This window comes from Peromyscus californicus, unplaced genomic scaffold (genome assembly GCF_007827085.1).
Source record: "Peromyscus californicus insignis strain IS unplaced genomic scaffold, ASM782708v3 Scaffold_4__1_contigs__length_199733344, whole genome shotgun sequence".
Lineage (NCBI taxonomy): Eukaryota > Metazoa > Chordata > Mammalia > Rodentia > Cricetidae > Peromyscus > Peromyscus californicus.
In genome coordinates, this window is record NW_026294562.1 from 173,182,999 (window position 1) to 173,327,177 (window position 144,179).

General features: G+C 44.2%; 2 protein-coding genes, 2 long non-coding RNA genes, 1 other non-coding gene and 1 pseudogene across 6 annotated transcripts; 5 read left to right on the forward strand and 1 right to left on the reverse strand.

The window, feature by feature from the left end:
• Positions 1-11,343: 11,343 nt before the first annotated feature.
• Positions 11,344-16,614, forward strand: LOC128125307 (uncharacterized). Of its 2 annotated transcripts, none has more exons than XR_008223131.1 (3): positions 11,344-14,676; positions 15,379-15,435; positions 15,547-16,614. It is a non-coding gene; the product is annotated as an uncharacterized LOC128125307 (long non-coding RNA). The 2 variants fall into 2 exon arrangements; XR_008223130.1 differs by having other exon boundaries at positions 15,552-16,614.
• Positions 16,615-33,896: 17,282 nt separating this feature from the next.
• LOC128094854 (cytochrome P450 2B1) lies at positions 33,897-54,862 on the forward strand. Its single transcript, XM_052713444.1, has 9 exons — positions 33,897-35,747; positions 45,042-45,204; positions 45,653-45,802; positions 47,740-47,900; positions 48,605-48,781; positions 49,229-49,370; positions 51,149-51,336; positions 51,503-51,644; positions 54,669-54,862. The coding sequence occupies exons 1-9, from the start codon at positions 35,577-35,579 to the stop codon at positions 54,848-54,850; spliced, it is 1,476 nt and encodes a 491-aa protein (XP_052569404.1). The 5' UTR covers positions 33,897-35,576; the 3' UTR covers positions 54,851-54,862.
• LOC128094855 (uncharacterized) lies at positions 35,853-62,722 on the reverse strand. Its single transcript, XR_008213098.1, has 6 exons — positions 62,624-62,722; positions 54,827-54,995; positions 51,025-51,140; positions 43,914-44,110; positions 42,160-42,319; positions 35,853-36,061 (listed from the first exon to the last, which is right to left on the reverse strand). It is a non-coding gene; the product is annotated as an uncharacterized LOC128094855 (long non-coding RNA).
• LOC128095735 (U6 spliceosomal RNA) lies at positions 40,740-40,845 on the forward strand. The gene has a single exon (XR_008213347.1). It is a non-coding gene; the product is annotated as a U6 spliceosomal RNA (small nuclear RNA).
• A 4,424-nt stretch (positions 62,723-67,146) lies between the features above and the next one.
• On the forward strand, positions 67,147-86,676 carry LOC128125485 (cytochrome P450 2B1-like). Its single transcript, XM_052762934.1, has 9 exons — positions 67,147-67,352; positions 69,313-69,475; positions 69,597-69,746; positions 76,911-77,071; positions 78,346-78,522; positions 78,971-79,112; positions 81,081-81,268; positions 81,437-81,578; positions 86,235-86,676. The coding sequence occupies exons 1-9, from the start codon at positions 67,176-67,178 to the stop codon at positions 86,414-86,416; spliced, it is 1,482 nt and encodes a 493-aa protein (XP_052618894.1). The 5' UTR covers positions 67,147-67,175; the 3' UTR covers positions 86,417-86,676.
• Positions 86,677-106,442: 19,766 nt separating this feature from the next.
• Positions 106,443-114,232, forward strand: LOC128124093 (cytochrome P450 2B1-like; annotated as a pseudogene).
• Positions 114,233-144,179: the final 29,947 nt, after the last annotated feature.

The following is a 144,179-nucleotide window of genomic DNA, read 5'->3' on the forward strand; positions in this document are numbered from 1 at the left end:
TGTAGTTTCTGGTCCCCCAAGAGGGTCCTTTCCCAGAGTTGGCATTTGGGCAGAGGCCCCCATGGCTTGTCCAGGGCAATGCTGGCCTCTGTGCACCCTCAATCCCTGCTTGCAAACAAGCAAATTTTGTCTATTCAGATACACCTAATAAATAGATGGTCCTCAAATGCTTTAGAGATCTGAGAATATGGCATTTAATTAAAAAGCTTTTCGTGATGGAGAGACACGCCAGCTCATGGCAGCATCCTTATTTCCTCCAGAGAAGATGGATGGACACAGAAGAACCTCCACTCAGAATTTGCTCCCGAGTGGCAATGTCAACCACTGAGCAAAACTGCCTTTTGCCTCAACTGCTGCCAGGGCCTTCTTCAGACTGTGGGTAGCAGGACTCTGGGCAATCCATTGCCTCACTTTTGCGCAGACAAGATCTCTGATGCCATTTGACGATGAGGCTTTGTCAGTTTAACAGCAGCAACCAAGGCTTCAGCTGCTTTCTCAGTTCTCTGTGTAAAATCCACGGGCCTCACTCTCTTAGAGCTAATACTAAGTCTAGACACATTTCACCTTGCTGCCAGACTCCAAATAGAGACAAGCCTGTGGTGGTATTTTACTTGTACTAAAATGTGATTTTAATTGTATGTTAATAAATAAAGTTGCCTGGGGGTCAGAGCTATTAGAGCCATAGCAAGTGCGTGGCAGTGGTGGCGCACGCCTTTAAGGACCTGGAGGGCGGTACATACAGGCAGCGACGAGGCTGTCACATGTTTGGGTTTACAACCAATGAGAAGGCAGAACAGCTAGAGTATATAAAGACATACACACAGGAAGTAGGCCCCTTTTGGAGAGCTCTCTTGGCTGAAGAGGATCGCTGAATCAGGAAGAGTGAGGCTCTTAGCTCTGACCTCTTGGCTTTCTTCTCTGAATCCGCTCTGTGTTTCTTATTTAATCAGACGGTTGGTTACATCTACATTTGGCGCCCAACGTGGGGCAAGAGTTTCCACCTAAAAACTGAAAAAAAAAAAAGATTCTAAAACGGAGCTAAAAACAGCTTCCTAATTGTCTCTCTCAAATGAGCGGCAGCTGCCGGTTTGAGCTACTGGCGGGTTCCTAGTGTGCGTGCATGCTCGACCTGCAGTATGGCGGGAATGAGGCCTCTGCAAGTGGCACATTAAGCTGTGTGGTGGATTTAGCCTTTGCTAGTACAAAACAAAAAAAAAAAAGAGGTTTCTGGGCTACACGCTGCTTTGATAAAAACATAGACCCACTATTTCTGAAAGTTGATGGCTCCCAGAGCTGGCGGAAAACGTATCACCGCCATGTTGAGAAGCTGAAGTGGGCGGAGCCAGCAGCGCCAGCGCCCTTTCAGGCTTAGAAGGCTGCAGTTTAAAGCAATAGGCTCAAGCTAATATAAAAAAATAAGCCACATAAATATGGCTACCACACAGAGAATCTGGATCATGTTCTCTTTGATATTCGTAACTAAAGAAAAACATTTGGTTACAAAAGCTGTTGAGTTATGCCAAAATGTATATTTTAAAGGTACCTTGACTTCGAAATTTGGATATAAGGATATGTTGCTTTGGAAAAGAGTCTCTTTTGTTCTCACAGAAAGCCAGAGGCTATGGATTTGTTCCAGATTAAGATACATCAGGTTTGACCAGCCAAGACCCCCTGAAAGGTCTCTGATGACACCATGCCCAGATGATCCAACATCTAGAATGGTTTGAAGGCAACTGGCTCAGATGATACACCCTCATGGACTATTCCATAATCCTAAAATATTCTTTGTGTCCCTATAAGATACAGCGCCCCCCTCCAGCAGGAAGTAGTAAGAGAAACTACGCCCAAATTCCCAAATATACCAAGCTGACTTTGGAGATATGTAAAGGTTAAAACCTTCCTTTTTAAGAAAAGAAAAGGGGAAGTGCTGTGGGATGGTCTGTATGTCAAATGTGTTGCTGATTGGTCAATAAATAAATCACTGATTGGTCAGTGGCCAGGCAGGAAGTATAGGCGGGACAAGGAGGAGAATAGAGCTGGGAAGTGGAAGACTGAGTCAGAGAGACGCTGCCAGTCGCCATGATGAGAAACAGCATGTGAAGATGCCGGTAAGCCACGAGCCACGTGGCAAGGTATAGATTTATAAAAATGGATTAATTTAAGCTGTAAGAACAGTTAGCAAGAAGCCTGCCATGGCCATACAGTTTGTAAGCAATATAAGTCTCTGTGTTTACTTGGTTAGGTCTGAGCGGCTGTGGGACTGTTAGGTGACAGAGATTTGTCCTGACTGTGGGCCAGGCAGGAAAACTCTAGCTACACAAGCCCACTTTGCAGTTACAGTTACAGCCCTCAACGGTCAGCCACCTGTGTCTCCTGGTAAATGGGATAGAAAGAGGGTGTCAAGGTGATGCTGCGGTGATGGGAAAGGACCAGGTGCTTTAGGGCTTGTTTATGTGCAGAGAGCAAAGCTTGAGTGATGATAAGGAGAAAGTGATTTGAGATGTATAAAAGAATGAAACATGTTCCAGATTGCTCTCTTTTGCTATGTTGCTGTTCACAACCTTGACATTAATTGATGGAAATCTTTTTTTTTTGTTGTTGTTGTTTTTGTTTTTTTTGAGACAGGGTTTCTCTGTGTAGCTTTTTTTTTTTTTTTTTTTTGAGCCTGTCCTGGAACTCACTTTGTAGACCAGGCTGGCCTTGAACTCACAGAGATCCGACTGCCTCTGCCTCCCGTGTGCTGGGATTAAAGGCGTGCGCCACCACTGCCCGGCCTTAGCTGATGGAGTTCTGATAAGCTGTTGGTCCAGCTCTGGCAGAGCACTAAACACTACCACTACTGTATCGTAGCCACAAGTTCAGGATTGTAAATTACTTTTGGTTGCTTTCTAATGTGTCTAAAACGTACGTCTTTTTGTAAACTCAAAGTTTTTGTGAGCTCTAGGGAGTCAACTTGGATCCACCTCGAACAGCGTCTTGCCAGGCCCAAGTGGCGCCTGACAGTTCCACAGAGCCTGGGCAGTGGAGTGAAACAGCCAGCTACCCCAGGACATGGCCAGTGTCCTAATTTTCTCAGGTTCCCCAAAGAGGATCAGTATCCTCCAGGTGAGCAGGAAGCAGTCTGGAGAACACGGTGCCCTCATCCCTGCCTCACCTGGTACCCTTTTCTAACTCCTTACCTTCTTATAATAAACTAAAGGTGGGAATGTCAGCATTTAGGCGTCTGTACTGGCCTGCCCTTAGAGTCCTGATAGGATATATCCTCAGCTGCAGCCACTAAGAGCACCCCCTGTGAGCATTTCCTTATAAAAGGAGCGCCTTGCCCGACTCTCCCTCTCTCTCCTCCTTCACTCTCCTCCCCAGGGACCTGTCTCTGGCCCCTTCACTGCCCCTCCCCTCAATAAACCCCCATGTTGTATGGAGTGACTCCTTCTCGCTATTTTTAAAATACAACAAAGAGCACTTGCTGATCTTCCAGGGGATCCTGGTTTGGTTCCCAGTACCTACATGGTGGCTCCGTCCTTCACTCAAGTTCCAGGGGATCTGGTGCCCTCTCTGGCCTCTGAGGTCACCAGGCATTCATGTGGTGCACATGCAGGCAAAAACTCATACATATAAAATGAAAAGAATAAATGCAGTTTTAAAATTACTTTTTATTTATTTATTTATTAATGGGGGGCATGTGTTGAGATCAGAGGATAATTTGTGGGAATCAGTTCTCTCCTACTCTGTGGGAATTGGGGGTCAGATTCAGGTCACTAGGCTGGGCAGCAAGCACCCACTGAGCCATTCTGTCAAGTACCGAGTCCAACTATTTGACAATGCAAAATGATGCCGCAATCTACAGAGTTTCTACTCCAAGACAGCACTATCAAGTCACAAAAAATTATTTATTTTGTTATTTAAAAATTTTCATATGTGTGTGTATGTGTACACATGCACAATATAATATTCTTTATTCTCTCTTAGCTTTACTCTTGTCCCGCTGAGTCCCTTCTTCTTCTCACATCTCCTACCTTTCTTATCTTTTTGATTCGTGTGTGTGTGTGTGTGTGTGTGTGTGTGTCCCACTGCATTTAATAAGGGCTACTGTGTAAGGATGGGTGGGGTCATCGGCATGCAGGCCCTGGGTTGGACACGGGCAAAGTACTGAAAGGCACAGAATGAGAAGGTAGGGGGTGGTAATCACAGTTTCAGAATTCCTCAGGCACTTTCAGGCTTACACCCACTTTGTCCACAGTGTTTGTGTCTCCGAAGGGGGGCATGAAGGAATGCATGAAGGAATGCCAACAGGTTCAGGCTGTAAGTCAAGACATTTCCATCTTCTGCATGCTGCTGCTTTCTGTCAGCCACAGCTTGTACAGGGCCTTACATAAGATCCTTCTCTTCCTACAGTCCCTACGAGTGTCAGAGTAAAGGAGGTGTTCTCCCAAGACAGCTTCTCTTCTGCTGCCTATGGGCTGGTGGCCTTGTACAAATGCAGTTTCTTTGTCTTTGGAATGGGAGCTGGTTTATGCCATGCCTTGGCAAACATCTAGGCAGCAATGACTCGTAGTGCCACAGTAAGGCCACTTTTGGTATGACTGTTATTAAAGATTCGGTTGAGTCAGATGTGGTGGTTCACCCTTGAAATCCCAGCACAAATCTGCGGAGGATCACCACAGATTTGAGGTCAGCCTGGTTTACGTAACGAGTTCCAGGCAAGCCAGAGTTACATAGTGAGACACAAGAAGGGGCTTTGGGCATCCATGCTGGGCTGTGTGAATGGTGGAATGTGCCTGTATCCCCAGCTCTTGGGAGACTGAGGCATAAGGATTGCTTGAGTCCAGGAGTATAGAGCCATCCTGAGCAATTTGGTAAGGCCCTATCAAAGAAAAAATTGGGATTGGAGATATAGACAAGTTGGTAAAGTGCTTGCTTAGCATGCATGAATGAGGTCCTGGGTTCGAGCCCGAATAACACATAGAAATGGTGTTGTGGTTCATGCCTGCAATCCCAGCTCTGGGGAGACAGAAGCAGGGGAATTAGGTATTCAAGGTCATCCTTGGATATAGACTGTCTTCAAGGCCAGCCTGGGCTATATGAGAACCTGTTCCCCAAAAAAAATCAAAACAAAAAAATTGGCACTTTGAAATTGTCAGGTGTTTTAGTTACTTGTCTCACTGCTATGACAAAAATACCTGACAGAGCCGGGTGGTGGTGGTGCACGCCTTTAATCCCAGCACTCGGGAGGCAGAGGCAGGAGGATCTCTGTGAGTTCGAGGCCAGCCTGGTCTACAAAGTGAGTTCCAGGAAAGGCGCAAAACTACAGAGAAACCCTGTCTCGAAAAACCAACAAAAAAAAAATACCTGACAGAAGCAACTGAATGAAGGGAGGTTCTATATTGGGCCACAGATCAAGGCTGCAGTCCACCATGGGGTCAGGGTAGCGATAGCAGCTGTCATTCAAAGTCAGGAAGCAGAGGGTAAGGGATGCTAGTGCTCAGCTGGTCTCCCTCTCTCCCTTAAAAAAGCAAACAAAACAGAACTTTTTCCTGTTTCCATTTTCCAGTGTGTGTGTTGTGCATGTATGTATCTGTATGGTGATATTTTATTTGTATTAAAATGTTATTTATATGTTAATAAATAAAGTTGCCCGGGGGTCAGAGCTATTAGCAAGCCATAGGAAAGCAGAGCAGTGGTGGCGTACGCTTGTAATTCCAGCACTTGGTAGGCAGAGCTGGGTAAGTCTCTGTGTGTTCAGGGATACAGCCATTATTGGATACACATGCCTTTAATCTTAATACCAATCATGGAAAACCTGGAGGCCTATACAGACAGGCCGTGAGGAGGCGGTCATGTGGTTGGGTTTACAACCAATGAGAAGGCAGGACAGGAACTCTATATCAAGACTTTAACACAGAGGTAGCTCTGGTTCAGAGAGGTAGGACCACCGCAGGAGGAAGGGTAAGGTTTTAGCTCTTAGCTCTGACCTCTTGGCTTTCTTCTTTGCATTGGTTCTGTGTTTCTTATTTAATAAGAAGGTTGGATACATCTACATATCTGCATGTTTGCGTGTGTGTGTGTGTGCATGCCTGTGATGGGCATGTATGCATGTGTGTGGGCATTAATAGGTTTTCTGTTCCCCCTGTAAGAGGTTTCTCTGCCAATGCAGTAACCCAGATCAAGCAGAATGGAAAAAGTATAACAACAGGTTTATTTGAGCAAAGCAACTCCTGGGTGGATTCTCCAGTCCCAGAGATTCAGGCTGGAGAAGCTATGCCCACAAATGAAAACAAGGAGACTTTATAGATTGTCGGCAAGGGTTAATGATGTGTCCATCACAAGCTGGGTTTGTGCCCAAGTATGGTCTAAAGTTGAGCACTTTAGGCAGGGACTTGGGCAGCTGGCAACCTCAGGAGAGGAAGCTGCAGTAGCCACTAGGAATGTGGAACTGGGCTTTTTGGTGCCTTTCCTTTTTGGAGACTCTCTGAGTGAGTGGGGTTTGGAGAAAGAGACATGAATGGGGTTTTCCCAATCATGCAGGGAGAGTTGGAGGTTCCAACCTTACAGGCATGTGTGTATGCAACCATGAGGTGGTATCAGGAACCATCCTCCATCATCCTCTCAACTTATTCATCGAGGCAGTGTCTCTCAATCAAACCCAGAGTTTACTGATATGACTAGTCTATCTTTACTTTCTGAGGCTGGATTACAAGTGGGCTTCCCCCACCCCCCAACCCCTCCACCTGGCATTTTAGTAGGTGCTGGGGATCTGAACTGTGGTCTCAACACTTGCTCAGAGAACTAGCTGCCTTTCTGTGGCTGTGATAAAACACCATGACCAGTAGTGACATAGAAAAGAAAGAGTTTGTGTTGGCATGTGTTTCCAGAGGGAGAGGTCACCGTGGCAGTAGAGGCTTGATAGCAGGCGGCGGTTAAGCTGAGACCACATCTTCAACAACAAGCAGAAAGCAGAGAGAGAGAGAGAGAGAGAGAGCTGGAAGTGTGGGAGAGCATATAAACCCTCAAAGCCCACCCCTAGTGACGTCCTTCCGGTAAGGCTCCACCTGCTAAAGGTTCCTTAACCTCTCCAAAGAGGACCACCAACAGGAACCAAGTCTGTGGGGGACAAGTCTCATTGTATAGACCAGGCTGGCCTTGAACTCACAGAGATCTGCCTGTCTCTGCCTCCCGAGTGCTGAGATTAAAGGCATGCACCACCACCCAGCTGAAGATAATCTTAAGCAACATTTCAATTTAAACCCATTTTTTAAAAAATCTAACCAATAATATGCAGTTACATGTGGAATTACTCACTTGAGGCCTTCTGTCAGAACTCAAGAAGCTTCAGTTTTTGGGGGTACTTTGAATTTTGGGGTTAGAGATAGTCAGCTTGTACTAAGTGGTTTGGTAAGAAATTAGACCTCAAGTTGGGATGGTGGTGCACATCTGAATCCCAGTGCTATGGAGGTAGAGGCAGAAAGGTCAGGAATTCGGGGTTATCCTTGGCTACATAGCAAGTTTGACAGATCCTGTCCCAAAATATAGAAACTCAACCAAACCAAAAGAGAAAAAGAAATTGGACCTTGCTCGTGGTCAGTGTGAGACATTGGTACTTCTACTGGAATGAGATATGTGTCACGGTATAGTGTCTTCTTGTGCCACCATAACCAAATACCACCCACAGTGGCTCAGAAACTAGAAACATTTCTTCTCATAGTTCCAGAGGCAAGGTCCAAGGTTAAGGTCAAGGTGGGGGCAGGTTTGGCTTCCTCTGGGGTCTCTGTCCTTTCAGGCTGTTGCCTTCTCTGTTTCCTCTCATGACCTTTTCTTCTCTTTTTGAGACAGGGCCTCACTTTGTAGCCATGGTGTGGGACTTGGTGTGCACACTGGGTTGTCTTGAGTTCACTGGGATCCACCTGCCCCTGCCTTTCAGGTGCTGAAATCCAAAGTGTGCACTACCACTCAATGATTTCGTGGTTTTTCCTATGTGTGCACCTGTATTTGTTTACACATTTTACTAGAATATAAGCCCTGTCCCCCAAAGACAAGTGATAACATAAGTGCTTGTGGAATAGTGAAGGAATGTGTGTGAGCACTGAGGGGCCCCTGGGATAGCCCTCTAGCTCTGTCTCAAAACTACTGCAGCAAACTGCTCTGGCTGGGTGGAGTCAATAACAGAAATATTGGCTCATCTTCTGGAGACCAGAGTTCAAGATCCAGGTGTCCTCAGAGTCAGTGGGAGGGAGGTCTTCTTTTATCATTCAGTATTGCAAAATGAACCTAGAGCCTTGAACATACTAGATGAATGCTCTGTCACTGAACACAGTCCCTCACTGGGTGATTCTACATAGGGACTCTACCATTGAGCCACACCTCCAGCCCCTCACTTGGGGTATTCTAGGCAGGGACTCTACCATTGAGCCACACCCCCAGCCCCTCACTGTGGGATTCAAGGCAGGGACTCTATCACTGAGTCACACCCGCAGCCCCTCACTGGGGGATTCTTGGCAGACACTTTGCTGCTGAGTTCAATCCTCAGTCCATCATGGTGGAGAAGTCATGCCAGCCAGTTAGCTCCAGAGTAGTGTGTGGCTTAAGAGCACTGACAGCTGGTTACATCTACCAGACAATCAGGAAGCAAAGAGAAGCATGGGACTTTCTAAAGGTCCCACAAGTTCCCAAAGTAGCACCACCAGCTTGAGGCCAAGTGTTCAAACATTGGAGCTTGTGGAGGATCCTACCAGCAAGCCTGACCTGAGCCTGAAGGCAGAGAGTCAAGACCTTCCATGCACAACAGCCTCCTGAGACCCGGAGAGGGTAGAAGCCCAAGCGTACAGCAAGCTGGACACTTGGTGTCCCATGATCTTTGCCATATTTCTCACTTACACACACACCTTTGTAGCTGGAGTTTTCTCCAGTCCTGCCTGGCCCACAGTCAGGACAAATCTCTTTCACCCGCCAGTCCCATGGCAGCTCAGACCCAACCAAGTAAACACACAGAGACTTATATTGCTTACAAACTGTATGGCCATGGTAGGCTTCTTGCTAACTGTTCTTATATCTTAAATTAACCCATTTCTATTAATCTATAAGTTGCCACATGGCTCGTGGCTTACTGGTATCTTAACAACTTCTCATGGTGGCAGCTGGCAGCGTCTCCTCTCCCTAGCCTTCCTGTTCCCAGACTTCTCCTCTCTGCTAGTCCCGCCTATACTTCCTGCCTGGCTACTGGTCAATCAGTGTTTTATTTATCAATCAATCATCCACAGCACACCTTTGTTATTTGGGAAGGAAAGTTGCCTCCGGTTGGCTTTCTGCCCTTAACCTGTGCCACCACCACAGTACTTCTAGAAGTTGAAGTGAACACTCTGACCCACTTAAACAGTGAGTCCCAGACAGGTGTGGGAGTGCACATCTGCAACCCCAGCACTTGGGAGGTTGAGGCAGGAAGCTTGTTGTGGGTTTGAGGTCAACCTGGACTCCATGACGAGTTCCAGGCCAGGTAGAAATATATAACAAAGCCTTGTCTCAAAACAAAATAAAACAGGGCCTGGCGAGATGGCTCAGTGGTAGAGGTATTACAAGCCTGACAATCTGAGTTGGATTCCCCAGGACCCACATGGTGGAAGGAGAGAAACAACTCCTATAGCTGTCCTTTGACCTCCACTTGCATGCTGTGGCATGTATCATCCCCACTTCCCCCACAAATAAATGAAACAACAGGAAATAATAAAATCACCCTTCCCCCAAGCCAAAACCCCAGTGAGTCTCCTAAGTAGAAAGGTGTGCATTATTCAGGGACTCAAGGATTGGGTGGGCACTCAGTCTTTCTTCCCAACATGGCATGGCTCCGTCTTCTATTTCCCCAGAGTCTGGAGGCTCCACATAGCCCTCTCGAAGCTACAGAAGTGGTTCAATAATAATGCATGAGGGCGATGGTTAGCTCACTCTTTGCTCATGGAAGATCATGGATTGCCTATCCACAATCCCTTTCCACAACCCAGCCTCCACCTCATTGTATCACCTGCCCTTGGTTCCCAACTGTTCAATGTGGAAAAGGAGACAAGTCCCTCTGATCCCGTTCTCCCTGCTTCCCCTTCTGCTGGAGCGTGTGCTCTATGGAGGGGCCACCATCCCATACTTGTAGTTTCTGTACCAGCAGATTCAAACAAGGACAGCTAAAAAAATATTCATAAAGAATTGCATCTGTACACACACACACACACACACACACACACACACACACACATACACACACGTAAATCTAAAAATTTATTTAAAAAATGCTTCTGGCTTTTTGCTGCCAGACATTCAGTCTCTTGGTGTCTTATTTAGGGTTACAATTGTTGTGATGAAATACCACATGACATGCCAAGGTCTCAGTCACATGATGGCATGTCATAACATATTTCCTCACACTGTGGGAGAATATGAAAAAGTAGCAAGGGGGTGTGTGTGGGAAGAGGCCAAAACATAACAACCTGTTTCTGTGATAACTAATCCAGCCCTGAGAGACTTAATTTAGTCTTTTGAGAAAAACATTTATCTCCTTCTCCTTCTTCTCCTTTGTCTTCCCTTCCTTCCTGCTATCTGCTAAAAATACTTATTTTTTATTAGGTGTCTGTGTGTGGATATATGCACACATGTGCAGGTGCCTATGGAGACCAGAAAAGGGTATCAGATCTCCTGGAGCTGGAGTTACAGGCAGCTGTGAGCTGCTGGGCCTGGGTGCTGAGAACTGAGCTCAGGCCTTCTGGAAGGGCAGTGCAAACTCTTAACCACTGAGCCATCTCTCCAGCCCTCTTCTTGTCTTTTGATACAAGGTCTTATAATGTATCCTAGATTGGTCTTGTACTCACAATGTAGTTTAACATTTAACTTGGCTTTTAACTCAAGTCAATTCTCCTGCATCATGTAGGAGCTGAGAACTGAACTTGGGTCTTCTACAAGAGCAGCAGTGTTCTTAACCACTGAGCCACCTCTCCAGCTCCTTGTTTTAAATTATTTGTGTGTGTGTGTGTGTGTGTGTGTGTGTGTGTGTGTGCAAGAGAGTGCAGGTGCTCTCAGAGGCCAGAAGAGGGCATTAGATCTCCTGGAGCTGGAGCTTCAGCAGATAGTGAGATACCTTGTGTAGGGGCTGGGAACCAAACTCAGGTACCTGCTCACAACTGAACTGTCTCCCTTGCTTTTTTCCCTGTTATCAACAGGCTGTTACTATGTAGCCCTGCTAGCTTCAACCTCCTGGGTGATCCTCTTGCTTCTGGCACTCTTGTGCTGGGGTTATAGGGTTGTGCCACCACGCCAGGCTCTCCTAACTGTCTCCTAAAGGTCTACCATCTTTCAACACCATTACACTGGGGACTAAGCTTCCAGCATACAACCGTCTTGGGAACAAGACCTCTTAAAGCATGGTGTCCTCCTAGGAAGACATGGGGTGATGGCTGAACTCTTTTGGAAGATAACATGGCGGAGTCCAGTCAGCCTCAGGTAGTGCTGACGAGCCTAGAGTACATACTGTGACCTCAAGACTTTGTTCCAAGATAAATTCCCCAGCAGATTAAAGGCTTATTGCCTTGGGTGTTTATTTGTTCTCCAAGGAGTGTTCCAATGAGACCCGCCCATAGGAATGTCAACACAGGGGCCCCCGCTTTCTTTCTTTTCTCTTACCTTTGTTGGGTGAACTTGAAGCAAGCACACCATGAGTCACTGTTCCCACCTCCTCCTAGAATTGTCCCATCAGAATTCTAAGCAGGGATGACATTACAAACCTCTAACACTTTCAGGATAGACTAAGCCACATACACTTGGCATGTGTGAGTATGGTGTTTACACAGGGTAAAGAGGAAGCTTTGCTGGGTTGTTTGGAATATGAAAAAAAAATTACAGGATTGAATGGCCACAAAACATTTTCAGCATCACTTGGCATAGAATGAACAGTTAGTAAAGGCAATCTGTCTGTGTCCTGGAAGAATCCATGCTTCTAAGGTGCAACCTGTTTGTGCTATGAACTCTTTGAAATTCATAACTCCATTTTTCCTGAAAGGAACACATGGTATAAAATCAGATTAGAGTGCAACTAGGGACCACATAATTGACTACAATGGGATTATTTTAAAAGACGGATTGTCAGTAATTAAGCCAGGGTAGGAAGACAATCTAAAAGAATCATTCTTGCAATAAAATCACTTCGACAGGGGCCAGCAGAGGGCAGCTGTCAGGAAACCGGTTTCTAAGTCATTTTCTGTGCCAGGGCCCTTTGCTCGGGGAGGGGACTGAGTTACATAAGAGGCAGCATCAAGTTGTGCCTGCTGAACATTCCTTGGCTCACAGCAAGAGTGTGTTGGAACCATGGCCTGGCACCCCGCTTCAGTGGAATCTGGGGGTGTGGGAGGAATGTCTCAGGGAGACATTGGGAGTGACTCTGGGGTTCCTTCCCTGCAGGTACCTTCAGCTCCCTGGGCACAGAGAGATCAAAAGGTCTTTCTAAAACATAAATCAAAGAGGGTTGGTGCTGGCAGCTGGGCGGTGGTGGCGCACGCCTTCAATCCCAGCACCCAGAGGCAGAGGCAGGTGAATCTCTGAGTTCGAGGCTAGCCTGGTCTACAGAGGGAGTTCCAGGACAGCCAGGACTGTTACACAGATGAAACCCTGTCTCAAAGAAAAAGAGGGTTGGTGCTGTGGCCAGGGCCAGCCTGGGCTACAGAGTGGGACCCAGTCTCAAAGCAAAGCAATTGCGCTAGAGTTGTAACTCCGTTTTCAGCCATGCTTGTCAGCACACCTGAAGCCCGGGTCCCATCTCGAGCACAGCATGAACTGGAGGTGGTGGCTCACGTCTTTGGCTCTAGAGCTTGGGAGGTGGAGGAAGTGTGCTCAGGAGTTCAAGGTCATCTTCATAGTGAGGTTGAGGGTAAGACTGGCTTACCTGAGACGCTGCATCAGCACCCCCCTCCCCACCCCCCGCCACACTCACCAGAAAAAGGAAAACTCCAACTCGACCAGAACAAACACAGATCAGGGACCGGCATGTAGCTCAGTGGGAGAGTATGTACTGGACTTCGTGAGGCCCTGGGTTCGATGCCTAGCACTCGAACCCAAAACCATATTCAGTCAAATCTCTTCTCATAAGTTTCCATGCTTCAGTCTCTACGACCAATCCGTTCTCCTTTGCCCCGTGCCCAGGCACATTCACTTTGTGCCGGCAGTGCCGACCCTCTGGATATTTCTCCGAACTCAGTCCACACGGCAGGGCCTTTGCACCTGCTGGTCCCTCTGAGTGGAGCTGACCTCATTCAGACAACTGTGCCCAACACTCGCTCCTCTTGGTTCTTTTTCCAATGAGCTGTTCCCAGCAAGAGATCTCTTGTCTATGTATAAAGATAAACGGCTGATGCCTTGTGTGGCCCGGCTGTGATTTATTTTATTCTTTCATATACAGTGGATGTGTGAGAAGGACCCAGCCTCAAATGTCACCTATGAAAACAGGACACAGATCCACTGCAGCCTGTGTGCTGAAGCCGGCAACACAAAGACAGCCAGGTCATAGCCAGATGGTGGTTGGCCTTAGCATGGGAGGTGGGCTTGGGTCTCCCTCAGCTGCAGAGTGAGCTTCAAAAATAGGTGTCTTGTAGGGTTTCTGTTGCTCTGAAGAGACACCATGGCCATGGCACCTCTTATAAAGGAAAAACATTTAATTGGGGTGGCCTACATTTTCAGAAGTTTAGTCCATTATCATGGTGTGACATGGTGGCATGAAGGCAGACATGGTGCTGGGAAAGAAGCTGAGAGTCCTGAATCTTGACCCGCAGGCAACAGGAAGTGATCTGAACTGTAACACGGAGGGTAGCTTGAGCAAAGGAGACCTCAAAGCCCACCCCCACAGTGAGACACTTCCTCCACAAAGGCCACACCTCCTAATAGTGCCACTCCCATTGGGAGCTGTTTTCTTTCAAACCACCACAGTAGGGCTATAGATTCAGGGTCCCAGGAGGCAGCAAAGATGTGGGTGAGAAGCACAATATGTCAGATAGGGAAAGGGCTTGGCATGGGCCAGAGACTCTTTCGGACATGCTCAGTTCCCTGCTGACCAGGGAAGTGGTGATCCAAGGAGGCTGAGAGGCAGTTGGGAAGAGGGGATCACAGAAAATGGTGGAGCTTGCTGAACAGTGTTTTCCTCTGAATTCAAAGCTCCTGGAGGAAGGCTTATAGGATGAAGATCCCCATCGCTAATGAAACTTACTAGCCCAAGATGCTCAAAACGTTGTCAGAGTCACAAAGCCCCTAGCCAAAGTTATAAAAGCAGCAAACAGTTGCTCCTGGGAGGAGACTCTTTGGTGGAGCTGCCTGCAGCCCGTGTGGAGAGTTCCAGGGGTGCGGCTTTCCTGAGTCATCGCCAAAATGGGGTGCACTTTTTAGTGCTGCAGTCGTCATCCATTCCACTGTCAATAAATAACTCATTTATCTTCCTGTAAGTCACCCCAATAAACTCATTGGTTCAATATTTATGTGTATATTTATTTAGACAGGATTTAGAAGGATACAAATGAAAACCTAAATCATATTTGCCTCTAGCCTGTAGATCTTCTCCTTAAAAGGACAGAATCAAGGAGAGAGATTCTGCTTTCATTTTGCATTCTTGTTCCACCTTAAAAAAATCAGTACTGAGGATTGAACCCACAGTTTCATACATCCTAGGTAAGTCCTCTACCACTGAGCCACGCCCCAGTTCTTCACTGGGGGATTCTAGGGCTCTACCACTGAGCCGCACTCCAGCCCCTCACTGGGGGACTCTAGGCAGGGGCTCTACCACTGAGCTGCACTCCAGCCCCTCACTGGGGGACTCTAGGCAGGGGCTCTACCACTGAGCCACACCCCCAGCCCCTCACTGGAGGATTCTAGGCAGGGGCTCTACCACTGAGCCACACCCCCAGCCCCTCACTGGAGGATTCTTTTTTTTTTTTTTTTTTTTGGTTTTTTTCGAGACAGGGTTTCTCTGTGTAGCTTTGCGCCTTTCCTGGAACTCGCTTTGGAGACCAGGCTGGCCTCGAACTCACAGAGATCCGCCTGGCTCTGCCTCCCGAGTGCTGGGATTAAAGGCGTGCGCCACCACTGCCCGGCGCACTGGAGGATTCTAGGCAGGGACTCTACCACTGAGCCACACCTTTAGCCCCTCACTGGGGGATTATAGGTAGGAACTCTACCACTGAGTCACATTTCTAGCCCTTCACTGGGGATTCTAGGCATATGCCCCTGGCCCCTCACTGGGGGATTCTAGACAGTTGCTCTACCACTGAGCCACATCATCCCCTTTTCTATGCTCTGTGTGTGTGTGTGTGTGTGTGTGTGTGTGTGTGTGTGTGTGTTGGTTGGTTTTTGAGACAGGTTTTTGTTTCATAGCCCAGGCTGGTCTTGAACCTGCAGAATTCTTCAGTCTGCCAAGTGCTGGGATTACAGGTGTGTGCCACTACTCCTGGCTCTTGACTTTGAAAAAATATTTCGTGTATTTGAGTATTTGCCCGCCTTACGTTTGTGCACTCTACCGTGTTTGTGTTCCTGTCCTTGGAGGTCAGAAGAGAGTGTTGGATCCCTTGAAACTGGAGTTACAGTGTCGGGGAGCCATGTGAGAGGAACAGCAAACAGCTTTGGAACTCATGGAGGTCAGCATAAAGAGGTCACGAGAGTCTTGGAGAGGCAGAGCCCGAGGACTGTGTGTGTCCCGAGGACCTCCTGCTGTTACTGAGCACAACTCTGCTTATTACCCTCACGGTCATCACGTCCCTCATCATCTATGGGTTGTGTGAACACTCTCAGGGGGTTTCCAGCCCCTCACTGGGCAGTGTTACTGGTACTTACAATAACAGCGATTGACTTTTTCCAAGTGTTGCTGCTGGAGCAGATTCAACCACCACCCTTAGGAAGAATTTAGACAGGTAGAATTGTTAGTAAGGTTAGGTTAAGGTGTTTTTTGTTCATGGCTTTGAGGTAGAAAATCTTGGGGAACGATTTAAAGTTTAGAAAGTCACACTTCTGTTAGTTAAGCAAGGCACCCGCTGAGGCCAGGGAATAAAAACCACAGCAGCCCGGCTGCTGCCTTTCTGGCTAGGATAGATTGGTGATCAAAGGTGATGATTAGTTCCTTGTACCCATTTCTGCCCCCAGCTTTCTGGTATGATTTAATAAAAAACTGTTCATGAATGGGTATGCACCCTGAGAATTTAAAGTAGAAATGACTGTTTTTCATATATAAAAGTCTAGATTTGTGATTCTTTTAAGGTTTTTATTTTATTTATTTACTTATTTATTTATATAAAATTACCCATTGAGATAAATAATAAAATGATTGATCCTTTCTTTGTAAAAGAACTGGCTGAGAAAAAGGCATTGCTTACTTATACTCTGTTAATCTATAACAAGTTGCTCTGCTATGAATGTATATGGATCTTTGGAAATCATTTGTTTTTTACATGTAATACTTAGAAGGTTTACTCATGTAAGGGAAATGAGAAACATGCTGTTTTTTACTTGTATTCATTGTAATCCTTCACTTGAAAAATAGAATGCAAACACAATGTAATTTTTATACTGCTTGAAAGATATTGCTGGGGTACATAAGCTGTATTGAAAAAATAAAAAGAGAGAGAGATGTGAGAGACCCTGACGTTCTGGAGACGCGTGCTTGTGCTTGTGTGCGTGCGTGTGTGCGTGCAGAGCTGGTTTTCATCAGCAGCCTTACAGGTAATTTTTAGCTATTATGTGGGGGATGGTAACGAAACCCAGGTCCTCTGCAAGAGCAGCCAGAGCTCTTAGTCACTGAGCCATCTCTCCAGCCCCTGATTTCTTCTCTCTTTTTCTTTCTTTTTTAACAAGTGTTTGCATTTCACATAGCAGTTAAGAGTAAACCATTTCCCAATGTGCATTGCTGTGTAATTTTTACATAACTCTAACAAAAGTGGTTATGAAAAAACTATTATTTTGGATTAGGTGGGCTTTACTTTAGAACTTTCAGTGTATGCTTGCATTTAGATTTTTAAAAAAACAGATGCAGATGGACACTGTTCTAACAACACCTTTGGGTGTTTTCATTGCCTGGTACAATCTGCAGCTCCTGAATGAACTGGGCATGCTCAGGAACAAGTGTGGTTGGCACAGATCTGGGCTTCCTTGCACCTATTCACCTGAGCCCAGCTGTCCCATCTGTCAGGAGACAGGAACTGGCTTATGTTAAAGAAGGAAGAACAGAGAGGGCTGGCATTCTCCCCAGAGTCACACAGCATGGATACTGCCCAGAGAAGGACAGGAAGGTAGGGCTCCTCTCAAAAGTGCCATTGGTTTCTAGAAACTTCTCAGGCTGGAATGAAGCAGGTCCTGGAACTGGTCAGGGCCATGAAGGATGGAGTAGAGTAGTGGGATAACTGTGGTACCCTGTAGGAGGCATTGGCACAGAGGATCATGACTGCCCACCCAGGGCAGCACCCAGAGATGGCCTCCTGCATATGTCTCCCAAACTCTAGGGCCTACTCAGCCCTAGGGATAGAGGATGTGAGACTGTGGGCTATCAGGTCTGCTCTCCCTGGCAGGGTTCCTGCAACCTTCTCACTATGCAACATGAGTTTAGCTATGGCTACCCAGCACAGCCAATGAATTACAGATGCGCCTTGTCTTATAATGGGGCAACCAATGGCCCATAACCTTGTTGGAGGTGAAAGGTGTAAGGACGGCCGGGCACACTGATGGTTTTTGTATCACGGGGCCCTGCAGTGTCATGATCGTGTAGCTGATGGAAGCCGTGGCCGGCTCACCCAGGGTTGAGAGAGAGCATTGAATATCACTGGTAAGTACATGATTACAGTTAAAAACTCCAGAGCCAGGGAGTGGAGAGATGGCTCAGCAGTTAAAAGCCCTGTCTACTCTTGCAGAGGATCCTGGTTCGATTCCCAGCATCCACATAGTGGCTCACAACCATTTGTGACTCCAGTTCTAGGGGCTAAGTTTCCCTCTTCTGGCCTCTGTGGGCACCACACATGCACATGGTGCAGGCATACATGCAGACAAAACAGCCTTGAACTGCCCAGCTCCCCGCCCTGTCCCCAGCTCCCCACCCTGTCCCCAGCTCCCCACCCTGTCTCCAGCTCCCCACCCTGCCCCCAGTTCCCCCACCCTGTCCCCAGCTCCCTCACCCTGTCTCCAGCTCCCCCACCCTGCCCCCAGCTCCTCCACTCTGTCCCCAGCTCTCCCACCCTGTCCCCAGCTCCCCCACCCTGTCCCCAGCTCCCCACCCTGTCCCCAGCTCCCCCACCCTGCCCCCAGCTCCCCACCCTATCCCCAGCTCTCCCACCCTGTCCCCAGCTCCCTCACCCTGTCCCCAGCTCCCCACCCTGCCCCCAGCTCCCCCACTCTGTCCCCAGCTCCCCCACCCTGCCCCCAGCTCTCCCACCTTGTCCCCAGCTCCCCCACCCTGTCCCCAGCTCCCCCACCCTGTCCCCAGCACCCCTACCCTGCCCCCAGGTCCCCCACCCTGTCCCCAGCTCCCCACCCTGCCCTCAGCTCCCTCACTCTGTCCCCAGCTCCCCCACCCTGCCCCCAGGTCTCCCACCTTGTCCCCAGCTCCCTCACCCTGTCCCCAGCTCCCCACCCTGCCCCTAGCTCCCCCACTCTGTCCCCAGCTCCCCCACCCTGCCCCTAGCTCCCCCACCCTGTCCCCAGCACCCCTACCCTGTCCCCAGCACCCCTACCCTGCCCCCAGGTCCCCCACCCTGCCCCCAGGTCCCTCTCCCTGCCCTCAGATCCCCCACCCTGTCCCCAGCTCCCCACCCTGCCCCCAGGTCCCCCACCTTGTCCCCAGGTCCCTCTCCCTGCCCCCAGATCCCCCAACCTGTCCCCAGCACCCCTACCCTGTCCCCAGCTCCCTCACCCTGTCCCCAGCTCCCCACCCTGTCCCCAGCTCCCCCACCCTGTCCCCAGCTCCCCCACCCTGTCCCCAGCTCCCCTACCCTGTCCCCAGCTCCCCACCCTGTCACCAGCTCTCCCACCCTGTCCCCAGTTCCCCCACCCTGTCCCCAGCTCTCTCAGCTTGCTGTCTTTAGCTTCCCACATCTCGGTGGCACCAGGTGCTTACTGAGCACCTACAAAAACACCAGGTCTCATGCTTCCCAGCACTCCATCTCAGGATACACCTGTACTGTTATCGTCCCTAAGTTTTCCAGTGAGAAAATTTAAGGCTCAAAGCTGAGTAGGCACTTGCCCGGGGCTTTTCAGCAACACAAAACAACCAAACTGTGATGTGGACTGGGGTTTGTCAGACTTAAAAGCCAGTGCTTTACTATGACTTACAGCACTTCTTAGAGGGGGGGCCTCTTGGAACCCGCACAGGGGAGGCAGGGATGAATTCACCAGTGGAAGAAAAGCTGAGAGGCCGAATCTGGGGAGCTGCTGTTGGCCTCTCCTCTGTCTCAGTGAGTCATTTCTAATTCCCATTAGCAGTATTCATTCTGCAGGTAAGAAGTCTGTTACTTTTCTTTCTTGAGATAGGGTCTCATTAGCCCAGGCTGCCCGTCAGGACTATGTAGCCACCATAACTGGGTTATGTCTTGCTGGAGATCAAACCCAGGACTTCGTGTATGCTAGGCAGTCACATGCTGTCAACTGAGTCACATCCCCAGCTCAGGGTATCTGTGTATTGTCACTAGCCCTGTCTGTTCCTTATCCAGCCGTGGAAGCCCTAGAACTCTCTCTCCTCACCTCTCACCATCCTCTGTCTGTCTGTCTGTCTGTCTGCCTCACATTCTCCATTATCAGGCTCTGAACCAGCCTGAGTTTGACACCGGACTTTATTTCTAGACCCAGTGAGCCCAGAGGCAAGCTGTCAGCCACGCTGTGCCTCACTGTGTCACCAACAGAATGGCAGCGGACGGCAGCACTTTAGGTATTTTTCCTCACTGAAAAGATCAGTTCTTTGAGAATTTCATACCGCGCATTTTAATCGCATTCACACCCTCCAGCCAGCTTCTCCTAGAGTCACACCCCCCTCTCGAACCACTCAAGTTTGTGCCCTCTTTTTGCTTTTTAAAGAACCTTTCAAGTTCAGTTTGGGCAGCAACACTAGGCCGTCAGAGGACTAAGTGGATTATTCCATGCAAAGGATACGATGCCTTCCCATCATGCTCCCTGACTAAGGACCTGAGCTGCCCAGTAAGAGCAAGGTCGTGGGTTCATAAAAGTCCATGGTGGCATCCTGCCAAGCTCATGAGTGTGTGAAGGTCCAGGTGTACTCTGTTGGTCCTCCCCCATGGGGTCAGAGGAGTCTGTGTGTGCCTGTTTCTAGAAGCTTTGACTTTTAGACTCAGACGCAGCAGTGTCTCTAGCTGACCTCCCCACCTCTGTTTTAATCGCCTCCACCCAAACCAGGACTATCAGTAAAGGAGGTTTGCTTACCTCTGCAAGCTGTTGACTGCTCACTTAAAACACACACACACACACACAGAGGCAACAGTGGGGACACATTTACCACACAAGGGGGAGTCAGGGCCTGAGTCCTGCTGAGATGGCCAGGATGCAGGCTTATCATGAGAAAGGAGACAGACCCCTTCCTGCCAGTCACCAGTTACTCTAGAAATATCTCAGTTCCTTGAGGTTGGAGGATTGAGGAAGGACAGAGATACGTAGGAGAGAAGAAAGGTGGGGAGTGCTTGGGGGAGAGGATGGAGAGAAAAAGGGAAACAGAGCATCATGCCCCAAGGGGCAGAAAAAGGCACTCAGGTAGTGAAGGACACAGGCCGAACAAGACAGGGAGAGAGTGACCAACTCAGTCAGAGACCCAGAAGTCCATGGAGACATGCCTCCTACCAGCTGTGTCCCTGTGTTACCAGGTCCCTGCTTGACCGCCTTCTCTACCTGTTCTGCATCCACCTCTGGGTCTCATGAGTCCCAGCTCACACCTTCTCTCTGTTTCTCTCATCTGTGTCGATGGTTGTTCCAGAAGAGAGGTAAAGGAGAAAGAGACCAAACACCTTCAGGACACATGGAGATACACACACACACACACACACACACACACACACACACACACACACACACGTGTGCAGAGTAGGCATTCAATCCAGATTTTAAGAAGTGCTTGGTTACTCCCATAACAATCACGCCACTGTTGCACTGGTGGGCATATCTTGCAGGCAGGCCATTATTATAACTCACAGGGCTCACAGCTGGGTGAGACTGATGATTGCTTTTCTCCTCCAGTAGCGTGCACAGCACCTTCTAGCACCATGGACACTAGTAAGTAGGGGAGAAGCTTCCAGATGAGTACCGGCTAGATTTCTCCATGTTCTGTACCATAAGAATGTGGTGTCTTCAGCAATATGCTTTTACTGTCAAGTTGTGAAAGGCATTCAATAGTATTGGAAACAGGCTGTAATGTTTAGGGGGGCGGTCTATCAGACCCATTTGGCTAATTCAAGAAGATGTAGCCTGTTCTTGGTACTGGGGGTTTTATTTGGTGGCATATGATGCCTAGTTGGGGTATTGTCTTCCTCATTATACGGCAATGCCATTTAAATTTCTTTAGTAGGTGTATATATTTTAGGACACTTCTACAGGAGTAGGATTCTATATGGCTTTTCAAAACGCTTTCAGTGTTAATTATCCCTCCTTTCATCCCCTCCTCCACTCTGTTCTGCCATTCCTGCCCCATTTAATCCTCTTGTTCTAATTCCCGTTTACTTCTTTATAACACTATATGCTATATCCCTTCCCTGAAAGATTCTCCTCTCCTGGGTCTCTTACCAGCTACTTATCCTCTGTGGGTATTCTAAATGAAACACTCATATTTAAAGTGTAAAAGCCACATAGAAGAGAAAACATACAATGTTAGTCTTTCTGGGTCTGCCTTACCCTGGATAATCCTTTCTAGCTCCATATAGTTACCTGAACATTTCATAATTTCATTTTTCTTAACAGCCAAATAATATTCCATTGCGTAAATGAACCATATTTTCATTATCTACTCATCAATCAATGGGCATCTTGGCTAGTTCCCACTTCTGGCTGTTCTGAATAGAGTAACAGTGGACATGGATGAGCAAGTATCTTTGTAGTAAGATGGTGAGTCCTTTGGGTACATGCCCAAGAGTGGTGTAGCTGGAGTCTTGTGGTAGATCTCCTTTCGGCTTGTTGAGGAACCTCCGAAGGGGTTCCCATAGTGGCTAGACCAGTTTGCACTCTCATCTGCCGTGAATAAGTTCTCCCCCTTTCCTGAGTCCTTGTCCTGAGTCCTTGTCAGCATCTACTGCCATCTGCTTTATGAATCTTGGCTATTCTGGCTGGGGTAAGGTGAAATCTCAAAGCAGTTTCTTCTCCCTTCTTCTCTTCTTCCTCCACTTCTTCTAGAAGAGATTATCTTGAAGCAACTGTCTTGGTCCTTTGCCTCTTACAATGTTTTTGTGGCGTTCCCGGAGCCTCACAGAATTTCCTAAGTGGTTATTTTGTAAGTTTCTTTTTTAATTTTTTATTTATTTATTTATTTTTTAAAGATTTATTTATTTATTATGTATACAGAAGAGGGCGCCAGATCTCACTACAGATGGTTGTGAGCCACCATGTGGGTGCTGGGAATTGAACTCAGGACCTCTGGAAGAGCAGTCGGTGCTCTTAACCTCTGAGCCATCTCTCCAGCCCTATTTTGTAAGTTTCTTTACTGGGGACAGGCAGCCCACAGTCAGTTGATCTCTGCATTTGACTAGTAGTGTCTTTCTGTAATGATCTCAGATTATTGCAAAAAGGAGCTTCTTTAATGAGGGGTGGGAGATGTGCTTATCCACAGAGAAGTTTGATTTTTAAAAGTTCTCTATTTTATGAGTATATTTGCCTGCGTGTATGTTTCTGTACCATATGCATGCCATCAAATCCCCTAGGACTAGAGTTACAGGCCGTTGTGAGACACCATGTAGCTGCTGGGAATCAAACTAAGGTGCTTTGAAAGATCAGTAAGTGCTTTTAACCTCTGAGCCATCTTTTCAGCCCTCTCTCTGCATGAAAGTATATATATATCTCCATACATGCATGAAAGTAAAATGTATGAACTGAATAGCCTGAGGGCCCAGGGTGTTCTCTTCTATAGTAGGGTTCTCATGTGTCAAGGGGGATGATACAACTTCACTAGAAGGCCGGCTGTGATAAGTTAAATGTGTATTCTATGAACCTAAAGCAATATTGAAAACAGCAAGCGGCTAGTGAGCCAGAAGGAGCCAGAAAGACACTTGATAAGTTGAAGGCTTATACTTTGTACCTTGAAGCAGGGACAATGACAACAGACCAAGGACTATGGTTAGCAGGCTAAGTTACATAATAGAGTTACAGAAAATACTTAAGCCAAAAGAAGACAGGGCAAGAGGAGAAAGGGGTAGAAAAAGGAACATGCGAGACAAACAAATTGCTTTTAGACTTCTACCTAACAATCATTAGATGCAAATTAAGGTTGTAGATAAAAGTGACTCCCATGCATATATTTGTGGGGTATTCTGTATCACATGGGATGTTCAAAGAAGGTGGGTCACTCCAGAATGCAATTTCGGCTCTTTAGCAACAGAGAGGTCTAGCCTCTGATGGACCAAACTTTGAACCACTATTCAAAACTTTATTTATTGAATGTTACACGAAGGTTGTTTTTTGGGTAAAACAAGTTCCTCATACCAAAGTGCTCTTGATTTATTCTATATATTCTTTGAAGGAAATCATCATATTATTGTGTATTGTTTGTCCTTATTGTGTACTGTTTGCAGTACTCAATAATTCAAGATGTTCCAAGTGTGACAGGATAGTCTTGTGACAGTCATGCAATGGATGGAAAACGCCCTCAGAAAAACAACTCTGTAAATCATAGAAAATAGTCACTGTGCTCTACAATAATTTTCTCAGGGTCTTAGTACCTCCAACAAACAACGATTACATTCTACTGTTACCCTAGTACAGTGAGAAACAACTATTACATTCTAATGTTTACCCTAGAGACAAAGACTCCACTAGATTCCCATGACACATATTGTTCATTATAAACACACTAGAGACCCAGCAAGTTATGCAGCAAACAAGGAATGAAGGAAACGCATCCATCTGCTAGGAGATGCCTATAGACTCCGCAGCAGACTCTGCTTCCTGCTTGCTATAGCATGTTCTGGAATTGTTCCCTTTGTTGTGAGCCTTCTCCCTGTTGTGAACAGATGTCTACTGGCACCACATGAACATTTTTTAACCTTGTAGCTTGGTGAACCAATGATCGGAGCACAGATAATCCAAAGGCAGCGGTATCAGCCCAAAGCCACCCCGGCACAGGCAATGGTTCATCAAAGCTGCATCTGCGGCACTCCATGTACAATTTGCAGGCCCGCTACACTGGAGAGTACCCCCCTCCCTATCAGCATTCTTTATTACTACGTCACTTCAGAGAGGGCTCTGTGAGTTTGAGAACTTTTTGAGTTTTTTGAGCCTTGTGTCTTCCCATAGCTCCCCGTGTTCTTTCCTCCTCCTAGGAGAGAATGTTTCAAGTCACAGGAAATAGCTACACAGCATGTCTAAAGACTTGGTCCCCAGTGTGGTACTATTGGGAGGTGATAGGACCTTTAAGAGGCAGGGCTCAGCGGGAGGGTTTCATGTTTGTTGCTGCTCACTCTGAGGGAGTAGTGAGACCCTAGTCTCTTCATCTTCCTTTCTGGATGAGGCCATGAGATGGCTGGTTTTAATCTGTAACACGCTTTTGTTAAGATGTCCTGAACACCCTGGCTCAATCCTTGGCATCCTCACTTCAGTGAAAGACATTGACCTGCTCATATGTTAAATAATTTTTAACAGTTACAAAAGCAATTTGGAGGAGAAATACATTTCCAACCAATATTGCCTACAGGTTGGATATGAATATACCAAAGAAAGAACATTGATCCATGCATGTTACCATATGCAAACATTGACTTAAAATGCATCACAAACCAAAATGGAATGCCAAACTATAAAACTTCTAGAAGAAGTGTTCGACGTTTGCAGCTGGGTGTAGGGAAGACATTCAGATTTGACACTGACGGCATAAACCATGAAAAGAATGGTAAATGGAACCTTAGAGGTGAAAAAAAAAAAAAAAAAGCGTAGCCCCTTAAATGACCTTGTTGCTGGGTGCTATGGTATATACCTTCAATTTCAGCATTTGGGAAGTGGAGTTTGTTGTAATTTAAAATGTGTCCTGTAGTTTGAAATGTTTGCTCACATGTACATTCGTCAACTTACTGATTATTCAAAAAAGAGGCTTAAGGAAGGGGCTGTAGCTCCTTTGGTAGAATGCTTGCTTAGCGTGCATGAAGCCCAGGTTCAATACCAAGCGCTTCATAGACTTGGTGTTGGTGCCCACCTGGCATCCCAGCGTGTGGAGGCAGGAGGATCAGTTCAAGACATTGCTGGCTACAAAGCAAATTCGAGGTCTATTGAGAGCCGCTGGTAGCAAAAAACCGTGGGAATATACAACAGGTGACAACTAGAGTTCAGAAGGTCAACCTATCAGAACTAAGGGTTCGGTTAGAGGAAACCATCATGCAAGGCGTGATGGAATTACTACCTTTTGAATGAATTGGCTGTTTCTTGTTGTAAACTTCTTGTGCAATAACAGCTGTGATTCTCCCCATTTACCGTGCATTTCCATGTTATGTGTATGTGTAACCTCATGATTGCATCTAGATCTTATGGGCACAACTCTCCTTACACATTTGGGGTAATTGGATAACTTTCCCCAGCTGTGTTTATTCTTCATTAGCTTACATCTGGCTAGGGCCATTCTCCAGACAAAAGTATTTCAACAAAGATACCTTTTTCTCCAAGGACAAGCTTCACATAGATAAGAATTAGCTTACCTCACTTATGGATAAGAGAAAATAACCAGTAACAATTAAATCCTCAAAACTTTACCTTCATCCCGGTTTATTTACACAAGACTCTAATTTAAGAGATTTATTGCTCACATTGCTAGGATGATGTTTTAGCCACCTGCTAGTTACTGAGTTAAGGTAATTATTTCCCACTGACCCAAGGAGATTTCTGACAAGGCCAGGCAAGCAACAGGTGCCAAGCTTCGCTTCTAGTGCAAATTAAGTTTTAATCCTCCTTAGCAACCAAATGCTACATGCTAAGAAGTAGGTTGCCTAGCAACCGAGCATAAGTCCCCCGCCCTTCCAGAAAGCAGCAGCAACTGGCATGAGCAGGGACAACAGTGGCACCAAAGACAGTTTTACTTTTCTAGTGACTTATTGACGTTTATAGACCCTAACAGTCTACCTAGACACTTCTAGATTATAGTTTGAGCACAGAAATTACCTTTTAGAATTCCCTAATTGATCTTAGCCTTTAGTTGAACCTACCAGAGAACTCCCCTTTAGTCACTCCCCCTTTTGGGTTGTAATTGGAAGCTGACAATTATTGCTTTATGTGTGGATCCCTATCACCTCTCTCTGCAACCTTGAAAGCTTCAAATCTCACGTTGCTTTGCCAAAGAATTACTGCTTCCATATATATACCAGTTCCCCTGCAGCACGGGGGGTGGGGGTGAGGGTGGGGGTTGATTTAGAAGAACAAAGATGAGGACAGAGATGGAAAGAACCAGATTCAATAACCAGAGACTAGAGAGGAGCTAAGTATGAGAACAGAAAAGAAACTGTGTAGATCGAATTTTACTTAGAAGAATAAAGTGAATGGACTAAAGAACGCAGTGTGCTTGCTTGATTTTTATATCCTTTAGATTAGAATCCTAGCCACTTGTTGCTTCTGTTCTGGACCCTGGTAGAAATCTCAGAGCAGGCACCTGGGGAGAATTCAGTAGAGGCCAGCATAGTATACACGAGACCTCTCATCTCAAAAACGAAGTCCAACATTGCTCATGCTTCTACCAACTTTCCTGAATTCTCCAATGGCACCAAGTTTGATGATAATAGAGTTGCTTAGAGTGGGCTACTGACTTATGTGCTTTGATAAAGCTATGCCTTCAAAACTCTTTGTTGAAAATGTGAGGTTGTTTTTTGTAGGCTGTGAGGTGGTCGATTCTCTCCCTAAGAATGGAGTGAGCAGACAATGACTGGACTACAAGGGGGATTTTATTTACCTCACAGGAATAACCACTTAAATGAGAAAGTCAACATTTTAAGACCCCATGGTGGCAGAAGGACTCCATCCACAAGAGGAGACTCTGTGAGCATCTTAGCTCTGCATTCCTGATCTTGTCTCCTGGCAGGTCTCGAGGGCTGGAGCCAGCCTCAGGAATGAATTCTCATCTTCAGCGAAAGGATGGAGTCTTAGAGGTAGAGGCAGAAATGTGTGTTGCTGCCTGTGGCCGCAGGTCGAGTCCCACAGGTTGGCGTGGTGGGATCCTGAGCAGGCTCCCTGCTTGAGACAGAAGCTTCTTCGGTACAGCAATCCTCGGACTTGTCTGTCTCTGGTGAGTTTTGATCGCAGAGTTCCTTTTCTGTAGAGCATCTGGAAGCTCAGCCCTCAGCCAGGAACCAGGAGCCTCCTCAAGAGTCAGGCTCTGGCCGGGATGTGGGGTGGGGAATCCTCTTTCTCTGACTATTGAATGACTTTACCCCTCTAGGGGGGGTCTCTGAACCCAAATTTGTAGGATCATCTGGGCCCTGATTGGCTGAATATATACATATATGCAAATAAGGTGAAAATGGGACCAATCAGAGAAGAGTTGTCAAATCTAGTGGGAGAGGGAGGGAAACTAGTCTACAATCAGGTCAGTGCATATCCACCTTTGCAGTGGTAGAGAAGATGAGACTTAACTGTCCAAAGGGCTTCTATCAGTTCTAGGTCACCTTCCCCAGAAGCTGCTATGGGGAGGGAATTCTCCACCTTGCCTTCTGGTTGCTGCTGTCACTTTGATCAAACACCCAGCTGTCCATCATTTCCTGCTGCCATCCACTTCCCCACTTGGTTCACCATGGCAGCTCTGTGTTTCAGTTTTATCCCACTGGGGTTCGTGTTTCTTTCCCAGCTGCCTCATTTGACAGGTTGGGTTGACTCGATGCGGGTTGTCAAATAGTAATCCAGAGCAGCTGGAAGTCCTATCAGTCTCCTCTTCCACAACGATCTCTGAGCCTTAGGTGCAGGATCGTGTTGTTGTTTACAGTCACTTTATTCTGTTTTCTCCAGGATATAGCTGTGTTGATACCTCTGGCTTCGGGGCATTCAGAGAAAATGGCAATTTGGAAGCTAGCAGCCACACCCTGAAGGCAACCTACTGGCTTTCTTGATTTGTTGTCGTATAATGCTAACCCACAGTCAGAGAATTAGACAAGTTTATATTTTCACTTTTTTCTTTTGAGACAGGGTCTCAGTATGTAGCCCTGACTGTTCTGGAATTCACTCTGTAGACTAGCCTGGCCTGGGATTCACTGAGATCCACCTGGCTCTGCCTCCTACATACTGGAATTAAAGACATGTGCCCCACCACTGGCTCATACACTTCCATGTGTTTAATTAGTGCTATGATTTGTTTCCATAAAGCTGCCACCATGAACATCAAATATGTTTCATTGTTCTGAAGTTCTGGTGTGGGTCTTCAGTCCCTAGACTTGCAAATGGGAAACGCTAAAGCAAAGGTAAGATGCATGCACATGACTTACACAACCATTTCCTTTGTGGCCAATCTGTGCACACTATTAAACATTTACAAAATGCTTTAAAATTTTTTCTCTTTGAAAAAATCGTGTGTGTGTGTGTGTGTGTGTGTGTGTGTGTGTGTGTGTGTGTGTGTGTTGGATGTGCTCATGCTTGTGTGTAGAGGCCAGATGTTGATGTTAGTATCTTCCTCAGTTGTTCTTCACTTAATTAATTACTTTAATTAATTAGTTAGTTAAATTAGTTTGAGACTGGTCAATGAGACTTATCTGCTCCACCCTCCAAATGCTGGGGTTATGCATAGATGCTCCATTCATGTCTAGTTTTTACGTGGGTGCTGCAGATCCAAACTTAGGTCCTGGTGCTTGTGAGGCAGGTACATCTCTGACTGAGCTATTTCTCCAGCTCCTCTTCAGCTGTTCACTAACTTTTTTAGTATAGAAAAGAATGGATTTCATTTTGAAATTTTCATACATGTCATACTTATTCCTCTATTACCCTGTCTCTCTCTGTAATGAGGATTAAACTTGTGGTCTCATTTATGCTAGACTAGTGTCATATCACTGAGCTCTAAGCCCCTCACTGTTGATTGCCAGAGTCCAGGTATGGTAGTTTGAATGAGAATGACCCCATAGACTCATGTTTGAATGCTTGGTCCTCCGTTTGTGGAACTGTTTGGGAAGGATTAGGAGGTGTGGCCTTTGGAGGAGGTATGTCATGGGGGTAGGCTTTGAGATTTCAAAAGCCCAACCATTCCCAGTTAGCTCTCTTTCTCTCTGCCTTGTGCTTATGGATAAGGAGGTGAACTCTCAACTATTCCTACTTGCCTGCTGCCATGCTCTCTGCCATGGTGGTCATGGACTCCAACCCTCTGGAACTGTAAGTAAGCCCCAAGACATTCTTTCGTCTGTACATTGCCTTTGTCATAGTGTCTCTTCACAGCAACAGAGAAGTAACTAAGACACCAGGCAAGTGCTCTACCACTGTGTACATTACCCACTCTTTTAAGGTTTTAATTTGGAGATAGGGTCTTGCTAAATTATTTAGGCAAGGGTTGATGCTTAATCTCAGCCTTCCTAATGCAGAGACGAGAAGCATGGGGTGGCCATGCTCATCCTAGATCTCCCTTTCTTAATAAGACTTCATTTCTGTTTACTGGAGAGAGATGGAGTGAAGGAGGGGAGGTGGCGACCTTTCTGTGATGTTCAGCCAATGCCTGTCTGATGCTGGCAGCAGAACTATACGCCAGAGGTTGAGGAGAAAGGTCAGAAAACCATCGTGATTTCAAGCATAGCATCTGTACTTTCCAACCTTGGCAAGATGCCACAATAGACTTGACTAACACTAGGACCTTGTCCTGCCAAGCGGGGTGATCTGGCCCTGAACTTGGGTCATTATTCCAACCCAGGATCCCAGTGGGAGCCATGAAGTACATTTTATGTAGTAACTGGCACATTTTGGGAGAGTGTATTGCCTTCACCTACTAATGGACAGAAGTACATAGGTGTTAAGAATCTTTATCTTAGGCCACACAGTGGATTAGAACTACACTATACATATTATAGCTGCTTCCCAAGCATGATCATAAAACACTTGAAATGTGCCAGATGTGGTAGCACACACTTGTAGTCCCAGGAGTGGGGAGGCTGAGAGGAGAACATTATTGCTGTATTCCAGTGGTTGAGGAGAAAGGTCAAGAAATCATGGTGGTTTCAGGCAAGCATCTGTACTTTTCTGACCTTGGCAAGGTGCCACAGTAGATTTGACTAACACTAGGACCTTGTCCTGCCAAGCGGGGTGATCTGGCCCTGAACTTGGGTCATTATTCCAACCCAGAATCCCAGTGGGAGCCATGAAGTACATTTCATGCAGTAACTGTCATAGTCCTCACACTTTGGAGGAGGTATATTGCCTTCACCTACTAACAGACAGAAGTTCATTGGGGGCCACACAGTGGGTTAGAACTCCATCAGACTGGGATACAGAGGGAGACCTTGTGTAAGGACAAACAAACAAAGAGACCAACCACTGAATGCATTTCAAATGAAATATAGTCCATCAAATGTAAATTTAAATCAACTCAATTTTGAAATTGATACTCAACTGTTGGAAAACTTGAGATATTCTTGGAACATCAGAGTCATGGAAATCCTCTTTTTTAGTGGGAGGATTCATGAACTCTAAATATAAATCCAAGATTTTTTTTTAAAGAAAAGTAAAAGAAAGACAAAGAACAAAAGAACATCTTTGAAGACCATTTAGGTTCCCAATTAAGACAGGCCACCATTGCCAAAACACGCACCAGATTTCAAGCATAGCATGAAAAACCAACAACAAAAACATAGCCAGACCTGGTGCCGTTAGCTTTCAAACCCAGCTACTTCAGAAGTTGAGGCAAGTTGACTGCAAGTTAAAGGCCAGTCTGAGCTACAAAGTGGAACCTAAAACCAATCGCTGAGTATGGGGGCACAAATCTGTAATCCTGACACTTGGGAGGTATAGGCAGGAGGACCAGGAGTTCAATGCTGGGCTGGGCTCTTCCATAACAAAACAAAACAAAACAACAAAAAATAAATTATGGGGGCCATGGGTGTAGCTAAGTTGGCAGAGTTCTGGCTTACATAGCATACATGAAACCCTGGGTTTAATCCTCAGCCTTCTTTAATATGACCATGATGGCTCACACTTGTATTTCCAGCACCTGGGAGATGGAGGCAGGGGGATCAAAAGTTCAAAGTCATCCTTGGCTACAAAATGAGTTCAAGGTCAAGTAGGGCTACATTAGATAGACCTTGTCTCTAAAAGAGGGAAGGCATTATGGTGCAATATTAGCCCGATGACCTGCTGACCAATCAGGAGGACCATATGCACGGAGTCATTCTTGGCCAGTGAGCCATGATGATGTTGATGGTTTTGGGTCTTTGATAATTGAAATTTCTTTACTTGGGGAAAATCATTATAACTGAAAGTGTGATAATTACGTATTTTAAAATGATCTTAAGTTCCTGCTTCATTTCCAGAGTGATGGGATTGTATGCATGTGCCATCACACCCACTTTATGCCATGCTGAGGATGATACCCAGAACTTGGTGAATTTTGGGTAAAGACTCTATCCACTTGAACATCTCCAGCTAATTTTGTCCTATAATGCTCCTGTAATTTCATGCTACCACAATCATGTTGTGCAATGCTGAGGAAAAACCCAGAACTCTGTTCATGCTAGGCAAGGATTCTACTAACTGAGAGACATCTCCAGGCAATTTTGTCCTATGGTGCCTCTATAATTTGAAAGATTGCTGTAGATTCCAGTGTTGTTTACATGGTTCTCTCTGTTTCTCCCACATCTTCCTCTACAGATGAGTCAACATGACCTTCCAATTCTTCATTTATCATCAATTATTTTGTAGATATCAGGATAAGGTACAAGTTACCACAGGGAGAAGATAAAATTCTCATTTGAGGTATAATCATATTTGCAACCTTCCTTGATCCTATACATGAACTATACAAGTTTATACCAGTTTATATTTTCCCATGTGAATGATGAATAATAAAGTCCACAAAGTGAATGGTTGTGTGAAAAATAAAACTTATTGGTATGGAATGAATGTTATTTTGTGTGTGAAAAGGCATGAGGGTTGTGTGTGAGAGTGTGTGTGTGTGTGTGTGTGTGTGTGTGTGTGTGTGTGTGTGTGTGTGTTTGGGAGAGCAGGGTAGAAGCTATAGTTTGACTGTCATCTCTAAAACCCATGTTGAAATTTAAATGTTATTATAACAACAGTAAGAAGTGAGATGTTCAAGATGTGATAGGGTCATAAAGCTTTTGCCTTGAGGTTATAGGCTTACTCTGAATGTTTCCCAAAACATGTGCTTGAACATTTGATCCACAGCAGGTGGTTCTGTTTTGGGGAATTATGGGATCTTTAAGAGGTGAGGCCTGCCTGGTGGAAGAAGGTCACTTACAATGGACTGTAGATAGATTATATGATGGCTTGTAACCTGGGCCTGATTCCAGCTTCTCTCTTTCTCTCTTGTTTCTCATCTGTCACTGTTATGTGACCAGCCACGAGCTCCCATTTCAAGCCTGGAGCCCCAGCTGACAACGACTCCAGCACTGGAGTAATATGGTAATGTTTATCCTATAACTGAGTTCTGGATCCATTTTTCTGCCTTTCTTGTCACGTGGTCAAATTCCTGCTACAAAGCAACTAAGAGGAGAGGATTTATTTTCTCTCATTTTCATGGCAGGCTAGGTGTGGCACTTGGGGCTTTGGTCTAAATGAGGGAGTGTACCTGAAAGTTTTTCTGTGTCCCACCTGGAACACAGTTGGGACAAATCTCTCACCCACAGTCCTGCAGCCTTTTATAAAATAATCACACAGAGGCTTAATATTAATTTTAAACTATGGTCACGGCAGGCTTATTGCTAGCTAGCTCTTGTATCTTACATTAACCCATTTCTATAAATCTGTATTTAGCCATGTGTCTTGTGGCTTACCAGTACTTTTACATCCTGCTTCTCATGGTGGCTGCTGGCAGCATCTGCTCTCCTTTCTCTCCTTGTCTATCTGTTTGGATTACCTGCCTGCCTTTAAGCTGCCTTGCCATAGGCCAAAAAGCTTTATTTATCAACCAATCAGAGGAAATCATATTTACAGCATCCAGAAAGACATCCACAGCAAGGGAGCTTGTGGTTGTTCTTATATATGGCAGATGGAGGAAGAAGGAGGAGGATGAAGAAGAGGAAGACACACACACACAGAGACACAGACACACAGAGACACAGACACACACACACACACACACACACACACACAGAGAGAGAGAGAGAGAGAGAGAGAGAGAGAGAGAGAGAGAGAGAGAGAGAGAGAGAGAGATAGATATATGCATGTAGTGGAGTTGTGACCCAACATCTTGCCTCCAAAAACCTACTTCTTTCTTGCAAGCTTTACCTCTTAGGGTGTCCTGCCACCTCCCAAATAGTGTTATCAGTTAGGTACAAAGTGTTGATGTGTGAACCTCTGACAAGGATTTCACATTTAAAACGTTATGTGTTATACTTGGTGAATGGATCAAAGTGTCACTGTAGTGGTGGGCTAGCTGAAAATGTTCAGTTTCCTTTTTTCATATATATATTTTTTATTAAGAGATTATTCTATTCATTTTACATACCAACCACAGATTCCCCTTTCCTAGCTCCTCCTGCCCCCTAGCCTTCCCACCCCAACACACCCCCCAGTTTTCTTTTTAGGTTTCTCCTTCAGTCTTAGTCACATTTGCTGACCCCTGTGTCACGTTATAGAGCAACAGCAAGAGCCTCACCAGATACCAGTGCTGTGTTCTTGGAAATAACTGTTTCCAGAACCACAAAATTAAAAAAAATTCTGTTCGTATAATTGCTGGGTTTCTAATATTCTGCTACTGCAGAATACAGACTAAGATGGTCTCTGCATCTTTCTGCAGAGTCTGTGGGATGGGGGCAGGGGGTAGAGACACTGTCAGAGAAAGATAGCAAGAGAGAGGGTCGGAGAGCTTCATGGCCTATGAAGACAGCCAGGAGGACAAAAGGAACCATTCGTCATTAGTCACAGCAATCAGAGACTATTTAGTTAGGGTTTCTCTTTCTGTGACAAAACACTGTGACCAAAAGCAACTTGGGGAGGGAAGGGTTTATTTTGCTTGAATTCCCATTTTACAGTTCATCATCCAGGGAAGTCAGGGTGGGAACACAAGGCAGGAACCTGGAGGCAGGAGCTCAAGCAGAGGCCAGGGAGGGGTGCTACTTACTGGCTTGTTCCCCATGGCCCTGCTTTCTTATAGAACCCAGGACCACCCGCCTAGGGATGGCACCACCTACAGTGGGCTTAGCCCTCCTCATCAATCCCTAATAAAGAAAATGCCTTTCAAGCTTGCCTGCACTGTGATTTTAGGGATGCATTTTCTCAACTGAAGTTCCTTCCTCTCAAATGACCCTAACTTGTATCAAGTTGATATAAAATCTAGCCAGCCCAGACACCCAGAGGCCCCAACTTCTCCTCTGCCAGGTTTCAGCCTCTCTCTCCTCCTAGCTCCCGAGCCTTCCCACTCCTGAATCTCTTGCCTCTCCTTTCTTCTCCTTCTTTCTCTTCCATCTGAGGCTGTCATGGGCCAGAGAGTGCAATAGGAACTCTGGAGAAATTACATCTGCAGCCCCTCAAGGACTCGGGCTGGGGAATGCATAGACACACAGAGATGTGCACAGTCCATGTGACACTGTTCTTGTCACTTAAATGTAACCACATTCATATATGAAGCTAAGAACATAGAGAAAGGCCTCCACAATTTAAGATTATATATGCAAACACACCCCAGACGTGCAAGAGTAGACTAGCAAGCACATCTAGACACAAACACACAAACACACATTCATATTAGAATGACCAGCTGGGTGGTGGTACACGCCTTTAATCCCTGCACTTGGGAGGCAGAGGAAGGCAGATCTCTGTGCATTCGAGGCCAGTCTGGGCTACAGAGTGAGTTTCAGGACAGTCAGGGCAGTTACACAGAGAAACCCTGTCACAAAACAAAAACAAACAAACACAAAGAAATGGCCTTTCACTATAAAAAGCATATAGTGCACACACACAGGTACATGCCTGAATAAATAAACAGACAAAACTGAGCTGACACGTGTATACTCACCCCCAGAAATCGAGACGCATTACTCCCAATGCCCTTTTGTCCTGTGTATCTGTTTCTTGGTGATCTTGCCAACATCTTAGGGTGGGGGCAAGAAGATAGGGAGTGAGCAAGTCACTGGCAGCCCTAGCAGGAAGTATGGGTGCTCACACTCCTGGACAGTGACGAGACAGGAGGCAGGAACAGCTCAAGTTGCATAACTAGGTGGAGAGGCAGGCTCAGCATAAAAGGTCCTGCTGGAGTGTGCAGTGAGGTCGCCAGTGGCCAGACCAGGACCATGGAGCCCAGTGTCCTGCTCCTCCTCGCTCTCCTCGTGGGCTTTGTACTGCTCCTGGTCAGGGGTCACCCAAAAGCCCGTGGCCACCTCCCACCAGGACCACGTCCACTGCCCCTCCTGGGAAACGTCCTGCAGATGGACAGAGGAGGCCTCCTCAACTCCTTCATGAAGGTGAGACTTATATGGGGTCATTGTGTGGGCTTGTCCCTGCTTTTGTCCGTGGAGATCACTCAGAGGGATGAGCAAGCGACTCCTTCCAGGCCATAGGTTCAGGTGGGAAGGTTGCTGAGTGGAAGGTGAGATGCTGATTAGTGATGATGGGCAGGCATGTCCTCACTATGGTGGAATCCAGTGGGGGCAATGTGCTTGGAGTGTGGAAGGTGTAGAGCCATTGAGGCGTAAGCGTGTAGAATTTCACTCCGTGGGGCTTGTCTTTTCCAGAAGAGAAAGAAAAACGTCAGAGGCATCAGCAACAGGTTTTGCTCCTGCCAACAAAAGAGAGAGCAGAGATTAGCTTGAGGTGTTCAGGGACAAAGGGGAAGAGAGGCAGGGCAGGAGGAGGCGTGGTAGGGAGTGTTTATCAGTTTATTGCAGCAGCTAGCATTGTATTTACCAGTCTGTGCACAGATTCTTCACACTGGGGATTTCATGTTTAATTACCACTTGCTTGCTAGTAATTCATCAGCATCCACGCTCCTACCTTCCATGAGAGAGCTGAAGCAGTGATTGCAAGTCCCACTCCTCTGTCCCTCCCCATGGCTGTGGAGATCTCCCTCTTGTACCATATGTTTGGTACCCCCCTCCACTCAATGGCAAATTTAGCTATTTTACTTTATATTTTGAGACAGGGTCTCCCCGTGCTTTTAAGGTTGTCTTCCAACTCATGATTCTCTTGCCTTAGCCTCCTGAATGAAATGAGAAGCGTGTATCACCACACCCTGACATGAGTGTTTTAAACAAGTACTTCTCACATGTTAGAAAACTCAAGTCAACATCCTGTTTATTTTAGTTTTAAAAAATCCTTAGACACTTTATCATCTGCAGATACCAGATCTCGGTCATTTGTGACCTCCCCTTTCCCTCTCTCTCCTCCCTCTTTTCCCCACAGAACCCCTTCTTTTTGCCAACAAGACTCTCCCTGCTTTAATATTCTTATTTCTGCCCCCCCAAGTTTTATTAGGGTCCTTCAGAGTGGGCTTATGTGGGGCTTGTTGCTTGGAGATCACTTTGCACAAAGAGAAAGGATGCCTTCTAGGCTCTAGGTTCAGGTGGGAAGGTTGATGAGGAAAAGTGGAGATGCCGACTCCTGCTCAGGCGTGGTGGGGCTCATTTCCTGGACCGTGAGCATCTCATGAGTGACTACACCACGACAGAAATCGGCATCTCCCCCCAGCAGCACTAACTGCCCACAGACCCACAGGGAGGGGTGGTAGCATTCTGTCACAGTGTGAAATGCTGCATCTTTCCCAGCAGGGACAGTGATGTTGATGATATGAACACACAGGGTCTAGGAAATGTGCAGACAGCAGGAAATTCCAGTATATACCAGCTCTGATATGATGGTTGGTTGTCTTTGCAACTATGTATTTTGAACATTAAAGAGTCCCATGTTCCCCTGCAAGAATAATAGTGGCAGCGTCGAGCAGCAGAGCTGCATTCCTGACACCCAGGAGCTGACAGACTAGTTTCAGATGTAGAATAAACATACAAAAGTTAATTAGGTAAGTTGCCTGTTCACCTGTCTGATACAGAACATAGGCAAAGCAAAATGGCTTTCCTCTCAAAGGTTTATTTTTACTTTATGTGTATGAATGTCGCCTGCATTTATGCATGCATACCATGTGCATGCTTGGTGCTCCAAAGGGTGTAGGATTCCCTGGAAATGAGTTACAGATGGTGTAAGTACCAAGTGAGTGCTGGGAACTGAACCTGGGTCCTCTGCAAGAACAGCATGTGCTTTTAAACCCTAAGTCATTTTTCTAGTCTAGTAAGCACTAGAAAAGCTGCTGATGGAAGTTCTGCTAGTGGCTGCACCAAGGTCAGGGAAGGAGAAGCACACTAGCCCAATAAGGGGGTGATTATTCCTCCTGAGCCCAATAAGGGGATGACCATTCCTCCCATCTGCTTATCATGGTTTAAGTGAACCAGCCTTCTCCAGGGCTTGTCTCTTGGCTGAAGATTGATGGGCCCAGCTGAATTAACTCTTAAGGGAGGAGTCAATCTTTGGAGTAGGTAAGAATTTCATGTCTCCACTCAGGACCAAAGGGAGGAGGGAGGAAGAAGGATCGAGGAGAGAGGAGGGAAACAGGAATAGGGAAGCAGGAGGAGGGAGGAGTCTATTCTAAACTACTTTTAAGGCTCCTTAACATTCTTCTCTTATGGATGGAGACACCAAAATAATTGGGAGATGGGCTGAAATTTGATGATGGAACATTTCCAAAGCTGTTCAGTGAGGGTCAGTGTCTGGTCGAGTTTCAGTCACATGTAGCCCCAGGAAGAAATGCTCATTTAGGAGAAGACATAAGAAGGACCTGGGTGGTGGTGGAGGAGAACTGGCCCAGCAGTTAAGAGCACTGGCTGCTCCTTCAAGGATCCAGTTTTGGTTCCCAGCACCAAAAATAAATCCCTCCCATTTGTAACTGCAGTTCCAGGGGATCTGGCTCCCTCTTCTGGCCTATGAGGCCACTGCATGCATGTGTTGCACTTTCGTATATGCTGGTGTAACACTCACACAAAGTTCATGATACTCCCTTGGTAGGCTCACAAGAACAAGCATCTGTGTATGCTCACTGGGCTCTTCGTCAGGCTTTTAAGTGTGGCCTCTGAGGCTTGATTCAAGAGTGGTGGACCTGGGATCTATTTTCAAATGCTTTGATAGTTGTTGGGGTGTCTAGTGTCACAGCCTGGGTGTGACTTCTAAGATCCTGGAGGCAACCACCTGTTTTATCCTCACAGGAACTTCTTTAGAGTCCCATCTTATTCACATCAGAACCTCAGGGGAACCCACCATTACCATGGAAACTGGTGTTAGGAAAAGACTCAGGAGGAACTCAAGGGCAATCTTCTCAGAGTTTGAGATTAAAAACATCAGGCAGATGTTTTTAATTAAAAACAAGTGGCACATCTTGGCAGCTGCTGGAAGAGGAAGGTGGGTGAGAGAAATAGAGGAATCTATGTGGTTTGTAAGCACCCATGTGGTAAAAAATGAGTGGGCGAGCTTCCGAGAAAGAGAGGGACAGCTCAGAGTGTAGGGAAAGCACATCCAGCCTTTGGTCGGTATCTGAGAGAACAAGAAATAGAAAGGAGGTTTTGGAAGAGTCATGATTTCTGAGTCAGGACTCAGAAGAGGAGGTGGGTCTCAAGGTATAGGTACTACAGTGCTTCCTTATGGAAGTTCTGCAAGTGACTGTCTAGAATTTGGAAAGAAATGTAATTATTATTATTATTATTTTTATTGTGTGTCTGTTTGGGTGTATATTTACTTTGTGTGTGGATACACACACCTTTACATAGAGGCCAGATGGGGACATTGGTTGTGTTCTATCACTCTCTGTCTATTCCTTTGAGGCAGGGTCTCTCCCTTAACCTGGGCCTGGTATTGTCTTAGCTAGGCTGGAAACCAGCAAGCCCCACTTCCTCCTGTCTCCACCTCCACTTTGGAGGTGGGGCTATGGCTGTGCTTTGGACACCAGGCTTATATCTGGGACTGGGGTGCAAATCCCAGTCATCATGTAGCCGCAAGTGTTCCAGACCACTGAGCTACCTCTCCAGTTTCAGTTATAATTTAAAATGATTCATTTTAGATTTATTTTTTATTTTGTGTGTAAGAATGTTTTGCCTGCACATATGTCTGTGTACCATGTGTGTGCCTGGTACCTGCAGAGGTCAAAAGAGGGCATTACATCCCCTGGAACTGGAGTTAAAGATATTTGTGAGCTGCCATGTGGGTGCTGGGAACCAAACCCAGATCCTCTGCATGAGATTTTTAACGTCTGAGCCATCTCTCTAGCTACTCCAGTTTTAACTTTTGAACTATGATATTGTTAAAGTTGATTATCAGCCTTCCTAATGCTATGACCCTTTAAAACAGTTCCTCAGGTTGTGGTGACCACCAACCATGGAGTTATTTTTGTTGCTACTTCATAACTGTAATTATGTGTGTGTGTGTGTGTGTGTGTGTGTGTGTGTGTGTGTGTGTGTGTGAGTGTTAACATCCATATCATATTCATGTCTGTAGCTGGAGTTTTCTCCAGTCCTGCCCAGCCCTGCGGTTAGGATGAATCTCTCCTCCCTGCATCCTGCAGCCACTTGGTCCCAAGTAAACACACAGAGGCTTACATTACATACAAAAGGTAAGGCCTATGTGTCAGGCTTCTTGTTAGCTAACTCTTATAACTTAACTCACCCATTTCTATTAATCTATATTGTAGATGAATGGTCTTGTTAAATAAGAAACACAGAGCCAATGCAGAGATGAAAGTCCAAGAGGTCAGAGCTAAAAACCTTACCCTTCACTGCTGCTGTTGTCCTCTTCAGCAAGAGACCTACTTCCTGTCTGTCTTTTTTATAGACTTTCTCTTCTGCCTTCTTATTGGTTGTAAACCCAACCACATGACCTTCTCGTCACTGCCTGTCTGTACAGACCTCCAGGTCTTCTATGGTTGGTATTGAGATTAAAGGCGTGTGTCTCCATGCTGGCTGTACCTTTGAACACACAGAGATCCGCCTAGCTCTGCTCCCAAGAGCTGGGATTAAAGGAGTGCACCACCACCACCCAGTTTCTGCTATGGCTTGCTATTAGCTCTGACCCCCAGGCAACTTTATTTATTAACATACAAATAAAATCACATTTCAGTACAATTAAAATATCACCATACTATATGTTGCCACGTGGCTGTGGCATTGCTCATCTGAGGGCATCTTGTTGCTCCTTGGGTGGTGGGCTGGCTTCTCTTTCATCTCATCTTTCTCTTTCCTGTATCTCTGTTTGGATTTCCCACCTGCCTCTAGGCTGCCTTGACATAGGTCAAAGTAGCTTATTTATTAGCCAACTAGAACAACACATATTCACAGCATACAGAAAGACATCTCATAGAACTTCCCCATTTCTGTCTAATCAAAAAGGAAGGTTTTAACTTTAACATAGTAAAATTACATATAATAGTGCTCACTTTGGCAGCACATATACTAAAATTGGAATGATACAGAGAAGATTAGCATGGCCCCAGTGCAAGAATGGCACTCAAATTTGTGAGCGTTCCATATTTTAAAAAATACATGTAAATGAAACAGTTATCAAGTAAGAATTAGTTATAATATCTAGTCTATTTGTATTTGGCAAAATTAAGAAACTAGTCTATCATCTGTCCTATATTTGTGAGTCTAAAGTTTTGTATCTAATTTTATCTTTTATCACAGCCAAGGAAAATTATAATTATAACTATGTAGTCTTCAACTCCATCAAAGACCCCAGAAGGATATAATATTACCTGAGTAAACAGGAAGTGAATTGCAAGCAACTTCCATAATTCTAGAAATTACTGAGATATCTAGCTGCCTGGACAGTCATCCAAAGTTTCTCAGCACCATTGGGGCATTGATCTTCAGCCTACAGGCCTAGAGTCTCTGGCAGACTTTTTAGTGAAGCAAGAAATTCGAAGGATTGTCTTGCCTATTGGCAAAGTTCACCAATTGCTTCTCCCTGTGTCCTGCAGAATGTCTGACAGTCTCCTCTGTGAGGCAGGAACCTGAAGAAGGATCTCACCTTGTTTAGGCAAAGTTTAGTGGTCACTTTCCCATGGGTCCTACATGTCCAGTCTATACCACACATTGTCAAACAGTCCAGGCAAGAGCAGTTTCTTGCCCAAATGGCCAGTTTTGCCAAGAAGAAGAAGAAGAAGAAGAAGAAGGAGGAGGAGGAGGAGGAGGAGGAGGAGGAGGAGGAGGAGGAGGAGAAGAAGAAGAAGAAGAAGAAGAAGAAGAAGAAGAAGAAGAAGAAGAAGAAGAAGAAGAAGAAGAAGGAAAACTCCATATGGAATGTCTTTGATGCCCATCTTCCTCTTTGAAGTAAATTGGTGCTGCCAGGAGCAGACATGTCTCACTGTCCAGAAAAGTCTAAGTTATAAAACATTTTAAATGCCATATTCTGTAATTCTTTTACGTGTTTGAAGATTACCTACCTAATTGAAAAATACCTATGTATATCTAGAAAACTTAACTAACATGACTACTTATTAATCTGTATTTCTCAGCTATACACTACAATTTCAAATGAGCTGCACAAACATAGTACCCCAAACAGGAGTAGAAATACATACAGTATAACAAAATTTTCTTCACATTTGCATCAATAAACAAAACAACTTCAAATTTGCATCAAAATCCATAGCAATGTAAAACATTTAAAATAAGTTGTTGCTCTTTAAGTACATTGAATAACCTACCCTTTTATCCTATCATATCTACACTATCCCCTTTTCTTTTTTATAAAGAGTTTGCATTCATAATCAACCCCTTTTAAGTAAAAATAAACATTTATAAACAATATTTTAGGAATTTGGGCATAGCTTTTCATACTACTTACTACTGGTTGGGGGTGCTGGCAATCTTATGGGAATCCTGAGAAAATTAAGAATCATAGTTAAATCTTGACTGTAGCAGTCTGTGAGGCTGTATCAACCTCTCAGAGGGTCTTGGTTGATCAAACCATATTAGCCTGGAAGCAGTCCATCGGTTCTCATCTTCTGTGGAAATAAAAGCAGAACATCTTTTCCAAAGCAATGTATCCTTAGACATAAATTTGAAGTCAAGATACCTTTAAAATATACATATTGGTTTAACTCAGCAGTCTTTACAATCAAATGTCTCTCTCCAATTAAAAATCCCAAAGACAACACAATCCAGATTCTCTGTGTAAATTTTATTTTTACGTGGATTGACTTTTATATTACTTTTACTGTCTCTTTAAAGATTTTATTTTTTAAAACTATCTATTTCATTATATAAATGCATATGTTCTTTTTTCTCTCTCTTCCAAGCCTATGTACATTTTTACATACATTTTAAACCATTTAGAGTTTTATATCATCTGAATCTGTCTTGTTGTGAATCTATAATCCTTCTTTGACCAGGAGCGATTTTAAGCTGTTAAGATGATGACTTTGGCTGTTGCCTCCAGGGCCCCCCCTCAGCTTCCCAACATGGTGGAGGTATGTTTACCACCAGCTCTGGGATCCATGCTCACCAATGAGTCTGGGAAGCAGTGGGTCTATGCCTCCATCCAGCAGTATATAACCCAGAATTCCACCCCCAGTATTTTGTCTGTACTAGCAAAAGTTAAACCCACCATGCATCACACTGCATGCCTTGGAGACACCTCTGTGTACCATGACCGGAATCTGCCATGCTGTAGGTCAAGCCCACACAGCTGTGAACCTGCCATGCTGTATGTAGCTCCAGCATACATTTGCAGCATCTTTGTGTCATGACTTGCCTGAGAGACTCAATGAGGAAGCTGCTCTTGACTCCATTTTAGAATCCATTTTTATAGACTTCTCAGGTTTTGGGTAGAAATTCCTGCCTCACATTGGGTGCCAAAATGTAGCCAGAGGTTTCTCCAGTCCTGCCTGGCCCTGCGGTTGGGATGAATCTCTCTCACTCACACCCTTCACCTGCTTGGTCCAAGTAGACACACAGAGGTTTACATTACTTACAAACTGTATGGCCTATGGGTCAGGCTTTACGTTAGCTAGTTCTTATAACTTAACCCATTTGTATTAATCTATATGTTGCCAAGTGGCTGTGGCATTAGTGGTCTGCAGGCATCTTGTTGCTCTTTGGGTGGTGGGCTGGCATTTCTCCAATTCTGCCTTTCTCTTTCCTGTATCTCTGTTTGGATTTCCCACCTGTCTCTAAGTTGCCTTGCCATAGGCCAAAGTAGCTTATTTATTAGCCATCTAGAGCAACACATATTCACAGGATACAAAAAGATATCCCACAGCACATATCAGAGTCTATATCCATATCTGTGTTTGAAGCAGCAGGTTAAGCCCCCTCCCCACACCAATGAGAACTTACTCCAAACACTTGAGAAATAAGAATAAAACTCTTCAATAATGCACATCTGGTTCTGGCCAACATCCAAGAGAAACTAGCCTCAAAGAGACATTTTTAACAGCTTGTGTAGATCTTGGGCACTACCAATCCATATGTGCTGTCATCTGTAAATATCTTGTAGGTTCCATCAGACTTTGAGCAGTTAAACATATTTCACAGAGATAGGAACTACAAGCCTGACTATTTCAGATAAGTGGAGATTTATGGCAAAGATATCCTCACCATTACTTTTGAAGTAGACCAGGGTTGTTCCTTTTGAATCACATTGCTTGTGTCTCAGTCATTGAACTGTTGCTGTGAAGAGACCCGATGACCAAGGCAGCTCGAATAAGAAAGCATTTAGTCTATAATCACCATGGCAGCAACATGACAGCAGGCATGGCAGGTGCTGGAGCAGTAGCTGAGAGCCACATCCTGATCTGCAGGCAGAGAGAAAAACTCTGGGCTTAGCATGGGCTTTTGAAACTTCAAAGCCTACCCCTAGTGACACACTTCCTCCAACAAGGCCACACCTCCCAATCCTAATCTTTTCAACCTGGTGAGCAAGCATTCAAATACATGAACTTATAGAGGCCATTCTTATTCAAATCGTCTCACCAGTGCTCTCCTACCCTCCTGGCAGAATTACACTCTTCCTGAATAAGAGAAACAGGACTTAATGATCATTGTTAGCCAGTGCTATCCCCTTTGAACTGCCCAGTAGAGCCATGTTCTTTAATATGGGAATGGAGCCTGATTTGCATCTATCTTAATAAACAAATATCAACAGAACTATATTCTCAGAAGCCTAAAGTACAATTACGTTCAGGGTACAACTATCTTCTTATGGTTTCTAACAAGTCTGGTTAGCTTACTACTTATCACCAAGTCATATGAGAGGCAGCACTGCCTTAGCTAGACCCTACCTTGTGCAGCTTAGTTTTCCTAAGCAAGTTTACCGCTGAATCCTCTGTAATGTCAAATCATCACTCTCAGTTTTCCTACAGCATATCTATATATTGTTTATTTTTTTGATACCAGGTCTCATGTAGCCCCAGGCTGGCCTCCACCTCAACAGCAGCAAGAGATGATCTTGAACTCCTGATCCACCTCATTTACTTCCCCAGTGCTGAGCTGATAGCAAGAGCCACCCACCCACAGCCATACTGTAATGCAGTACTGCTCAGATCATCCAGCATCCATGCAGACTTCCATGGTGGTGGATTGACCCTGAAATTGCTAGGTCCTCAGAAGGGGAAAGGTGGCCAGGGGAGGTCTTCCTATGTATCACTCTGTGTCTAAGTGTTTTCACAGGGTAGCAACAACGTCTGCACTGACTAACCACAACCCTGGTACCCTTATGCTTGGCAGATTCGAGAAAAATATGGAGATGTGTTCACAGTGCACCTGGGACCGAGGCCCGTGGTCATGCTGTATGGGACAGAGGCCATAAGGGAGGCTCTGGTGGACCAAGCTGAGGCTTTCTCTGGCCGGGGGACAATTGCTGTGGTTAGACCAGTCTTCAAGGACTATGGTAGGAATTTCAAAGTTTGATATTGGTGAAATTATCAATGCCACTCCATGTAGTTAAAAGGGAGGTTTATTTCATGGGGTAACTTACATGGGATAGGCTACAGTGTCTGGGAAAGGTGCTGTCTGGCGGTGTTCTCTGGAGAACTCTGCTTGGTCTACCTCAGTGTCCAGGGTCTAGGAACCAAGAGAGCCTGCTCATCTGGATCTCGGGTCTTCAGGGTCCTCTCTCAGCCTCACCTTATAGGCGTGACCATTACTGAAGCCTCAATGGGTGTTAAAACTTCCAGGTCAAAGCTGGAATGGCTACCCATTACAGTTTAGGATGAGGTGGGCTGGAGAATGGGCCCAGAGAGAGGAGAAGCTGATGGAAGGGAGGGCAAGGGGTAGTAAGGACCCAGGTTTCTTTGACCTTCCTCTATAACTCCCCCATGCTTCTCTTAATTTCTTAGGTGTGATCTTTGCCAATGGGGAACGCTGGAAGACCCTTCGGCGATTCTCTCTGGCCACCATGAGAGACTTTGGGATGGGAAAGCGGAGTGTGGAGGAGCGGATTCAGGAGGAGGCCCGATGTCTGGTTGAGGAGCTCCGGAAATCCCAGGGTGAGTCTCTGAGAATGGGCATAAAGGAGCATGGTGATACAGAGACCTGAGTGCACAGCCCGGGAAAGAGAAGAGACATCCATGGGCAGAAAAAGAAATACACACACACACACACACACACACACACACAGACACACAGAGAGATGTAGTCACATACACAGACACACACAGATACACACACACACACACACACACACACGGAGACATACACACATAGACACAGACACACACACAAAGACATACACACAGACACACACAGAGACGTAGTCACATACACAGACACACACAGACATACAGACACACACACACACACATACACACAGACAGACACACACTGGCAAGATGATAAGCTAGAGGGAGAGAGAAATACAGAAAGACAGGGAAAGAGATGTATAGTTCACAGTGTTCAAGAATGACTCAGAGACATAGATTGAGAGAATTGCATGCATTCTACTTATGTTCAGGGAAATCGATGCCTGGGTTAAGAATATGTGTCATCTGGTGTGATGGCACAAGCCTGCCCTCCCAATACTCAGGGGGCTGAGACATGAGGGTCACAAGTTTAAAGCCAGTTTGGCTACATCATGAAATCTTGTCTCAAAGAAAAACCATGGTTGACATGGTGGGTGCAGCTCCAGCATGCTGGGCTTGCCTGGCACACACACAGTTCCAAGTCTGATCACAACACCACAACATTGGCATGGTGCCAAATGCTGGTCACTATGGTATACCTGAGGTGAAGGCAGGAGCATAGAGGTTGGAGGTTATCCTTGACTTTATACCGTGTTCAAGGACGTCTTGATCATGTTAACCAGTCTCAAAACACGGTCTATGTCCAAGGCAGGTGTTAGAAGCAGGGAACTTTGTTCTTTCCTTGTGGATGTCCTGATGAGTGGGGCAGTGAGCAAAGATGGGGTGTTTTACTTTGTGGCAGTCCTAGGCACTTCTGGGTACTTATAGAAACTTCACATCAGGGGCATCCTGGTGACCTAGTCCATTTTTTACCACCTCATTCCTTTATGCTGGTGTTTGTCATCTCTTTAAGATTTCTCAGGAGACTCTGAGAGGTCCATGCAGAGACTGGAAGGGAACAGAAGGAAATCAAGAGACTAGGAAGGAGAAAGCAGAGTGACAGAGACTGGGAAGCTGAGATAGAACTTGATGACCAAACAGAAGAGAAAATACAGGGGAGCAGGAGTGAGGGGAATAAAGGGGCCAGGAAAATAGGTAGAGGGATGGAAAAGAGAAAGACAGAAATGCTGAGAGACATTTAGACAGGAAATCACAGAGACAGATAAAGGTTGACAGACATCAGGGAAAGATCTGCAGAGAAATCAGAGACAACAGACAGGCCAGCCCAATATTGCTGGACTGACAACATCCTTCCCACCATGTGGGCCCATGAAGGAACCCAGAACTAAAGGCAGCAGGCACTGGTTATTGATGGTTCTTGGAACACCACAGAGCCTAGAATCAGAGAAGGAATGGAGGAAGACTCAAAGATGAGACTTCTAAATCCACACAAGCAACCCCCACATCGTTCTCTGTACCATTCCTGCCAATGGGAGTCAGCTATGGGCTCAGTCAGAATGTTTTCCTGGTGGACACTATGTTACAGACGCTCTCCTTCTCAACTCTCTGGGTCTGATCCTGGCCCCAGTCATGAGGAGCTGTGTCACCTTGGTGAAGTTAGTGCCCATCTCTGTGTATACTAATAGCATTGCATCTTATGTATAATTTTGAGAGGAAATTAAATAAATGGTGTGTGCAATCCTGAGTGCAGGTCCTGGTGCATCATGTTTACAGATGTGGTAGCAGCTACTGGTATTGAGTAGGGAGTAGTGGGTATAGGTTTACAGATATGAGGCCAAAGCCCAATGTCCCCCTGATGCCATGTCTTGATTCCGAGTCTCCTGAAATGCATCCCCCTTCTCCAGGAGCCCCCCTGGACCCCACCTTCCTTTTCCAGTGCATCACAGCTAACATCATCTGCTCCATTGTCTTTGGAGAGCGCTTTGACTACAAAGACCGCCAGTTCCTGCGCCTGCTGGACCTGTTCTATAGGTCCTTCTCTCTCATCAGCTCCTTCTCCACCCAGGTCAGTGGATGGGAAGAGAGGAGCATCCAGGGCAGAGGAAAGAAGAGGCTGCTCTGTGGGTGAAGAAGGGAGTGTCTTAGGGCTGGAAGAAAGGCAGAGACAACATGGAGAGACAAGGAGCCTGAGGCCTGGAGGGCAAGGGGTGGCAGGAGGATGTTAAGTAGGGTGGAGAAACCCTAATGCAGAAATACCAAGTCATCCAGACATGAGAAAATGATGACATGGGGGCGCTGTGGCTGTCGCTAAGAGGGCAGAGGACTTGTCTATCATGTGTGAATCCTGGGGTTCATCCCTAGCACAAATTAAGCCAGGTTTGGCGCTACATATGTGCAATCCCACTACATGGGAGATCAGAGTTTAAGGCCATCTTTGGGTAAATATTGAGTTTGAGGAGAGTCTGAAAGACATGAGACCCTGATTGACAAAAACAAAAACAAAATGATGGCTTAGGAAAGAGTGAGAGAGAATCCAATACAAGTGCTGGAGAAAGGACTCAGAGAAACAGACTGAGAGCATGCTGTGTGTGTTTGTGCATGAGAGGGGAAATGAAGGAAAGAGAAGATGAGCAAAGGAGTGGGGGAGGGGAGGGGAGAGAATGGAAGGAGAGAGGGCAGATCCTCGTGAAATATGGGGACCTAGGAACACAGCCTGCTCCTTGAGTCCTGATAGCTCCAGGTGACCTCCTGGGTCCTTCTTTCCTGCAGGTGTTTGAGCTCTTCTCTGGCTTCCTGAAGTACTTTCCCGGTGCCCACAGACAAATCTCCAAAAACCTGCAGGAAGTCCTTGACTACATTGGCCAGAGTGTGGAGAAGCACAGGGCAACCTTGGATCCCAGCAATCCAAGAGACTTCATCGATACCTACCTTCTACGCATGGAGAAGGTAAGTCCTGCAAGAATGAGAGAAGTGATGGGTGAGAGTGAAGGCTGGGGATGTGAGCCGAGGAAAAGGGGGGCAGAGGATGGGGAGGAGAGATAGGAAGTGGAGTAGAGGAGATGCAGAAGAATCCAGAAATTGAAGACTAGAGAAAGGAGGAGAAAATGAAACAGGGAGGAAGAAGGCTGTGGAAGAAACACAGGGCAAGGGGCAAAAAGCAGAAAAGACCTCAGAGGAAGAGAGAGCCTGGGAGGAAAATCATGATAAATACCAGAGAGCAAAGTCAAGAGAGAAGGAGACAGAACAGAGAGCCAATGACATTGTTGAGGACTGGGACTGGCAATGCAGTCCATACAGTGTGAGACAGAAGGTCAGTTCCCAGGATGTGTATGTATCTCCCTGTAAAGACCCAGTCACCCCTGACCTTCCCTTCTCTCTCCCATCTGGAACCAGGAGAAGTCCAATCAACACACGGAGTTCGATCACCAGAACCTCATGCTCTCCGTGCTGTCTCTCTTCTTTGCTGGCACCGAGACCAGCAGCACCACGCTCCGCTATGGCTTCCTGCTCATGCTCAAATACCCCCATGTTACAGGTGCGCCACAGACTGCCCGTTGAGGGATCTCTAGCCTCCTTTTAGCTGTGGAGGTTTGTGTGGATGAGAGAGACAAGGGCCTCTTACATCTGGAGTTCTGAAGGCTTTGGTCTACTTCTAAACTAGGGTAGTACTGTGGGTAGTGTGTGAATGAACACTCAGCTGGCCCATTTTCCTTTGATTTTTCCTTTCACTTTAATGTAGATCAGTCTATCCACCAACCCACCTACCCATCCATCTATCCATCCATCCACCCACTCATCCAACCATCCATTCATCCATCCATCCGTCCATCCATCCATCCACCCACCCTTCCACCCATCATCCATCCATCCATCCATCCATCCATCCATCCATCCATCCATCCATCCATCCTTCTTTCCTTCCTTCCATCTTTCTCTCTTTACATCCATTTATTCATTTATCTTTCTATCCATGCACCTCTTCATCCATCTACTCATTCTGTTTGTTTACACACCTATGTGTCCACTCACCAACTCATGTCGTTCACCTTTCTCTTCATTCATTTTCCCATTCATCTAAGCATCTGCCTAACTAAACACCTATTTACTCAACCATCCTTTTATCTACCTACCTATAAATATTCACACACACACACACACACACACACACACACACACACACACACACATACCCAGAACCCACCCACTCATCATATATCAATCCACTGTCTAATTTTTATTGATCACCCACCCTGTTCATTCATTCATTTATTTTAATTCATCAACTTAGTTTCCCTTTGATCAGTAGAATTGAATAAATTATTTTCATTGATTATGCATAAACTTATCTATACTTCTATCAAAAGTTTCATTCCTTAATCTTTTCACTAATTGGCCTTTGAGTTTATCTTTCATATGTCTATCCATTCTTTAATTTATCCTCTAATTGAGTCATCTTTTGACTTATGAGTTGAATAAATAATCCAGTGTTTAGTCTGTTCATTTCATTAACTCACAAATCTGTTCATTTATTAATTGATTTATTTATTATATTTATTATATATTCATTTTTATAGTTATCCATGGATAGATCCATTTGCTAATCTACCTACTTCTCTGTTATATTCCTGAGGAAACAGCCTCGAGTTCTTAATATAAAATTCCATGTAGAGTTATAGATTTTGGGCAAGTACAAGCATGTGTATGTGATTGTGCACATGTGTCTGTGGGTATTATGTGTAAGTGTGTGTGTGTGTGTGTGTGTGTAGACAGACAATTCATTCCCTTGTGAAGGTGAGAATTTTTGCTGCTTTTCTCCCTCACACTCTTACACCAACATGATTGCTCTGAAGTATTCCTATGCAATCGCCCTTTTTGTATGTTTTTCTCTTTTTTTAAATCCCTGATGAAATAAGGTTGAAGCTCGTCGAGGAGAGCTGTGATATAGTTTTAAACATGGGCACAGAGAGGCAGTCACTTAAGAATACGACAGTTGGCCAGGCGGTGGTGGCGCACGCCTTTGATCCCAGCACTCGGGAGGCAGAGGCAGGCGGATCTCTGTGAGTTCGAGGCCAGCCTGGTCTACAGCGCGAGATCAGGAAAGGCGCAAAGCTACACAGAGAAACCCTGTCTCGAAAAACCAAAAAAAAAAAAAAAAAAAAAAAAAGAACAGGACAGTTGTTTGTACCCACAAGTGCACTGCGTTTCTCAGAGAGGCTCCATGATGCCCTCTTTCTTGGGGTGTTGGCTCATAGAATGAAATATCATTGCTACAAATCAGCAAAGTAGATCCACTGTTCCTTTCTTTCTGTGCAGAGAGAGTCCAAAAGGAGATCGATCAGGTGATTGGCTCACACCGACTCCCAACCCTGGAGGACCGCACCAAAATGCCTTACACTGAGGCTGTCATCCACGAGATTCAGAGATTTTCAGATCTCATCCCCATTGGTGTCCCACACAAAGTCACCAAAGACACTTTGTTCCGAGGGTACCTGCTCCCCAAGGTGAGACCAGCTGCCATTCCACATGTCTACTCCATGATCACTCTACACTCTCCTCATCACCAACCTCAGCCTGTTTGTGGTTTCCTACACTATGTGTTTCTCAAGAACTGACTGAAGATGGGAGTCAGGGTATGCTGATATCTTTGTGTCTCATAATGTCTCCTAGAACACTGAAGTGTACCCCATCCTGAGTTCAGCTCTCCATGACCGACGGTACTTTGCACAACCAGACACCTTCAACCCTGACCACTTCCTGGATGCCAATGGATCTCTGAAGAAAAATGAAGCTTTCATGCCCTTCTCTATAGGTGAGACCCACTTGTGCTTCCTTTCCCAGACACTAGAGGGCAGGCTCATCCTCCTGGACAGACAGGTCCAGGTCCATGTTTACTGATTTATTCCAGCTGCTTTGCCTGAACCATTTCATTCACCCTGGCTACAGTGCCATAAGAGGACTCTTGAACTAAAGGAGCATTCTGACCATCAGTACTTTGGGGAATTATTTAAAAGTCTCTAAATTTGAGCAAATGCATTTTCTTAAGAAACAACAGCAAGAACAAGTGCCATCATCTATGAACACTGCTGTGAACTGGGTAGGGTCTTGATGGCTGGGGAGGCATTGACTTTAGCTGTGAGCACTGGGGAGATGGGGCCTTGTCTTGACATGCTTGTCTCTGTGCAGTAAAATTACTCTGGCTTGGTAAATTGTAACAGAAATCAAAATTACTACCATTTATTTGAGCAAAGAAACCATCCATGATGAGTAACATCCTGAACCCGAAGAAGTTCAGAGTTACAGCACCCATTAGTGTCAGCATGTGGTGTCTATAGACAATACTGAGCTTGGCATGGACACACAGCTCAATTGTTGCCAGTTCTGCTTTTGCCTTACTTGGCCATGCTGGAGTAGTTTGCAGCCTAGGGTAGGTCAACTTCTATGAGAGACTGAGACTTCTTCTTCATTGGAAGAATATAATCTCAAGTAGTTGTGTTGACTGTTGTGTTTGGTTAATTTGTTAGTGTCTCTGGCCAAATTTAATTCAGTTTTATGGACTCTATGGGATGTAAACATGGAAGCTTTATGTTCATGCTTTTATCTTTTGGAGAAAGGGGTATTCTAGAAACAATTCCTTAGCCTTTAGTTGTACCCCACCCATCATATTCTCATGACAGGGATGGAACCCAGGGGTAAGTGTTTGTTAAACAAGTTCTCTCAGAAGAACCCATACCTCCAGCCTCTCCTTGGTGCATTCTAGAAGATGCTCTCCTGTTTTCCTCCTCCTGTTCTCATTCACTCACTGAGGGATTTCAGGCAAGTGTTCTCTTACTGAGCCATGTCTCAGCTAAGAATTGTCTAGTGTTGAGTGTCCGAGTGACTTCAGTGACCCTGGGCTCAGCCTTGCTCCTGGCTCTGTCCAGTATAAGGGCCTCCTTTCCTATTTGATCCTCACAGTTGCAGACATGTAGGATGTGAGATAAAAGTGAATTGTCTGTATAACTGTTCCAAGTTTAGAAAGGCAGGTTGTTGGGAAAGGGGATGTAAGAAGAAGACATGGAAGGAATGCATGACCAGATGTGGTTGGCCAGAGAAGTTGGAGGGGTTAGGATGATGGCTAGGAAGTTTAGAGAAAGCAAGCAGAAAAGAACAGATAATAAGACACATAGTGATGGTCGGTACAGACACAGGTTCAGGGAGACTGCTGTGGGATGCAAGCAAGCAAGCAAGCAAGCAAGAGAGTGAGCAAACAAACAAGTCAAAAGGATATTAATGCCAAAGGGACATGAACGGTGTCTGAATCACCAGCTCCAAGCATGGGGACATGGTGTTGAGAGTGAGATCAGCCATAAAAAGCTGCTCTGGAAAAATCTGGGTCATAAAATGAGTTCCAGGAGAACTGTCTCAGAGAGATACTCCATGAATTTCTAAGCTCATGTCACCTAAGTTCTGGAAATGGAATGCCCAAAGGGATAGGGTACTTTCCCTAGACACCCCTACACAGGCACAATTTCCCAACAACTGGAGGGCACAGGCGTTGCTGGGAAATCCCTCATCCACCTGGAGGCCTGAGGTGGTCAGTTGCAGATTAAGAATCTCTGAGGTACAGGGCAGGGGGTGGAGCCCTTGTCTGGTCTTTCAGGCTCCCATTGTTCTGTGGTGCTCCATGCCCAAGGTGACAAACCTTATGTCTCTGAGAATCCAGTGGATGCCATAGGCTCCTTATCATGTGCCCCTGCCCATTCTCAACTGTGTGAACAATTGTGTTTGGGATCTTGTTGAAGTTCATTGATCACAAGCTGAAGAAGCAAAGGAGGCAGAGAAAAAGAAAGAAAGGTGGAGGAGAGGATGAGTGACAGAGGGGACAGAGAAAGAGAGAAAGGTGGAGGAGAGGATGAGTGACAGAGGGGACAGAGACAGAGAGAAAGGTGGAGGAGAGGATGAGTGACAGAGGGGACAGAGACAGAGAGAAAGGTGGAGGAGAGGATGAGTGACAGAGGGGACAGAGAAAGAAGAAAGGTGGAGGAGAGGATGAGTGACAGAGGGGACAGAGAACGGGGAGAGACAGAGACCATGCTCTGTAGTCTATCAACTTCCTGCCTCAGTCTCCCAAGTGCTGTACTTGCACACATGTGCCTCCATGTCTGGATCATATAGGGCCCTTAACACCATTCAGTTGTTAATCTAAGAGTCTTTGTAAACAGTACCTTCACCCTCAGGGCAGCCAATGAGATGGGTACCAATCCCTCACATGAGCTAAAATAGAACACTAAAGATGTTGCATTAAACATGTGTACACAGACACACTTGGTTCCTATTCTAGTACCTTCTTACAGTTCTGGAACAAAGGACTCTGGTAATCCCACAAATTCTAGAACTCTGTCAGAAGTGACCATGAGACACCTACTAACAGTTTGTTCTGAATTTTATGATTAATTTATTGTGTATATGTTTGAATGCATATACATGTGTGCTATGGTGAGTGTGTGTGTGTGTGTGTGTGTGTGTGTGTGTGTGTGTGTGTGTGTGTGTGTGTGTTTATATCAAAGGACAGAGTGTGAGCGTTGGTTCTCTCTTTGCAACATGTGGGTCCAGGGGATTGAACTCATGTTCTCAGGGTTGATAACAGGCTCCTTTTTGTGCTAAGAAGTCTCACTGGCCCTTGCACCAATTCTTTAAGGTTTTGGGAATCTCTTAATGTTTTCAAATTGCAGGTTGAAGGTCAAACTCATTCTTATTCTTTGCAATGGGCCGAGTTGTCTGGGTTTAGGAATGGGACAGTCCAGAGGTTGTATACTGCCCTGGGGCTCACATGGCTTATCCTCTGTGCCCACAGGAAAGCGCATTTGTCTTGGTGAAGGCATTGCCCGCAACGAATTGTTCCTTTTCTTCACCACCATCCTCCAGAACTTCTCCGTGTCCAGTCTTATGGCTCCTGAGGACATTGACCTCAATCCCAAGGAGAGTGGCTTTGGCAAAGTGCCCCCAACATACCAGATCTGCTTCTTGGCCCGCTGACTGGGCTGTGGTGGAGAATGGCCTGTTGAGAATGGCCCCATGTTTCTGCCTATGAGAGACCTGCTGGAAACCAGGCACTAGGTCACTGCTCACTTCATAAGACCTCACTGCAGCTTCTGCAAAGCTGGAGGTGTGTTCTTCTGCCCTGTGAATGGCAATGGAAAAAATCAATCAAGTGCCTTTCTTGAAGTGTGAACAGAGAGATTTCTGGAGGCCACATCTCATGCTGAATCACTCCCAACAGCCACAATGCCAATGTATCAGCTCCTGGAGATACATGATCTATGCCAATGGACTCAGTATATGATCTGAATACCGAATTCTATAGATTTGCCTAATATGTATGGCTCATGTCAACAGAATCATATAGTGTGTGATATTTGGTATCTGGTGTCTTTTACTTCACACAATATTATCTAGGTCCCTGTACTTTGCAGGCCAGAGTCACAAACCTTCATGGGCTTTTCTCATGATCATTCTCAGCCAAAAGCGTAATTACCTTCTTTCCTGTGTTCTACCAGCAGAAGGTGTGGTCCTGATTTAGGCTGGGTCTTCCTGCTCCTAAGAATCTGATAAGAAATCCCTCAGAGCATGCCCAGCAGCTTGGGGTCTAGTTGATGCCAGATGCAGTCAAGTCAACACTCAAGAGCAGTCATCAAAAAGCCAAGTCCCCTGACCTCCTGGTTACTTTTACATGTGACATCTTGATTGTCTAGTAACTAAGGTTCTTTTCAGAAGGGCTTCTGGCTGCAAACTCGATCACATCCAGGCCAGATTTGTATAGGGACAACCTGTTACCTTGTTCCCTGCTGAGTTGTGAGAACCTGGAACAGCAGGTGACTGATGCCAGGTATTAAATATGGTGGAAGAATAATCAATAGGTAAATAAACAACTCAATACTGTGACAAAATGAGTCACTCCATAAACTTGCCCAATATGCAGCCAGACCTCGTCTCTCTGTTATCTGTCCCTCCCTTCAGATGACCAGAGTAAATCCTCGTCCCCAAACTCTCCAGACTGACCCAGTTCTGAGTCGTCTGCTCTTGCTGTCTTGTCACCTTCTGACAGAAGTGTCTGGGAGCCACCCTTTGAGCAGTGTCCCCTGAAACTCAGCCTCTGCACACTGCACTGCTGGGACAAGCAGGTGTTTGTGGGAAGTGTCATTTATTTAACATCATCACCTAGGAAGGTGTCTCTAGGCAGCCTTTGGCCAATCAGCAGGCAGCTCTCAACTCACCTCTGAGATACTAAATTTCCACCCTCATTACCAACCTCCTGCTGCCTAGGGAGAGTTACCAGGAGCTTTGCCAAGGAAGATTTCTGGCTCACTCTCTTCCACCAACCACAGGAATAAGACAACAATCAGAACAGTCTGTCTTCAAGAAAAACAGGAATGTGCAGCATGCTAAGGTAGAACCATGGCACTCTGGCTTCTCCTGAATCTTGCTAGTCTGGATCTGGGGTGGCTCCAGCTCAAGGACTGTCTCTCTCGTGGACAATGGCTTCTGCCTTTGCTGGAGAACATTTTGCAAACAGACTTCATGAGCTACTCAAATCTTTCCAAGGGGTGAGATGTGGAGAAGATCAGGGTGAGGAGGCAGGAGATGGGAGGAAGGAAGTGATGCTCACAGGCAGCAAAGAGTTGCAAGTCCATGGTTCAACAGGCATCTCCAGATCAGGTTGTGAATTCTCCAATTCTTCTTCCAGCCCTGCTGTGGCACTAGAGAAGCTTCTAGAATTCTTATGAGGAGGAACAGTTTGAAGGTAGGTAGGGAGATAGGTGCAGGTAGATGTAATGTGGTCTCCATCCTTGAGAGCTGCATATGCTTACATGGAGTCCCTGAATCTCATAAAGTCCTAAGTTGGGAAAGTTCTCAGAAAAGCTGGGACCATGGAAGGGTATGAGAGAGATGGTCATGTGAAACCACAGAACTGAAATTTAGGTTCTTCCCTGATGAGATCCAGACAACCTTGGGAGTGTGATCCAGAGAGGAAGAACCCATCACTATGGTCAGCTTGTGAGTTCTGGGCCTTGCCTCTGCAGCTGAGGGGGAAATATGGAGATACTGTCGTGCTGCAAGCCATAAAAATGTATGAGGTAGGGATTTCAGCTGATTATGACAAGCTAATACCTGGAAGAAGCCAAGGGCCTTCAAGAGGTCAAGCTGAGGCTCATCGAGTCTTGGTGATATTGGCTTTTGATTATTAGCCATTTCCTGCTATGAATTTCTCGTGCACTATTGTAGCTTTTCCATCATTCATTGGGCACAACTTCTCCTGTACTAATGGAATGTTTCGAGAACCTTCTGCACTGACAGCTATGAACAGCCAGAACCCCAGTTCAACCCTTCATGTAATTATCATCATTGGCAGTATCTGGCCAGGACCATCCCTGGATGGACAAAAGTATCTGATCAAAGATACCTCTGTGCTCTCTAAGAACTTAAGCATCCAGACCATCTGTTTGAACAGGCCTGGCCGATCTGCTAATTAAGCTTAATTTTCTCCTTTTTAAAGTCTTATCTCCAGTTTTAGATCAACCTTTAACAATTAACTCAGAACTAATCTGTTCTTACTTACAGGTACATCTAGCTGTTATGGAAGTTGCTTAGCCAAGATGCCAAGTGATCAAGCACACTTCTCCCCACCCTGCCTGAAAATGTGGGAGCAGAGATAGTTTGGAGAGATAAGGGCCAAAGGGGTAAAATTCAGCTTTATTTTCAGAGCAAGGAGTAGATGGAGAAGAGAAAAGAGAATGGAAGAACTAGATGGGTAAGAACTGGAGAGGAATGAACTGAGATGGGGAAGAACATTGAAAAGCTAGAATAGAATACTAAAGGAATGAGATGGAAGATGAGGAAGAGCCAGATGGGGAAGAACAAGATGAGGAAGAACAAGATGAGAAAGAATGAAATGGGAGAGGAGCTAAGATGGGAAAGAACTAGATGGATGAGAACCTAGATGGTGTGGGGCGGGGGAAGAACTAAGATGAGAGAATTAAGATAGAACTTAGAGGGGACAGCAGATAAATGTAGAGAGAAATCAGGCAAGAAAGTAGTTAGGCATGAGAGCAGAATTGAGGCTATGTAGACAGAATTTTATCCCAGAGGAATAAAGTAGACAGACAAAAGAGCTCAGGATTCTTAGTTTCTTTTCCTGAAAATAATTCTTGCGATTTGTAGCCTCTCTTCTGAGCCCCTCAGAAGAAGATTATTAAGGCTGGTCCTTAATAATTCTTGAGACTGTCACACTCTATACGGGCTTTAGCCTATTCTTGTCCTGGGTGGACATGAGGCAATATGGGAGGCCATAGAGGATCAGGCTGAGGCTTTCTCTGGCCAAAGGCTCATGGCCATCATTGATCCATCTTCCAGGAAGTGGTGAGTGGGGGATGGTCCTGAGGTTAGTGGGAGGGAAGATCTCACCCACCCCACACTTAGGTATGTTGTATTTTTATTTTATTTTTTGGCCAAAGAATAACTTGGAGCTTCCTCTAGTGGTTCTGTATGACCACCATGAAGGACTTTGTAGCAGAAAATGGAGCATGGAAGCTGAAATCAAGGTGGAAGCTTGGGGTCTGCTGGTGGAGCTTTGGAAAACCTGGGTTGAGTCCCAGGGGTGTGTGCAGGAGGTCAACACAAGACAAAGAGATGGAGAGACAAATAGATTGCTAAAGATCCAGAAGAGCGATGAAGAGACAGGTTCTTGGGGTGGGGATGGAGGATGACAAGTTAAAGATCCAAGGATACATTTTGAAATAGAAGTTTCACAGAAAAAATTAGAACTAAGATATGTGATCCTAGAAATAGTTAACAGAGACACAAAATGTCTGGGTGGGAAGGACAGATGGATGTGAGACAAACCAGGATGTGGTAGTTTGAGTGAGAATAACCCCCACTGGCTCATATTTTTGAGTATTTGGTCCCCAGTTGGTGGAAATGTATTATGAGGATTACAAGGTGTGGCCTTGATGGAGGAGGTGTGTCACTGGGGATGGGCTTTGAGGTTTCCAAAGCTCAAGCCTTTCCCAGTTAGCTCTCTGTCTGCCTCCTGACATGGATGAGATGTAAGCTCTCGGGTACTGCTTCAGCACCATGACTGTCCACCTGCTTTCATGTTCCTGACGTGATGGTTATGGTCTCAACTCTGAAACTGTAAGCCCCAGTAAATTCTGTTTTTCCTCTCAGCTGAGCTGGTCACGGTGTCTTAGCAGAATAATAGAAGAGTAATCAAGACAAAGGGCATGAAATGAGGCCAGACTCTCAGAGAGTCAGAGATGAGACCAGAGAGACACAGATGCACAAGGAGTCACACCATGACTAGAGAATAATAGACACAGCAAGGTTTCAGAAGTACAGGCAAACCAGGAGATGGCACCAGCCTTGTGAGAGTCAGCCAGAGGGACAATGTAGGGGAATGAGACCAAGACAGAGGGTACAGTACACGAAGGTGGATACAGTGGAACAGAGGATTAAACCAGAACTCTGTGCATGCTAGGCAAGGATTCTACCAACTGAGAGACATCTCCAGCCAATTTTGTCCTATGGTGCCTCTGTAATTTGAGAGATTGCTGTAGATGCCAGTGTTGTTTACATGGTTCTCTCTGTTCCTCCCCCATCCTCCTCTGCAGATGAGTCAACATGACTTTCCAGCTCTTCATTTGTCCTCAATTCTTTTGTAGATATCAGGATAAGGTACAAGTTACCACAGGGAGAAGATAAAATTCTCATTTGAGGTGTAGACATATGTGCAACCTTCCGTGATCCTATACATGAACTATGCAAGTTTATACCAGTTTATATTTTCCCATGTGAATGATGAATAATAACGTCCACAAAGTGAATGGTTGTGTGAAAGATTGTCAGCAAAACAAAACTTATTGGTATGGAATGAATGTTATTTTGTGTGTGAAAAGGCATGAGGGTTGTGTGTGTGAGTGTGTATGTGTGGTTGTGAGTGAGTGTGTGTGTGTGTGTATGTGTGTGTTGGGGGGAGCAGGGTAGAAGGCTATAGTTTGAATGTCATCTCTAAAACCCATGTTAAATTTAAACGTCATTATAAAAATGTTAAGAAGTGAGATCTTCAAGATGTGATAAGGTCATAAATCTTTTGCCTTGATGTTATAGGTTGATTGTGAATATTGCCCAAAACATACGCTTGAATTATTTTGTTCCACAGGAGGTGATTCTGTTTCAGGGAATTATGGGATCTTTAAGAGGTGAGACCTGTCTGGTGGAAGAAGGTCACTTACAATGGACTGTAGATAGATTATATGATGGCTTGTAACCTGGGCCTGATTCCAGCTTCTCTCTCTCTCTCTTGTTTCTCATCCGCCACTGTTATGTGACCAGCCACGAGCTCCCCTTTCAAGCCCAGAGCCCCAGCTCTGACAATGACTCCAGCCTTTGAGTAACATGGTCATGTTTATTCTAACAACCGAGTTCTGGAACCATTTTTCTGCATTCGTTGCTTTTCTTGTCACTGTGGCCAAATTCCTGCTACAAAGCAACTGAGAGGAAGGATTCATTTTCCCTCAGTACCATGGCAGGTTAGGTGTGGCACATGGGGCTTTGGTCTAAATGAGGGAGCTTGTGGTTGTTCTTGTATATGGCAGATGGAAGAAGAAAGAGGAGGATGAAGAAGAGGAAGAGGACACACACACACACACACACACACACACACACAGAGAGAGAGAGAGAGAGAGAGAGAGAGAGAGAGAGAGAGAGAGAGAGAGAAGCATGCAGTGTAGTCGTGACCCATCAGCTTACCTCCAACAACCTACTTCTTTCTTGCAAGCTTTACCTCTTAGGGTGTCCTGCCACCTCCCCAAATAGTGTTATCAGTTAGGTACAAAGTGTTGATGTGTGAACTTGTGACAAAGATTTCACATTTAAAACATAACACTTTGTGAATGGATCCAAGTAATCAGTGTGGTGGGCTAGCTAAGAATGTCCAGTTTCCTTTTTAGGTTTCTCCTTCAGTCTTAGTCACATTTACTGACCCCTGTGTCATGTTTTAGAGCAACAGTAAGAGCCTCACCAGATACCAGTGCTGTGTTCTTGGAAATAAGTGCTTCCAGAACCACAAAATTAAATGAATTCTGTTCATATAATTGTTGGGTTTCCAATATTCTACTACTGCAGAATACAGACTAAGATGGTCTCCTCATCTTGCAGCAGAGTCTGTGGGATGGGGGCAAGGGGTAGAGACACTGCGAGAGAAAGATAGGAAGAGAGAGGGTTGGAGAGCTTCATGACCTATGAAGACAGCCAGGAGGACAAAAGGAACCATTTGTCATTAGTCACAGCAATCAGAGACTATTTAGTTAGGGTTTCTATTTCTGTGACAAAACACTGTGACCAAAAGCAGCTTGGGGAGGAAAGGGTTTATTTTGCTTGAATTCCCATTTTACAGTTCATCATCCAGGGAAGTCAGGGTGGGAACACAAGGCAGGAACCTGGAGGCAGGAGCTGATGCAGAGGCCAGGGAGGGGTGCTTATTGGCTTGTTCCCCATGGCTTGCTCAGCCTGCTTTCTTATAGAACCCAGGACCACCAGCCTAGGGATGGCATCACCTATAGTGGGCTGGGCCCTCCTCATCAATCACTAATAAAGAAAATGCCTTTCAAGTTTGCCTGCACTGTGATTTTAGGGATGCATTTTCTCAACTGAAGTTCCTTCCTCTCAAATGACCCTAACTTGTATCAAGTTGATATAAAATCTAGCCAGCCCAGACACCCAGAGGCCCCAACTGCTCCTCTGCCAGGTTTCAGCCTCTCTCTCTTCCTAGCTCCTGAGCCTTCCCACTCCTGAATCTCTTGCCTCTCCTTTCTTCTCCTTTTTCTCCCATCTGAGGCTGTCATGGGCCAGAGAGTGCAATAGGGACTCTGGAGAAATTACATCTGCAGCCCCTCAAAGACTCAGGTTGGGGAATGCATAGACACACAGAGATGTGCACAGTCCATGTGACACTGTTCTTGTCACTTAAATGTAACCACATTCATATATGAAGCTAAGAACATAGAGAAAGGCCTCCACAATTTAAGATTATATATGCAAACACACCCCAGATGTGCACGAGTAGACTAGCAAGCATGTCTAGACGCAAACACAGAAACACACATCTGCACATTCATATTAGAATGACCTTTCACATATAAAAAGCATACAGTGCACACACACAGGTCCATGCCTAAATAAACTGACAAAACTGAGCTGACATGTGTATACTCACCCCCAGAAATCGAGACGCATTTCTCTCTATGCCTTTTTCCCCTATGTATCTGTTTCATGGTTATTGAGAGCTGCTGGTAGCAAAATTCATGGGAGTATATACAGCAGGTGACAACTAGAGTTCAGAAGGTCAACCTATCAGAACTAAGGGTTCTGTTAGAGGAAACCATCATGAGAGGTGTGATGGAATTACTGCCTTTTGAATGAATTGGCTTTTTCTTGTTGTAAACTTCTTGTGCAATAACAGCTATGATTCTCCCCATTTACCGTGCATCTGCATGTTATGTGTACATGTAATCTCATGATTGCATTTCAGTCTTATGGGCACAACTTCCCTTATACATTTGGGCTAATGGATAACTGTCCCCAGCTGCATTTATTTTTCATTAACATAAATCTGGCCAGCGCCATTCTCCAGACAAAAGTACTTCAGCTAAGATACCTTTTTATTCTAGGACAAATGCAGATAGATAAACGTTAGCTCATCTCACCCACAGATAGAGAAAATAACCACTAGCAATTAGATACTCAACTCCTTACCTTCATCTCGGGTTATTTACACAAGTTTCCAACTTAAGAGATTTATTGCTCACTTTCCTGGGATGATGTTTTAGCCACTGGTTAGTTACTGAGTTCAGGCAGTTACTTCCCACTGACCTAAGGAGATTTCTGACTAGACCAGGCAGGCAACAGGTGCCAAGCTTTGCTTCTTGTGCAAATTAAGTTTTAATCCACCTTAGCAACCAAATGCTACATGCTAAGAAGTAGGTTGCCTAGCAACCGAGCATAAGTCCCCCGCCCTTCCAGAAAGCAGCAGCAACTGGCATGAGCAGGGACAACAGTGGCACCAAAGACAGTTTTGCTTTTCTAGTGACTTATTGATGTTTATAGACCCCTAACAGTCTACCTAGACACTTCTAGATTATAGTTTGAGCACAGAAATTACCTTTTAGAATTCCCTAATTGATCTTAGCCTTTAGTTGAACCTACCAGAGAACTCCCCTTTAGTCACTCCCCCTTTTGGGTTGTAATTGGAAGCTGAGAATTATTGCTTTGTGTGTGGATCCCTATCACCTCTCCCTGCTTCGGTCCACTTCTAAACTAGGGCAATGCTGTGAGTAGTATGTGAATGAACACTCAGCTGGCCCATTTTCCCTAGATTTCTCCTATCATTTTAAGGTTGATCCATCTTTCCATCCACCCATCTATGCATCCATCCATCCATCCATCCATCCATCCATCCATCCACCCATCCATCCATCTACCCATTTATCTTCCCTTCCATCCATCCAACCTTCTTTCCTTCCTTCCATTTTTCTATCTTTATATCCATCTATTCATTCATCTTTCTATCCATACACCTCTTTATCCATCTACTCATTCTGTTCATTTACCCACCCATCTGTCCACCCACCAACTCATCTGTCATCCACCTATCCCTTCATTCATTTTCTCATTCATTTAAGAATGAGATATCTAGATATCTAAACACCTATTTACTCAACCATCCTTCTATCTACCCACCTATGAACACTTATTCACACACACACACACACACACACACACACACACACACACACACACACACACCCCTAGTACCCACCTAATCAACCATATATCAATCCACTGTCTAATTTTTAGTGATAACCCAACTGGCCATTTCATTCATTTATTTTAATTCATCAACTTAGTTTCTCTTTTTCAGTAGAATTGAATAAATTATTTGTCATTGATTATGCATAAACTCATCTATCCTTCTATCAAAAGTTTCATTTATTAATCCAGCTGCTTTGCATGAACCATCCCATTCACCCTGGCTTCAGTGCCATAAGCAGACTCTTGAACTAAAGGAATATTCTGGCCATCAGAAATTTGGGAAATTATTTAACAGCCTCTAAACCTGAGCAAATTTATTTTCTTAGGAAACAGCAGCAAGAACAACTCTCATCATTTATGAACACTGCTGTGAACTGGGTAGGGTCTTGATGGCTGGGGAGGTATTGACGTTAGCTGTGAGCACTGGGCGGAAGGGGCCTTGTCTTGACCTGCTTGTCTCTGTGTGTAATAAATACTCTGGCTTGGTAAATGTAAGAGAAATCAAAATTACTAGCATTTATTTGAGCAAAGAAACCATCCATGATGGATGATATCCTGAACCAGAGAAAGTTCAGGGTTACAGCAGCCATCAGTGCCAGCACTCGGTGACTATAGACAATGGGGAGCTGGGCATGGACACACAGCTTGATTAGTGCCAGCTCTACTTTTGCCTTACTTGGCCATGCTAGAGTAGTTGGCAGCCTGGGGTGGGTCAACTGCTATGAGAGACTGAGACTTGTTCTTCATTGGAAGATATAATCTCAAGCTGTCTATTAGTTCAGTTGCCTATTGTGTTTGGTTAGTTTGTTACATACAGAAGGTGCCTCCAGCCAAATTTAATTCAGTTTTATGGACTTTATGGAATGTAAACATGGAAAATTTGTGTTCAGATTTTTAATCTTTTGGAGTAAGGGGCATTCTAGAAACAATTCCTTAGCCTTTAATTGCTCCCCCCACCCCCGCAACACTATGTCCTCATAATGGGGATGGAAACCGGGGCTGAGTGTGTGTTAAGCATGTTCTCTTCAAAAGAGCCCACACCTCCAGCCTCTCCTGGGTGCATTCTAGAAGATGCTTTCCTGCTGAGCCTCTCTGTTCTCATCTCATCACCGAGGGATTTTAGGCTCTTACTGAGCCATGTCTCAGCTAAAAATTGTCTAGTGTTGAGTGTCCCAGTGACTTCATTGACCCTGAACTGAGCCTGGTTCCTGGCGTTGTCCAGTATAAGGGCCTCCTTTCCTATTTGAGCTTCAGAGTTGTAGACAAGTAGGGTGTGAGATAAAAGTGAATTGTCTGTATAAGAGTCCCAAGTTTAGAAAGGCAGGTTGTGGGGAAAGGAGACATAAGAAGACATGGAAGGAATGCATGACTAGATGTGGTTGGACAGAGAAGGTGGAGGGGTTAGGATGCTGGTTAGGAAGTTTAGAAAAAGCAAACTGAAGAAAATAGATCATAAGACACGTGGTGATGGGCGGTACAGACACAGGTTCAGGGAGACTGCTGTGGAATGCCAGCAAGCAAGCCAAAAGGATATTAGTGCCAAAGGGACATGAATGGTTGTGGAATGTTCCTTACCAGCTTACTCATTTAATCAGTTGTTCTTTAGTTGGTGGAGATTTTTTGGGAGTTGTAAAATATTTAAAGGTGGTAACAAGTTATTTAGATTGGGTTAATATTCAGAGCCAGTCTCTCTCTCTCTCTCCCTCTCTCTTTCTCTCATGAATTTCCTTTTTGCTAGTGATATGTTATCCTTCCTATGTCAAAGCTGGGGCCCAAATTACTAAAGAATTTCAAACTGGGAACTCATTGGGGAGTTTTATCACATAACAACTCTACTCCTGATACTGATTTTCTGCATTAGCTGCTTCATCATGTGATTAAATAAATATCTGCTCAGAAGCAAGTATGAGGAAGGATTTACTTGAGGTCAGTTTCAAGAGAGGAACTCAGGGCAGCTGGGCCTCTAGGTTTGCTGTGGGAGCATATGGCAGGTGGGAAGGCGAGAGAGGAGTGTGTGGGGAAGAGGTTCCCTCAAATAACCTACTTCTTTCTGTCAAGTCTGAGAACATCCTGAAAATACTGTTAGTTAGAGATCAAGCATTCAAAAAAACCATGGATTCTCAGGAGATATTTTACACTCTAACCATGATTCTTTGTGAATGGATTGGTGTCATTATCACAGGAGTGGGTCCTCTATAGGAGTGTTTAGTCTCCTTTTTAGCTCTGTCAGTCTTAGTCACACTTGATTGCCCCATGTCATGTTATAATGCAGCAGCAAATGCCTCACCAGACATCAGTGTGATGTTCTTGGAAATAACTGCTTCCAGAAGCACAAATTTAAAATGTCTACTGATTATAACTTCCCAGTCTCTGGTATTCTGCCTCAGGAGAAAACAGAGTAAGAGAGTCTCAGGATACTGAGGTCAGAGTCTACAGGGGACAGAAAAACTTAGAGAGAGAGAGAGAGAGAGAGAGAGAGAGAGAGAGAGAGAGAGAGAGAGAGAGAGAGAGAGAGAGAGATGGGTTAGGGGAAAGGCCAGACAGGAGGAGGAGGAGGAGGAGGAGGAGGAGGAGGAGGAGGAGGAGGAGGCAGTCATCAGTCTCAGTGACCAGAGACCCAGAGGCTCCAACTGCTCTTCTGCCAGGCTGACACCTCCCTCTCCACCTGACTGCTGAGCCTGCTCACTTCTGTGTCTCTGGTCTCTGGACTTCTGCATTTTCTGCCATCTGTGGCTGTCACAGGCCAGAGAGTGAAAGGCAACTCTCGAGAAATCACACTGGCACTGGGGTTGGTGTATGTACACACAGACAGAGATTCACACATTACCATGCACCTCTACTCCTGTCACTCAAGTCACACCTGAAACTAAGAACATACAGAGGAGCCCCACAATGCAGCGATGTACTTGTGAACCACATGTGTTGTCTCACACTTTAATCTCAATATTCAGGAGGCAGGAGGAGGAGGTTTTCTGAGTTGGAGGCTGCTATAGTCTACAGAATCAGTTCCAGGACAGCCAGAGCTACACAGAGAAATCCTGTCTTGAAAAACCAACCAATACACATCCACTCACACACACACACACACATGCATACACCATCACAGACACAAAACATATCTGGAGGCACACACAAAAGCTCACATATGCACATTCACATAAGAAAAATCCCTTCACATATGCAGCACACACAGGTCCATGGCTGAGTAAATTAACAGACAAACCTGAGCTAACAAGTGCACACTCACCCCCAGAAATCAAGATGCATTACTCCCAATGTTTTGTCCTGTGTTCTGTTTCATTGTCCTTGCCAACATCTATGGACTAGAGAGTGAGCAGGTCACCAGCAGCCCAAACAGGAACTATGGCTGCTCACACTCCTGGACAATGATGAAAACGGAGGCGGGAACAGCTGAAGTTGCTCAACTGGTTGGAGAGGCAGGTTCAGCATAAAAAACCTTGCTGGAGTGTACAGTGAAGTCCACAGTGGTCAGACCATGACCATGGATCCCAGTGTTCTGCTCCTCCTCACTATTCTCACCAGCTTTTTGCTACTCCTGGTCAGGGGACACAAAAAGGCTCATGGTCAACTCCCTCCAGGACCACGTCCCCTACCCCTCTTGGGGAACCTACTACAGATGGACAGAAGAGGCCTCCTCAACTCCTTCATGCAGGTGAGACATGTCCATCACTGTACCCTATGGTCTTAGCCCCATATTTGCTCCTGGAGATCATTCAGCAAGATATTCAAGGGACTCTTTCCAGGCAAAAAAGTTCAGGTGGGAAGGTCGCTAAGTGAAAAGTGAGGTGTTGATTGGTGATGGATGGTACCCAGATCAACAGTTGAGTCCTTACTATGTTAAAATCATGTGGGTTACAGTGCTTGGAGTGTGAAAGGTGTTGGGGTGTTGAGGTGTGTGCAAAGGTTTTTAATTTTCCTCTTTGGTGCTTCTTTGTTCCAGAAGAGAAAGAAAAATGTTAGAGGCATCCACAGATAAGGTTTGCTTCTGCCAGCACAAGGGATTAGCCTGCCTTGTTCAGGAGCAAACTGGAGAAGAGGCAGGTCAGGTGGTGGGGTAGGTAGGGAGTGCTTATCAGTTATAAATACTATGGACCCTCCAAGCAGCTGAGCCTGGCACCATCTTTACCAGCCTTCACAAGTACCTACTGGTACTTGTCTCCCTGATGTGCCTGTGGTGCATTGTTCATTTAAGGGTTTCTCAGCAGCGCAATGCAGCCATGATTATCCAAGCCTTTACAGCCATAGAGGCTGGACAGTCTCCCCAGGCCTGGCTGGCCGCATTAAAAGCTTGACCACGCAGGATGCGAGGCTAGTGCACTGCACTTGGGTCTAGCTGTATTAGAAAAACCCAAGAAGAGCAAGTCTAATTGCATGTGGGTTGATACCCTAATTCCCACCTCTGCAAAAAAGGGTATCGGACGGGTCAAGTGTTCTCTGGGTGGATGAAACCTGAACTAACACCAGTACAATGTCCAAGTTGTTTTTGGCAGAGATTAGACCTCTGCTCTTTCCTGCTGCTTAAAACAAAAAAGGGGGAACTATAGAGAGCCGTGCAAGGCCGCGCCTCAAAGATGGCGCCGGCGTCCGGCTTCCGCCTTCCCGATGGCGGGTGTTCTCTGGGATAAACAACTCCTTATTTGGCTTGGGTGTAGAATCTGGCTTGGGTGTAGAGTCTGACCATATCGGCATTGTCCAAGTGGCACTACGGGGTTGGTTGCCCAGTGGCTATAAAGGGCGTGGGCTGGCTTTCCCCGGGGTCAGAAGATTGTTCAAGGTTCCTGAATAAACAGCAGAAAGAAGAGCTCGGTGTTGTGTCTTCCTTGCTGGTTGAGGTGGTCGCAACGATTTGCTTCTGCCAGCACAAGGGATTAGCCTGCCTTGTTCAGGAGCAAACTGGAGAAGAGGCAGGTCAGGTGGTGGGGTAGGTAGGGAGTGCCTATCAGTTAAAAATACTATGGACCCTCCAAGCACCTGAGCCTGGCACCATCTTTACCATCCTTGAAAGTGAGATATCATGTTTAATTACCACTTGTTTATTAATAATCAATTAGCATCCTTGGCTGCACTTCCCATTTAGAGAGCTGATTTAGTGGCAACAACCCCAACTTCCGGTACCCCTTGGTTGTTATCAGATCATCCATCTGCATCATTTGTGTACTCATTTATTTTTGTTTAGCTTTGGCGACTCATGATCCTCCAAGTTTCATATAATACCTTTGATCTTATCTGTGTATTGATAGTTCATTGTTGCTTAATATTCGATGTTGTGACACAGTCTAAAAACATAAGTAGGTCAGGCTGGCTTCCAATTAGATATGTAGCCAAGGATGACCAGTGATTCTCTGGCCTCTACCTCCACAATGCCAGGGTTATAAACATGAGTTGCCCTTCATCCCTACTCTACAGTACTGCTGTACTGATCAGGAAGTCTAACCAATCAGTGCAGACCCTGGCCATGTGGGGAATTAACCCTTCAATCTTAGGTCCCCAGAAGAGGAAGGGTTGCCAGAAGTTGAGGTGCCTATTGACCAGTTTGTGCCTAAGTGTTTTCACAGTGTAACAACAATACCTGTGTGGACTAACCACAGCCGTCATGCCCTTATGCTTGGCAGCTTCGAGAAAAATATGGAGATGTGTTCACAGTGTACCTGGGACCGAGGCCTGTGGTCGTGCTGTGTGGGACAGAGGCCATAAGGGAGGCTCTGGTGGACCAAGCTGAGGCTTTCTCTGGTCGCGGGACAGTTGCTGTGGTTGAGCCAATTGTACAGGGATGTGGTGAGATATGGGACAGAGTGGAGTGAAGGATGTGGTCCAGGATGGTGGAATCTGAGCTGTGGGGAAGGACTCAGGTTCTCTGAACTTCCAGTGTATCCTACCCATGCTTCTCCTGTCTTAGGATTGATCTTTGCCAATGGGGAACGCTGGAAGACCCTTCGGAGATTCTCTGTGGCCACCATGAAGGACTTTGGGATGGGGAAGCGGAGTGTGGAGGAACGGATAAAGGAGGAGGCCCAATGCCTGGTGGAGGAGCTGCAGAAATCCCAGGGTGAGTCTCTGAGAATGGGCATAAAGGAAGATGGTGATACAGAGACCTGAGTGCACAGCCAAAGAAGAGAAAAAAACACTAAAGGGTAAAGAAACAGACAGACAGAGAACATACACATACACAGAAATACACACAGAGTATGGGGAGGATGAAATATGGACAGAGGTTTAAAGAGAGAGAAATACAAGAATGGGAAAGAAACATGAGGTATATTGTGTCCACAATGACTCAGAAACATGTACTGACCATGATGATCATGTTTCTTCAGAAAATCAGTCTATGAATTAATTTTCTTTGTCAATTGTTTATGACTGGTACACACTTGTCCTCTCAGAACTTAGAAGGTGAGGCAAGATGGACATGAGTCCAAGGCCACTCCCATCTACATTGTGAGGCCCTGCCTTTGATGTGGCTATCACTGAGTGTAGGTTGCTTCTAGCACCATATACCATGGACGTGGTCATGCGTGTTTGTAATCCCAGCAATTCAGAGGTGGATGCAAGAGGCTGAATTTTCCAAGGTCATCTTCTACTGCATAAAGGGTTGAAGGACAATTTGGCTAACCTTTGTTGTTGCCCCCCCCTCCATGGTCTTATGAAAGATAAATGCAGACCTTAGATATGAAAGAGAAGGGAGCAGGAGGAACTGCAGATGTGTTCTAAGCAGGGAACTGTGTTTTCTCCCTTGTGATTGTGCTGGTGGGCAGCAGTGAGCACAAAGGCTGATGGGAGTTTGAGTTTAGTTGAACACAGAGTCATTTCTGGAGACATTAAGGTTCTTTTTTTTTATTAAGAGATTTTCTATTCATTTTATATACCAACCACAGATTCCCCTGCCCTCCCCACCCCCATTCTTCCCTCCCAATGCACACACCATTTCCACCTCCTCCTAGGCAAGGTCTCTTATGGGGAGTCAGCAGAGCTGGGTACATTCAGTTGAGCCAGGTCCAATCCCTTCTTCCCCGCACCAAAGCTGGGCAAAGTGTCTCCCCATAGGCACAAGGCTCAAAAATGCCTGTTCATGCACTAGGGATGGGTCACAATTCCACTTTCTGGGGGCCCCCTACACAGTTGAAGCTAAAAAACTGTCTCACCTATCCAGAGGGCCTAGTCCAGTACCATGGGGGCTCCTCAGCAATTAGTCTACATTTCATGCATTTCCACTAGTTTGGCTAGTCGTCTCTGTACTTTTCCCATCATGGTCTCAATGTCCCCTGCTCAGAGAATCCCTCCTCTGTCTCATCTATTAGACCTCTGTTTCATCCTAGAACTCGACCTGGCACCTGGCCATGGATCTCTGCATCTGCTTCCATCAGTCACTGGATGAGGGCTCTATGATGACAGGGTATTCAGCCCTTTGATCACCAGAGTAGGCCAGTTCAAGCACTCTCTTGACTCTTGCCAGTAGTCTAATGTTTGGTCATCCTTGTGGATTCCTGGGAACCTTCCTAGAACTCTATTTCTCCCAATTCCCATGATGTCTTCATTTATCATGGTATTTCTTTCCTTGCTCTCCCACTCTGTCCCTGTTCCAGCTCAAACCTCCCATTCCCCTATGTTTTCATTCCCCATCCCTTTCCCTCTGTTTCTCCCCTCACCCCCAATTGACTCATGTAGATTACATCTATTTCTCCTTTGCTGGGCAATCCATCCATCCTTCCTAGGATCCTCCCTGCTAGCTAGTCTCCCTGGAGGTGTGGGTTGCAGTCTAATTATCCCTTGTTTTACATCTAGTATCCACTTATGAGTGAGTACATGCCATGTTTGTCCTTTTCAGTCTGGGTTACCTCACTCAGGGTGATATTTTATTGTTCCATCCATTTGCCTGCAAATTTCATGATGTCATTGTTTTCACTGCTGAATAGTACTCCATTGTGTATATGTACCACATTTTATTTATCCACTCTTCAGTTGAAGGATATCTAGGTGGTTTCCAGGTTCTGGCAATTATGAATAGTGCTGCTATGAACATAGTTGAGCATGTGTCCTTGTGGTATGATTGAGCATTCCTTGGGCATACGCCCAAGTGTGGTATAGCTGGATCTTGAGGAAGATGGATTCCCAGTTTTCTGAGAAACCACCATACTGATTTCCAAAGTGACTGTATAAGTTTGCACTCCCTCCAGCAGTGGAGGAGTGTTCCCCTTGCTCCACATCCTCTCCACATAAGCTGTGTTCAGTGTTTTTTATCTTAGCCATTCTGACAGGTGTAAGATGGTATTTCAGAGTTGTTTTGATCTGCATTTCCTTGATGACTAATGATGTTAAGCAATTCCTTAAATGTCTTTCGGCCATTTAAAATTCTTCTGTTGAGAATTGTCTGTTTAACTCTGTAACATTAAGGTTCTTTATATCAAGGGTGTATTAAGTCTCATGACTGTTATATGCACCTCCATTACTTTTTTATTTATTTTTACTTTTTTATTAAGAAAATTTTTTATTCATTACACATTCCAATCATAGATCCCCTTTTCCCTCCTCCTGCCTGTAGCTAGAGTTTTCCTGCCGGGCCCACAGTCAGGACAAATCTCTCTCACCCGCCAGTCCCACAGCCACTCAGACCCAACCAAGTAAACACAGAGATTTATATTGCTTACAAACTGTATGGCCGTACCAGGCTTCTTGCTAACTGTTCTTACAGCTTAAATTAATCCATTTCCATAAATCTATACCTTGCCACGTGGCTTGTGGCTTACCAGCATCTTCACATGCTGTTTGTCATCATGGCAGCTGGCAGTGTCTCTGACTCAGCCTTCCCTTTCCAGCTTTATTCTCCTCCTTGCCCCGCCTATACTTCCTCCTGCCTGACTAGTGGCCAATTAGTGTTTTATTTACCAACCAATCAGAGCAACACATTTGCCATACAGAACATCCCACAGCACCTGCCTCTCCAGCCTCTCTCTCCCAACCCACTCCCTATTCCCTCCTACAAGAATGTAAGGCCTCCCATGGGGAGGAACATTTTGTAGAGGCAGGTCCAAGTTCCTCCCTCTGCCTCAAGGGACAGCTGTGTGAGGTGTGCCATCAGAAGTAGTGGGCTCCAAAAAGCCTGCTCATGCACCAGGGATGGATTCTGATCCTACTGTCAGGGGGGCCCTTAAGCAGGTCAAGCCACACAATTGTCTCACTATGCAGAGGGACTAGTCTAGTCCCATGCAGGCTACACAACTGTTGAACTAAATTTCATAAGTTCCCACTAGTTTGGTTTGGTTGTCTCTGCAGGTTTTCCAATCATGATCTTGATGCCTTTGCTCATAGAATCCCTCTTCTCTTTTTTTGACTGGACTCCTGCAGCTCAGCCTGGTGTTTGGCTATGGATCTCTGCATCTGCTTCCATTAGTTACTGGAGAAAGTCTCTATGATGACAGTTAGGGTATTTACTGATCTGATTACTGGAGTATTCCAGTTTAGGCCACCTCTCCACTATTGCTAGTGGTCTAAGGTGAGGTCATCCTTGGGGATTCCTGGGAACTTCCCTAACACCTGGTTTTTCCCTATTCCTATGATGTCTCCCTTTATAATGGTATCTCTTTCATTGCTCTCCCACTCCATTCCATTCTCTTATGTTCTCATCCCCCATCCCCTACCCTCCATTGCACATCCATCATCCCCAATTTACTCATGGAGATCTCATCTATTGCCCCTTCCCAGGCCAATCCATGCATCCCTCTTTGGGTCTTCTTTGTTAGTTAGCTTCTCTGGAGCTGTGAGTTGTAGTCTGATTATCCTTTGCTTTACATCTACTATCCAATTACCGGTGAGTACATACCATGTTTGTCCCTTTGAGTCTGGGTTACCTTACTTAGGATGACATTTTCTAGTTCCATCCATTTGCCTGCAAATTTCATGATGTCATTGTTTTCACTGCTGAATAGTACTCCATTGTGTATATGTACCACATTTTCTTAATCCACTCTTCATTTGAGGGGCATCTAGGTTGTTTCCAGGTTCTGGCTACCATGAACAATGCTGCTATGAATATAGTTGAGCATGTGTCCTTGTGGTATGATTGAGCATTCCTTGGGTATATGCCCAAGAGTGGTATAGCATAGTCTTGAGGAAGATTGATTTCAAATTTTCTGAGAAACTGCCATACTGATTTCCAAAGTGACTATATAAGTTTGCACCCCCACCAGCAGTGGAGGAGTGTTCCCATTGTTCCACATCCCCTTCACATAAGCTGTCCTCAGTGTTTTTTATCTTAGCCATTCTGACAGGTGTAAGATGGTATCTCAGAGTTGTTTTGATCTGTATTTCCCTGGTGACTAAGGATGTTGAGCAATTCCTTATATGTCTTTCCGCCATTTGATATTCTTCTGTTGAGAATTCTGTTTAGCTCAGTAGCCCATTTTTCAATTGGATTGTTCATTATTTTGATGTCTAGTTTCTTGAATTCTTTGTATATTTTGGAGATCAGCCCTCTGTCAGATGTGGGGTTGGTGAAGATATTTTCCCATTCTTTAGTGTGTCTTTTTGTCTTATTTACTGTGTCCTTTGCCTTACAGAAACTTCTCAGTTTCAAGAAGTCCCATTTATTAATTGTTGTTCTCAGTGCCTGTGCTACTGGTGTTATATTTAGGAATTCTTCTCCTGTGCCAATGCATTCAAGACTACTTCCTTATTTCTCTTCTATCAGGTTCAGTGTAACTGGTTTTATATTGAATCCTTGATCCACTTGGACTTGATTTTTGTGGGTGGTGATAGATATGGATCTATTTGAAATCTTCTGCACATTGACATCCTGTTATGACAGCACCATTTGTTGAAGATGCTTTCTATTTTCCATGGTACAGTTTTGGAAACTTCGTAAAAAAAAATCAGGTGTTCATAGGTGTGTGGGTTAAAGCCAGTGTCTTCAATTCAATTACATTGGTCAACACATCAGTTTTCATGCCAATACCAAGCTGTTTTTATTTCTATAGCTCTATAGTAGAGCTTGAGGTCAGGGATGGTGATGCCTCCAGAGGTGGCTTTATTGTACAGGATAGTTTAGGTATCCTGTTTTTTTTTTTTCCATATGAAGTTGAGGATTGTTCTTTCCAGGTCTGTGAAGAATTGTGTTGGGATTTTGATGGGGATTGCATTGAATCTGTAGATTGATTTGATAAGATTACCATTTTTATCATGTTAATCCTACCTATCTATGAGCATCAGAAATCTTTCCATTTTCTGATATCTTCTTCAACTTCTTTCTTCAGAGACTTAAAGTTCTTATCATACAGGTCTTTCACTTGCTTAGTTAGAGTTACCTCAAGGTATTTTATATTATTTGTGGCTATTGTAAAGGGTGGTGTTTCTCTGATTTTGTTCTCAGCCCATTTATCACTTGTATATAGGAGGTCTACAGATATTTTTTAGTTCATCTTGTATCCTGATTACAATTAATCTTGTACCTGATGGTGTTTATCAGCTGTAGGAGTTCTCTGGTAGAACTTTTTTTGGTCACCTGCAAATAGTGAAGGTTTGACTTCTTCCTTTCAACTTTTATCCCCTTGTCCTATTTTTGTTGTCTTATTGCTCTAGCTAGAACTTCAGGTACTATATTTAACAAATATGGGGAGAGTGGGTTCCTGATTTTAGTGACATTGCTTTGAGTTTCTCGCCATTTAATTTCATGTTGGCTGTTGACTTGCTGTAAATTGCCTTTATTATGTTTAGGTATGTTCCTTGTATTACTGATCTCTCTAGAACCTTTATCATGATGGGATGTTGGATTTTGTCAAAGGTTTTCCAGCATCTAATGAGATGATCATGTGTTTTTTCTTTCTGTTTGTTTATAGGGTGTATAACATTGACAGATTTTCATATGTTGAACCATCCTTGCATCCCTGTGATGAAGCCTACTTGGTCATGGTGGATAATTTTTTTGATGTATTCTTGGATTTTGTTTGCCAGTATTTTGTTGAGTATTTTTGCATCAATGTTCATGAGGGAGATTAGTCTGTAATTCTCTTTCTTTGTTGCCTATTTGTGTGGCTTGTGTATCAGAGTAACTGTAGCCTCATAAAAGGAGTTCAGTAAAGCTTCTGCTATTTCTATTATGAGGAACAACATGCAGAACGTTGGGTGCATCTGACTTCCTTAGGTTTGATTTTTCCTTTTAGTGCTTTCTGTAGGGCTGTATTTGTGGATGGGTATTGTTTAAATCTGGTTTTGTCTTGCATTGTCTTTTCACTCTATCAATGGTGATTGAAAGTGTTACTGGGTATATTAGTCTAGGCTGGCCTCTGTTGTCTCTTAGTGTCTGCATTACATATGTCCAGGACCTTCTGCAGTCTTGGAGGATGGGTGGGTTTGTGGGATGGGGTGGGGTTTATAGGTTCCAGGGTTTGGTGGGGGATGGTGGTGGTCCAGCCTGCCTGTAGAAGTCCTGCCGGCTGGTCAGCAGCTTTGACTTCAATGTGTGGGGTATGGGGGCCCAGGTTGTGCCATTGGGCCTAAAGCCTAGAGGCTGGGGTGATAGGCTAAGAGAACAAAGACTCCAACACCTTGAGCTTCAGTTGCCACCCTGCTGTTCCTCTGACACATCCACTGGCAGATATACATGGGATCAGAGACCACAGACAAGCCAGCCCCAGGGGGAGGGGCAATGGTGGCCCTATATTGTTGGACGGACAACACCCTCCAACCACAAGTGTCCATGACTGAACCTGACATACCAAGGCAGCAGGCAGCAGGTGCTGATGGCTTCTGGAACACCACAGAGCCCAGAAGTCAGAGGGGCGAGGAGTGTGCAGGACTTGTAAATTCACACGGGCATTCCCTGAATCCTTCTCTGAACCAATGCTGCCAGTAGGAGTTAGCTATCAGCTCAGAGTCAGAATGTTGTCCCGGGAGGAGGTACAGGGTGGAGACTGACTACACATAATCTTTTCTCCATCCTTGCATCCTCATCCCAGCCATGATTAGCTGAGTTGCCTTGGTGAAGGTAGCTTCCCTTTCTGTGTACACAAATAACATCCCATATTCTGTACAATATTGAGCGAAGTTAAATAAAAAGAGGCATACACCTCTGAATAAAGAGCCTAGATTCACGTGCAAATGTGGTAGCTGCTGTTGCCATTCTTTGAGTAGTAAGTGGTGGGGGCAGCCTCACAGAGATGGGGCTGAAGCCAAATGTCCCTTTGTTCTATATTTCCTGTCCCTCATCCTCTTCCTCCTCCAGGAGCCCCCATGGACCCCACCTTCCTCTTCCAGTGCATCACAGCCAACATCATCTGCTTCATTGTTTTTGGAGAGCGCTTTGACTACAAAGACTGCCAGTTCCTTCATCTGCTGGACCTATTTTTTCAGACCTTCTCTCTCATCAGTACATTCTCCAGCCAGGTCAGTGGATGGAACCAGAGGAGCATCCAGGGCAGAGGATAGAAGAGGCTTGTCTGTGGGCAAAGAAGGAGTGTCTTAAGGCTGTAAGAAAGGCAGAGACAAATGGATAGCCAAGAAGGTTGAGAGCAGGAGGGAGAGAGAGATGGTAAGCAGGGTAGAGACCTAAATGCAGGAGTACAGAGCCATTGATACATGTAGAAAATGGTGATGTGGGTGATGCAGTTGTAGCTCAGAGGGTAGAAAGAAGACTTGGTTTTCATGCCTGAGGCCCAGACTGTGTATCCTGGGTATGGTTGTACACCACCCATGCCATTCCTGCACATGAAGGCATGGAGATGATAAATTTAGGGTGATTCTTAGCTACTTATTGAGTTTAAGGCTAGTCTGGCATGCATGAGACCTTGTGTCCATAAAGCAAAACTCCCAAATTTATAGAAACAATGATAATTCAGCACAAGATATTGGGACAGAGAGCAGAGGAGAGGAAAAAGGAGACACAGAGAATGCAAGGAGAGGCATAGAGACAGATTTAGAGATAAAGTTCAAAAGCATGCCTGTGTATAGTGTACACATACGAGGTGTGTGTGTGTTTGTGTGTGTGTGTGTGTATGTGTGTGTGTGTGTGTCTGTGTATGTGTTTTGTTTTTCTTCATAAAATATATGGTCATCCTGGGAGCATGTGGTGGTTGGAATGAGATTGGCCCACATAGACTGGTGGATTTGCATGCTTGAGTCCTAGATGAAGAGCTGTTTGGAAGGATTAGGATCTGGGCCTTGTTGCAGGAGATGTGTTGATAGGGGTGAACTTTGAAGTTCCCAAATGGCCTTGCAAGGCCCAGTGTTCCCTCTAGTTCTGCCTTTCTTCCTCTATATCATGATTTCATGTCTCAGGCACATGCCTGTCTGCCTGTATATCATGATGTCAGCTCTTAGGCACATGCCTGTCTGCCTGTATATCATGATGTCAGCTCTCAGGCACATGCCTGTCTGCCTGTATATCATGATGTCAGCTCTCAGGCACATGCCTGTCTGCCTGTATATCATGATGTCAGCTCTCAGGCACATGCCTGTCTTCATGCTGCCATGGTTCCTGCCATGATGCCAATGGACTAACCTTCTGAAATAGTAGGAAAGCCCTCAAAAATACTTTTTTTGTATAATTGCCTTGGTCATGGTGTCTCTTCATAGCAATAGAACAGTGACTAAGTTAGAGCACTGTCCACTTCTTGTGACCAGATAGCTTAAGGTGACCTCTGGGTCCTCCTTTCTTGCAGGTGTTTGAACTCTTTTCTGGCTTCCTGAAGTACTTTCCTGGTGTCCACAAGCAAATCTTCAAAAACCTGCAGGAAGTCCTCGCCTACATTGGCCAGAGTGTGGAGAAGCACAGGGCAACCTTGGACCCCAGCAATCCAAGAGACTTCATCGATACCTACCTTCTACGCATGGAGAAGGTAAGTCCTGCAAGAATGAGAGAAGTGATGGGTGAGAGTGAAGGCTGGGGATGTGAGCCGAGGAAAAGGGGGGCAGAGGATGGGGAGGAGAGATAGGAAGTGGAGTAGAGGAGATGCAGAAGAATCTAGAAATTGAAGACTAGAGAAAGGGAGGAGAAAAAGAAATAGGGAGGAAGAAGGCTGTGGAAGAAACACAGGGCAAGGGGCAAAAAGCAGAAAAGAGCTCAGAGGAAGAGAGAGCCTGGGGGGAAAATCATGATAAATACCAGAGAGCAAAGTCGAGAGGGAAGAAGACAGAACAGAGAGCCAATGACAATGTTGAGGATTGAGACTGGTAATGCGGTCTATACAGTGTGAGACAGAAGGTCAGTTCCCAGGATGTGTGAGCATTTCCCTGTGAGGACCCAATCACCCCTGACCCTCCCTTCTCTCTTCCATCTGGAACCAGGAGAAGTCCAACCAACACACGGAGTTCCATCACCAGAACCTCATGATCTCCGTGCTGTCTCTCTTCTTTGCTGGCACTGAGAGCAGCAGCACCACGCTCCGCTATGGTTTCCTGCTCATGCTCAAATACCCCCATGTTGCAGGTGTGCCACAGGAGGCTGGTTGAGGGATCTTCTAGCTCCTTTTGGCTGTGGAGGCTTGTGTGGATGAGAGAGACATAGACCTCTAACATCTGGAGTTCTGAAGGCTTTGGTCTACCTCTAAACTAGTACAGTGCTGTGGGTAGTGTGTGAATGAACACTCAGCTGGCCCATTTTCTGTTATCACTTAAAGGTTGAATTATCAATCTGTCCATTTATCCTTCCATCCTTCCTCCCTTCTTTCCTTATGACTTTACATCCATCCATTCACTCATCTTACTGTCCATTCACATGCGCACCCATTTACCCATTCTATTTATTTACCCATTCATCTAGTACCCACCCATCCATTTGTCTATTTTTCTGTCCATCCAGATACACACCTATTCACATACTCACATAGTCATCTGCCCATCTTTTCTATATCCATAGATTATTAATCCTAGATTCTGCTTCACCCAATGACAAATATTTCATTCGTTTATTTTGATTAATCAACTCATGAATTTTATGAGTGAGCTGTCTGTCATTGATTCATTGGTCCATTCATATACAAATATTTTCATTCCTTAATCATACCAACTGACCTTTGAATTCACCCTACATGTGTCCATCCATTCCTCCATGTATTTGTTTAATAACTTACTCATTTATCTATGAATTTTTATTCTTCAACACACCTTCCTGTTTATTCTTATATTTACTCATTCATTCATTCATTCATTCACATGTTCCTTTGTTATATCTAACATTTGCTTGATTATTGGGTAGTTGTGTTTGTTGATTTATTTATGTAGGAATCATTTATTGATTCATTAATTGTTTAGTATTATGAGTGAAAAGTAGTATTTATACATTCACTTGATTATTGGCTAGTTGTGTTCATTGGTTTATTTGTGTATGATCATTTATTGAATCACTAATATATTAATATAAAGAGTCAAAAGTGGAATACATATATCCAGTGTTTAGCATGCTCATTTAATTCACTCAGCAATATTTCATTTCTATAACTGACTCATCCATTGCTTGGTTGACTTAAACACTCAAATTCTAAAAATTCACAAATGATTTGCTGTTACTGTGAGTTTGCCTGCCACAGCTCATGTGTGACGGTGGAAGGACAACTCTGTGTAGTTGGGCCTCTCCTACACCTTCACATGGGTTCTGCGAGTCAAAATCAGGCTGTCAGGATGCAAGTCAAGAACATTTACTGGTTGAACCATTTTACTGGCCAACGTGTTCACTCATGTATTCATATTTTCTATTGAGTTATACACAGATTAATTTGCTTCCTTCTATTTCTAAAGATACAGCCTTAGATTCTTAGCCTGAATTTTAAAGTTTATTTCACTAATGGAAATTGTTGTTTTTCCTGTATATATGTCTGTGTGAAGGTGTTGAATATTTTGAACCTGGAGTCACAGACAGTGTGAGTCACCATGTGGGTGCTGGAAATTGAACCTGGGTCCTCAGATATAATGACCAGTGCTCTTAAACAATGAGCCCCCTGGATTTTTAAACATAAATTCTATGCTAGGATGTCTGTCTGTCTATCTGTCTCTCCTTGTGTGTGTGTGTGTGTGTGTGTGTGTGTGTGTGTTATGCAGGAACACAATTTATAACATTATATATATTTCAAAAGGAGGGAATTCTTACCATCTCCCCATCCAGCCCTCACTCCACATTGATAGATGAAACAGCACTTTGCTGTAGGTTTTCCCTTTTTCTATTTACAAGCAAGGTTGGAGCTTTTGAGAGGGACTCTTATATAACTCTAAGTGTGGCTGGAGAGACAGGTGCCTGAGAGAAGCCTAGGTGTGCATGTCCAAGAGTGCACTGTGTCTTTCTCATAGAGACTCTTGGCTCTGCACTGTTCCTAGGCTGCTAGCTGGCAGAAAACAGGGTCACTGTGCATTGCCTGCATTATAGGGAGGTGGGCATCATCTGTTGTCTCCCTCTTCTGTGCAGAGAAAGTCCAAAAGGAGATCTTTCAGGTGATTGGATCACATCGACTCCCAACCCTGGAGGACCGCGCGAAAATGCCTTACACTGAGGCTGTCATCAATGAGATTCAGAGATTTTCAGATCTAATCCCAATTGGTGTGCCACACAGGGTCACCAAAGACACTTTGTTCCAAGGGTACCTACTCCCCAAGGTGAGACCAGCTGCCATTCCACATCTCTACTCCATGATCACCCTTCATCTTCCTAATCGCTAACTTCAGTCTGTTTGTGGTTTCCTAAATTCTGTTTCTCAGGGACAGAGTGTCTGCAAATGGGCGTCAGGGTATACTAATATCGTTGTGTCTCATAATGTCTCCTAGAACACTGAAGTGTACCCCATCCTGAGTTCAGCTCTCCATGATCCACGATACTTTGAACAACCAGACACCTTCAATCCTGACCACTTCCTGGATGCCAATGGGGCTCTGAAGAAAAATGAAGCTTTTATGCCCTTCTCTATAGGTGAGATCCATTTGTGCTTCCTTTCCTGGACACTAGAGGGCAGGCTCATTCTTCTGGACACAGACAGGTCTAGGTCCATGTTTACTGTGTCTGTTACAGCTGCTTTGCCTGAAACATTCCATTCACCCTGGCTACAGTCCCACCAGGGGAATCTTGAACTAAGAGAGCATACTGGTTGTGTACCCCACAAAGGTTTCCTGGTGAGATCTGAGCTTGCTTTACACAACAGGGCTGCATTAGGGGATACCTGGACCATGTGCATGGTCACCAGGTGACTGGGATGGTCTGCACTTGGCTGTGCTGTGGGGAGGTCTTTTGCTCCAACCCTTGGCCTTCCTTTAAAAATCCCTTTAGTAGAGACAGAAGAGGCTGGTGGGTTTGAACCCAGGCCCTCCCGAGGCTATCCTATGTTGTCTATCTCTCTCTGTCTTTCTCTATACTTGTATCTAAAATTTCCTCATTTCTCCTTGCTCAAGAGTACCCTGGGGAAATAAGAGGGAGCTGGTCTCCCTCACCTAGTCTGGAGGATATTGGAGAGGTATTTAAAAGCCTCTAAACTTAAGCAAATTTTACAGAGAACAAAATGTGCTAAGTGCAAAACCAGGCTTCTACTGCTGCTCCCTACAATAAATAACAGATTAACTAATAATGGGGATGGGAGTGCAGATATTCCCATGGCAAGATGTTCAAGACATCTTTAAGGCCAATGCAGTAAGTCCCATGCAAAGTCGTCAAAAGACAAGAAGACAGTGTCTCTACTTTAGAGAGTATGACGATCAACATAATTTATCGGTTCCCTTTCAGTTGCATCAAATCTTTCAATAGAGTTGCTTTTCCTGTTAGACTTCTGTTTATTATTTTTTCTTTTTTATCCCTTTTTAAAAGTAGATTCTTTTCTCATACAATATATACTGATTTCAGTTTCCCCTCCCTCTACTCCTCTCATTCCCTCCCCACCTCCCCAACCCTCCTGATCCACCCTATTTCTGCCACTCATTAGAAAAGAACAGGCTTCTAAGAGATAACAAACAAATATGACAGAATAAAATATAAGATAAAACAAAAACCATCACATGGAAGATTGTACAGTGCAAACCCACAGAAGGAAAAGAGCCCAAGAGTAGGCACTAGAATCAGAGACCCACTCGTTCACACACCCAGGAATCCCATGCAACACTCAACTGAAAGCTATAATGCATGCCCAGAGGACCTGGTGCAGAACTGTGCAGGCTCTGTGCATGCTGGCTCAGTCTGTGAATTCATATGAGCTTTGCTCAGTTGATTCAGAGGGCCTTGCTCTTCTGGTGTCCTCCATCCCCTCTGAGGGTGAGACCGGGACGTGGGTGGAACTGGAGGAGCAGAAGGAGAGGTGGGGATCCTTTGTCAGTCTACCTGCTTCCTTGGCAGGAATGGTCTTTGGGTTAGTAAGGAGTGTCTTCTGGGGAAGATCTGGGGGATCCACAGGGGAAGGAAGAAGGGGGGCCGGGAAGGATGCAAAGTTGGGATGAAGGCTGGGGATTAGGTCTTGGGGAACCGAAGAAGAGGTGAAGATCTGCAGTCAACCGACCTCCTACCTGGCAGGAGTTGCTTGTGGGTTAGCAGAGAGTGCAAATTCATTTGCTTAAGAAATAACAGCAAGAACAAATGACATCATCTATGGATGCCATGAGCTTGGTAGGGTCTTGGGGCTAGGGTGACATTTATCTGTGAGCACTGGGGAGATGGGACATGTGCTGGCACAGTTGTCTATTTGCATTAAATACTCTTTGTCTTGTTAAATTGTATGAGAAAGGAAAATTACTAGCATGTATTTGAGCAAAGAAACCATCCATGATGGATAATATCCTGAACCAAAGAAAGCTCAGAGTTACAGCACCAATCAGAGTCATTCCATGGTTTCTACAGAAAATAGGGAGCTATGCATGGACACACAGCTTGATTGGTGCCAGCTCTGCTTTTGCCTTACTTGGCCATGCTGGAATAGTTGGCAGCCTGGGGTAGGTCAGCTGCTATGAGAGACTGAGACTTCTACATCATTGGAAGATATAATCTAAAGTTGTCGATTAATTCAGTTGCCTCTTGTGTTTGGTTTTTTTGTTACATACAGAAGGTGCCTCCAGCCAAATTTAATTCAATTTAATGGACTCTATGGGATATAAACATGGAAACTTTGTGTTTGGGTTTTTATCTTTTGGAGAAAGGGGCATTCTAGAAACAATTCCTTAGCCTTTCGTTGTACCCCCCTCCATGTCATGCTAGGGATAGGACCTAGTGCTGAGTGTGTGTTAAGCAAGTTCTCTATGAAATAGCCCATACCTCCAACCTCTCCATGGTGCATTCTAGAAGATGCTTTCCTGTGGAGCTTCTCTGTTCTCATCCCCTGGCTGAATAATTTTAGGCAAGTTCTCTCCTGCTGAGCCATTTGTCAACTAAGAAGTGTCAAGTCTTGAGTGTCCAAGTGACTTCAGTGACCCTGGTCTCAGCCCAGTTCCTGAACTGTCCATGTAACAGTCCCAAGTCTAGAAAGGCAGGGATGTGGAGAAAAGGGACAGAGGCAAATAAACAGTACAGTGGTAAGGATGCTGTAACAGATCCCAATAAAGAGAGGCACACAGAGGACACAAGGAAGCTGCAATAGGAAGAGATATGTGGAAGCATTCAGAGTGGACATGAGACAGCGAAGAAGTGTGAGGAACCAGAGGTGAAGGGGGAAGACCCAAAGAGAGGAAGAGGAGAGAAGGAAGGGTGAGGAACCAGAGATGAGGGAGTAAGACAGGAAGAGAGGAAGAGGGAGAGAAGGAAGGGTGAGGAACCAGAGGTGAGGGGTAAGACAGGAAGAGAGGAAGAGGGAGAGAAGGAAGGGTGAGGAACCAGAGATGAGGGAGTAAGACAGGAAGAGAGGAAGAGGGAGAGAAGGAAGGGTGAGGAACCAGAGATGAGGGAGTAAGACAGGAAGAGAGGAAGAGGGAGAGAAGGAAGGGTGAGGAACCAGAGGTGAAGGGGAAGACAGGAAGAGAGGAAGGAGAGAGAGAAGGAAGGGCAGGAGACACAACTTAATAGACAAAGGAACACGAGGGAAGACACAGAAGGAACACATGACAAGGTGTCCTTAGACAGAAAGGGGAGGGGCTAAGGTGGTATCTAGGGAATTTAGAAAGACACAAGTAGGTGGAATAAATCAAAAGACTAATAGAGGTGATAGGAACAGGTTCAGGTAGTCCACCAATGGACGAAAGGAGAGAGAGAGAGGGAGAGAGAGAGAGAGAGAGAGACAGAGACAGAGACAGAGACAGAGATACAGAGAGACAGAGAGAGACAGAGACAGAGAAAGCCAAAAAGTGTTAGAGCCAAAGAGACATGAACAGTTCCAAATGTCCAGCTCCAAGCATGGGGACATTGAGTTGAGAGTGAGATCAGCTGTTCTGAAAAAATCTGGATCATAAAATGAGTTCTAGGAGAACCATCTTATAGAGGTACTCCATGAATTTCTAAGCTCATGTCTCCTAAATTCTGGAAAGGCGGTGCCCAATGGGATATGGTGCTTTCCTTAAATACTCCCACACAGGCACAATTTCCCAGCAACTGGGGTGCACAGGGATTTCTGGGAAATCCCTCCTCCACCTTGAAGCCTGAGGTGGTCAGTTGCAGATTAAGAATCTCTGAGGTACAGGGCAAGTGGTGGAGCCTCTGCCTGGTCTTTCAGGCTCCCATTGTTCTGTGGTGCTCCATGCCTGAGGTGACAAACCTTATGTCTCTGAGAATCCAGTGGGTGCCATAGAATCCTTATCATGTGCCCCGGCCCATTCTCAATTGTATGAACAGTTGTGTTTGTGAACTTGTTGAATTTCTTTGATCTCAAGCTGAAGAAGCAAAGGGGAGAGAGGGAAAGAGAAAAGGAGGGGTGTGGGGACGAGAGACAGAGAGGACAGAGAAAGAGAGACAGAGGTTTTGCTCTGCAGCCCATCATCTTCCTGCCTCAGTTTCCCAAATGCTGCACTTGCACACATGTGCCTCCATGTCTGGATCATACAGGACCCTTAACACCATCTAGTTGTTAACCCAACATTCTTTGTAAACAGTGCCTTCACCCTCAGGGCAGTCCTATGAAATGGGTACCAATCCCTCACATGAGAAAGGAAGGAACACTAAAGATGTTACATTATACATGTGTACACATACTACTATCCTAAGTGGGTTCTTACCATTCTGGAAAAAAGGACTCTGGTAATCTAACAAAAGCTAGAAATCTGTCAGATGTGACCAAGAGACATCAAACAACAGTTTTTCTTGCATTATGATTGATTTATTGTATAAATGTTTCCGTGCATATACATGTGCTATGGTGGGCGTGTATGTATTTATGTCAAAGGATAGACTTTGGGGGTTGGTTCTCTCCTTCCAGCATGTGGGTCCAGGGGTTTGAACTCATGTCCTTAGGACTGACGGCAGGCTACTTTCCATGCTAAGAAGTCTCATGGGCCCTTGAACCAATTCTTTAAGGTTTTGGTAATCTCTTAATGTTTTCAAATTGCAGGTTAAAGGTCAAACTCATTCTTATTCTTTGCAATGTGCAGGGTTGTCTGGGTTATGGGATGGGAGAGTCTGAAAGCTGTATACTGCCCTGGGGCTCACATGGCTCATCCTCTGTGCCCACAGGAAAGCGAATTTGTGTTGGTGAAGGCGTTGCCCGCAATGAGTTGTTTCTGTTCTTCACCACCATCCTCCAGAACTTCTCCGTGTCCAGTCCCATGGCTCCTGAGGACATTGACCTCAGTCCCAAGGAGAGTGGCTTTGGTAAAATGCCTCCAACATACCAGATCTGCTTCTTAGCCCGCTGACTGGGATGAGGTGGCCAGGTGTCTCCTCTCCTGTTGAGAATGGCCCCATCTTTCTGCCTCTGAGAGACCTGATGGAAACCAGGCCCTGGGTCACTGCCTCCTTCCTCCTTCCTGTAGCTTCTGCAAAGTTGGAGGTGTGTTCTTCTGCCCGGTGAATGGAACTGGTGAAATCAATCAGGTGCCTTTCTTGATGTGTGAGCAGAGAGATTTCAGGAGGCCACATCTCATACTGAATCAATCCCAACAGCCACAGTCCCCTTATGGCAGAGCTCCTGGTGATCCATAATCTACAGTGATGGACTCTGTATATGATCTGAATTCTGTGTCTATAGATTTGCCTAATATGCATGGTTAATGTCAATAGAATCACATGGTGTGTGATCTTTTGCGTCTGGTGTCTTTTATTTCACACAATATTTTCAAGGTCCCTGTGCTTTGCAGGCCAGAGTCACAAACCTTCGTGGACTTCTCTCATGATCTTTCTCACCCAAAAGCACATTTACCTTCTTTCATGTGTTCTACCAGCAGAAGGAGTGGTCCTGATTTAGGGTGGGTCTTCCTGATTCTAAGAATCTGATAAGAAATCCCTCAGAGCATGCCCAGCAGCTTGGGGTCTAGTTGATGCCAGATGCAGTCAAGTCAACACTCAAGAGCAGTCATCACAAGGCACAGTCCCCTGACCTCCTGGCTACTTTTACATGTGACATCTTGATTGTCTGGTAACTAAAGTTCTTTTCAGAAGGGCTTCTGGCTGGAAATTTCATCACATCCAGGCCAGGTTGGTGAAGGGACAACCTGTTGCCTGCTCTGGTGTGAGAACCTTGAATAGCAAGTGGCTAATGCCAGGCATTTAATATAATGGAAGTGTAACAAATAAGTAAATAAACAACTCAACAATGTCACAACATGATTCACCCCATAAACTTGCCCAATATGCAGCCAGACCTCGTCTCTCTGTTATCTGTCACTCCCTTCAGATGACCAGAGTAAATCCTCGTCCCCAAACTCTCCAGACTGACCCAGTTCTGAGTCGTCTGCTCTTGCTGTCTTGTCACCTTCTGACAGAAGTGTCTGGGAGCCACCCTTTGAGCAGTGTCCCCTGAAACTCAGCCTCTGCACACCGCACTGCTGGGACAAGCAGGTGTTTGTGGGAAGTGTCATTTATTTAACATCATCACCTAGGAAGGTGTCTCTAGGCAGCCTTTGGCCAATCAGCAGGCAGCTCTCAACTCACCTCTGAGATTCTAAATTTCTGCCTTAGTTACCTAGCTCCCTGAAGCCTAGGGAGAGTTACCAGGAGCTTTGCCAAGGAAGATCCCTGGTTCACTCTCTTCCACCAACCACAGAAACAGGACAACAAACAGAACAGTCTGTCTTCAAGAAAAATGGGACTGTTTTACATACCAAGGTAGGACCATGGCACTCTGGCTTCTCCTGAATCTTGTAGTCTGGATCTGGGGTGGCTCCAGCTCAAGGGCTGTCTCTTTTCTGCCTTTGCTGGAGAATATTTTGCAAACAGACCCAGGAGCTACTCAAATCCTTCCAAGGGGTGAGATTTGGAGGATGTCAGGATGAGGAGGTAGGAGGTGGGAAGAAGGAAGTGATGCTCACAGGCAGCAAAGAGTTGCAAGTCCATGGTTCAACAGGCATATAAAAAGTACGTTGGTAATTCTCTTCCAGCTGTGCTGTGGCTCTAGAGAAGCTTCTAGGATTGTGATGAGGAGAAAGAGTGGGAAGGTAGCTAAGGACTTAGGTTCTGGTAGACATAGTGTGGTCTCCATCCTGAAGAGCAAAATCTTCATGTGTGGCGCCTGTGAGTCTCATAAAATCCAAAGGTGAGAAGGTTCTCAGAAAATCTCGGACCATGGCCTTAAAGAAAGAGACATGAGAGATGGTCGCATGAAACCACAGAACTCAAATTTGGATTTTTCCATGATGAGACCCAGACAACAATTGAGAGTGTGATCCAGTGAGAGGAAGGACCCATCACCAGGGTCAGCTTGTTAAGTCTGGGCTCTGCCTTGTAGCCAGGAGGGGAATATGGAGATACTGTCACAGCCTACATGGGTCTCAGCCTGTTCTAGTCCTGTGTGGATATGAGGCAATAATGGAGGCCCTAGTGGATCAGGTTGAGGCTTTCCCTGGCCAAGGGCTCATGGCCATCATTGATCCTTTTTCCAGGAAATGGTGAATGGGAAATGGTCCTAAGGATACTGAGAGGGAAGATCCCACCCAAAACCATTCTAAGGTATGATTTTAATTGTTATTATTTTATTTTGTGGTCAAAAGACTTGGAGTTTCCTTAAGGGGTTCTGTCTGACCACCACAAAGGACTTTGTACCAGAAAATGGAGCATGGAGGCCAAGATCAAGGTGGAGGATCAGGATCTGCTGGTGGAGCTTTGGAAAATCTGAGCTGAGTCCCAGGTGTTTGTGCAGGAGGTCAACATGATGAAGACAGAGATGGACAGTGTGGTTGCTAAAGATCCAGAAGAGCGATGTAGAGACTCATTCAGGTGTGGGGGTCGGTTTGACAAGTAAAAGATCCAAGGATACATTTCAAAGTAGAAGCTTCATAGAAAAAATTAGGACTAAAATATGTGATACTAGAAATAGTTATCAGAGACACAAAATGTCTAGGTGGGAAGGACAGATGGATGTGAGACAAACCAGTATGTGTTTGTTTGAATGAGAACAACTCCCATTGGCTCATATATTTGAATACTTGGTCCCCATTTGGTAGAAATGTTTGGAAAGTATTAGAAGGTGTGGCCTTGTTTGAGGAAGTGTCACTGGGGATGGGCTTTGAGGTTTCCAAAGCTCATGCCTTTCCCAGTTAGCTCTCTGTCTGCCTCCGACATGGATGAGATGTAAGCTCTCGGGTACTGCTTCAGCACCATGACTGCCCACCTGCTTGCATGTTTCTGACATGACGGTTATGGTCTCAACTCTGAAACTGTAAGCCCCAGTAAATTCTTTTTTTCCTCTAAGCTGAGCTGGTCATGGTGTCTTAGCAGAGCAGTAGAAGTTATACACACACACACACACACACACACACACACACACACACACACACGCACACAGACACACCCACAGAGTTAGATCCAGCTTACATTCACACATATAGAGTTAAATTCAAGTCACATACATGTACACTCACACACACATACACACACAATCACACACACACATACACACACACACACACACACACACACACACACACACACACACACACAAGCTGGCTTCTCCATCTCTGACTCTGATGTTGCAGCAAACATAGACAGGACATTTAGAGAGGAAGAACAGATGGACACAAGCAGGTCTTGGAGCAAAGAAAAAGAAAGAGAGTAGAGAATTTTTCTCGGTTCCCTGACTGCCTCATCCAAGGAATACTGAGGCCAGTCTCATGTCAGGGGAATGGTCAGAGTCAGGTAGCACCATCAGAGACCCAATTGCTGCTATTGAATGGAAGGCAAAGCCATCAGTGAACAAGAAAGTAGATTTGTTGCAGGTGGAGAGAGAAGGTTGCAGGTAGAGAAGGTGGGTAGGGTTCCAGAATGAAGTGGGTATCATTGGCGGGCCCTGCCAAGGTATGCCACCAAAATACCACACACAACAGAGTTATTGAAAGAGGTTTATCGGGGGAGGCATAGAGTGGAAGAGTGAAAGGCCAACATCAGAGTGGGAACTTGAGAGAGGCAGGCAGACAAGAGGAAGAGAAGCAAGAGAGAATAGAAGAGGCAAGACAGGAAATAAGAAACAAAGAGAGGAGTAAGGTAAGAGAAGAGGCAAAGAGCGAGCTCTGCCTGGTGGGCTCTTTTAAAGGGGCACATGTAGCATAGCGGATGGTGGAAAGGCACCTAGCGACTGGCCAATAGCTGGGTGGGAAGAGTTTAGGCAGGAGAGCCAGACTGTGAGAATGTTGGGAAGAGGAGGGGCTGAGTCTCCAGGATCACAGGGAGAAGCAAGATGAACATACCATGCTGATAGAAGGTACCACCACGTGTTAGAGCATAGATAAGAAATATGGGTTAATTTAAGCTATAAGAGCTAGTTAGAAACAGGCCTAAATCATCAGCCGAGCTTTTATAATTAATAAGAAGTCTCCATGTTTTTATTTTGGAACTAGCTGGCAGGACAGATATTCTACCTACAGGCCACTTTTGGGCTTCTTTTGAATTCTACAATCAGTTCCAAACACCCAAGAACCACACTGTTTTTTTTTTTTTTAGTTTATTTTGCAATACAATTCAGTTCTACATATCAGCCACGGATTCCTTTGTTCTCCCCCCTCCCGTCCCCCTACCTTCCCCCCAACCCCCCCCCCCTCATTCCCATCTCCTCCAGGGCAAAGCCTTCTCCACAGACTGAGGTCAACCTGGTAGACTCAGTCCAGGTAGGTCTAGTCCCCTCCTCCCAGGCCGAGCCAAACAATCCTGCATAGGCCCCAGGTTTCAAACAGCCAACTCATGCAATGAGCACAGGACCTGGTCCCACTGTCTGGATGCCTCCCAAACAGATCAAGCCAATCAACTGTCTCACCCATTCAGAGGGCCTGATCCAGTGGGGACCCCTCAGCCATTGGTTCATAGTTCATGTGTTTCCATTCATTTGGCTATTTGTCCCTGTGCTTTATCCAACCTTGGTCTCAACAATTCTCGCTCATATACACCCTCCTCATTCTCGCTAATTGGACTCCCAGAGATCCACCCAGGGCCTAGTCCTGGATCTCTGCATCCAGATCCCTCAGTAGTTGGATGAGGTTTCTAGCACAACAATTAGGGTGTTTGGCCATCCCATCACCAGAGTAGGTCAGTTTGGGCTGTCTCTCGACCATTGCCAGCAGTCTGTTGTGTGGGTATCTTTGTGGAGTTCTGTGGGCCTCTCTAGCACTTTGCTTCTTCCTATTCTCATGTGGTCTTCATTTACCATGGTCTCCTATTCCTTGTTCTCCCTCTCTGTTGTTGATCCAGCTGGGATCTCCCGCTCCCCCAAGCTCTCTTTCCCTCAACCCTCGCCTTTCACTACCCCCACTCATGTCCAGGCTGTTCATGTAGATCTCATTCCATTTCTCTGTCATTGGGCGATCCCTGTGTCTTTCTTAGGGTCCTGTTTTCCAGGTAGCCTCCCTGGTGATGTGAGTAGCAGACAAGTCATCCTTGTTTCATGTCTAGTATCCTGCTATGAGTGAGTACATACCATGTTTGTCTTTCTGAGTCTGGTTTACCTCACTCAGGATGATTTTTTCTAGATCCATCCATTTGTCTGCAAACCTCATGATGTCATTGTTTTTCTCTGCTGAGTAGTATTCCATTGTGTATATGTACCACATTTTGTTTATCCATTCTTCAGTTGAAGGGCATCTGGGTTGTTTCCATGTTCTGACTATTACAAACAATGCTGATATGAACATAGCTGAACAAGTGCTCTTATGGTGTGGTTGAGCATTCCTTGGGTATATGCCCAAGAGTGGTATAGCTGGATCTTGGGGGAGATGGATTCCCAATTTTCTAAGAAAGCGCCATACTGATTTCCAAAGTGGTTGTACAAGCTTGCATTCCCACCAGCAGTGGAGGAGAGTTCCCCTAGCTCCACATCTCTCCAGCATAAGGTGTCTTCAGTGTTTTTGATCTTAGCCATTCTGACAGGCGTAAGGTGGTATCTCAGAGTTGTTTTGATTTGCATTTCCCTGATGATTAGGGATGTTGAGCAATTCCTTAAATGTCTTTCGGCCATATGAGTTTCCTCTGTTGAGAATTCTCTGTTTAGTTCTATAGCCCATTTCTTAATTGGACTGTTGGGCATTTTGATGTCTAATTTCTTGAGTTCCTTATATATTCTGGATATCAGTCCTCTGTCAGATGTGGGGTTGGTGAAGATCTTTTCCCATTCTGTAGGCTGTCGCTTTGCCTTGTTGACTGTATCCTTTGCTCTACAAAAGCTTCTCAGTTTCAAGAGGTCCCATTGATTGATTGTTTCTCTCAGAGTCTGTGCTACTGGTGTTCTATTTAGGAAGTGGTCTCCTATGCCAATGCGTTCAAGACTACTTCCTACTTTCTCGTCTAGCAGGTTCAGAGTAGCTGGATTTATGTTGAGGTCCTTGATCCATTTGGACTTAAGTTTTGTGCACGGTGATAGATATGGATCTATTTGCAGCCTTCTACATGTTGATATCCAGTTTTGCCAGCACCATTTGTTGAAGATGCTTTTTTTTTTTCCATTGTGCACTTTTGGTTTCTTTGTCAAAAATTATATGTTCATAGGTGTGCAGATTAATGTTAGGGTCTTCAATTCGATTCCATTGGTCCACATGTCGGTTTTTATGCCAGTACCAAGCTGTTTTTATTACTGTAGCTCTATAGTAGAGCTTGAAGTCAGGGATCGTGATGCCTCCAGAAGTTGTGTTATTGTACAGGATTCCTTTGGCTATCCTGGGTTTTTTGTTTTTCCATATGAAATTGAGTATTATTCTTTCCAGGTCTGTGAAGAATTGTATGGTATTTTGATGGGGATTGCATTGAATCTGTAGATTGCTTTTGGTAAGATTGCCATTTTTACTATGTTAGTCCTGCCTATCCATGAGCATGGGAGATCTTTCCATTTTCTGACATCTTCTTCAATTTCTTTTTTCAGGGACTTAAAGTTCTTGTCATATAGGTCCTTCACTTGCTTGGTTAGTGTTACCCCAAGGTATTTTATGTCATTTGTGGCTATAGTAAAGGGTGATGTATCTCTGATTTCCTTCTCTGCTTCTTTGTCCATAGTATATAGGAGGGCTACTGATTTTTTTGAGTTGATCTTGTATCCTGCTATGTTGCTGAAGGTGTTTATAAGCTGTATCAGTTCCTTGGTGGAATCTTTGGGGTCGCTCAAGTATACTATCATGTCATCTGCAAATAGGGAAAGCTTGACTTCTTCCTTTCCAATTTGTATCCCCTTAATCTCCTTATGTTGTCTTATTGCTCTGGCTAGAACTTCAAGTACTATATTGAATAAGTATGGGGAGAATGGACAGCCTTGCCTCGTTCCTGATTTTAGTGGAATTGCTTTGAGTTTCTCTCCATTTAATTTGATGTTGGCTGTTGGCTTGCTGTAAATTGCCTTTATTATGTTTAGGTATGTTCCCTGTATTCCTGATCGCTCCAATACCTTTATCATGAAGGGGTGTTGGATTTTGTCAAATGCCTTTTCTGCATCCAGTGAGATGATCATACGGTTTTTTTCTTTGAGTTTGTTTATATGGTGTATTACATTGACGGACTTTCGTATGTTGAACCACCCTTGCATCCCTGGAATGAATCCTACTTGATCATGGTGGATAATTGTTTTGATGTGTTCTTGGAGTCTGTTTGCCAGTATTTTATTGAGTATTTTTGCATCAATGTTCATGAGGGAGATCGGTCTGTAGTTCTCTTTCTTTGTTGTATCCTTGTTTGGTTTAGGAATTAGGGTAATTGTAGCCTCGTAGAAGGAGTTTGGTAATGTTCCTTCTGTTTCTATTGTGTGGAACAATTTAGAGAGTATTGGTATTAACTCTTCTTTGAAGATCTGGTAGAATTCTGCAATGAAACCATCTGGTCCTGGGCTTTTTTTGATTGGGAGACTTTTAATGACTGTTTCTATTTCATTAGGGGTTATTGGACTATTTAAATAGTTTATCTGGTCTTGATTTAACTTAGGTATGTGGTACCTATCCAGAAAGTTATCCATTTCTTTTATGTTTTCCAGTTTTGTCGAATAGAGGTTTTTGAAGTATGACCTGATGATTCTCTGGATTTCCTCAATGTCTGTTGTTATGTTCCCCTTTTCAGTTCTGATTTTGTTGATTTGGATGCTCTCTCTCTGTCTTTTGGTTAGTTTGGATAAGGGCTTGTCTATCTTGTTGATTTTCTCAAAGAACCAACTCTTTGTTTCATTAATTTCTTGTATTGTTCTCTTTGTTTCTATTTTATTGATTTCAGCTCTCACTTTGATAATTTCCTGGTGTCTATTTTTCCTGGGAGACTGTGCTTCTTCTTGTTCTAGAGCTTTCAGGTATGCTGTTAAGTCACTAGTGTGAGATTTCTCCAACTTATTTATGTGGGCATTTAGTGCTATGAATTTCCCTCTTAGTACTGCTTTCATAGTGTCCCATAAATTTGGATATGTGGTGTCTTCATTTTCATTGATCTCTAGGAAGTCTTTAATTTCTTTCTTTATTTCTTCCTTAACCCATTGGTGATTCAGTTGGGTATTATTCAGTTTCCATGAGATTGTAGGTTTTCTGTAGTTTTTATTGTTGTTGAAATCCAACTTTAGACCATGGTGGTCTGATAGAACACAGGAGGTTATTCCAATTGTTTTGTATCTGTTTAGATTTGTTTTGTGGCCAAGTATGTGGTCGATTTTAGAGAAGGAAGAACCACACTGTTAATGGACACTTTTCTCTGTCTTATCTTGGTCCTGCAGTCCTGCAGCCAGTTTTTGAATAATCACTCAGAGGCTTAATATTAATTAAAAACTCTTTGGTCTATGGCTCAGGCTTATTGATAACAAGCTCTTTTATTTATATTAACCAATTTATATTAATCTATATTTTTCCATGTGGCACATTGCTTACCAGTTCTTTCACATGTTGCTTCTTGGATGGCTCACAGTGTCTTCCTCAACCCCACCCTTCTTCTTTCTGTATCTCTGCTTGGATTTCCCACCTGGCTATAACCTGTCTTGCCACAGATCAGAGCAGTTTCTTTATTAAGCAATGGTAGCAACCCATATTCACAGCATACAGAAAGACCATCCCACAGCACTTCCCCTTTTCTGTCTAATGAAAAGTGAAGTTTTAAGCCGGGCTGTGGTGGTACATGCCTTTAATCCCAGCGCTAGGGAGGCAGAGCCAGGTGGATCTCTGTGAGTTTAAGGCCAGTCTGGTCTACAGAGCGAGATCCAGGACAGGCTCCAAAGCTACACAGAGAAACCCTGTCTTGAAAAACCAAAAACCAAAAAGAAACCCCCAAAAAAGAAAAGCAAAGTTTTAACTTTACCTTAGTAAAATTACATATAACAAAAGAATTATCAAGCAAGAGTTACAGTTACAACATCTACTTGTATTTGGTAAAATTAAAGAGAATACTCTATCATCTACCCTATTTTTGTGAGTCTAAAGTTTTTTTTATGTATTTTACTTTTTATATTAACTAAGAAAAACTGTAATTATAACTATCTAGTCTTCAACCCCATTAAAGACTTCAGAAGGATATATTATTACCTAAGTAAACAGAAAGTGCATTGTATGCAACTTCCAAAATTCTAGAAATGACAGAGACATCTGGCTGCCTGGACACTAACACAAAGTTCCTCTGTAACGTTAGGGCCTCTCTCTTCAGCCTAGAGGCCTAGAGTTGCTGGCATACCTTTCAGTGAAGCAGGAAATTTGAATGACTGTTCTACCTAAAGAGAAAGTTCATCAGCTGGTCTTCTCTGTTTCCTGCAGAATGTCTGGCAGTTTCTTCTGCAAAGCTGAAGGAACCTGAAGGACCATCCCACCTTGTTTTGACAAAGTTCTGTGGTCATTTTTCTATGGGTCCTGCATGTCCAGTTTATACAGCATACTGTCAGGCAGTCCAGGCAAGAGCAGTTTCTTGCCCAAATGACTAGCCTTTTCCACATTGTAAGCAAACTCCATAACGAGTTTCTTCAATGCCTATCATCCTCTTTGAAGTAATTGGTGTTGCCAGGTGCAAACATGTCTCACTGTTCCATGAAGTCTAAGTTCTTAAAACATTTTAAATGCCATATTCTGCAGGCCTTTGAAGTGTTTGAAGATTACCTACGTAATTAAAAGATATCTTTGTATACCTAGAAAACTTAAGTAACATGACTATAAGTTTGATCATCATAGACCACTATTAATATGTATTTCTTAATGACAAATTACATTTTTAAATGAGTTTCATAAACATAATACCTTAAACAAGAGAAGAAATATATATATATATATAGTATAATAAAATTGAACTTAAATTGGTATCAATAAACCAAAATCCATACCAATGTAAAGTATTTTGAGAGTAACAGTTGTTTTTTAAATTAAAGTGGATTCAATAATCTATATTTTTTAATCATTTCTATATCACATCTCCCTTTTTTCTTTAGAAAGAAATTGACTATTATCATTAACCATGTATAATAAACTCCCTTTAAATAAAAACAAATATTCATAAACAATATTTTGGGAATTTGGGCATAGTTTTCTATATTACCTCCTACTGATTTGGGGCTCTGGTAATCTTATGGGGAATTTGAGAAAATTTATAATAATGGTTAAATCTTGGCTCTAGTAGTTTGTGAAGCTGCATCATCTCAGCCAGTTGCCTTGAAGCTGTTCTAGATGTTGGATTATCCGGGCCATAGCTCCCACTGGAAACCTCTCAGAGTGTCTTCCTAGATGGAACCATATTCACCTGGAAGGACCCCACATCTTCTCATCTTCTGTGGAAGCAAAAGCAGAACCTCTTTTCCAAAGCAACACATCTTTTGACTTAAAGCTTGAAATCAAGATATTTCTAAAATATATAGGTTGCTTTAAACTAGCAGCCTTTATAATCAAATGTTTCATAGCAACATAATAATATATACTATCCAGACACTGTATTTTCCATTTTTATATGGCTTTTTTCTTTTACTCTATTTTTTTCAAGGACTTTTCTACCCTTTTTCTTTTTCTTTCAGGCCTATATACATATTTTTAAACATCTTGTAACTCGTTTAGAGTTTTTTACACCTGAATCTGTCTTTATTGTGTATTGTTAATCATTTTCTGACCAGGAGAAACAGTTTTTAAACTGTTAAACTGCTTGAGTAGGATGAACGCGTGGCTTTGGTGGCTGGATCTGCCCCACTGAGATTTCGAACACGATGCAGGTACCAATGAGTCATGCTTACCTCCCCAATTCTGGGAAGCAGTATTATGCAGTGTGCAGCTGTGTTCTTAAAACCACAGGCAGTGGTCTCAAGTGCTCTCAAGTCCACAGGCAGCGGCCGTGGCAGGGGCTGGTGCTGCAGGCCGCAGGAATATATCATAAGAACTCAGCTGGTTATGACAAAGTCACTACCTGGAGGAATCAGGGAATTCCTCCAGAGGAAGCCAAATCCCAAGGAGTTTTTGGTGTTACTTGGCTTGTTATATATCAGCTGTCTTCTGTTATGAAAATCATGTGTGCCTTCATAGTTTTCCCAATTGACTTTTCCCTAAGAAGGGCTAACAGTGTGGACTGATCACTCTCTGGACATATACTTTCCAGGTATTTGGAGAACAGCCTCAGGAAAGGCTTTCTCTGGAATCAGATATCTCCCTTGGCCATTTTCAAGGACTAGCAGTAATAACAGTCCACATGCAAGTCTCCTGGTAAATTCTACAAGGAGACACCACCTAGGTCAGGTGGACATTAAGTAATAGCTTTACACAATTCAGCTCGGACCCCTCTTTCTTACAGCCTTACTAACTTTATAGACCTCTAACTCCTTACCTAACCACTTCTAGGAATATTTAGATAACCTCCTGCACTGACAGCTATGCTCAGCCAGAACCCCAGTTCAAGCCTCCCTGTAATTATCATCATTAGCAGCATCCGGCCAGGTCCATCCCCAGATGGAGGAGAGTACTTTATCAGAGATACCTCTGTATTCTCTAAGAACAGACTTAACCATCCAGGCTACCTGTTTGAGAAGGCCTGGCGGATGTGCCAATTAAGTGTTACTTCCTCCTTTCCCAAACCTTACCTCCAGTTCCAGATCTCCCTTTAACTATCACCAGAGGCATCCAGCTGTACACAGGTTGCCTAGCGACTGAGCACACTTTCCCCCACCCTGCAGAAAAACGGCAGATAGCTTGGACAGATAGGAGCCACAGGAAAAAAGAAGACAGTTTTACTTTCTCCCATTGACCTAGCAACTTATAGATTCTTAACATTTTCTACCAATCACGTTTAAGATTATAGTTGAGCACATAAGAGCCCTCTTCTTAGATATTACCTGAATTCAGCCTTTAGTTAATTCATTTCCCCATTGGTCACTTCCCTTTGGGGTTGCAAATGATAATTAACGGTTATTGCCTCCCTATGTGATTCTTATCACCCCTCCATTTGACCCTGGAAGACTGGCTTTATATACCAGGACTTCCAGGGCACAGGGAGTCGGAGAAGAGAAAAGAGAATGGAAGAACTAGACGGGTAAGAACTTGAGAGGAACAAACTGAGATGGGGAAGAACTAGATTGAAGGGCTAGAAGAGAGTACTAGAGGAATGAGATGGAAGATGAGGATGAGCCAGATGGGGAACAACAAGATGAGGAAGAACGAGATGAGGAGAGAGAAGGAGATGGGAGAAAAGATGATATGGGAAGGAACAAGATGGATGAGAACCTAGAAGGGGCAGAACTAGATGAAGGGATTAAGATAGAACCTAGAGGGGACCGCAGACAAGTGTAGAGAGAAATCAGGCAAGGAAAGACCTAAATATGAGAGCAGAATATAAGCTTGTAACTGACACAGAATAATAAAGTATATGGACTAAGGAGTTTCGTGTACATAGATTCATTTCTTCTCATCAAAGATTAATTATCAGCTGATTGTAGATTCTTCCCGGACCCTGGGAGGGGACTATCGAAGGGCTGGACCCCCATAGTCCCCGATAGGCTGGGAGAAGCCTCTCTGTGCTGCAGGCTGTGGGAGAGACTGCAGGAACCCTCCATGCCACTTTTCTTGTGGCAGCTGGTGGCTAGCTCCATCTCGTAGGCAACTGTTGAGAGACTGGTCTCTGCACTGCTGCTGGCATGAGGCTGCAAGACAAAGAAGTCCTGGGTGGCTCCATTTCAGTGCATTAAGAATCCTTTTTAACCATTACCAGGTCTATGTGGATCAATGCCCAATGGTGAGTGCCAAATATAGATGGAAACTTTTCTCTGTCCTGCCCTGGTCCCACAGTCCCAGAGCTGATTTTTGAATAATCACTCAGAGGCTTAATATTAATGACAAACTGTTTGGTCTATGGCTCAGGCTTATTGATAACATGCTCTTTTATCTGAAATTAATGCATTTCTATTAATCTATCTATTTCCATATGGACAGTTGCTTACTGTTACTGGTTCTTTTACAGCTTACTGCTTGGGTGGCTCACAGTGTCTGCCCTTCTTCTATCTGTATCTATGCTTGGATTTCCTGCCTGACTATATCCTCTCTTGCCATAGGCTAGAGAAGCTTCTATATTAACCAATGGTAGCAACCCATATTCATAGCACACAGAAAGACCATCCCACAGCACCACATGGTCAGGTTTATCACAGTGACAACCCTCTCTTTGTACAAATTTTCAGGAGGAATTACTTGTCCATTGCTGTGACTAAGAACCTGACAAGTGTCAACAGGAAGAGGAAAGGGTTTGTTTTGACGCTACCATCCATGCTGGCAGGGAAGGTGTGGTGACAGAAGTAGGTCAAAATTGTCACACTGTATCCTCAGCCATGAACCAGAGGTAGACGTATACTTGTGTTCATCATGCATTCTTCTTCTTATTCCATTTGGGAACCGACCCTGAAGGGTGGTACCCATAATCAGGGTAGGGATTCCCTATTCAATTAAAAATTGTAGAAGTGCTCTTCAAAAGACACACCAGGAAGTATGATTGATGTGATCCTAAATCTAGTTGAATTGACAATGAAAGTGAACCAAGATATCCCAGTGGGTCCTCTCAGGTGCAGGGACTGACTGGTATTCTCAACACTCTCTCCAAGTCCCTGAGTCTCTGGCCTTCATCTTACTCTTTTGTCATCCTTTTTCCAGACTCATGGCTTCTTTCTTTCTGCCTGTCTCTATGTCTCTGTATTGCCAACCTCTGTAATTGATCTATTTGTCCCCACTTTTCCCTTTGTATGTCATCACGCCCCCTTTCATACCTCTCTTCCTCCTTCTGTATGGGGATTGGATCTAGGATCTCAGACCAGCTTGGAAAGTGCTCTAACACTAAGGCACATCCAGGATTCCCCACCTGTGAATGGTAGAGGCCAGGCAAGTGCTCCACCACTGTGGCACACCACCAATCCTTTAAAAAGTTTTAATTTGGAGATAGGGTTTTCCTAAGTCACCCAGGCAAGGACTGATGCTTAATCTCAGCTTCCCAAATGCTGAGATGAGAAGTGCATGCCCATCCTTGGACCTCTCTATTTTTTTAAACACACTTTACATCATGTCTTTTTGAGAGAGAGAGAGAGAAAAGAGAGAGAGAGAGAGAGAGAGAGAGAGAGAGAGAGAGAGAGAGAGAGAGAGATTGAGGGAGAGGAGGCAGCACTCTTCTTTCAGCATTTAGCCAATGTCTGTCTAGATCCAGGACATGACCTCAACAGTAGAGTTACACTCCAGAGACCAAGGAGGAAGGGAATAAAGACATGGAGATTTCAGACACAGGACCTGTGCTTTCCTGAGCCTGACGTGGAGTCACCCTAGACTCAACTGACACCAGGACCTTGCTCTTGCCAAGCTGGGTGATCGGGCATTGAACTTGGGTCATTTTTCCAGCACAGGATTCCTGCTGGGAATCATGAAGTGTGTTCCATATAAATGGCAATTCACATTTTGATGAGGTATTTTGCCTTCCCCTATTAATATACAGAAGTATAAAGAGGTTTGGAGATTACCTAAAATCACACAATTTATGCAATAGAAAAGCTGCTTTCCAAACATGAAATGCATCAGAGGTGATGGCACACATCTGTAAATCCAGCACTAGGAGCCTGTGAGAATAGCTTTGTGAGTTCAAGATGATCCTGGGATACATAGGGGGAACTTGCCTAAGACAAATAGATAAACAAATCCATTTAAAATGTTGTACGGATGATCAAATTCAAACTTGGAAGTGCTATAATATGCTTGAAACAGTAGATATGTGAATAATCTGCTGTGTAAATCAAAGATATCTGAAGGAAAATTATGATACAAATTAAGTTGTTATCACTTCAAAAACATACACCAGATATTAAACACAGAATGAACACCCTCACCACCATCACTGCCACTAAAATCATACCCAGAGCTCATGGCATAACCCTGTAATCTTAGTGATATTATGTTTCCTAAAAGCAAATTAAGCCAAAATAAAAAAAATGGGTGCTTCTTGATTTGGCAGAGTTGGTAGAATATTGGCTTGCCTAGTAACATGAAGCCCTGAGTTCAATCCCCAGCAGTATACAATATAAGAATTGTGGTTCATAACTATGCTCTCAGCACCACAGAGGAGCCAGGAGGATCAGGTGTATAAAATCATCCTTGGCCACACTGTGATACACTGCGGGTATGGTTTCATGAGACCTTCACACCCAAGAGAAAGAAAGAAGGAAGTGTATTGGCATTTTAGGTTGCTTTTGACCTGCTTGTCTATCAGGATGACAGTACACACTGGGTGATCCTTGACCACTGGGCCACAATGATACTGACATATGTGAGGAGTAGATGATGTTGATGGTTTTGGGTCTTTGATAACTGAAATTTCTTGTGTTGAAATACTTTGGGCCTAGTCCAGTCCCATGGGGCTCCACAGCCACTTGTCTATAGTTCACGGTCTTCGACTAGTGTGGCTGGTCATCTCTGCACATCTTCCCATCATGATCTCGATATCCCCCACCTGCAGAATCCCTCCTCTCTTTCATTGATTGGATTCTCAGTGTTTGGCTTGAACTGTTGGGGGTCACCCAGTCAGGGGGATCGGGATCTGTCCCTGGTGCATGGGCAGGCTTCGGGAGTGCAGTGCCTGCGGTGTGCAGCCTTGGTGCAGTGGGAAGGGGCTTGGGCCTGCCTAGGCTCAGTGTGCCGGGCTCTGCTGACTGCCCATGGGAGACCTTGATTTGGGGGATGTGGGGATGCGGGGTGGCTTGGGAGGGAGGGCTGGGGGTGGGAGGAGGGAGCAGGTGGGATCTGTTGGTGGTATGTATAGTGAGTAGAAAATTTCTTAATAAAGAAAAATGAAAAAATAAATAAAGAAAAAAGAAAAAAGGAATACTTTGGGATGTTCTGTGACTCGAATCTGATCCTTGTGTCGTCAAGAATGACCTTCAGCATCCTGAGATTGTGTGTGCTCATTGTCACACTCACTTGATGCAGTGATGAAGGTGAAATCCAAGTTGACATCTATGCATGGAATGTATTGTATCAACCGAGCCCATCTCCAGCAGGTTTTGCCCTTGAATGTGTATGTAGCTCTGTAGATGTCCGTGTTGTCAGAATGACTGGCTCTATTTCAGTTTCTCCCTATCTTCCTCTTCCTGCAGATGACTAAACATGTCTTTCCAGGTCCTTCATCTGTCATCATCTCCTTTGTCAAAATGTCAAGATAAGACACAATCTCCTGCCATAGAAGATGAAGGTTCTCTTCCAAGACACAGACATGGATGCAGCTTGCCCCTGGTGTGCATACGTTAGCTCTCCACATTTATGCTAGTTTGTAGTTTACAATCGAATGATGACTAACAAAGTTGATAAAGTAATTTAAAGTTTGAGGTTTGGGATAGAATGAATGCCTTTTATTTGAGAGAGCAGGATGGGTTATTTTTAAGGGAGGGGAGCAGAGTGCTAATTGTTGAACATTCCCTCTAAATTTGAAGTTGAAATTTAAATGCCATTATAACTGCATTAAGAAGTGAGATGTGAACTGGGGAGGTGACTCAGCAGTTAAGAGCACTTGCTGTTCTTGCAGAAGACCTGGGTTCAGATCCCAGCACCTACATGGTGCCTCAAGTCATCTATAACTCTAATTTGAGAGCATACAGTGTCCTTTTCTAACTTCTTGGGCACCAGACATGCATGGACTAAACATATGTATGTTCAGATGAAATACTCATACACATAAAATCAAAATTAAAAAGAATAAAATGACAGTGTGCAGCTCTACAGCTTCCTAATGCCTATTCTAAGTAAATAGATGTTCGCTGAGATGTATAGACTGTGGATCTTGTCAATTTTTGTATGTTATGCCTTATAATACAGTTAATTTAATATAGCAACCAAAGAAATGAGATGTTTAAAATGTGATTTGGGCTTTGCCTTTATGTTATATTTTGTTTGTGGAATGTTCCTTACAAACTTACTTATTTAATCAGTTTGTCTTTAGTTGGTGGAGATTTTTTGGGGATTGTAGAATATTTCAAGGTGGGTTGTGGGCAATAACAAGTTACTTAGATTGGGCTAACATTAATAGCCAAGTTCTGTAAGACGAACTGCTAAATGTTCTTATTAATGAAAAACCCAGAGCCAGATATTGGGGGTGAAAACTGAGAGATCAGAGGAATAGAATAAGACACAGCCAACCTCACCTTACAGACTCCTCAGCCTCCAGAGAGAGCTACTTCCTGTATACTCACACCTATATACCTTTCAGAGCTCTGAAATCTTACTTCCTCTCTCCACCCAGCTATATCACTTCCTCTTTCTACCCAGCTCTATCACTTCCTGTGTGTCTGTACAGACTTCCAGACCTCTATGGTTAACTCACAGAGATTCAGATGAATCTCTGCCTCCCAAATACTAGGATGAAAGGCATGTGCTACCACTGCCTGACCTCTATGTTTAATATCGTGGCTGGCTTTTTCCTCTGATCCCCAGGAAAGTTTATTGGGGTGAACAAAGAAAGTATCACCACAAAGCACTCTTCTCTCTCTCTCTCTCTCTGGAATTTCTTTTTTGCAAGTGATATGTGATCCTTCCCATATCAAAGCTGGGGCTCAAATTACCGAAGAATTTGAAACTGGGCACTCAATGATGTGTTTTATCACATAACAACCCCACTCCTGCTACTCATTTCCTTCATTAGCTGCTTTCTCACTGTGGTTAAATATCTGCTCAGAAGCAAGTATGAGGAAGAATTTATTTTGGGTCAGTTTCTGGACAGGAAGGCAGGGCAGCTGGGCCTCTAGGTTTGCTGTGGGAGCATGTGGCAGGTGGGAAAGAGAGAGAGGAGTGTGTGAGGAAGAGGTTCTCTCAAGTAACCTACTTCTTTCTCTCAAGTCTGAGAACATCCTAAAAATATTGTTAGTTAGAGATCAAGAATTCAAACACATGGTGTCATGGGAGATAGTTCACATTCTAACCATGGCATTTTGTGACTGGATTGATGTCATTATCATAGGAGTGGGTCATCTATAGATGTGTTCAGTTTCCTTTTTAGCTCTGTGAGTCTTAGGCACACTTGATTGTTCCATGTTATTTTACAGTGCAGCAGCAAATGCCTCACCAGACATCAGTGTGGTGTTCTTGGAAAAAACCTGCTTCTAGAAGCATAAATTTAAAATGTTTACTAATTATAACTTCCCAGCCTCTGGTATTCCACCTCAGTAGAAAACAGAGTAAGAGAGTCTCAATATCCTGCAGCTCAGAGTCTATAGTGGAAAGACACACTGTCAGAGAGAGATATGTCAGGGGGAAAGACAGAGAGCTCCAGGTACTAAGAGCCAGCCAAGAGGAGGAGGAGGAGGAGGAGGAGGAGGAGGAGGAGGAGGAGGAGGAGGAGGAGGAGGAGGAGGAGGAGGAGGTGATCACCAGTCACAGTGATCAGAGACCCGGAGACTTCAACTGCTCTTCTGCCAGGCTGAAGCCTCCCTCTCCACCTAACTGCTGAGCCTCACCACCACTATATCTCTGGTCTCTGTACTTCTGCATTTTCTGCTCTCTGTGGCTGTCACAGGCCAGAGAGTGAAATGGCAACTGGGGTTGTGATAGGTACAAACACAGAGAGATTCACACAGTAATATGCAACTCTATGCCTATCACTCAAGTCACACATGAAACTCAGAACATACAGAGTAGCCCCACAATGCAGTAAGGTACTTATAAGCCACATGTATTGCCTCACACCTTTAATCTCAGTATTCAGGAGGCAAATGGATGAGTTTCTCTAAGTTGTAGGCCTGTATAGTCTAAGGAATAAGCCAGAGCTAGACAGAGAAATCCTGTCTTGGAAAACCAACCAATATACACTCCCCCACACCTCCTCACACACACATGCATGTACCATCAGACACACATATCTAGAGGAACACACAAAAGCACACTCATGCACATTCTCATAAGATATATCCCCTCACATATGTCAAACTCACACACAGGTCTGAGTAAATAATCAGACAAAACTGAGTGGACAAGTACACACTCACCCCCAGAAATCAAAATGCATTACTCCCAATGTTCTTTTGTCCTTTGTTCTGTTTCATTGTTCTTGGCAATATCTATGGAATAGAGAGTGAGCAGGTCACTAGCAGCCCAAGCAGGAAGTATGAGACAATGACGAGATAGGAGGCAGAAACAGCTAAAGTTGCCAACTGGGCAGAGAGGCAGGTTTAGCATCAAATGTCCTCCTGGAGTGTACAGTGAAGTCCACTGTGGTCAGACCATGACCATGGAGCCCAGTGTCCTGTTCCTCCTCACTCTTCTGACCAGTTTTTTGCTACTCCTGGTTAGGGGCCACAAAAAGGCCCATGGTCACCTCCCACCAGGACCATGTCCTGCTCTGGGATATCTTTCTGCATACTGTGAATATGTGTTGCTGTGATTGGTTAATAAAGGAGCTGCTCTGGTCTGTGCTGAGTCAGGTTATAGTCAGACAGGAAATCCAAGATAGAGACAGGAAGAAGAGAGCAGAAACAGGAGAGAAGCCAGCCTGCCACCCAAGGAACAACATGCCAGCAGTCCAATAAAGCCATGGAACATGTGGCAAAACATAGATTATTAAAAATGGGTTAATTTAAGATATAAGAGCTAGCTAGCAAGGAGCTTGAGCCATAGGCCATCAAGTTCATAGTTATTGTAAATAATATAAGCCTGTGTGTGTTTGCTTGTGTCAGAGTGGCTGTGGGACTGGGAGGGACACAGGAAGACTTTTGGCTACAAATGGCACCCAAAATGGGTCAAGAGTTTCCACCTAAAACCTGAGAGAGCTTAAGATGAGATTATAAATGTGGCTAAAGGCACCTCCCTAGTTCATGTTGCTCATGGCAGCCATAGTACAGTGATGATTACCCTGCTCATGCTCAAATACCCTCATATTGCAGGTGTGCCACAGGCTGCCTGTTGAGTGATCTTCTAGCTCCCTTTTTAGTGTGGAGGTTTGTGTGGATGAAAGAGACATGGGCCTCTTACATCAGGAGTTCTAAAGACATTGGTCTATTTCTAAACTAGGTCAGTGCTGTGGGTAGTGTGTGAATGAACACTCAGCTGGCCCATTTTCTGCTGTCATTTAAAAGTTGATCCATCCTTCCATCCACCCATCCATCCATCCATCCATCCATCCATCCATCCATCCATCCTTCCATCCATCCATCCATCCATCCATCCATCCATCCATCCATCCATCCATCCATCCATCCATCTAGTCATCTACCCATCATTCCCTCCTTCTTTCCTTATGTCTTTACATTAATCCATTCACTCAACTTCCTGTCCATCCACCTCTTCACCCATTTACTCATGATATTTATTTACCCATTTATCTAGTATCCACCCACACATTTATCTGTTTTTCTATCCATCCAGCTATACACCTATTCACCTACTCATGTAGTCATCTGCCCATCTTTTCTATATGCATAGATTATTAATCCTAGATTCTGCTTTACCCAGCCAATGACAAATATTCCATTCATTTATTTTGGTTAATCAACTCATGAGTTTTATGGGTGAGGTATCTGTCATTGATTCATTGGTCCATTCATACACAAATCTTTTCATTCCTTAATCCTTCCAACTCACCTTCGATTATATCCTGCATGTGTCCATCTATTCCTCCATGTATTTGTTCAATAACTCACTTGTTTATCTATGATTTATTTATCATTCAATACACATACCTGTTTATTCCTCCATTTACTCATTCATTCATTCATTCATGTTCTTTTGTTAAATCTAACATTTGCTTGATTATTGGTTAGTTGTGTTCGTTGATTTATTTATGTATGAACCATTTACTGATTTATTAATTGTTTAATATAATGAGTGAAAAGTGGCATTATATGTTCACTTGATTATTAGCTAGCTGTGTTCACTGATTTATTTGTGTATGAACCATTTATTGATTCATTAATACATTAATATAATTAGTGAAAAGTGGAATATGTACATCCAGTGTTTAGCTTGCTCATTTAATTCACTCAGCAATCTTTCCTTTCATTAACTGACTCATTCATTGCTTGGTTGACTTACACACTCAAATTCTAAAAATTTACAAATGATTTCATGTTACTTTGAGTATGCCTGCTGCAGCTCATGTGTGGAGGTGTGGAGACAACTCTGTGTAGTTGGGTCTCTCCTACACCTTCACATGAGTTCTGGATGTCAAAGTCAGGCTGTCAAGATACAAATCAAGTGCATTTGCTGGTTGAGCAATTGTATCAGCCAACAGACTCACCAACGTATTCATATTTTGTATTCAATTATATATAGATTAATTTATTTCTGAGGATATACAGCCTTAAATTCTTAGACTGGATTTTTAAATTTATTTTTACTAATGTACATTGTCATTTTTTCCTGCATACATGTCTGTGTGATGGTGTTGGATTCTCTGGACCTGGAGTCACAGACAGTGAGAGTCACTATGTGAGTGCTGAAAATTGAACCTGGGTCCTCTGAGAGAGCGACCAGTGCTCTTAAACAATGTGCCATCTCTCCACCCCTCCTCGGATTTTTAACATAAATTCCATGCGTAGATGTCTGTCTGTGTGTCTCTGTCTCTCTTTGTGTGTTTGTAATTTGTGTGTGTGTGTGTGTGTGTGTGTGTGTGTGTATGTGTGTGTGATATATGGAGGAACACAATTTATAACACTATATTTCAAAAGCAGAGAATTCTTACCCTCTCCCCCTCCAGCCCTCACTCCAGATTGACAGATGAAAAAGTCCTTTGCTGTAAGTTTTCTGTTTCTTTCTTTTATGAGCAAGTTTGGAGGTTTTGAGAGAGACTTTACTATAGATCTAAGTGTGGCTGGAGAGACAGGTGCCTGATGGAAGCACAGGTGTGCATGCCCAAGAGTGCACTGTGTCTTTCTCAGCAGAGTCTCCTTGCTCTGCTCTGTTTCTAGGCTATTAGCTGGTAGAAAACAGGGTCACTGTGCATTGCCTCCAGGAAAAGAGGGAGGGCACTGTTTGTTGTCTCCCTTTTCTGTGCAGAGAAAGTCCAAAAGGAGATCTATCAGGTGATTGGCTCACACTGCCTACCAACCCTTGATGACCCTACCAAAATGTCTTACACTGAGGCTGTCATCCACAAGATTCAGAGATTTTCAGATCTAGTCCCAATTGGTGTCCCACACAAAGTCACCAAAGACACTTTGTTCTGAGGGTACCTGCTCCCCAAGGTAAGACCAGCTGCCATTCCACATCTCTACTCCATGATCATCCTCCAGTCTTCTCATTACCAACCTCAGCCTGTTTGTGGTTTCCTACATTCTGTCTTTCTCAGGGACTGACTGCAGATAGGAGTCAGGGTATAATAATATCTTTGTGTCTCATAATGTCTTCTAGAACACTGAGGTGTACCCCATCCTGAGTGCAGCTGTCCATGACCCACAGTACTTTGAACAACCAGACACTTTCAATCCTGACCACTTCCTGGATGCCAATGGGGCTCTGAAGAAAAATGAAGCTTTTATGCCCTTCTCTATAGGTGAGACCCACTTGTGCTTCCTTTCCCAGACACTAGAGGGCAGGCTCATCCTGTGGGACACAGTCAGGACTAGGACCATGTTTACTGAGTCTGTTCCAACTGCTTTGCCTGAACCATCCTATTCACCGTGGCTACAGTCCTATGAGGGGAATCTTGAAGTAAGGGAGCATGCTGGTCAGGAGGATTTTGGAGAGGTATTTAAAAACCTCTAAACTAGAGCAAATTCATTTTCTTTCTTATTTTATTATGAGGTGAAACCTCCGCCCAGGCAACATTTTATTTAATATTGAGAAACAGAAACAGAGCAAGAATCCCACTTTTTGTTGTTCACTCTTCAGGAAACCTTTCTTCATTAAGAATTTTTTTTCATTTTACATACCAATCTGAGATCCCCTCTTCCTCTTCCCACTCCCCCACCCTTCCCCCAATCCATCCCCTGTTCCCCCCAAAAGAAAGCAAGGCCCCCCAGGGGGAGGCACATCCAGTAGAGGTAAGTCCAACCCCTTCCCCCTGCCTCAAGGCTGCATGAGGTCTCACATCATAGATAGTGAGCTCCAAAAAGCCCCCTCATGCACTAGGGATGAATTCTGATTCTACTGCCAGGGGGCCCCTGAAGCAAATCAAGCTACACGATTGTCAAACATGGTATGTACCCGCTCATAAGTGGATACTAGAAGTAAAGCAAAGGATAACCAGACAACAATCCATAACTCCAGAGAAGCTAGCTAACAAGGAAGACTCAAAGAGGGATAAATGGATCACCCTGGGAAGGGGCAATTGGTGAGATCTCCAAGTGTGACATGGAGCTGAGGGGTAGGCAATGGAGAGTAGGGCATGGGGCATGAGAACATAAGGGAATGGGATGGTTGAGCTGGAACAGGGATGGAGTGGGAGAGCAATGAGAAAGATACCATGATGGAGGGTGATATCATGGGGATAGAGAGAAAACCAGGGCTAGGGAAGTTGTCAGGAACCCCCAAGGATGACCTCAGCTTAGACCACTGATCAGATATTTACTGATCAGATCAGTAAATATTCTGTCATCACAGAGCTTTTCTCCAATGACTAATGGAGGCAGATGCAGAAATCCACAGCCAAACACCAGACAGAACTCCAGGAGTCCAGTTGGAGAGAGAAGAGTGGCGCCCAACGTGGGGCAAGAGTTTCCACCTAAAACCTGAGTAAAAAGATACTAAAACGGAGCTAAAAACAGTTCCTAGTTGTCTCTTTCAAGTTAGTGGCAGCCTGCATGTTTGACCTACTATCTACTATGGCGAGTTCCTGTCGTGCGCGCTTGACCTACAGTATGGCGGGAATGAGGCCTCTGCAAGTGGCACATTAAGCTACATGGTGGATTTAGCCTTTGCTAGTACAAAACAAAAAGAGGTTTCTGGGCTACACACTGCTTTGATAGAAGCATAGACCCACTATTTCTGAGAGTTGATGGCTCCCAGAGCTGGCAACAAAACGTACCACCACCATGTTGGACAACTAAAGTGGGCAGAGCCAGCAGCCACAGTGCCCTTTCAGTCTTAGAATGATGCAATTTAAAGCAATAGGCTCAAGGTAATATAAAAAAATAAGCCATGTGAAGATGGCTACCACAAAGAGAATCTGGATTATGTTCTCTTTGATATTTGTAACTGAAGAAAAACATTTGATTGCAAAAGCTGTTGAGTTATGCCAAAATGTATATTTTAAAGGTACCTTGACTTCAAAATTTGGATGTAAGGATATGTTGCTTTGGAAAGGAGGCTCTACTTTTGTTTCCACAGAAAGCCAAAGGCTATGGATTTGTTCCAGATTAAGATACATCAGGTTTGACCAGCCAAGACCCCCTAAAAGGTCTCCGATGACACCAAGGCCCAGATGATCCAACATCCAAAATGGTTTGAAGGCTCAGACGATACACCCTCATGGACTATTCCATAATCCTAAAATTTTCTTTATGTCCCCATAAGATACAGCCCCCCCCCCCAGCAGGAAGTAGTAAGAGAAGCTACGCCCAAATTCCCAAATATACCAAGCTGTCTTTGGAGATGTGTAAAAGTTAAAACCTTCCTCTTTTTTTAAAAAAAAGAAAAGGGGAAGTGCTGTGGGATGGTCTGTATGTCAAGTTGCTCTGATTGATCAATAAATAAAACACTGATTGGCCAGTGGCCAGGCAGGAAGTATAGGTGGGACTAGCAGAGAGGAGAATTGAGGCAACAGGAAGGCGGAGGGAATCACTGCCAGCCGCCGCCATGACAAGCAGCATGTGAAGATGCCAGTAAGCCACAAGCCACGTGGCAAGGTATAGATTTATGGAAATGGATTAATTTAAGATGTAAGAACAATTAGCAAGAAGCCTGGCACAGCCATACAGTTTGTAACCAATGTAAATCTCTGTGTTTACTTGGTTGGGTCTAAGTGGCTGTGGGACTGGCGGGTGACAGAGATTTGTCCTGACTGTAGGCCAGGCAGGAAAACTCTAGCTACAGAAGAGGGATTATATGAGCTAGTGCATCAGGATCATGATGGGGAAACCTGCAGAGACGACAAAACCAAATAGTGGGAATTCAGGAAAGTTAGATCAATGGCTGTGGAGCCTGCATGGGAAAACCTTTTATAATGAGAGAAAACATTTGTCTTTAATTGTGATTAAATACCTGACAAAAGAGAACAAAGTATTTTTACAGAGAACTAAATGTGCTAAGTGTAAAACCGGTTTTCTACTGCTCCTCCCAACAATAAGTAACAGATATTCCTATATCTGGATGTTCAAGATGTCTTTAAGGCCAATGTAGTAATTCCCATGCAAAGTCCTCAAAAGACAAGAAGACAGTGTCTCTACTTTAGAGAGTGTAACGATCAATATATTCCATCAATTCTTTTTCCGATTGCATCAAACCCATCAATGGAGTTGCTTTTCCTGTTAGACTTCTGCTTATTAATTTTTCTTTTTTCTCCTTTAAAAATAGATTCTTTTCTCATACAATATATACTGATTACAGTTTTCCCTCTATCTACGTCTCCTAGTCTCTCCCCACCAACCCCTCCTCTCAAGATCTACCCTATTTCTGCCTCTCATTAGAAAAGAACAGGCTTCTAAGAGGTAACAACAGAGCATGACAAAATAAAACATAGATAAAACAAAAACCATCACATTGAAGATGTACATTGCAAACCCACAGAAGGAAAAGAGCCCAAGAGAAGGCACTAGAATTAGAGATCCACTCATTCACACACTCAGGATCCCATAAAATCACTAAACTGGATTTTATAATATATGCACAGAGGACCTGGTACAAACCCAAAGAGGCCTGTGTCAGTCTGTGAGTTCAGATGAGCTTTGCTCAGTTGATTCAGAGGGCCTTGTTCTCCAGGTGTCCTCTGTCTCCTCTGGCTCTTTTCTTTATTTTCTCTCACTCTCTGTTTCCTTTCCCTGGGGGTTCCCTGAACTCTGAGGGGAGGGATTTGAACAAGACATTCCATTTAGATTGGTATGTTCCAAGTTTTCTGTCTGCTAAAATGTCTGGTCCTGCGTCTTTGAATTTGTTCCCATCAGCTGCTGGAGGAAGCTTCTCTGATGATGGCTGAATAAGGAAGGCACTGATTTATGAGTGTAGCAGAATATCTCTAGGAGTCATTTTATTGTTAATTTTTTGGACCCATAGCATTTGATTTTATCCTATGTCTCTGGGCCATCTAGTGTCTGGTTCATGGTCACCCAAGCAGTGTTGCATATTCAAACCAGACCTTGGATAGTTACTCCCACAATGTGCCACTGATGAGCCCTAGCATATCTTGCAGGCAGAACAGCTTTGTTCATCAAAGATTTTGTGGCTGGGTTGGTGTATACATTTCACTTTTGTTAGCCTGCAGAATACCTTCCTATACCAAAGACACAAGAACATGGGGGTGAATGTTCTATACATGGGCACCAGCTCAATGTCTCCAAGTTCATTGAATTCTGTGGGTGTTCTCTTCAGCAATGGGGCCTTGGCTGTCAGTTTGTGTGGAGCAACCTATTGTCTTGGCAACAGCCTTAGGTTGTTTGTGATTTTCCATAGGCCCCCTTTGGCCAACAACTCAATAGAATGTAACCCAGTCCCGGTACTAGAAGCTTCATTTAGTGACAAGAGATGACCAGTTGGGACTATGTCTCTCTCATTACTTGGAGACTTCATTAGGATCACCTTCACATAGTTTAGGAAGTTTCCACAGCACTAGGTATCCATACCACCACTCAGTGCTCCTCAATGCTAGCGGTTTCTCCCCACATTCTATCCCTCCAACCCACCTCTCTTCCTTACCTGATCCTCTCATTCCTGTCCCCTCTGATGCCCCTAGTCCACCCATGAAATCTATTTTATTTTCCCCTTCCAGGGAGATCTATGTATCCCTCCTAGTCCCTTTGTCTATACCTAACCTTTCTGGGTATATGGATTGTAGCTTGGTTATCATTTACTTAATGGCTAATATCCACATATAAGTGAATACACACCTTGTTTATCTGTCTTGGTCTGGGTTTTTCTCATTCAGGATTTTGAGTTTGGGTAAAATGATCTATAAATACCTGCTAGCTTCATTTGGTTTATATCATCAGTTAGCTCCAGCATTTCTCTTTTTCGTTTTTGTTTGGATGACCTACTGATGAGAGTGGAGTATTGAAGACTCCCAACATCAGTGTGTGAGGGTCAATGTGTGATTTAAGCTGTGGTAGTGCTTCTTTTACAAACTTGGGTGTCCTTGTATTTTGGCCTAAGTTGCTAAGAATTGAAATGTCCTCTCGGTGAATTTTTCCTTTGATTGAGTATGTAGAGTCCTTCCCTATGTCTTCAGATTGGTTTGAAATCTGTTTTGTTAGATACTAAAATGGCTACACCAGCTCATTTCTTAGTTCCATTTACTTGATGGTGGTGGTGGTGGTGTGTGTGTCTCTTTCAGGAGCCATGGTCATGAGCTATTGGGGGATGCAGTGAGAATTCCACCATCATTTACAAGGTCAACCCACCAAAATCAAGGATTCTGATGGAGGATTCAACCAAAAGGCAAGGCATTTTGGAATTATTTCCTTTTGAATGAATTGACTGTTTCTTGTTGTAGATTTCTTGTGCAATTATAGCAATGATATCTCCCTATTACTACGCAACTTCATGTAATGTGTATAAGTAATCTCATGATTACATCTCATTGTATATATATGGATGGTCAGGATGACGACTTCTCATTAGCTGTACAGTTTTGATATAAAGAAAATGTACTAGGGTATGCTTCATAACTAGATCCATTGTACCATGAACCTGTAGACACTTAAAGCCTGTCTTGTTCCTTTTACTTAGACCAACAAAGATAATAATCTTGCCTCAGTCTAATACAAATCGCACATATTTGGCTCATTTTTGCCTCAGAGGTAGTTCAAACTAGCCTAAGGACCTTTGTAAATAGATCATAAGTTTAAAACTTCACAGTTACACACAAGGTTAGAGTCACAGGTGTCTACCAAGATTGCTAACACAAAACACCCTAAGAAAAGCATGCCAGTTCTTCAGTTGCCAAGTCTGCTGACAACAGATCTATGTCTCAAAGTTTGTCTCATTTGGGCACTATGGCCTTCCCACTTATTCCTGAAACCTTGAAAATGTGTGTTTGTTGCTAGAGTTTTCCTGCCTGGCCCACAGTCAGGACAAATCTCTCTCACCTGCCAGTCCCTCACCTGCCAGTCCCACAGACGCTCAGACCGGACCATGTAAACACAGAGACTTATACTGGTTACAAACTGTATGGCCGTGGCAGGCTTCTTGCTAACTGTTCTTACAGCTTAAATTAATCCATTTCCATTAATCTATACCTTGCCACATGGCTCGTGGCTTACCGGCATCTTCACATGCTGTTTTTCATCATGGAGGCTGGCAGTGTCTCTCTCACTCAGCCTTCCACTTCCCAGCTTTATTCTCCTCCTTGTCCCGCCTACACTTCCTGCCTAGTCAATGGCCAATCAGTGTTTTATTTATTGACTAATCAGCAACACATTTGCCATACAGAACATCCCACAGCATGTGTTGCCATGGTAAATGGCTCAGCTCCTTATTGCTTACTCTAGGAATGTGCTTTTGACCAATGAGAAGTAACTCTTGTAACCTTTTCTATTGTTTCAAACCTCGTGCAGAGGAGGCATTTTAGGCTAGATGAAAGAAGCTAAGGAATTAGGAACTAGAATAGTAACAGAGAATTAGAGCTAAGAAATTATAGATATGTAGGAAGAGAATTAGAATTAAAAGTCAGAAGAATAAAGAGACATGCACAGGAAGAACGTGGTGTGAGCAAATTCATTCCTTCACCTCAGACTCTTAGTTTTCCTCACTTATTGTAGCATCGCCTTTTGAACCCTAAAAAGAAGGCTTTAAGTCTGGTCCTTAAAAGCCTTTCTTATGTTTCTCTACTCTTGATTTTGCTGGTCTGGATTATTTATTCTCTGTTTTCATGTATGTGGTTAATATTTTCAGGTTGGAGTTTTCTTTTTTTTTCTTTTTTTAATTTAAAACATTTTAAAATTGATTTTACATACCAACTACATAGACCCCACTCATCCCTCTTCCCACACCCCTCTGCCTTCCCCTGACCCAGGCCTCATTCCCTTCTCCAAAAGGATAAGTTCTCCCATGGCGGGAAAGCTAAGCCTGGTTCATTCAGATGAGGGAGGACTAAACCTTTTCCTCCTTCATCAAGGGTGAGCAAGGTGTCCAACCATAAGTAATGGGATCCAGAAAGCCAGCTCATGTACTGGGGATAGATCCTGACCACACTGCCAGGGGCCCCTCAGACAGACCCAGCTATACAACTGTCTCCCTTATGCAGAGAATCTAGTCAGGTTCCATGCATGTTCCACAGCTGTTGTTCTAAAGTTTATGAATTCCTATGAGCTTGGTTCAGTTGTCTCTGTAGACTTCTTCATTATATCTTGACCTCCACCTTGCTCATATAATCCCCCTTCCCTTTCTTCAGCTGGGCTCCCTACTTGTTTTATGGTAACTTATAGGTTAACTCATAATCACTTTGTTTTCATATGAAAAATATTTGAATGTGTGTCTGTGTGTTTGATAACTATACAAGAAAAAAGTACATTCATTGAAGGTAAATAATAGATATAAACAATTTTTTTTTTTTTTTTTTTTTTTTTTTTTTTTTTTTTTTTTTTAGGTTTTTCGAGACAGGGTTTCTCTGTGCAGCTTTGCGCCTTTCCTGGATCTCGCTCATCTAGACCAGGCTGGCCTTGAACTCACAAAGATCCGCCTGCTTCTGCCTCCCAAGTGCTGGGATTAAAGGCGTGCGCCACCACCGCCCGGCATAAACAATATATTTTACTAATCACTCTTATTTCTAAAGTCATTATCTTGTTGAAGTCACCAGGTCATTGGTATTAAAAAAGTTCCTATTTTATTGACAAGAGGTTAATTTTTATTTTATTTTTTCTTTTCCTTTTCTTTTAAGAAATTTTCTACTCACTCTACATACCACCCACAGATCCCACCTCTTCCCTCTTCCCAACCGCCAACCCTCCCTCCCAAGCCACCCCAAATCCCCACATCTCCCAAATCAATGTCTCCCATGGGGAGTCAGCAGAGTCAAGCACACTGAGCCTAGGCAGGTCCAAGGCCCTCCCCAATGCACCAAGGCTGTGCAAGGCATCACACCACAGGCACTGGGCTCCCAAAAGCCTGCCCATGCACCAGGGATGGATCCTGATCCCCCTCCCTGGTTGCCCCCCAAACAGTTTGAGCCAAACAACCATCTTCCATATGCAGAGGGCCTAGTCTAGTCCAATGGGGGTTCCTCGGCCACTAGTCTACAGTTCATGGGCTTCCACTAGTGTGGCTGGTCATCTTTGCCTGTCTACCCATCGTGATCTCGATGTCCCCTGCCTGCAGAATCCCTCCTCTCTCTCATCGATTGGATTCCCAGAGCTCAGCCTGGTGCCTCGCCATGGATCTCTGCATCTGTCTTCATCAGTCACTGGACAAAGACTCTATGATGATGGTTAAGGTATTCACTAGACTGGTCACCAGAGTAGACCAGTCCGAGGACCCTATAGACCACTGCCAGCACTTGTGGTGATATTTTATTTGTACTGAAATGTGATTTTATTTATATGTTAATAAATAAAGTTGCCTGGAGGTCAGAGCTAATAGCAAGCCATAGCAGAAGCTGGGCAGTGGTGGTGCACACCTTTAATCCCAGCTCTTGGGAGGCAGAGCTAGATGGATCTCTGTGTGTTCAAGAATACAGCCAGCATGGAGACACATGCCTTTAATCTCAATACCAACCTGGAGGTCTGTACAGAAAGGCAGTGACGAGGAGGTCATGTAATTGGGTTTACAACCAATGAGAAGGCAGAACAGAAAGTCTATATAAAGACAAACACACAGGAAGTAGGTCTCTTGGCTGAATAGGATAGCTGCAGTAGTGAAGGGTAAGGCTCTTAGCTCTGACCTCTTGGGCTTTCATCTCTGCATTGGCTCTGTGTTTCTTATTTAATAAGATGGTTTCTTCTATAGCACTCCAAGGTGGGGTCATCCTTGTGGATTCCTGAGAGCCTCCCCGGAACCCTGCCTCATCCCATGATGTCCTCATCTATCATGGTATCTCCCTCACTGTAGTCCCACTTGGTCCCTTTTCCAGTTCAGCTGTTCCATTTACCTATGTTCTCATGCCCCACCCCATGCCCTCCACCATTCCCCCACTCCCAGTCCACTCATGGAGATCTCCTCCACTTCTCCTTTGATGGGCCATCCATGTATCCCTCCTAGAGTCTTTCCCTGCTAGCTAGCCTCTCTGGAGCTGTGGGCTGCAGTCTGGCCATCCCTTCCCTCACATCTGTAGCTAGAGTTTTCCTGCCTGGCCCACAGTCAAGACAAATCTCTCTCACTTGCCAGTCCCATAGCCACTCAGACCCAACCAAGTAAACACAGAGACTTATATTGGTTACAAACTGTATGGCCGTGGCAGGCTTCTTGTTAACTGTTCTTACAGCTTAAATTAATCCATTTCCATAAATCTATACCTTGCCACGTGGCTCGTGGCTTACCGGCATCTTCACATGCGGCTTGTCATGGTGGTGGCTGGCAGTCTCTCTCTGACTCCGCCTTTCACTTCCCACAATTTTCTTCTCTGTTTGTTCCACCTATCCTTCCTGTCTGGCTACTGGCCAATCAGTGTTTTATTTACTAACCAATCAGAGCAACATATTTGACATACAGAACATCCCACAGCACTTTCCCTTTTCTTTTTTTTCAAAAAGGAAGGTTTTAACCTTAACCTAGTAAAATTACATATAATTTGGGAATTTGGGCGTAGCTTTTCTTACTACTTCCTGCTGGAGGGGGGCGCTGTATCTTATGGGGACACAAAGAAAATTTTAGGATTATGGAATAGTCCATGAGGTTGTATTGTCTGAGCCAGTTGCCTTCAAACCATTTTGGATGTTGGATCATCTGGGCCTTGGTGTCATCGGAGACCTTTTAGGGGGTCTTGGCTGGTCAAACCTGATGTATCTTAATCTGGAACAAATCCATAGCCTTTGGCTTTCTGTGGAAACAAAAGCAGAGTCTCCTTTCCAAAGCAACATATCCTTACATCCAAATTTTGAAGTCAAGGTATCTTTAAAATATACATATTGGTTTAACTCAACATCTTTTACGATCAAATGTTTTTCTGCAGTTAAAAATCCCAAAGACAACACAATCCAGATTCTCTGTGTAATATTCATCTTCACGTGGCTTATTTTTATATTAATTTTACTGTCTGTTTAAAGACTTTATTTTTTAAAACTATGTATTTGTTTCTATAACTGTATATATCACCTTTTTTGTCTCTTTTAAGCCTACGTATATTTTACACACATTGTAAACTATTACATCTGAATCTGTCTTATTGTGAATCTATTGTTTTAAACTGTAGCATTTGTAGGACTGAAACTCCGCTATGGCTGTTGGCTCCACCCACCTCAGCTTTCCAACATGGTGGTGGTATGGTGGTACGTTTTCCACCAGCTCTGGGAGCTATCTTGGGTCTTTATGCTTTTATCCAAGCAGTGTGTAGCCCAAAATACTCTTTTTGTTTTGTACTAGCAAAGGCTAAATCCACCATGCAGCTTAATGTGCCACCTGCAGAGGCCTCATTCCTGACATACTGCAGGTCGAGCGCACATGCCAGGAACCCGCCATAGTAGATCAAACCGGCAGCTGCCGCTCATTTGAGAGAGACAATTAGGAAGCTATTTTTAGCTCCATTTTAGAATCTTTTTTCTCAGTTTTTAGGTGGAAACTCGGGTCCCACGTTGGGCGCTATTTGTAGCTAGAGTTTTCCTGCCTGGCCCACAGTCAGGACAAATCTCTCACCTGCCAGTCCCATAGCCACTCAGACCCGACCAAGTAAACACAGAGACTTATATTGGTTACAAACTGTATGGCCGTGGCAGGCTTCTTGCTAACTGTTCTTACAGCTTAAATTAATCCATTTCCATAAATCTATACCTTGCCACATGGCTCATGGCTTACCGGCATCTTCACATGCGGCTTGTCATGGTGGTGGCTGGCAGTCTCTCTCTGACTCCGCCTTCCACTTCCCACAATTTTCTTCTCTGTTCGTCCCACCTATCCTTCCTGTCTGGCTACTGGCCAATCAGTGTTTTATTTACTGACCAATCAGCAACACATTTGACATACAGAATATCCCACAGCACACATCTAGGATCCACTTATGAGTGAGTATATACGTTTGTCCTTCTAAATCTGGGTTACCTCCCTCAGGATGATATTTTCTAGTTCCATCCATTTGCCTGCAAATTTTATGACACCATTGTTTTTTGCTGCTGAGTACTACTCCATTGTGCATATGTGCCACATTTTCTTTATCCATTCTTCAGTTGAGGGACATCTAGGTTGTTTCCATGTTCTTGCTATTAGAATAATGCTGATATGAACATAGTTGAGCATGTGTCCTTGTGGCAAGATTGAGAATTCATTGGGTATATGCCCAAAATGGTATAGCTGGGTCTTGAGGAAGACTTATTCCCAATTTTCTGAGAAACCGCCATACTGATTTCCAGAGTAGCTGTACAAGTTTGCATTCCCACCAACAGTGGAGGAGTGTTCCCCTTACTCCACATCCTCTCCAACATAAGCTGTCTTCAGTGTTTTTGGTCTTAGCCATTCTGACAGGTGTAAGATGGTATCTCAGAGTTGTTTTGATTTGCATTTCCCTGATGACTAAGGATGTTGAGCAGTTCCTTAAATGTCTTTCAGCCACTTGAAATTCTTCTATTGAGAATTCTCTGTTAAATTCTGTAGCCCATTTTTTAATTGGATTGTTCAGTATTTTGAAGTCTAGCTTTTTGAGTTCTTTGTATATTTTGGAGGTCAGCCCTTTGTCAGATGTAGGGTGGGTAAAGATTTTTTCTCATTCTGCAGTGTGTCATTTTGTCGTAATGACTGTGTCCTCTGCTCTACAAAAGCTTCTCAGTTTCAGGAGGTCCCACTTATTAATTATTGCTCTCAATGTCTATGCTACTGGTGTTATATTTATATTTAGGAAGTGGTCTCCTGTGCCAATGCGTTCCAGACTACTTCCTACTTTCTCTTCTGTCAAGTTCAGTGTAACTGGATTTATGTTGAGGTCTTTGATCAACTTGGACTTCAGTTTTGTGCATGGCGACAGATATGGATCTATTTGCAATCTTCTCCATGCTGACATTCAGTTATGCCAGCACCATTTGTTGAAGATGCTTTCTTTTTTCCATGGTACTGTTTTGGATTCTTTGTTAAAAATCCTATGTTCATAGGTATGTGGATAAATGTCAGGGTCTTCAATTCGATTCCATTGGTCCATGTGTCGGTTTTTATGCCAATACTAAGCTGTTTTTATTACTATAGCTCTATAGTAGATCTTGAGGTCAGGGATTGTGATACCTCCAGAGGTTCCTTTATTATTCAGCATTCTTTTAGCTTTCCTAGGTTTTTTTGTTTTTCCATATAAAGTAAAGTATTGTTCTTTCTAAGTCTGTGAATAATTGCATTGGGATTTTGATGGGGATTACATTGAATCTGTAGATTGCTTTTGGTAAAATTGCCATTTTTACTATGTTAATTCTACCTATCCATGAGCATGGGAGATCTTTCCATTTTCTGATATCTTCTTTGATTTCTTTCTTCAGAGACTTAAAGTTCTTATCATACAGGTCTTTCACTTGCTTAGTTAGAGTTACCCCAAGTTATTTTATATTATTTGTGGCTATTGTAAAGGGTGATGTTTCTCTGATTTCTTTCTCAACCCATTTATCATTTGTATATAGGAGGGCTACTGATTTTTTTGTTAATCTTATATCCTGCAGCATTACTGAAGATGTTTATCAGTTGTAGGAGTTCCCCCATGGAATTTTTGGCATCACTTATGTATACTATCATATCATCTGCAAATAGTGAAAGTTTGACTTCTTCCTTTCCAATTTGTATCCCCTTGATTTCCTTTTGCTGTCTTATTGCTCTAGTTAGAACTTCAAGTACTATATTGAATCAATATGGGGAAAATGCACAGCCTTGTCTTGTTCCTGATTTTAGTGGGATCGTTTTGAGTTTCTCTCCATTTAATTTGATGTTGGCTGTCAGCTTGCTGTAAATTGCCTTTATTATTCCTGATCTCTCTAGACCCTTTATCATGAAGGGGTGTTGAATTTTGTCAAAGGCTTTTTCAGCATCTAATGAGATGATCATGTGGTTTTTTAAGTTTGTTTATATGGTGCATTACATTGACAGATTTTCATATGTTGAACCATTCTTGCATCCCTGAAAGGAAGCCTACTTGGTCATGGTGGATAATTTTTTTTGGTGTGTTCCTGGATTCGGTTAGCCAGTATTTTACCAAGTATTTTTGCATCAATGTTCATGAGGCTGATTGTTCTGTAATTATCTTTCTTTGTTGTATCTTTTTGTGTTTTGGGTACTAGGGTAACTGTAGCCTCATAAAAAGAGTTTGGTAATGTTCCTTCTGTTTCTATTGTGTGGAACAATTTGAAGAGTATTGGTATTAGCTCTTCTTTGAAAATCTGTTAGACTTCTGTGCTGAAACCATCTGGTTTGGGCTTTTTTTGGTTGGGAGACTTTTAATGACTGTTTCTATTTCCTTTGGGGTTATTGGTCTATTTAAATAGTTTATCTGGTGTTGATTTAACTTTGGTATGTGGTACCTATGCAGAAAACCATCCATTTCTTTCAGATTTTCTAATTTTGTGGAGTAGAGTTTTGTGAAGTATGACCTGATGATTCTCTGGATTTCCTCATTGTCTGTTGTTATCTCTCCCTTTTCATTTCTGATTTTCTTAATTTGGTTGTTCTTTCTCCACTTTTTGGTTAATTTGGATAAAGGCTTAGAATATCTTGTTGATTTTCTCAAAGAACCAACTCTTTGTTTCATTGATTCTTTGTATTGTTCTCTTTGTTTTTTATTTTATTGATTTCAGCCCTCAATTTGATTATTTCCTGGCATCTATTCCTTCTGGGTAAGTTTGCTTTTTCTTGTTCTAGAGCTTTCAGGTGTGCTGTTAAGCCACTAGTGTGAGATTTATCTAACTTCTTTATGTGGATATTTTGTGCCATGAATTTTTCCTCTTAGCACTGCTTTCATAGTGTCCCATAAGTTTAGGTATGTTGTACATTCATTTTCATTGAATTCTAGGAAATTTTTAATTTCTTTCTTTAATTATTCCTTGACCCATTGGTGATTCAATTGGGCATTATTCAGTCCATGAGATTGTAGACTTTCTGTAATTTTTATTGTTGTTGAAATCTAACTTTAATCCGTGGTTATCCAAAAAGATACAGAGGTTATTTCAATTTTTTTGTATCTGTTGAGATTTGCTTTGTGACCAAGCATGTGGTCGGATTTGGAGAAGGTTCCATGGGGTGCTGAGAACAAGGTATATTTCTTTTGTGTTAGGGTGGAATATTCTGTAGATATCTATTAAGTCCATTTGAGTCATAGTGTCTGTTAGTTCCCTTATTTCTCTGTTAAGTTCCTGTCTGGCAGACCTGTCCACTGGTGAGAGTGGGATGTTGAAGTCTCCCACCTAGTAGTGTATGGTGTTTGATGTGTGATTTAAGCTTTAGTAATGTTTCTTTTACAAATGTAGGTGCCCTTTTATTTGGGGCATAAACATTCAGAATTGAGACTTCATCTTGTCAAAATATGATATGATAAATATGTAATGTCCTTCCCAATCTCTTTTGATTGATTTTAGTTTAAAGTCTATTTTATTAGACATTAGGATAGTTACACCAGCTTGCTTCTTAAATCCATTTGACTGGGAAGTCTTTTCCCAGCCTTTTATTCTGAGGTAGTATCTGTTTTTGAAGTTGAGATGTGTTTCTTTTATGCAGCAGAGGGATGTATCTTGTTTTTTTTTATCCATTCTGTTAACCTGTGTCTGTTTATAGGTGAATTGAGACCATTGATATTTGTGGATATTAGTGACTAGTGATTGTTAATTCCTGTTATTTTTTTGGTGGTAGTATTGTACGTTTCCCTTCTTTGGTATTTGTTGGCGTGGAACTGTCTATTGCCTGTGTTTTCATGGGTGTATCTAATTTCCTTAGGTTGGATTTTTCCTTCTAGTGCTTTTTGTAAGGCTGGAAAGATATTGTTTAAATCTGGTTTTATCATGGAATATTTTGCTTACTCTGTCTATGTTGATGGAGAGTTTTGCTGGGTATAATAGTCTGGGTTGGCATCCATGGCCTCCTAGTGTCTGCATAATGTCTGTCCAGGACCTTCTGGCTTTTAGAGTCTCCATTGAGATATCAGGTGTTATTCTTATAGGTCTGCCTTTTCATGTTACTTGGCCTTTTTCCTTTGCAGCTCTTAATATTTTTTTCTTTATTCTGTGTGTTTAGTGGTTTGATTATTATGTGGTTAGGGGACTTTTTTTTGGATCCAGTCTACTTGGTGTTCTGGAAGCTTCTTGTATCTTTATAGGCATTTCCTTCTTTAGGTTGGGAAAGTTTTCTTCTATGATTTTGTTGAATATATTTTCTGTGCCTTTCAGTTGGTATTCTTCTCATTCTTTTATCCCTATTATTCTTTGGTTTAGTCTTTTCATGGTGTCCCAAATTTCCTGGACACCTTGGGTCATGACTTTGTTGACTTTAGTGTTTTCTTTGACTGATGATTCTATTTCCTCTATCATATCTTCAACACCAGAGATCAGCTCTTCCGTCTCTTGTATTCTGTTGGTTATGCTTACATCTGTAGTTCCTGTTCGTTTACTCAGATTTTCCACTTCCTGTATTCCCCCAGTTTGTGTCTTCTTTATTGTCTCGATTTAAATGTTCAAATGTTGAACTGTTTACCTCACCTGTTTAATTGCTTTCTCTTGGCTTTCTTTAATTTACTGATTTCTTCCAATTTTTTTTGACTTTTCCTTGAATTATGAGAATTTTTCATTTCCTCTTTAAAGATCTCTATCATCTTCTTAAGGTCGTTCTGTTTCTTCTGTGTTGGGATGTTCAGGTCTTGCTGATGTAGGTTCTGATGGAGCCATATTGATTTTTATGCTGTTGTCTCTATTTCTGCACTGGCATCTACCCATCTCTTTCTCTACTTGATGCAAGCATTATCTGTGTCTGAGGGAGCCTCTCTTGGTCTGATGGATACTCTTGGTCCAGTGGGAGCTCTTAGTCTAATTGGTACTGATGGCTCTTTGTCTCAGGGAGCAGCTCTTTGTCAAATCTGGCCTTGGCAGGCTCTGTCTTAGGGAACACTTGCAATCTCAGAGGGTGGGTGGGATTTGGGGGAGGTGGGGCTTGTGGGTTACAAGGTGTGATGGGGCATGATGGTAGTCTGACCTGCCTGCAGGAGGCCTGCCGATTGACTTGAGTCTGGGACAGCAATGGGTGGTGGTGTGGGGGCACAGGGTTGTGCCCCTGGGCCCCATCTAGACAAAGACTTACCTCTTAGTCCAATCGGGCACTGGCAGGCTCTGTCTCAGGGAGCAGTTGCAGTCTTGGAGGGTGGGTGAAATTTGGAGGAGGTGTGGCTTGGTTACAGTGTCTGATGGGGGATGCGGTAGTCTGACCTGTGTGCAGGGGGTCTTCCTGCCAACTGGCCTGAAACTGGAACTGCAATGTGTGGTGGTGTAGGGTTGCAGGGTTGTGCCCCTGGGCTCAAAGCCTAGGGCTTGGGGTGTTCAGGTATGAGGACAAAGACTCACCTCTTAGTCCAATCGGATGCTGGCAGGCTCTGTCTCAGGGAACAGTTGTAGTCTCCTGGAGTTTTTCTTCCAGCACTTTGCTTAGGGCTATACTTTTAGATAAATATTGTTTAAATTTGACTTTATCTTTGAATATCTTAATATCTTAGAGATATCCATGGTGATTGAAGGCTTTGCTGGTTATATGGTCTGGGCTGGCATCTGTGGTCCCTTTGAGTTTGCAGCACATCTGTTTTGGCCCTTCTGGTTTTTAGTGTCTCCATTGAGAAGTCAGGTGCAATTCTAATAGGTCTGCCTTTATATGTTCCTTGGTCTTTTTCCCTTGCAACTTTTAATATTCTTTTTCTGTTCTGTACCTTTAATGTTTTGATTATTATGTTCTGAAAGGACTTTCTTTTGTGGTACAATCTGTTTGATGTTCTCTATGCTTCTTGTACCTTTATAGATATCTCTTTTAGGTTAGGAAAATTTTCTTCTATGATTTTGTTGAAACTGTTTTCTGGTCCTTTGAGCAGGGATTCTTCCCCTTCTTCTATTCTTATTATTCTTAGTCTTTTCATAGTGTTCCAGATTTCCTGGATGTTTTGTGTAAAGAGTTTTCTAAATTGAGCATTTACTTTGACCAATGTATCCATTTCTTCTATCATATCTTCAATGTCTGAACTTCTTTCGTCAATGTCTTGTATTTTGGTGGTGAAGCTAGCCTGTTTAGTTCCTGTTCGATTTCCTAAATTTTTCATTTCCAGAATTCTCCTACTTTGCATTTTCTTTGGTGATTCTATTTCTTTTTTTTTTTTTTTTTGCAAAGAAGAAAGCCAAGAGGTCAGAGCTAAGAGCTAAAACCTTACCCTTCCTCCTGCGGTGGTCCTACCTCTCCGAACCAGAGCTACCCCTGTGTTAAAGTCTTTATATAGAGTTCCTGTCCTGCCTTCTCATTGGTTGAAAACCCAACCACATGACTGCCTCCTCACAGCCTGTCTGTATAGGCCTCCAGGTTTTCCATGATTGGTATTAAGATTAAAGGCATGTGTATCCAATAATGGCTGTATCCTTGAACACACAGAGACTTACCCAGCTCTGCCTACCAAGTGCTGGAATTACAAGTGTACGCTACCACTACCTTGCTTTCCTATGGCTTGCTAATAGCTCTGACCCCCGGGCAACTTTATTTATTAGCATACAAATAACATTTTTTTTTAAATTTATTTTGCAATACAATTCAGTTCTACATATCAGCCACGGATTCCCTTGTTCTCCCCCCTCCCGTCCCCCTCACCTTCCCCCCAACACCCCCCCATTCCCATCTCCTCCAGGGCAAAGCCTTCCCCACAGACTGAGGTCAACCTGGTAGACTCAGTCCAGGTAGGTCTAGTCCCCTCCTCCCAGGCCGAGCCAAACAATCCTGCATAGGCCCCAGGTTTCAAACAGCCAACTCATGCAATGAGCACAAGATCTGGTCCCACTGCCTGGATGCCTCCCAAACAGATCAAGCCAATCAACTGTCTCACCCATTCAGAGGGCCTGATCCAGTGGGGACCCCTCAGCCATTGGTTCATAGTTCATGTGTTTCCATTCATTTGGCTATTTGTCCCTGTGCTTTATCCAACCTTGGTCTCAACAATTCTCGCTCATATACGCCCTCCTCATTCTCGCTAATTGGACTCCCAGAGATCCACCCAGGGCCTAGTCCTGGATCTCTGCATCCAGATCCCTCAGTAGTTGGATGAGGTTTCTAGCACAACAATTAGGGTGTTTGGCCATCCCATCGCCAGAGTAGGTCAGTTCGGGCTGTCTCTCGACCATTGCCAGCAGTCTGTTGTGTGGGTATCTTTGTGGATTTCTGTGGGCCTCTCTAGCACTTTGCTTCTTCCTATTCTCATGTGGTCTTCATTTACCATGGTCTCCTATTCCTTGTTCTCCCTCTCTGTTGTTGATCCAGCTGGGATCTCCCGCTCCCCCAAGCTCTCTTTCCCTCAACCCTCACCTTTCATTACCCCCACTCATGTCCAGGCTGTTCATGTAGATCTCATTCCATTTCTCTGTCATTGGGCGATCCCTGTGTCTTTCTTGGGGTCCTGTTTTCCAGGTAGCCTCCCTGGTGATGTGAGTAGCAGACAAGTCATCCTTGTTTCATGTCTAGTATCCTGCTATGAGTGAGTACATACTATGTTTGTCTTTCTGAGTCTGGGTTACCTCACTCAGGATGATATTTTCTAGATCCATCCATTTGTCTGCAAACCTCATGATGCCATTGTTTTTCTCTGCTGAGTAGTATTCCATTGTGTATATGTACCACATTTTGTTTATCCATTCTTCAGTTGAAGGGCATCTGGGTTGTTTCCATGTTCTGGCTATTACAAACAATGCTGATATGAACATAGCTGAACAAGTGCTCTTATGGTGTGGTTGAGCATTTCTTGGGTATATGCCCAAGAGTGGTATAGCTGGATCTTGGGGGAGATTGATTCCCAATTTTCTAAGAAAGTGCCATACTGATTTCCAAAGTGGTTGTACAAGCTTGCATTCCCACCAGCAGTGGAGGAGAGTTCCCCTAGCTCCACATCCTCTCCAGCATAAGGTGTCTTCAGTGTTTTTGATCTTAGCCATTCTGACAGGCGTAAGGTGGTATCTCAGAGTTGTTTTGATTTGCATTTCCCTGATGATTAGGGATGTTGAGCAGTTCCTTAAATGTCTTTCGGCCATTTGAGTTTTCTCTGTTGAGAATTCTCTGTTTAGTTCTATAGCCCATTTCTTAATTGGACTGTTGGGCATTTTGATGTCTAATTTCTTGAATTCCTTATATATTCTGGATATCAGTCCTCTGTCAGTTGTGGGGTTGGTGAAGATCTTTTCCCATTCTGTAGGCTGTCGCTTTGCCTTGTTGACCGTATCCTTTGCTCTACAAAAGCTTCTCAGTTTCAAGAGGTCCCATTGATTGATTGTTTCTCTCAGAGTCTGTGCTACTGGTGTTCTATTTAGGAAGTAGTCTCCTATGCCAATGCGTTCAAGACTACTTCCTACTTTCTCTTCTAGCAGGTTCAGAGTAGCTGGATTTATGTTGAGGTCCTTGATCCACTTGGACTTAAGTTTTGTGCACGGTGATAGATATGGATCTATTTGCAGCCTTCTACATGTTGATATCCAGTTTTGCCAGCACCATTTGTTGAAGATGCTTTCTTTTTTCCATTGTGCACTTTTGGCTTCTTTGTCAAAAATTATATGTTCATAGGTGTGCGGATTAATGTCAGGGTCTTCAATTCGATTCCATTGGTCCACATGTCGGTTTTTATGCCAGTACCAAGCTGTTTTTATTACTGTAGCTCTATAGTAGAGCTTGAAGTCAGGGATCGTGATGCCTCCAGAAGTTGTGTTATTGTACAGGATTCCTTTGGCTATCCTGGGTTTTTTGCTTTTCCATATGAAGTTGAGTATTATTTTTTCCAGGTCTGTGAAGAATTGTGTTGGTATTTTGATGGGGATTGCATTGAATCTGTAGATTGCTTTTGGTAAGATTGCCATTTTTACTATGTTAGTCCTGCCTATCCATGAGCATGGGAGATCTTTCCATTTTCTGACATCTTCTTCAATTTCTTTTTTCAGGGACTTAAAGTTCTTGTCATATAGGTCCTTCACTTGCTTGGTTAGTGTTACCCTAAGGTATTTTATGTCATTTGTGGCTATAGTAAAGGGTGATGTATCTCTGATTTCCTTCTCTGCTTCTTTGTCCATTGTATATAGGAGGGCTACTGATTTTTTTGAGTTGATCTTGTATCCTGCTATGTTGCTGAAGGTGTTTATAAGCTGTATCAGTTCCTTGGTGGAATCTTTGGGGTCGCTCAAGTATACTATCATGTCATCTGCAAATAGGGAAAGCTTGACTTCTTCCTTTCCAATTTGTATCCCCTTAATCTCCTTATGTTGTCTTATTGCTCTGGCTAGAACTTCAAGTACTATATTGAATAAGTATGGGGAGAGTGGACAGCCTTGCCTCATTCCTGATTTTAGTGGAATTGCTTTGAGTTTCTCTCCATTTAATTTGATGTTGGCTGTTGGCTTGCTGTAAATTGCCTTTATTATGTTTAGGTATGTTCCCTGTATTCCTGATCGCTCCAATACCTTTATCATGAAGGGGTGTTGGATTTTGTCAAATGCCTTTTCTGCATCCAGTGAGATGATCATATGGTTTTTTTCTTTGAGTTTGTTTATATGGTGTATTACATTGACGGACTTTCGTATGTTGAACCACCCTTGCATCCCTGGAATGAATCCTACTTGATCATGGTGGATAATTGTTTTGATGTGTTCTTGGAGTCTGTTTGCCAGTATTTTATTGAGTATTTTTGCATCAATGTTCATGAGGGAGATCGGTCTGTAGTTCTCTTTCTTTGTTGTATCCTTGTTTGGTTTAGGAATTAGGGTAATTGTAGCCTCGTAGAAGGAGTTTGGTAATGTTCCTTCTGTTTCTATTGTGTGGAACAATTTAGAGAGTATTGGTATTAACTCTTCTTTGAAGATCTGGTAGAATTCTGCAATGAAACCATCTGGTCCTGGGCTTTTTTTGGTTGGGAGACTTTTAATGACTGTTTCTATTTCGTTAGGGGTTATTGGACTATTTAAATAGTTTATCTGGTCTTGATTTAACTTAGGTATGTGGTACCTATCCAGAAAGTTATCCATTTCTTTTAGGTTTCCCAGTTTTGTCGAATAGAGGTTTTTGAAGTATGACCTGATGATTCTCTGGATTTCCTCAATGTCTGTTGTTATGTCCCCCTTTTCATTTCTGATTTTGTTGATTTGGATGCTCTCTCTCTGTCTTTTGGTTAGTTTGGATAAGGGCTTGTCTATCTTGTTGATTTTTTCAGAGAACCAACTCTTTGTTTCTTTAATTTTTTGTATTGTTCTCTTTGTTTCTATTTTATTGATTTCAGCTCTCACTTTGATAATTTCCTGGCGTCTATTTTTCCTGGGAGACTGTGCTTCTTCTTGTTCTAGAGCTTTCAGGCATGCTGTTAAGTCTCTAGTGTGAGATTTCTCCAACTTATTTATGTGGGCATTTAGTGCTATGAATTTCCCTCAGTACTACTTTCATAGTGTCCCATAAATTTGGATATGTGGTGTCTTCATTTTCATTGATCTCTAGGAAGTCTTTAATTTCTTTCTTTATTTCTTCCTTAACCCATTGGTGATTCAGTTGGGTATTATTCAGTTTCCATGAGATTGCAGGTTTTCTGTAGTTTTTGTTGTTGTTGAAATCCAACTTTAGACCATGGTGGTCTGATAGAACACAGGAGGTTATTCCAATTGTTTTGTATCTGTTTAGATTTGTTTTGTGGCCAAGTATGTGGTCAATTTTAGAGAAGGTTCCATGGGGTGCTGAGAAGAAGGTATATTCTTTTTTGTTAGGATGGAATGTTCTGTAGATATCGATTAAGTCCATTTGAGTCATGACATCAGTTAAGTCCTTTATTTCTCTGTTAAGTTTCAATTGGGGAGATCTGTCCAGTAGTGAAAGTGGGGTGTTGAGGTCTCCCACTATTAATGTGTGGGGTTTTATATGTGATTTAAGCTTTAGTAATGTTTCTTTTACATATGTGGGTGCCCTTGTGTTTGGGGCATAAATATTCAGAATTGAGACTTCATCTTGGTGGATCTTTCCTGTGATGAGTATGTAATGCCCTTCTTGATTTCTTTTGATTGATTTTAGTTTGAAGTCTATTTTGGTGGATATCAGGATGGCTACACCCGCTTGTTTCTTAAGACCGTTTGATTGGAAAGTCTTTTCCCAGCCTTTTATTTTTAGGTAGTGTCTATCTTTGAATTTGAGATGTGTTTCTTGTATGCAGCAGAAAGATGGGTCCTGCTTTCGTATCCATTCTGTAAGCCTGTGTCTTTTTATAGGTGAATTAAGTCCATTGATATTGAGGGAAATTAATGACCAGTGATTGTTCATTCCTGTTATTTTTTGGTGGTGATGTGTGGGTACTTCTATACGTTGGGGTTTACTGCTGTGGCTTTATCTGTTGCCTGTGTTTTCGAGGGTGTATCTTACTTCCTTAGGTTGGAATTTTCCTTCTAGTGCTTTCTGTAGGGCTGGGTTTGTGGATAAGTATTGTTTAAATCTGGCTTTGTCATGGAATGTCTTGTTCACTCCATCTATGGTGATTGAAAGTTTTGCTGGGTATATTAGTCTAGGCTGACATCCATGGTCTCTTAGTGTCTGCATTACATCTGTCCAGGTTCTTCTGGCTTTCAAAGTCTCCATTGAGAAATTGGGTGTTATTCTGATGGGTTTGCCTTTATATGTCACTTGGCCTTTTTCCTTTGCTGCTCTTAATATTCTTTCTTTATTCTGTACGTTTAGTTGTTTAACTATTATGTGGCGAGGGGACTTTTTTGGGGGGTCTAGTCTGTTTGGTGTTCTATAAGCTTCTTGTATCTTCATAGGCATTTCCTTCTTTAAGTTGGGAAAGTTTTCTTCTATGATCTTGTTGAATATATTTTCTGTGCCCTTGAGTTGGTATTCTTCTCCTTCTTCGACCCCTATTATTCTTAGGTTTGGTCTTTTCATGGTGTCCCAAATTTCTTGGACATTTTGGTTCATGACTTTGTTGGCTTTAGTGTTTTCTTTGACTGATGCATGTATTTCTTCTACCGTATCTTCAACACTAGATATCCTCTCTTCCATCTCTTGCATTCTGTTGATTATACTTGCATCTGAAGTTCCCAATCGTTTTCTCAGATTTTCTATTTCCAGCATTCCCTCTGTTTGTGTCTTCTTCATTTTTTCTATTTCCCTTTTCAGGTCTTGGACTGTTTCCTTCATTTGTTTCATTGATTTTTCTTGATTTTCTCTCAGTATTTTATTGTTTTCTTCCAGGACTTTATTGATTTCTTCTAATTTGTTTGCCCTTTCCTCTAGTTGTTTACAGCGTTCTTCACATTTTTTTGTCTTTTCCTCTACACAAGCCTCTAGCTTCTTCATGATGTTATTCATAAGGCTGTTTTCTTCTGCTTCTTCCAATTTCTGATGTTCAGGTCTAGGTGTTGGAGGAGGGCTAGGGCCTGGTGATGCTGTATTGCTATTCATTTTGTTGTATATATTTCTGCCTTGATGTCTGCCCATCTCCCTGTGGTTCGTTCTTGGCCTTATCCGCACACTTGGTTCAGACAGACCAGTGTTCCAAAAGGGAAGTCAGTGTTCCAAAAGGGAAGTCTGGAGCAAGATGGGAGCTGGGGGCCGGCCTCTAAGTCTCAGGAAGAGGCTTGGGGCTCAGGCGGATGGGCGTGGGGGCAGGGCGTGGAGACTGCAGGGTCTGCCAGGGGTCTTGGAGAAGGGGATCCTTCCTGGTGGGGCTAGCAGGGAACCTGCCCGGTGGCCAGAACCTGGGGCCAAGTTGGGCAGGTCTTCCCTGGAGTGGCTGGTGCCCAGGGATGGGGTCTGGGGCAAGGAAGGGTACTCACCAGTGTTCCAAAAGGGAAGTCCGGAGCAAGATGGGAGCTGGGGGCCAGCCTCTAAGTCTCAGGAAGAGGCTTGGGGCCTAGTGATTCTATTTCTATTTTCTGTCCCTGAGTAGTTTAATGTCTTCCACTGTTTGTGTTTTCCTATAAGTGAGCTATCCATCTCCTCCCACTGTTTATATTTCCCTAGATTTCTTATTTATTCATTTCCATTTTTTTTTTTTTTGTTTTGTTTTTCGAGACAGGGTTTCTCTGTGTAGCTTTGCGCCTTTCCTGGAACTCGCTTTGAAGACCAGGCTGGCCTCGAACTCACAGAGATCCGCCTGGCTCTGCCTCCCGAGTGCTGGGATTAAAGGCGTGCACCACCACCGCCCGGCTTCATTTCCTTTTTAAGGATCTCCATCATCTTCATAAGGCCCTTTGAAATCTTGGGCTTGAGCTATGTTGGAATGTTCAGGGCCAGCTGTGGTAGGGTTGCTGGGCTCTAGTGGAGACATACTGAAGGGTTTACAACATGCCCCCACGGTTGGGTGTGTTCGCATATGCCTGGTGGACACTTCTGCCTAGCCAGGTCCAGGTCAGGATAGCCATTTCTAGGTCAGGGCATCTCGCGTGACCAGGATGCCTGGCGGACCTGGACACTTCTGCCTAGCTAGTTCCAGGTCAGGATAGCCATTTCCGGGTCAGGGCATCTCACATGACCAAGATTCGTGACGTTCCATTGGCTACGTAGGCACACAACGTGGCCATGTGATCTACGCGTTTGCGTGTAGTAGTGATGTTGATCTGTCCATGCCCAGCCTTTAAAATCTGGCGCCATGTTCCCGGTTCCTTCTTCTTCTCCACACATGTGCTTCCCGCAGGCCTGTTCACTCTCTGTCCCTTTACCTTTAATAAAACTCTTAATAGCGGATTCTGTTGTGTTTCATGACATTCCTTGCAGGGTGAGAACACAGCGCAGCCGAATAACTAACATTTGGTGCCGAAAACCGAGCGGGCGCTTCCAGGTGCCCTGCGCCTGGAAACCCATAAACCAGGGACTGCAAAACTCTGCTTCATACGCAACAGACCACTCTCCATTCGCCTGACTGCAAACAAATTCCATGCCACACCACTTTCTCTGATTGGTGAGTCCCCCCATTTTTCGGCCAGCGTAAATGGTTTCCTGAATCTGTGAGAATGACCGTTGATCGTCCGGCACCTCACAAGTATTCTTGAGACTGGGGGAACGCCCGACCATGGTCTTCATTGGCCATGGTCTGCCCCTATCGCAGGCCTAAGATTTCTAGCTATCTCCCACGTCTGCAGCCTGAGATATTTCTCGCGTTGGGACCACCGCTGTTGGGTGCGTCCTGGGGGCCACGTGAGGCCGACACATTCATCTGACTTCACAAAGTGGCAGACACTGTCCGGATTCCTGGGGAATCCTTTCCTCAAGTGGCGGGAGGCCCCCGCTTCTGTGGCTGATGAGCCAAGGAGTGACTTGTGCCCGGTATCTGTCCTTGGCCTTGGGGACGCCTGGGGCATTGGCTCCGAATCATGTTTGTTTTTTTAATCTTTTTTATTTTTCTGCCTCTCCTCTGCAGACATGGGAAACAAGGCTTCCAACCTGTTAGTCCTTCCTCTCCATTAGGCTGTCTTGTTGAAGCTTTAAAACCTCTCAGTTTAATGCCTTACATAAAGACTCCTAAGCTAACTCATCTATGTTCTAAAAAATGGCTAAACCGTCTCTTCTGGGTTCCTTCTCTCCTGTTCATATGCTCTTAGCTATGCCTAAATTGGAGGATTCTCTGACTCCGGAATCTCTAACTTTAGACCCTGCTAACGAACCTCCACCTATTCGACCTCCAGCTCCAACTCCTGGAACAACCGTTCCTTCCGCTCCCCTTCCAGATTCTTCTTCTTCTAAAGCTGCTCCTTCCTCGGCAGCGGCCATTTCCAAAGGCCCTACCGTAGCTCCAAACTTCACTCCTCCTACCACCCGCTCTTGGACTGCTAAATTGCCTGATTCCAGCCATCCAAACCCTTCCACTGTTCTCCCTTTGCGAGAGGTGGCTGGTGTGGATGGACTGATTAAAGTTCACGTTCCATTCTCTCTAGCAGAACTCTCTCAGATAGAAAGTAAGCTGGGTTCTTATACTTCTAATTCTGTTGCCTTTATTAAACAGTTTCAATATATAACTCAATCTTATAGTCTCACCTTTCATGATATATTCATGATACTTTCTAATAATTTACTTCCTGAGGAGCGCAGGCGGGTTTGGGAACAGGCTAAGACTCATGCAGATGAAATTCATCAAACTAACCTTTGACACCCTCCAGGAGCTGAGGCGGTTCCTGACCGAGAGCCACACTGGGATTATAACACCCAGGGTGGCTGTCTAGCCAGAGATAGGTTTATTACCTGTCTCCTGATAGGTTTCTGTAAGGTTGCCCTAAAACCAGTAAACTATGAAAAACTAAAAAAATTCAAGATAAGGACGAAAATCCGTCTCATTTCTTAGAGTGGCTCACCAAGGCTCTACTTCAGTTCACTAGCTTAGACCCGGAGAGCCCTGAGGGCAGGCAGCTGCTAATGACCCACTTTGTCTCACAGAGCTTCCCTGACATTAGGGATAAACTTAAACGTTTGGAGAATGGCCCTCTAACTCCACAGGCAGACATGCTGGTGATAGCATTTAAGGTGTACCATGGGAGAGATTAAAAAGCCCATAAAAGGAGCTGCCAGATGCTGGCAAGCACTGTCTGACTGGCTCCCTGAAAGCCGTCTGGTCCCTGTTTCAAGTGTGGGAGAGAAGGCCATTGGGCCTGGGCTTGCACCACCGGCCCACGAAGGGCACCAACAAAGCCTTGTTCAAAGTGTTGCCAAAAGGGTCACTGGTCAGCTGACTGTCCTAATGTCCCAAGCGACATAGGAATGCCAGATGAAGACTGTAGCTAGAGTTTTCCTGCCTGGCCCACAGTCAGGACAAATCTCTGACACCCGCCAGTCCCAGAGCCATTCAGACCCAACCAAATAAACACAGAGACTTATATTGGTTACAAACTGTATGGCCGTGGCAGGCTTCTTGCTAACTGTTCTTACAGCTTAAATTAATCCACTTCTATTAATCTATACCTTGCCACGTGGCTTGTGGCTTACCGGTACTTTACATCTTCCTTGTCCTGATGGTGGCTGGCAGTGTCTCTTTCACCCAGCTTCCTGTTCTCTCAATTCTCCTTTCTGTTAGTCCCGCCTATACTTCCTGCCTGGCCACTGACCAATCAGTGATTTATTCATTGACCAATCAGCAACACATTTGACATACAGACCATCCCACAGCAGAAGACCACCCTCCAGCTGACTTTGTGGGCTTGGCCTTCAGCGAGGACTGACGCTGCCCGGTTTCCGCCCCAGCCACTCCCATCTCACACAGGGAACCTAGGGTAATTATAAAGGTCAATGGGTGCCCCATCTCGTTCCTTTTGGACACTGGAGCTACCTACTCTGTCCTGAGAGAGTTTTGGGGGCCCACCTCTCCTGCTTGTCTCCCTATTGTCGGGGTTGGGGGATAGCCTTATCTACCTCATCAGACACCACCACTCAATTGCATTTTCAGAGGCATCTCTCTCACACACACATTCTTAGTGGTGCCAAGCTGCCCTGTACCTTTAATGGGGAGGGATCTTCTAGCTAAGGTAGGAGTGTCCATTTCTTTCACTCCACACATTCGCCTCATCCCAGACGCACCAGCAGCTCCTTTTCTTCTCCTCCTAGCCACTCACTCTTCTGACTCTAACAATTCTTTTCCCCTGCCAGTCTCTCAGGTAGACCCAAAAGTCTGGGATACCCAGAACCCTTATATTGCTAGACACCATCAGCCTGTTATTATCCAGCTACAAGATCCTGCAAGGTATATCACCCAAGCTCAGTATCCTCTCTCACTCCAGAGCCTAAGAGGACTTAAGCCTATCATTTCTGACCTTCTCAGGAAAAAGCTGCTCTGTCTAACCTCTTCACCTTTTAACACTCCCATACTTGCAGTTAAAAAGTCTAATGGAACCTACCGCCTGGTTCAAGACCTCCGGCTCATTAACTCTGCAATGGTTCCTCTCCATCCTGTAGTGCCTAACCCTTATATTCTCCTATCCACTATCCCTTCGGGAACCTCTCACTTCTCAGTTCTAGATCTCAAAGACGCCTTCTTTTCTTTTCCTCTCAGTCCTCAGTCTCAAAATATCTTTGCTTTTACCTGGACTGACCCTGACACTCACCGGTCCACACAACTGACCTGGACTGTTCTGCCACACGGATTCAGAGAGAGTCCACACCTCTTTGGTCAGGCTCTGGCCTCTGACCTCCTTTCTCTGTCTCTCCCTGGCTCTAAACTAATACAATATGTAGATGATATTTTGCTCTGTAGCCCATCCTTACAGGTTAGCCAAACTAACACCTCTGCTCTCCTAAATTTCTTATCCAGCCGGCGTTACAGGTTATCTCCTTCTAAAGTTCAGCTGTCAACTCCCCAGGTCACCTATTTAGGTCTATCCATTACTCCAACTCACAAGGCTATTACTGTAGACAGAAAGCATCTAATCCAGTCCCTCACAGTCCCTTCTACTAAACAGGAGATTCTGTCTTTCCTAGGAATAGCTGGCTTTGTACGGTCCTGGGTTCCATCTTTTTCTTTCCTTGCTCGCCCCTTATACAAGGCAGCTCAGGGCTCACCGCATGAGCCCCTCCTTCATCCTGTTACTAAACCTTTCCAAAAGCTCCAGCAGGCTCTTCTTCAGGCTCCAGTGCTCCATCTCCCAGACTTAACCCGTCCCTTCTCCCTCTATGTAGCAGAGAAAGAGGGATTTGCCCTGGGAACTCTAGGGCATCAGCTGGGACCCTCCTTTGCACCTGTAGCCTATCTGTCAAAGAAGCCAGACCTTGCCAGTCAGGTCTGGGCACCTTGCATCCATGCCTTAGCAGCTGCAGAGCTCCTTATTCGGGAATCAAAGAAGCTAAGTTTTGGGTCATCTATTACTGTTTTCTCTCACCATAATCTGTCCCATCTTTTAACTTATAAAGGCTTACAAACTTTACCTCCTTCCCGAGTTCTTTCTCTCCAGGTGGCATTACTAGAGGATGCCACACTTACTTTTCGGACTTGTCCACCTCTTAATATTTCAAGCCTCCTCCCTCAATCTAACGCTGACTATTCTCCTTCTTATTCCTGCACTGAAACTTTAGAAGAGCTGCTACCTCACCCTTCACACATACAGGAGGGCACATTGCCTCAGGCTACTTATACCTGGTTCACAGATGGCTCCTTCTTATATGAAGGGACCCGTAAAGCGGGTTATGCCATAGTGTCAGATACTGAGATAGTAGAGGCACAGGCATTACCCACACACACCACCAACCAACAGGCTGAGCTGATAGCTCTCACCCGTGCCTTCCAATTGGCACAGGGCCACTCTCTAAATGTTTACACAGACTCCAAATATGCTTTTCATATCCTCCTGTCCCACGCTGCTATTTGGAGGGAGCGTGGCCTTCTCGCAACAAAAGGGGGATCCAAATCTAACTCAGGCCAAATAATGGCCATGCTGGAGGCTTCCCACCTCCCCAGGGCTATAGGAATTGTCCACTGCCAGTCTCATCAGACCTATAGCTCCATCATCTCTAGGGGAAACAACTGGGCTGACCAGGCAGCCAGAACAGCGGCCCTCCAGGGCCAAGTCTCACCTCACCCACCACAGGGAATCCATACAGTACAGCCTACACCCTCACAGGAAACTCCAGACACTAGACAAATTCTTTCCTATCTACACCAGCTCTTTCATCCTAATAATCTTGCTCTGTCTCAATTTGTAAAAGCTCACCTGCAGCCCACCTCTGAGGATTTACAGTTCTTAAGAACTATTACTGCCTCTTGTGAGATCTGCCAAAAAACAGATCCCAATACCAAGTACAGGAGTCAACCTTTTCCCACCCACCAGGCTAGAGGTTCCCTTCCAGGGACTAACTGGCAGCTCGATTTTACCCATATGCCCACCGTCAGGAAAGTTAAGTCTCTCCTCGTGATTGTGGACTCACTTTCAAATTGGGTGGAGGCATATCCGGTTTCTAATAATCGAGCTCAGACAGTTGCAGACCTCCTTCTCTGAGAAATTATTCCTCAGTTTAGAGTCCCTGCTTCTCTCCAGTCTGACAATAGCTCAGAATTCACTTCTCAGATTTCTCAGACACTAGCTAAGGCATTAAATATTCCCTGGAATTTCCATATCCCATACCACCCTCAATCCTCAGGAAAGGTGGAGCGTACCAACCGGTCTTTAAAAACTATTCTTACTAAGATGTCACAGGAACTTCATCTCGACTGGGTAAGATTATTGCCTCTAGCTCTCCTCAGGCTCAGGGCTCTCCCTAAAAAGCCTCTTTCAATCTCTCCATTTGAACTAATGTATGGAAGGCCAGTTCTAACACCAGGTCTTTTATCCAAACCTCCAACTGTTCCAGATAGCCCGTTAACTCCTCTTTTATGTCACCTAAGGTCTATTCTATGGAGCTATGCAGACTGTTCATTACCTCAGCTGTGTGACAATAATTGTCCACCTCCAATACACATTGGGGATCAGGTTCTTCTCTTCCCTCCAGGCCAGCACCCTTCACCCCTTTCCCCTAAATGGCAGGGACCCTTCAAGGTCATTCTTGTAACCCCCACGGCTGCTAAACTCGAGGGTTTTCTTCACTGGGTCCACCTGTCTCATCTAAAACCTTTTATCTCACCTCGATCCCAGAGAAATCTCTCTTCATATACAGTGAACCAAACAGGGCCTCTCACTCTCAAGCTCACCAGGCCTCTCACTCTCAAGAGGACACCAGGATCCACTGCCTTGTCACCAATTCCAGAGAAATAAGGTATCACCCCTTCATTTCCCAACCAGGGCCACACAGAGCCAGAGGCAAAAAGGACCATCAAAAATATCCAGGCGGTAAGGAATAATGTAATACAACAATCTATCATTGTTCAATACTCAGCAACTGATCACTTGTGTTTCCTAAATGCTAACCTAATAAGGGAAACAGGTGCCTTAAACAAACTACCTCTAATAAGGCTTGTCTCAGATAAAAATTAAGCAGAGTACTAAGGCCAGGTCTACCTCAGGTAAATATCACATGTCTCTATCTGGGCAGGCCAGATCTACCTCAGACAAATGCCAACTCCAAAATAAAATAATAATGATTCTTTCTCTCTAAGCTTTTTCTATGTCAACAGTATCTTGTCAAACAGAAGGTTCCCAGTCACAGCACGGATGGACAGCTGCAGAACGAGGGGACGGCAGAACGTCATTCCAGGACCTGCCCACCATCATCCCAGGACTTCACAAGATACCCTCTCATCCCCCCACCCCAAGAGCCAACCAACGCCCACTATTCTGCTGGAAGCAGTCTTTGAGAGAAATGTCACCCCCATACCCAGTCAAACACAATTTTTTTCTTTTTTAAAAAGAGTCAGGAATGAAGGGTTTACAACATGCCCCCATGGTCGGGTGTGTTCCCATATGCCTGGTGGACACTTCCACCTAGCCAGGTCCAGGTCAGGATAGCCATTTCTGGTCAGGGCATCTCGCGTGACCAAGATCCATGACGTTCCATTGGCTACATAGGCGTGCAACGTGGCCATGTGATCTACGAGATTGCGTGTAGTAGTGATGTTGATCTGTCCATGCCCAGCCTTTAAAATCCGGCGCCATGTTCCCGGTTCTTTCTTCTTCTCCACACACATGCTTCCCACAGGCCTGTTCACTCTCTGTCCCTTTACCTTTAATAAAACTCTTATTAGCGGATTCTGTTGTGTTTCGTGACATTTCCTTGCAGAGTAAGAACACAGCACAGCCGAATAACTAACATAACTAACACATACTGTCCTGGCTGTTCTTGACTGTGGCTTTTGTGCTGGCACCCAGGACTCTGGGTTTGGGGTGATTATAGGTCTAGGTGCTGATTTCTGGATTTGTCTGTGTTGGGTGGGTGTCTTGTTTCTTGGTCTCTGTTTCTTCTCTGGTTTTTAGGTGATTCTAATGGCTGTGTGTTGTTACCTAGTGGGAAATTTTCTTTGTCCTTGTTTCCCTGGTCTGTCCAGCTGGTGTATTCCCAGGGAATGCCTGCTGGCTTTGGAAGCAGGAATAATGGGATGAGTTGGGGGAAGGTAGGGTGGAGGAGAGGATCTTTGTGATTCATTGGGTATGGGTTCAGGGAGGACAGGGAGTGCACAGCAGGCATTCTGTTACAGAGCTGGGGATGAGACTGGGACTTGGGTGTATCTGGAGGAGCAGAAGGAGGGTGGGGATTCTTTGTCAGTCTACCTGCTTCTTTTGCAGGAATGGTCTTTGGGTTAGTAAGGGGTACCTTCTGGGGAAGATCTGGGGGATCCACAGGAGATGGGGGAAGAGGAGCAGAGAAGGATGCAGCATGTGTTCCATTGCAGAGTTGGGAAGAAGGCTAGCGATTGGATATTGGAAACTGAGGAAGAGGTAAAGTCTGCAAGCAGCCTAATTGGTTCCCTGGCAGGAGTTGCTTGTAGGTTAGCAGAGAGTGCAAATTCATTTTCTTAAGAAAGAATAGCAAGAGCAAATGACATCATCTATGAATGCCATGAGCTTGGTAGGGTCTTTGGTCCAGGGAGGTATTTATCTGTGAGCACTGGGGAGATGGGGCATGTGCTGGCACAGTTGTCTGTTTGCATTAAATACTCTTTGTCTTGTTCAATTGTAAGAGAAATGAAAATCACTAACATTTATTTAAGCAAAAAAAAAACCATCCATGATGGATAATATCCTGAACCAGAGAAAGCTCAGAGTTACAGCAGCCATCAGAGTCATTCCATGGTTTCTACATACAATAGGGAGCTGTGCATGGGCACACAGCTTGATTGGTGCCAGCTCTGCTTTTGCCTTACTTGGCCATGCTGGCATAGTTGGCAGCCTGGGGTGGGTCAACTGCTATGAGAGACTGAGACTTCTACTTCATTTGGAAGATATAATCTCAAGTTATTGAGGAGTTGTGTTGGCTGTTGTGTTTGTTTAATTTGTTAGGGCCTCCAGCCAAATTTAAATCAGTTTTATGGAGTCTATAGGATGTAAACATGGAAAATTTGTGTTCAGGTTTTTGTCCTTTGGAGAAAGGGAGGCTCTAGAAAGAATTCCTTAGCTTTTAATTGTACGTGTTTCATTCTTTTATACATCTCAAATCACTTTCTTTTCATTCTCATCCCTTTATAACTTGCTTTTCCGTATCCCAATAACCTGCATCTCACATGCCTTAAGTTACTTTCCTTCTTCCCAAAACATTTTGTTTATATATCTATACCTAAAACCTTTCCATCTTAGACCCAACATATACTTTACTTATACTCAAACCTCACGACTTACTTAAACTTTAAAGTTTCACATTTTTGTACCTCAAACTACTTCCTCAGACCCAAGACAGAACTTATCCAAACCCTGATGACATACACAAGGCTTCATATTTTTATATCTTAAACTGCTTCCTGAAATCAAAACATCAAACTTTGATCCTCATATCTCAAACCTTGATATTCTTTTAAAAACATTATGGCAAGCTATATCTAGATGGAATAGCAAAAATCATAAAGCCAGCACAGCTGCTTGACAGAAGATCCAGCAAAGCTGAGCCATGTGATCGCTGCCATGCCACCTTTGGTTTTCATCTCCACATGTTGCATACTTGAGAGACTTTTAATATTTGTACAATTTGAGGATATTAGATTGATGAAATATTTCTTATGAGCCATTTTATACCTTCTCCCAGGAATCCTGCTTCTAAGCTTCCCCAGGAGAGTCCTGAACATACTACGCCTCCTGCTTTTAGGGAAGTATCCTTATCTACTTGAGGGTCTTCCTTATGCCTTGAAGGTTGGGACACATAAAGAAGCTAGAGGTCTCTTCATGGGGCTCTGAGACATTCTTGAGACATCTGTCCCTTTTCTTATATGGTAATAAGATATTCAGAACAAAGTAAACTCACAAAGGCCAACAAGATTTGGTGGGCTAGAGGAGTTTGACACAGTTCAGATTACAAGCCTCTTTCCACTGTACACTCAGACCATTACGTGGCATACAACTCTGCCCTACATAGAGGCATATTGATGAGCAAAGTATAGAGTGGAAAGATGATAAAAATATGAGGTGTCAGGACTTCACTCTCTTAGAAAAGTTAGCTCATGCAGAGCCACTATAATGTCATATGACTAAGGAACAACAGAATGCCAGGATTAGACATATAGACAGATTGTATAAAGATATAAATATGAACATTCAATTATGCCAGAATTTGAATAATAAACAGCTTTGCAGCAGCTTTGACCTGAGGATTTCTCCTGGGCACTCTGATCACTAGCAGTTAATGATACACTGCTTGGGACATGGCAAAATGCCCAGGATGGTTGAAGATTTTGTTTTGGTCTAATATCCATGAAGCAGTCAAAGTCACCAGCCTGAGAACAGGCTGTCATATGCCTCTAGATTCTCAAACACTGGCTTATGGTGTTAATGAGTAAGAATGATAACTCTGTTTATTAATGATGTCCAAACCTGAGGGAAAATGATTGGAAATGATAACTCTGTTCTGTCATAGTTTATTAATGATAACTAAAAGACAGACAAAGGAAGTGAAACACATGTCCAAAACAAAAAAAATGACATGATCTGTGTTTTGGAGCATCATGAATATATCCCTGCTTACTAATTTCTGTATAAATAAATAAACACTGTGGCTACTAGTTAGTCAGGCTGCAAGATTCTCCCGACCACTATGGCCTGGCTCACTTCCTTCCCATGCTGACTCCTTAAATCCTCTGCAGGGTCTATACAACCTGCAGGAAGGTTCCTGGCAACATTACATCCTAAAACATATATTTTTTGGTACTTAATTCATGGTGCCATCCTCTACTTGGAATTTAATACCTTTTTTTCTTCTTTGAAACAATAAAAATTTGTCACCAGTTCTCTTAAATGATGGATGGCAAATATTTGTAACCCATTGAACTCAAATGACCAAAATCCATGTAATATTTTCTTTTCCTGTGGAAACAAAAGCATAATTTTTCCCAAATAAATTGTACCTTTGACTTTCATACTGAAGTCAAAGTTTTTCAAAGTATGCAGGCTGGTAATTCAACATTTATTGAGCATTATCAAGACAGAGAAGGGTTACGGTGGGAAGCTTCTAGCCAGCACAAGAGACCTTGATATTTTCACAGTGAGGAAGAACGTGGCTTAAGAAGAAAGGGAGGGGATGTGGTTCCAGGGTGTGTCCTTGGCTGCCAGTGTTCCTGGAAATAATTCTTTTGTTAACCCTCTAACTCTATTAATTAACAATTAAGATCAGGTTGTCAGTT

Excerpts from the sequence above, each read along its gene's own strand:
- LOC128125485 (XM_052762934.1), top strand. The coding sequence starts at position 67,176 with ATGACCATGGATCCCAGTGTTCTGCTCCTCCTCACTATTCTCACCAGC. Across the intron at positions 77,072-78,345 it reads TCAGTACATTCTCCAGCCAG|GTGTTTGAACTCTTTTCTGG; the intron begins GTCAGTGGATGG and ends CCTTTCTTGCAG. Across the intron at positions 81,579-86,234 it reads TTTTATGCCCTTCTCTATAG|GAAAGCGAATTTGTGTTGGT; the intron begins GTGAGATCCATT and ends CTGTGCCCACAG.
- LOC128094854 (XM_052713444.1), top strand. The coding sequence starts at position 35,577 with ATGGAGCCCAGTGTCCTGCTCCTCCTCGCTCTCCTCGTGGGCTTTGTA. Across the intron at positions 48,782-49,228 it reads ACCTTCTACGCATGGAGAAG|GAGAAGTCCAATCAACACAC; the intron begins GTAAGTCCTGCA and ends ATCTGGAACCAG. Across the intron at positions 49,371-51,148 it reads CAAATACCCCCATGTTACAG|AGAGAGTCCAAAAGGAGATC; the intron begins GTGCGCCACAGA and ends CTTTCTGTGCAG.